A 125,898-nucleotide genomic window follows, 5' to 3' on the forward strand; every position below is an offset into this window, starting at 1 on the left:
TGATTTAGGAGCTTTGCACCCAACCTCCTTGCCTAATTTACTGCTTCTCCATCCCATAATGAGTCAGGGAGAAAATAAAAATAAAAATCTACTTATTTAAAATTTACATTTATTTAAATAAAATTTAATAAATAAAAATAAAGGGGGGGGTGCCTTTGATAATAAGTAATTTTTCAGCATCTCGCACGCTGCCTTCTTTGCATAGGACAAAAGAGCGCACGAAGAATGGTGATTTTTAAAAGCTACACTTTCCCCGCCCCGCTTTTTTATACATACGAGCAAATCCAAACTTTTGCGCTCGATGTCAGTTCGGATGGCGAGCAAACTGCCGCGCTAGAAATTCAAGGCTGCCTGCCTCTTCCCATTGGTCGGAAAGGGCTCAGCCTGGAGAGTTCGAACTCCGTCGCCCAATCAGGGACGGCGGGGCAGAGCAAATGTTAACTCTTCTGCGTGCGGTACTTTCCGTGATGTTTGGGGGTTTTTTTGGAGGGGAGGGGCGCCCAGCAAGCCCCCAGGCTATCATTTATTTCCTTAAATCCCACCTTCCTTCTGTCATTGAACTGTAGAGCTGGAAGGGTCCACTAGGGTCAACTAGTCCAACCCCCTGCAGGATTTTTTTTTTTGCTCAGGTTGGACTCGAACCCACAACCCTAAGATTGAGTGTCATACACTACTGACTGCACTATATCATGTACATTCCTTTTCTGCCAGGCCTTTAGCTGAGTAACATTTTATGTTCTTTTCGGAGTCGGAAGGGACCCCCCAGGATCATCCAGTCAACCCCCCCCTGCAATGCAAGAATATGCAGCCGTCTCATACAGGGATCGAACCTGCAACTTTGGTGTTATCAGCACCATGCTCAAACCAACTGAGCATGTGTTTGTGGGGGGGGGGGTGTTGCAGGTGTTACCGGAAAAATCCAAGGGCTCCCTTGGACAAAAACAAAGACACCAACCAGGATAACTTGGAGCAAAACAGCAGCCTGTAGGCTTGGCCTTTATTGAACTGTTGCAACAGGGTGTTCCCCTCACTTGCAGGAGAGAGGAAAGACCCAGAAAGATGGTGTGCAAGACCTTATAAAAACTTTTGAAATTCCCATCCTCTAGGTCAGTGTTTCCCAACCGGTGTTCCGCGGCACACTACTGTGCCGTGAGACATTGGCTGGTGTGCCGTGGGAGGGAGGCGGGCGAGTCGGGCGGTGAGAGGTGGCGGCGGCGAGGATCCGCGTCGAGCCGGGGGCGGCTCCGCGGTGGTGGTGCCGAGCGGCGGGGCAGCGCGTGCAAAAGGGAGGAGCGCGAGACAGCGGAGGAGGAGGAGGCCGGCATGTCCGGGCAGCAGCAGCAACAACAGCAGCAGCAACTCCCGGCGACGGCTCCTCAAGCCCCGCCGCCGCCCCCTCCTCCGCCCGCTATCGCCGCCACCACCACAACAGCCGCCGCCGCCTCAGTTGCCGCCGTCCCTCAGTCCCTTGCTCTGCTGCCTCCTCCCACCCCCAAAGCTTGGAGGTTCCCCGGCAAGGGGGAGGGAAAAAACTTTCACTTTCGTGCGTCCCTCCCGGCGTGACGCTGCGCGCTGACGTCACGGGGCGGGGCTTTAATGGTGGTGTGCCGCGAGATTTTTTTTCAGTAAACTGGTGTGCCGTTGCCCAAAAAAGTTTGGGAAACACTGCTCTAGGTCAAGCCCACCCCCAGAAACATCATGCATACATTACAGAAAGGAGGGGTTGAGGGAGGAGTTGTGGTGGTAACCTGAGTGTCCTGTCACCTGGCTGGTTCCCCCTTTCCCCCTCCCCATGAGTCACTTCCAGGAGACAAAGGGGAGTTGGCAGTTTCCTGCCCCCAGAGGGAAGATCTGATCATTGTCCTTTGTTTCAGTCCATGCTGAACCCACTCCCATATGCAAGTTCTTTGTGATCTTGATGGTCTTCTGTCTAGGACCATCAGGGTTGGCATAGCAACTGGGCAGGGCTCCTGTGGATGTGCTGGGATGTTCAAGGGATTATGGCTGGCCTGTATCAAACCTTCCCCATTTTGTAGTCCTTCCTTCATGGAGTCAAATAAAAGTGGAACAGTGCAAATCCGATGTATGGTTGATTTTTCTATGAATTTATAACAGATGCGTGGTGTATGTAGTGTGTGAGTGTGTGTGAAGTTTGTACAAACTGAATGATTTGTACAAACTGAATGATTTGTACATTCAGTTTGTACAAACACGACACTCACACACGACATACGCGACGCTTCTGTTATAAATTCATAGAAAAATCAACCTGGAAAGTACTCATGGGGAGGGGGGAAAGAGGAACCGGCTAGGTGACAAGACACTCAGGTTACCACCACAACTCCTCCTTCAACCCCTCCTTTTTTGTGATGTGTCAATGATGTAGTTGTGATGTAGTCTTAGGGGTGAAGCATGAGGGATTAGTAGCTAATAAAATTTGGGTTCTCTTTTGTTTGGGGGCTTCCATCTTGTTTCACCTGGTGGCAGGTGGGAGTCCTGTCGCGACAGTCTTCAATAAAGGCCAAGCCTACTGGCTGCTGTTTTGCTCTGGTATTCCTGGCTGGTGTCCTTGGTTTTTTTGTCCAAGGGAGCCCTCAGATTTCTCCGTTAACAGTTGGGAGGGGGGTGTTACTGGCTTCTCTCGTTCTGGTTTTTATTATCCATTTTGTGTTTTTGTATTTACGGCCCTGAGATCTTTGGGTGAAGGGCAGTGTACACATTTTATTATTAATAATAATAATGTACGTCAGCTGCTCTTGTAAAAGCATTTTATCAATGCATGTGACATCCCGCCACGCAAAATCCTTTCTCCACCCTCATGCAAAGGAAGTACAGTATTCTGTTATGTATTAACAGCTGGGTGCTGCCCCATAAACGAACAAGAACAATTGCTTTGCTGTGGTGTTGGTGCACAGCAAATTTGTTCACTTGATCTATACTTGTCTGTCTTTCCCTCTGTAGGATTTTTGTTTTGTGTTTATAATGAGACCCCTTGAAAAAACACGTAAACGTCATAGGTGTATAATAACAATTGTAAAGTTATTTACTAGAAACTACTTCTCAAAATAACAATTGTAAAGTTATTTACTAGAAACTACTTCTCAAAATGGGACGTGGGTGGTGCTGTGGGTTAAACCACAGAGCCTAGGACTTGCCAATCAGAAGGTCAGCGGTTCGAATCCCCGCAAAGGGGTGAGCTCCCGTTGCTCGGTCCCTGCTCCTGCCAACCTAGCAGTTCGAAAGCACGTCAAAGTGCAAGTAGATAAATAGGTACCGCTCTGGCGGGAAGGTAAACGGCGTTTCTGTGCGCTGCTCTGGTTCCCCAGAAGCGGCTTAGTCCTGCTGGCCACATGACCCGGAAGCTGTACGCCGGCTCCCTCGGCCAATAAAGCGAGATGAGCGCCACAACCCCAGAGTCGGTCACAACTGGACCTAATGGTCAGGGGTCCCTTTACCTTTACCTTACAAAATTAGATACAGCTTCTCATAATGTCAAAATCAACATCGTGACACAACAGATTAAAATATAGCTTATTCAGTTAATCACCAAGTCTAGTATGTACAAAATGCGATTCCTATTTTGTCAGTCCCGTAGTACATTCATTTCCAATTTCTTCATCTTCTCTTGTATTTTTCTGTCTGGCGTATTCCTTAGAGGAGTACCATGAAATAGTCTTGTAAATGTTTAATGAAGATGGTAAGGTAAGTGAAAGTGACATCAGTGAAAGAAACTGGCACTGGTAGATGCCGGCACAGTACTGACAAAATAGGAATCACATTTTGTACAAACTGGACTTTGTGGTTAACTGAATAAGCTATATTTTAATATGTTATGTCACGATGTTGATCTTGACATTATGAGAAGCTGTATCTAATTTGGAGAAGTAGTTTCTAGTAAATAACTTCACAATTGTTATTATACAGCCTACAGTGGTACCTCGGGTTACATGCGCTTCAGGTTACATGCGCTTCAGGTTACAGACTCCGCTAACCCAGAAATAGTACCTCAGGTTAAGCACTTTGCTTCAGGATGAGAACAGAAATCGTGCTCCGGCGGCGCAGGGGCAACAGGAGGCCCCATTAGCTAAAGTGGTGCTTCAGGTTAAGAACAGTTTCAGGTTAAGAATAGATGTCCGGAATGAATTAAGTTCTTAACCCGAGGTACCACTGTATTACGTTTACATGTTTTTTCAAGTGGGTTTGCATAACATAGGCATTCTGGTGGTTTTGATTTATAATGAGATCCCGTGCCACTCTGTTTGAATACACAGACCTGAGATCTCCTTGCCTTCTGAACCACACTAGCACTGAGAAAGAGGACAAGTTTGGATGATTTTAGAAAGATTTATTGTAACATAATTTAATGAGGAAATAAAGTGCAAGAGGAAAAATAACGGAAGGCAAACACATACAAAAAACTATTGCGAGTCTAGGTCCAGGTCTTCCTTGCCAGCTTACTCATCACTTCTCCCTCAGTCTACCTCACCTCTTGCAGATTCGCTCCCCAGGCTGCCAAGTGTCCTTCAGAGATAGCCTTTCATCCTGTCCTTCAATCTCTTTTTCCAAACAAGAACCGTGACATTATCCTGTACCATAAATACACATCTATCTGGCCTTGCTCTGCTGTCCTTTCAGATATTATCTATCATCTGAAAGCAGTTTCTGTATGTGAAACCTTTGCCAAGCGTTTTGCATGTCCCTCGATAAACTTCTGCTTTTAGCTGTAATATGGTGTGTCTTATGATTACATGTATTGAACCCTTTTGTCAGCTATTTATGAATATGAATATTGCATAACCCAAATGCACCCCGCATAAGATGTGACTGTTACCTAAAAATGCTAAATGTACCACTTAACAGTTTGACAATGAAAGTATTGTGTTTTTTAAGACCCACATCTTTGGCTGAATTTATATTACTCTGTTCCGTTCCACAGAACGGTTTTACCTGAATTATTTCTTTTTTGATAGCTGCAATGGCTTTGCCTTTTATAGCTGTATATTACACTGCCATAACCCACCCCGGGACCCTGTGGTGAAAGACGGGTAAGAAATCTTATACAATAAAATGCAATAAAAATAATTTAAGGATGGCAGTGTTGCTGTGAAGCTTCCTGTAGTCATCCTTTTTATCTTGCAGTGTCATAAAATTAGAGGAGGGGTGGGAAGAGAGAGAATGAATAGGCACATTACACAACCCTTGTATTAGTGAGAGAAGTTGCTGGAATTACTCCAAGGGGGGCCTATAGATTCACTCCTATGCAGGGAAAAATTGCTGGAAATAAGCAGCAATCAGTGAAAAAACTCAAAACAGTCAAGGTCAGAAGCTTCCTTTCGTTGCAAAGTTTTGAAATAACCATTCCCTCAACCCCAAAGGGTTTTTAAAAAGCTAAGTAATGATTAGAATTAATTCTAATTAATTCAGAGGGTTCTGGAAGCTTCTCTGTGTGAAAGAAGCAAGCAGGAGGCTCATGATGTTCGAGTCATTCCTTCAGAGAAGCTGAGTGCAGCTGGATTAAACTGGTCAGGACAGGATCACACTTCAAAACGACCTTGGCAGATTAGAGAACTGGGCAAAAACAAACAAGATGAATTTTAACAGGGAGAAATGTAAAGTATTGCACCTGGGCAAAAAAAATGAGAGGCACAAATACAAGATGGGTGACACCTGGCTTGAGAGCAGTACATGTGAAAAGGATCTAGGAGTCTTGGTTGACCACAAACTTGACATGAGCCAACAGTGTGACGCGGCAGCTAAAAAAGCCAATGCAATTCTGGGCTGCTTCAATAGGAGTATAGCATCTAGATCAAGGAAAGTAATAGTGCCACTGTATTCTGCTCTGGTCAGACCTCACCTGGAGTCTGTGTCCAGTTCTGGGCACCACAATTCAAGAAGGACACTGACAAACTGGAACGTGTCCAGAGGAGGGCAACCAAAATGGTCAAAGGCCTGGAAACGATGCCTTATGAGGAACGGCTAAGGGAGCTGGGCATGTTTAGCCTGGAGAAGAGGAGGTTAAGGGATGATATGATAGCCATGTTCAAATATATCAAAGGATGTCACATAGAGGAGGGAGAAAGGTTGTTTTCTGCTGCTCCAGAGAAGCGGACACGGAGCAATGGATCCAAACTACAAGAAAGAAGATTCCACCTAAACATTAGGAAGAACTTCCTGACAGTAAGAGCTGTTTGACAGTGGAATTTGCTGCCAAGGAGTGTGGTGGAGTCTCCTACTTTGGAGGTCTTTAAGCAGAGGCTTGACAACCATATGTCAGGAGTGCTCTGATGGTGTTTCCTGCTTGGCAGGGGGTTGGACTCGATGGCCCTTGTGGTCTATTCCAACTTTATGATTCTATGGTTCTGTTATCTCTTTCTGTCAAGGTCGTAGTTACAGGTAGGTAGCCGTGTTGGTCTCTGTCAAAACAAAATTAAAAAATTCCTTCCAGTAGCACCTTAGAGACCAACTGAGTTAGTTATTGGTACAGTGGTACCTCTGGTTGCGAACGGAATCCATTCTGGAGGCCCATTCGCAACATGAAAAGAACACAACCCACAGTGGCGTGTCTGCGCATGTGCGGGTTGCGATTAGCCGCTTCTGCACATGCGCGTGACGTCATTTTGTGCTTCTGCGCATGCATGAGCTGCAAAATCCGGAAATAACACTTTCCGATACTTCCGGGTCGCTGTGGGACATAACCTGAAAGAACGTAACAGGAAGCGGACGTAACATGAGGTATGACTATATGAGCTTTCGTGTGTATCTGAAGAAGTGTGCATGCACACAAAAGCTCATACCAATAGCTAACTTAGTTGGTCTCTAAGGTGCTACTGGAAGGAATTTTTTTATTTTGTCAAGGTCATGTTAACTATAATAGTAAAGCCAGAAGGAGCCTGGGTTTCACTGTTTCTCTTCCTTCTGGTGCGGTGCTCTGTATATAGTGTTAAGATTTAGTCTTATGATAAGATAGTTATTGTAAGTTAAAGTTAAGTTTGCTGCAACTGGATTTCTTACGGACGGTGCCAATCCTGAATGTATTGGATTTGTGACCATTCTGCTCATTTGCCTTCAATAGCAGTAAAGCTTTGCTGGATGAAACATTAATTGCCTGTGGTCTATTTCTGGGAATCCTGCAATGTGCTTTTAAGTTTTTTACTCTGCTAACTATATACAGTGGTACCTTGGGTTACATACGCTTCAGGTTACAGATGCTTCAGGTAACAGACTCCGCTAACCCAGAAATAGTACCTTACGTTAAGAACTTTACCTCAGGATGAGAACAGAAATCTTGCGGTGGCAGCGGGAGGCCCCATTAGCTAAAGTGGTGCTTCAGGTTAAGAACAGTTTCAGGTTAAGAACGGACCTCCAGAACAAATTAAGTACTTAACCCGAGGTACCACTGTACTGGAATCTGCACAAGGTGCCAACCAACCGTCTTAGGGACTCTACTCCAGATTTGAGCAGGGTCCACTCCTTAGTCCCAAAGATCTCCCGCAAGGCAGTAGAGGTTTAGGGTTAGAGTTTTCCTTCTCCTAGCTGGGCTCTCTTCCCAGGATGACAAGCCGCACCTGCCTCCTGCTTTCCTCTACAGCACAGGCAGAAAGCACCTTCTTGACCACCGGATCCACTCTTGGTCTCGTCTGCTCAATCCACTGGAGTGTGCCTTCACGTGCAGGAGAAGTCCCTAACTCACTGAGGGTTTGAGGCCCATCGGCTCCCTGCACCTGGTTTTTAGTCGGCCGGTTGAAGCCATTCTCGGGGTGTGGCCACTGTCCCAAGCTGACAGCTTCTAGGAGCCACAGGTGAGAGTTGAGTGCAGGGTGGAGACCAAAGTGGGAAAACCACCCTGGGACATAGCCTTTCATGTCCCAGAATCAATACCACTTTTCATCTACAGTCATACCTCTCGTTATGTTTGCTTCATGTTACGGTTTTTTCAGGTTGTGTCCCGCGGTGACCCGGAAGTACTGGAAAGGGTTACTTACCTCTCTCGCCCTGACCTAGCCACTGTGATCCACGCGACGGTCACCTGCAGACTGGATTATTGTAACTCGCTCTACGTGGGGCTGCCCTTGAGACTGACCCAGAAACTCCAGTGGGTGGGAATGCTGGGGTGAGACTCCTTACGGGGTCCTCGCTGTGAGATCACATTCACCCAGTGCTATACCAGCTGCACTGGCTCCTGGTGGAGTACAGGATCAGGTTTAAGGTGCTGGTTTTAACCTTCAAAGCCCTATAGGGCCTAGGACCCTCGTACCTACAGGACTGCCTCTCCTGGTATGTCCCACAGAGGAACTTATGGTCTTAAATATATATATATATTGGAGGTCCCAGGCCACAGAGAGGTTAGGCTGGCCTCGACCAGAGCCAGGGCTTTTTTGGTCGTGGCCCTGATCTGGTGGAACGCTCTGTCACAAGAGACCAGAGCCCTGCGGGACTTGATATCTTTCTGCAGGGCCTGCAAGACAGAGCTGTTCCACCAGGCGTTTGGCCAAGGCACAGCCTGACCCCCTCCTTCGGTAATCCTCACAGAACTCTAGCCCAATGGTTGCCATTGATCTGATTGGAATTAATTTTATAATGAAATGATTTTAGAATGTTTTATCATTTTACTGTTAGCCACTCTGACCCCGGCTTCGGCTGGGGAGGGCGGGTTATAAATAAAATTTATTATTATTACTTCCGGGTTTCGCCACTCGCGCATGCGCAGACGCGCAAAATGACGTCATGTGCAGAAGCGTTAAATTGCAACCCACGCATGCGCAGATGCGCAGCTGCAGGTTGCGTTCCTTACATGTTGCGAACAGGCCTCCGGAACGGATCCCGTTCGCAACCAGAGATACCACTGTATTTGGAGCTTTTTCCTATTTTGTTTAGAACGATCATTTCAAAGAGTGGTAACGAAAGGGACCATCGAACCCAGACTGTTTTTATTTGCTGCCTTTTCTTGCCTGCAGATGGAAGAATCTTACCACCTAGAACGGAGAGGTTTCGGAGAGGATTTGCTCCTCTCAGGGCGGTGGCCCCGTAGAGTTTGCGTTTTACGGCGGCCTTCAGCATTTCAGGCTGACGTCGCAGCACACCTGCAGAAAGGGCCGGATTTTCTCCCCGAAGAACGATCTCGGAGGGAAGGCGAAGATGAATTCCTCCGTGTCGGCGTCGGAAAACTCCACGCAGCCCGCCTCGCAATCCAGGGCCACGCGGATCTTCCTGGGCTCTCTCCTCAAGGTCAGGTCAGTCGGCTGAGGGGAAGTAAAAGCCAGGAACTGGCAAGGGGAGGGGGAGTAGCAGGGCGGCTTCCCCATGGCCCAGATCCCCTGGTGGGGGCTGATGTCGACGGCCCCTTTCCTCCTGACCGGCTCCGTGGCCACCCCCACGGCCCACGTCGCCTTGCCCCACACCTCCACCTCCCACCAGTGCCTTCCCGAAGTGAATCTGTCGCAGCCCAGCACGTAGGGCATGGTGTCAAATCTCTCGGGGTTGAAAGGCAAGTCCTGCTCCCTCTGAACTCTCCGCACGCCCTTCAGGTCCTGGGACAGAATGAGGAAGGGGTGGGCCGTGTCCGGATCCAGAGTCACGTTCGCTGTGGGAAAGAGAGGGGCGGAGAATGAAATTGGAGGAGGGATGATGTCGGCGAAAGGATCGGGCTAAGGTGCTGAAGCGAGGGGCAGGGGCAAAGGCAGGGACCTTCTGCTCTTGTTGTTAGCCACTCCGAGCCTGGCTTTGGCTGGGGAGGGCGGGATATAAATAATATTTTATTTTATTATTAGAGTGGTACCTCGGGTTCCATACGCTTCAGGTTGCATATGCTTCAGGTTACAGACTCCGCTAACCCAGAAATAGTCCCTCAGGATGAGAACGGAAATCATGTGGCAGCAGCAGGAGGCCCCATTAGCTAAAGTGGTGCTTCAGGTTAAGAACAGTTTCAGGTTAAGAACGGACCTCCGGAACGAATTAAGTTCTTAACCCGAGGTACCACTGTATTATTATTGCCACCCGATTAAGCAACTGAGCAAGGGGCAGCCGCTAAATCTCCAACTTCCCACCCAGCGCTTCCCATTCCATTGAGTTATTTACCTTTCTGCAAGGTCTGCTTCAAATAATCTGTTATGGGAAGGAAAGGGTGACAAGTTTAAAAGCTGATTCTCGGTCAACACAGAGACACTCCCCCCCCCTCCCGAAATGTCCTGTTCGTTGTGCATTCATGACGTGCACAACTGGGCACCAACATTTCCTTTTATTCCTAGAAAATTACCTGGTTGCAGAACTTGCTCCAGAGATTCTGTAACGAAGAAGAAAAGGTGGACAAAGTTATTCAGACCATCATACGTTGAGTGGCGGTTTGTTTTGTGAAGAATAATCATAATAAGCATTCAATCTCAGGACCCTTGTGGGCAGGAAACTCCGCATTTCGATCAGCACAAGCCACCACTAGGTGATGGAGCAGTGGCAATGGTTCTTTGGATGCCCTTTCTTTATTATTATTATTATTATTATTATTATTATTATTATTATTATTATTATTATTATTATTATTATTATTATTGCTCTTGGCAGTGGGAAGACAGCTGAACACTACTTTGCCTGTCTAACCCTGTGCCAGCTTCTGTCCTTTCCTGTCCTCCTTCAGTACCTTTATAGTTCTCCATAGATTTCTCCAAAGCAGCATTTTTTTGCGAGAAAACTCTGAGCTTCTCTTCCAGCCTGGGAGAAAGGACCACCGCATGCCCTCCCAAATTCTTCTCGTACCTAGAAGGGAATATAGTCGTGTTTATGGAGCAGTAGTAAAACATATTAGCTCCCCTTTGGGGAATTATAGGGGCAGAACTACCCAAACCCTACAGAAATTTATTCATGTATGCGACTACAGCGGCAAGAATGCTATTTGCCCCAAAATGGAAAGAAGTGCTGGTGAAAGAAGAATGGATGCAAAAACTTAGGGAATACACAGAAATGATGAAACTTGCTGGAAAAATAAGAAATCAAGATAAACTTTTTGATAAAAGAATGGAAATGGTTTATTCAATATTTACAAACCAACTGTAAAAAGATAAGAACATTGGCGGGATTATGGTAATAACCTTCAGGCTTATAAGTAGATGAATAAATGATTAAGTTAATTTGGAATATGCAAAAATTAAAATAAATAAATTTAAGGAACGGCAAAAAGAGGGGGGAGTCGAGTTTTGAAATGTTAAAATGATTGTAAAATTATTGAAATGTAAAAAATTGAAAATCATAAATAACTTTTTTAAAAAAGTAAGAAAACATTTTTTCCCCTGTAAGCATTGAGGTGCTTCCAGATAACCAATTTTCTTAGCATTCATCCTGACCAGTTTGCATAAACCTTGCATGGAGGTGATGCACAGTCCACTGTCCATTCATTCTGATTTGTTTGCGTGGAGGTTATTATTCCACATTTCCCAGCGCATTTCTCCACCACTTCCCTTCCTGCAAAAAGGCTGTGTTGTTTTTTAAAAAAGGGAGTTTGATGCACCAGAATGCTTTAATCCAACTTAGTTATACAAACCTGTCTCAATGAAATTTCCTTGCTGCTGTTTTTTTTTTTGGGGGGGGGATCAGGAAGGCCAAACTAGAGAGATGAGGAGCTCCGGTGCAGATACAAAGCAAGGACTCATCACTCAGTGATGCTTCACGTTAAAAATAGTCTCATGCAGCAGAGGCTGGGGAAGACCTTGATATAAGCAGCTTTCAGCTGGAGTCCACAGCACTTAGGGGACCCCAACTTATGTCCCTAAATCCTCTTGTGATCTTTCCGGGGGGGGGGTGTGTGTCTAAATTTGCACACACAAAATACATTGAAAGCACATGGCAACTCCCCAAAGATTCCTAGAAGCTGTGGTTTATTAAAATCGCTGGAAACTGTAACTCAGTGAGGGGTAAGCCGGATTTTTGGAGGAAGCCATGTGCAGAAATCTGGGTTTTGTTCGTTTGTTTTTAAATGGGATTTAAGCTGTTTGATGGATCCAAACTACAAGAAAGAAGATTCCACCTAAACATTAGGAAGAACTTCCTGACAGTAAGAGCTGTTTGACAGTGGAATTTGCTGCCAAGGAGTGTGGTGGAGTCTCCTTCTTTGGAGGTCTTTAAGCAGAGGCTTGACAACCATATGTCAGGAGTGCTCTGATGGTGTTTCCTACTTGGCAGGGGGTTGGACTCGATGGCCCTTGTGGTCTCTTCCAACTCGATGATTCTATGATGGCAAATGAAATCTGAAAAGGAAGGAGAAGGAGCAGGGGGGAAAGGAGGGGAGTAAAAAAAAGAAGCGAGATGGAGGAAAATAATATATTTTCTCTTCCAAATAACTCCATGGGAGCTAAACTTCCTGATGCAAAGAGGGGGTTGGACTTGATAACCCTTGCGGTCTCTTCCAACTCTACAATTCTATGTTTCTGTGAAATGGGATGGGGAGAAAGAGCCACGCACCTGCTTAAGGAACTTCTGGTGTCCTGAAAGATAAAAAGAGAGAGACAGAAATGGGTGCCAGCAGCACAGGCAGATCACACACAGGGCTACTACTTGTTCAAATGGGGATTCCTCTTCCCCCTTCCTTGTCTGTGGAAAACAAACTGCCATTACCTCTCTTGCCCGGACCTAGCCACTGTGATCCACGCAACGGTCGCCTCCAGGCTTGATTATTGTAACTCGCTCTACGTGGGGCTGCCCTTGAGACTGACCCAGAAACTCCAGTGGGTGCAGAATGCTGCGGCGAGACTCCTTACGGGGTCCTTGCCGTGGGATCACATTCACCCAGTGCTATACCAGCTGCACTGGCTCCTGGTGGAGTACAGGATCAAGTTTAAGGTGCTGGTTTTGACCTTTAAAGCCCTTCATGGCCTAGGATCCTTGTACCTACGGGACTGCCTCTCCTGGTATGTCCCACGGAGGAACTTACGGTCTTCAAACAAAAATATCTTGGAGGTCCCGGGCCACAGGGAGGTTAGGCTGGCCTCGACCAGAGGCAAGGCTTTTTCGGCTGTGGCCCCGATCTGGTGGAACGCTCTGTCACAAGAGACTAGGGTCCTGCAGAATGTAACATCTTTCCGCAGGGCCTGCAAGACAGAGCTGTTCCACCAGGCCATTGGCCAAGGCACAGCCTGACCCCCTCCTTTGGCAATCTTCACAGAACTCTAGCGCAATGGTTGCCATCAATTTGATTTTGAATTGATTTTAAAACGAATTGATTTTAGAATGTTGTGTTCCTTTTATTGTTGTTAGCCGCTCCAGAACGGATCCCGTTCACATCCCGAGGTACCACTGTACTTATTTCACTCATTATAATGCACATCAATCTCTTCTGGGTTTCTGGGGGTTTTCCTGTTACTATTCTGACTCTCACAGCTACAATAAACCTACCGTTAAAATTATGGACTGGCCATTTCTTTGTCAGAGGGCAAACGGGCAAATTTAGCAGGGGATCAAATACTCCCCCCCCCCCCGTGCTGTACCTAGTTCCCTCCCTTCACAGGGAGGCATTGGAGTTATGGACCTCAGCCAGTCAAGGCCAGCAACACAGGAACATGTCAGCCCCCATGAGGCAAGGACTTTGCTTATTGGTGAAAGTTATCCAGGACGTGGGTGGAAACAACATGCCCAAAATCAAAGAGACCAGACTTGAGTTGGTGCCTTCTTTCACCCCTTAGGCCTCTTCAGCTCCTCACAGGGTATTGTATACTCACCTGCAACAATTCGCTCGCAGGCTGCAGGTACCTCCATTTCATCTCCGCGATCAGCTCGTTGAGTCGGGAAATCTCCTCGGAGAGTTTGGCGAGGTTTTCCTCCCGCTTCCTCTCCATCGCTTTCTCCAGATCTTCCAGCTGGCCCAGCCAGAGGTGCTGTTTCTCCACAAGGAACTGGGTCATTCGCTCAAAGGAAGACCGGGCTTTCTTCTTCTCCGTTTCAAATAACATCTGGGCAGGGGGGGGAGAACGCAAAGAAATTGGGCGAGGGGGCAGAGGTGCAATGATGAGGTTCTTTGGCATGGTTGTTCACAAAACTTGTGGGTACAGAAAAGGGGCCACTTTCGCCCCTTTGCTGCATCACATTCCTCATTAAATTATCTTTCTATTGGTACATAGTTTTATGGTATTACTCCCCCCAAAAAATGATATTATGAGGCATCAAACCTCGGAAATACACTTTCCCCAAAAGGTTTCCACAATTTTAGCCACTAGTGTATGTTTTATGCTTCTAAAGTAACAAAGTGGCTTGTGACCTGTAAAAGTTCCTTTTAAAAACATAAATATTGTTTATTTTTTAACCACAATATTAAATTGTGCCTCCATTCCCCAGGTGAGGGGGGAACGTTCCCCACCCATGGCTTCAAAATTCCCAGAAATGTTAAATTTTCAGAAGGCCATGGGGATTCCACCTGACAACACACAGCCCCATAACATCACCCATAAGAAACACAAACCTACCAGACCCTCCTGCCTCCCCATCTCTTCAGCAAGTTTCAGGTTCACCAGCTTTTCTCTCTCCTTTTTCAGATATGTCAGGTGGGATTTGATTTTCCTCTGCAGAATCAGGAAAGCATTTTTTTCTCTGTCAGGAGTTCAGTTCATGTCGGATCGCACACACAGACTCACTGGTGGTTTCTTTCTAATGCATCTATTTTTAGTTTCCTTCCACTATACCACCATCATCGCCAAAGTATTTATCCCCTTCTAAACCACTGCCTCGAGGCGACTGACACAGAAGATAATTAACAACAGAGACACCAAAGCAACAAATATGTGTTTGAGCAAGACTTGCGTGTCTCTACTTGGAAGTAGGCCCCAGTGAGTTCAGTGGGACTTACTCCAAAGTCAGTATGTACGGAACGGCAGATCGAAAGTCACCTCTCAGTTATGCTCTTGACCAAAAATGGTATTTATATAACTGCAGTGAGAAGCCACTGCTTCTGTGGAAGGAGGGATGGGGAGAAAGCCAGGAAACGGGGAGCGCAGGGTTCGAATCCATACTGAGCCATGAAGTTTGCTTGGTGACCCTGGGCCAGTCTCCATCTCTTACACCAGGCATAGGCAAACTCGGCCCTCCAGATGTTTTGGGACTACAACTCCCATCATCCCTGGCCACTGGTCCTGTTAGCTCGGGGATGATGGGAGTTGTAGTCCCAAAACATCTGGAGGGCCGAGTTTGTCTATGCCTGTCTTAGACTAACCTACCTCACAGTGTTGTTGTGAGGATGAAATGGGCGGGGGGGGGGAGAGAATTGAATATAAATATAGATGGGAAACGGCTATGTATAGTGAATACTTATCTACTTTTAAAAATTTTCACCTATGATCCTTTTCTTTTACTTCTTTATTTTTTCTTTGTTCTTTTTTCTGATATCTTTCATTTCATTCCTTTATCGTGTATAGCATTTTATAGAGGTATAAATAACTGTAAATATGAAAAAAGTATTCTCTAATTTTTTTCCTCGGTTATATGTATTTTTTTTTCTTTGTATTTTCTTTTGTTGTAAATATGTATGTTTTCTGATTTGTACTTAATAAAAATATTTATTAAAAATAAATAAATTGCAACTCCAATTTTGACCACGTGACGATCTTGGGATGCCTGGTTGTCATCTGACATCTCTCTCTGGGTGGCCTCTCCAGCTTTCTTAAGCAGAAGAGCTTACTTATTGCATTTCACCAAGGAGTACACGGTTCATTTTATCCCTACAACAAGGCTGTGAGGCAGGTTAAGAGGCAAGTGACTCACCCCCTGAGCTTCCTGACAGAATGAGGACTTGAACCCTAATCTCCTAGGTCCCAGTCTGACACACTCTAACCACGACACCAAACTGGCTTCCTAGCCTTCTTCTGCATAGATCAAGTAGGCAAACAATATATGCAGAAAGCGAAGGGTCACTTAGAGAAGGATCTAAAAATATTTCCTTTGAAGCCTGAACGTGTTTTGCTCTGTAAAACTATTGTAAACTGCTTTGAGATCCCCGCCCCGCCCCCCCCCCCAAATATAAAGTGGCAAAATATATGAAGAATAATACTGCCTAGAAAATAAAGTTGGTATAGAAATCAGTAAGTGGTACGTACAGTGGTACCTCGGGTTAAGAACTTAATTCGTTCTGGAGGTCTGTTCTTAACCTGAAACTGTTCTTAACCCGAAGCACCACTTTAGCTAATGGGGCCTCCCGCTGCCACCGCACAATTTCTGTTCTCATCTTGAAGCAAAGTTCTTAATCTGAGGTACTATTTCTGGGTTAGCGGAGTCTGTAACCTGAAGTGTATGCAACCCAAGGTACAGTGCTCCGGTGGCGTGGCAGCAGCAGGAGGCCCCATTAGCTAAAGTGGTGCTTCAGGTTAAGAACAGTTTCAGGTTAAGTACGGACCTCCAGAACGAATTAAGTTCTTAACCCAAGGTACCACTGTATATGAAACAGTAAGAGCTGTTCAACAGTGAGATCCTCTCCCTCAGGAGGTTGTGTATTCTCCTTCCTTCGAAGTTTTTAAGACGAGTTTGGATGCATTAGCCGAGCAGGGGGTTGGACTAGATCAGGGGTCAGCAAAGTTTTTCAGCAGGGGGCCGGTCCACTGTCCCTCAGACCTTGTGGGGGGCCGGACTATATTTTTGGGGGGGAAATGAACGCATTCCTATGCCCCACAAATATCCCAGAGATGCATTTTAAATAAAAGCACACATTCTACTTATGTAAAAACACGCTGGTTCCCGGACCATCTGCGGGACGGATTAAGAAGGCGATTGGGCCAGATCCGGCCCCCGGGGCCTTAGTTTGCCTACCTATGGACTAGATGACCCTAGAATAGGAAATCACAGAATTGCAGAGTTGAAGGGGACCCCAAAGGTCATCGAGTCCCACCCCCTGCGATGCAGGAACGCCATGCAGTAGTTGCATTGCAGGAATGCAACAAACAAACAAGCAAATCTCTTTCCCTTGAAGTTTCCAACCTTATACTGCAGGGAAGCCTCTTCTGCGGGAGAGGAGTCGTGGGGGGCAGGATCCCCCTTGGATGGGTCGCCCTCCGCCCCCAAGAGCAGGGCTGGGTCGTCCTTGCAGGAGGCCGGGCTGGCTTCTCCCGAGTCCTCTCCCGCGTCCGCTCTGAGCTGCCTGACCAGCTGCACTAAATTGGCCAGCTGCAAGTTGGGTCGGAGGATCCTCTGCTGGGTGGCTTCCCTGCACTGAGGGCAGCAGGGGCCCGCGCCGGACTCTGCCCAGTACTGGACTAGGCAGGCTCGGCAGAAGCTGTGGCCGCAGTCGATGGTCGCCGGGTTCGCGAAGTAATCCAGGCAGATGGAGCAAGTCGCTTCCTCGCGGAGCCCTTGCAAGGGATCTCCGGACGCCATGGCTGCTGCTGCTGCTGCTGCCGCCTCCTCCTCCCTTCCAGCCTTTGAACAATTTTAGGACTTTGGGGAAGTCCTTTCCTGGAAATGCCTCCGGGCAGGGGCGGATCCAGCTGAGCTCAGCTGCAAGAGCTGGCATGTGGGGAGAGAACTGGATGCATGTGAAAGTTATTAGTCCAGTCCCCAAGTATTTTGCAAGCGTAGAAGTGACTCAGAAACGTGTCGCCGATATTTTTTTTAATCGTCTTTATTGATTTAAAATACCATCTTACAAATATATTACAAATGAATACAACAGAGCTAAACATGGAAATGAAAAAGAAAAAAGATAAAGAAAATAATAATAATAATAAATTAACAGTAAGTAAAGAATATCAGTTATAACATATCTTATCCAATAAAATTTTCTGTAAGAAACTTCCAATCATCCTCATTGTACTTTTTCTGTTGTCTTAATTCTATCACACGGTTTGTTATGTAGCCTTTTCTACATAATTCTCTGAAATATTTATTCCATTTGTTTATCACACACAAGTATAATACATTTCTGCAAGGATAATATCATTGCCGCCGATTTAATAATCCGATTTTACAAAATGGCGCGTCTAGTTGCCCGCTCCCCCTCACCCACTCTCTTCATCTTTGAAAGTGACCTTCTCCCATGCATGCACATCCCAGCAGATTTCCTGTAGCCCAAGTGCATTGCAGGGGGTTGGGCTCTACAGTTCTATGAGTCTTGGATCCCAAGTGGCAAGTTCCATCTCTGCCTTTGTCTGCCTATGAATCGGACAGCTGAGCGGCATCATTCACGGCAGCTTCCTTCTCCTTTCCTCTCCTCCATCCAGGCGATTTTGGTCCATCCATTTACCTGTGCTAAACCTGAAGTCCCATGCCTTATATAAAAAGGTTTTCATGTGTAGCTTGTGGGGTGGGGGTGGTTTGAATGCCATCTTTGGTGTGCCCCCCCCCAAAACAAAGCCTGGGGTTTTTAGGTGTCTTTAAGATTGGGGCACAACCTTGATGGCAGAAAGTGAAGAGGAATTAAAGAACCTTTTAATGAGGGTGAAAGAGGAGAGCGCAAAACATGGTCTGAAGCTCAACATCTAAAAAACGAAGATCATGGCCACTGCAAATAGAAGAGGAAGAAATGGAGGCAGTGAGAGATTTTACTTTCTTGGGCTCCATGATCACTGCAGATGGTGACAGCAGTCCCGAAATTAAGAGACGCCTGCTTCTTGGGAGAAAAGCAATGACAAACCTAGACAGCATCTTGAAAAGCAGAAACATCACCTTGCCAACAAAGGTCCGTATAGGTAAAGCTATGGTTTTCCCAGTAGTGATGTATGGAAGTGAGAGCTGGTCCATAAAGAAGGCTGATTGCCAAAGAATTCCCATGGACTGCAAGAAGATCAAACCTCTCCATTCTGAAGGAAATCAGCCCTGAGTGCTCACTGGAAGGACAGATCCTGAAGCTGAGGCTCCAATACTTTGGCCACCTCATGAGAAGAGAAGACTCCCTGGAAAAGACCCTGATGTTGGGAAAGATGGAGGGCACAAGGAGAAGGGGACGACAGAGGACGAGATGGTTGGACAGTGTTCTTAAAGTTACGAACATGAGTTTGACCAAACTGTGGGAGGCGGTGGAAGACAGGAGTGCCTGACGTGCTCTGGTCCATGGGGTCACGAAGAGGCGGACACGACTAAACAACTGTTTTATGTCTCTCTCTCCCACCCACCACTCCCCCCAGCTCTGAGGGCAGAAGTGAAGCCTGCTGCGGAAAGCAGCCTTAAAACAACAGAACACATGGGTGGGTGTGTTAATCTGGCTGGCTCAAAATCACTTCCTTTATAGGCAGATTAGCAAGCATGTGTTTAAAAAATGTGTCTCGTCTGCTTTGGCTCAAAGTCGTTATCTCAAAGAAAAGACAACGCAGACTGAGGGAGCCATGTGAGGCCATGGGCGTAACCCAAGGGCACAACAGGGTGAGCTCCCGTTGCTCGGTCCCAGCTCCTGCCAACCTAGCAGTTCGAAAGCCCGCCAAAAAGTGCAAGTAGATAAATAGGTACCACTCTGACAGGAAGGTGAACGGCGTTTCTGTGCACTGCTCTGGTTCGCCAGAAGCGGCTTAGTCATGCTGGCCACACAATCTGGAAGCTGTACGCTGGCTCCCTTGGCCAATAAAGTGAGATGAGCGCCGCAACCCCAGAGTCGGTCACGACTGGACCTAATGTCCCTTTACCTTCAACCACTAGGCGGTGCTACTGCACATATTTCATGCAGGCGTAGTTTTCCTCTGAAGGCCTGAGCTGCTGCTTTAGCGGCCCGTTCTCTGTTTTATTATAAACCAGTATTTCAAAATCCCAGTTCTTGACTTCCATTCCTATTGTAATAAATCTCCCTCTGCACACTTTGCCTTAGTAAAGGCATGTTCTGTACACATAACTTGGTTGGAGAATGGGCATCGCAAAATCTGGAGAAATGCCCGTTTCCAAGCATGGTTGCTTACGTTTTTTATTAGAAAGTGTGAATTATGTAGCCCTGCCTTTAAAAGCAAATGGAATTCAATTTCGATCTCTCCCCCCCCCCCCGCAGCATGAACCTCCTAGTACAACTCCCTGATTTGTGAGTGATCTTGAGAAACCAGAACTGGATTCTTTTAAGAGGCAGAATGAGGCGGCAGGGAGAGGGGAGGAAAAAACCACCCTTATGTAAATAAACTTTCTCCACCATCAGAGCGCAATCCTGAAAAGAGGATATTCATAGAGGTGGCCCTTGTCTCCATAGCAAGAAAATGCAGAAGACAACAAATCAGAAGACAAACTTTATTTTCTCCATGGCTGTCAAAGAGCAAACAAGTAACATTCAGGATTTCACACATCAGCAAAAGTAGCAAGCATCTTCACAAAGGGGAAGGTCTCCGTGTGTTTCAGAATTGAAGATTTCTTTAAAGATGAACATGGAAATAGCTTTCAAATGTCTCCACATATATTGCATCATTGTATCTGTGCTAATCTTGGGAAGTGTGAACTAGGAACAGGACCGGATTGAGGTTTGATGAGGCCCTAAGCTAATGAAGGTAATGGGGCCCTTTCTATGTCCACATGTCCTTTGTCAACAACAAATTGTTGCTGTTTTTTGTGTTGAATATATGCTATATGGTAATTTATGGACCTAACAGGTATCTAAAGCCATCTGCACATAACAAAATATGTACATCATAGGAGCCTACACAACACAAAACACTGTTGCTGTATGTAGGTTCCATTTTATTTGTTTTTGTATCTTATATTTTGGAAATGTACATCCAGGTTTTTTTCCTTTAATTTTTTTGGGGGCCCCCAAGAGAGTGGGGCCCTAAGCTATAGCTTGTTTAGCTTATACGCAAATTCGAGACTGACTAGGAAGTGTGAATGCAAACCAGATCAAACTCACAAAACACCAAACCTAGAAAGCTACAGGCCCCAAAACATACACTTGCAAGGGAGACAGTATCTCACGGATACAGACTTAAGCTTCATTTTCACGCTGCCTGTGTGAAAGGTCTCCCATGAGTAGAAAGGGCAAGTGGGGATTGCGTCACAAGATCCCTGAACATCTGCAAAGGGATGTCGGCTTGAGAGCATCTATTCACCCATAGGCACTCTGTGCAAATAGGACCAACCCCAATTGCACAGTGGTCCCTATTTCTTGGAATGCCTTTCCACCTGTGAGCAGCCTGCAGCTGTACTTTTGCAGCTATTAAGAGAAGGCAGTGGTTCAGTGCTGGGTCTAGGTCTAATGTGTGAAGGGAGCAACAGATTCCTTCCTACATATCATAACCAGTGCAAGGAAACTCAAACTGTGCTAGATGCCTCCTTTTGCTTCAACATAATCCTGTCTTCTTCCCTCAAAAACTTTTAAACAAAGAAGCAAGATAAGGGTGGCTTTCCTCTGTTTAGGGTCAAAAGATTGAGATGAAGTAGTGACAATGTCAAGAACCCTTGATTTTCTCTCCTCTCACCTTTGGCACTGCATCAACGTATTATAGCTTCTTTTTAATATTTTGGGGAACTGCCAGTCACCTTTCCTGTAACTTGAATCCACTGGTTTGGGTACTACCCACTGTAGCAGGAGAAAACAAGCTTGCTCCAACTTCCTTGTGACAGCCCTTAAGATATTTAAGATATTATATTTATTTCAAAGCACAGCCACCAAAGGAATCCTTGAACTCTGCAATTTGTTTGTTTGCTTTTGCCAACGAAGGGTCCTAAAACCTTGGGAACTGGAAGTCCTGCCTGAAAGCTGTTTAGCCCCTGTTGTTGTTGTTTAGTCGTTTAGTCGTGTCCGACTCTTTGTGTCCCAATGGACCAGAGCACGCCAGGCACTCTCGTCTTCCACTGCCTCCTGCAGTTTGATCAGACTCATGCTGGTAGCTTCGAGAACACTGTCCAACCATCTTGTCCTCTGTCGTCCCCTTCTCCTTATGACCTCAGTCTTTCAAAACATCAGGGTCTTTTCCAGGGAGTCTTCTCTTCTCATGAGGTGGCCAAAGTGTTGTAGCCTCAGCTTCAGGATTTGTCCTTCCCGTGAGCACTCAGGTCTGATTTCCTTCAGAATGGATAGGTTTGATCTTCCTGCAGTCCATGGGACTCTCAAGAGTCTTCTCCAGCACCATAATTCAAAAGCATCAATTCTTCGGTGATCAGTCTTCTTTATGGTCCGGCTCTCACTTCCATACATCACTACTGGGAAAACCATAGCTTTAACTATACGGACCTTTGTTAGCAAGGTGATGTCTCTGCTTTTTAAGATGCTGTCTAGGTTTGTCATTGCTTTTCTCCCAAGAAGCAGGCGTCTTTTAATTTCATGACTGCTGCAGTGATCATGGAGCCCAAGAAAGTAAAATCTCTCACTGTCTCCATTTCTTCCCCTTCTTTTTGCCAAGAGGTGATGGGCCCAGTGGTCATGATCTTAGTTACACAATGTTAAAAGAAAAACTGCTCCTCTTTCCTTTATGAGGTATCCAGGAGCCCATATAGAGTCCTTCTAATGTTCCCTATCAGTAGGAGAAAATAACAGAGGCCAACCAGAGTATATTGAGAAGCAAAGCAGCTAGTAAGCCTGATCTTTATTAAACTATTGCAGAAGGGTCCCCACTCACCACACGCAGGAGGGAGGAGAACCCCAAACAATGATGTGCAAACCCCTATATAGCCTTTTGAAATTGCCCACCCTGTAGCCCAAGACCACCCCCAAAACATCATACATACATCACAGAAGGAGGCAGTCTACAGCAGAAATCCTGCCTGCCAGGATACCTGATAATGGTCACTGATTGCATTACCTGGGCAGCCTGGCCATTCTTTTGTGATGGTTAATGCTTTAGTTCCTGACTGCAGCTCACAGGCTCACCCTATTCATACACAAATGTGCCCTTTAAGAAAGGATTTGTAAGCAAAAACACAAAGGGAAGGCTTCCCCCATCTTCCCCCTCACTGCAGAGGAATATTTGATGCCATTGGGAGAGTCAAAATGGCTTCAGGATTGCTCTCCTGTACTATTTCAAACACATGGTTCATATATTTAGATATGTGTGCATTTATGAGTATTTATTCTATTTTTGAGGCCTTAAAAGTCTTATAACAGCAACCACTGAGAAGGTTCCAGAATACTGCCTACTTAGGGTGGTGGGTTTTGTTGGGGGGTTTTCCCTGCTCATCACACACACACCTCCCACAAAAAAATTCAACACTTTAGAGTGACTCCCAAACCCAAGAGGAAGAAGGGGCGGAGCTTCTCCCCCAAGAATGACCCTGCAAAGAAAGTGAAGAGACTTTCGTTGGCGTCCGCATCAAAAAATTCCACCAGACCCCCTTCGTAATCCAGGGAAACCCGGATCTTCCTGGGCAGTTGCCTTACGGTCATGGAGACCGGCTCGGGGCAGCTCAAAGCCACGAGCTGAAAAGGCGAGGACTCGCCAAACTGCTTCTTCAGAGCCCAAACCCCCTCATTCGGATTAAGCCTAAACGGACCCTTCCTCCTGACTGAGTCTTTGGCAACACCCAGAGCCCACATGGCTTGGTCTACTGTCTCAATCTCCACCTCCCAGCAAGGCCTTCCTGAGGTGAATCCCTCGCGGCCCAGCACAAAGGGCATCCAGTCAAATCTCTCCGGGTTGTCGGGCAGATCCTGCTTCTTTCCTGCCCTTCTCACACTCTTCAGGTCCTCAGAGACGAGGAGCTTTGGGGAGGCAGTTTCCGGATCCAGGGTCACACTCACTGCGTGACAGACAGACAGAAAGAGAGAGAGAGAGAGAGAGAGAGAGAGAGAGAGAGAGAGAGAGGAGACGGGTGATGGTAGACCCCATGCCAGTATGATCTGCATTGAATCTGATTTATTTTACATGCAGAATCGTTTTGATTGTTGAGGTTATTTTCAGTCACCTCAAGTATGGTGTTATGTACTGAGTTGAATAGGATTTAGAATGCAGCAGTCTGATTGGTCCTAGAACAACAGGATTCAGAATGCAGCAGTCTGATTGGTCCTAGAACAATAGGGTCCAGAACGCAGCAGTCTGATTGGTCCACAGGAGCCACCCAATCCAGCTCCAGGTGGAAGTGAATCCGCAACCTGATTGGCCTACAGGAGAATCCCGGAATTAGCCAATCACGTGGGGCCCATTGTGTAAGTAATGTATATAAAGCAGACATTCTTGGGGAACGTCCATTCCTCCTAACCACTATCCGCTGAATAAAGAGCATGAAACCAACTCTCGACTCCAAGTATATTTCATAAGGTTAAGACAGTGGCGTAGCGTGGGTTCTCAGCACCCGGGGCAAGGCAAGTAATTTGCGCCCCCTAACCCGGGGCAAGGCAAGTAATTTGCGCCCCCTAACCCGTGGATTTTAGCACTCGAGTCTCTTCCGCGCCCCCCAGATGTTGCGCCAGGTGCAGCAGGCCCCCCTGCAACCCCCATGCTACACCACTGCTCCCACCACAAGTCTTCAGGACAGCCATCCGAAGGCTGGCACGGGGAGAAGGTCTCTCCGCCCCACCGCCAGGCTTCGGAGGAGGTCCAAGGACAGTGGGGTTCCTGCTTCCTCGAGGAGGGCCGGCCAAACGCGCCCCCCCCAAATGTTGCGCCCGGTGCGGACGGCACCCTGGCACCCCCCACGCTACGCCACTGGGTTAAGAGCCCGTCTGCTGATTTGAAATGGCGGCTGAGTTGAGTTCACACCTCACAATCTTAGGCTCTACCCCACTCCTGTCTTCATGAACATGCCAACCCTTCTACACTCCCCCCAGATCAACCCTAACCAGCCCCCCAGCCTAGATACTTCTGACTGAATTTCCCAAAAGGTTGGCCCAGTCAGTTGCAAAATGTCATCTGAACATCACATCGTTGAACAAGGGGCTTATGTCCACATCCTATGTTGTACTTCTTATTTTGATGATGTATTTTGTGGTTTTATACAGTGGTACCTCGGGTTAAGTACTTAATTCGTTCTGGAGGTCTGTTCTTAACCTGAAACTGTTCTTAACCTGAAGCACCACTTTAGCTAATGGGGCCTCCCACTGCCGCCATGCGATTTCTGTTCTCATCCTGAAGTAAAGTTCTTAACCTGAAGCACTATTTCTGGGTTAGCAGAGTCCGTAACCTGAAGCGTATGTAACCCGAGGTACCACTGTATTTTGATTTTTTATTCTGATTTTTTATACCTGAGACCTCCAGGTATAGGGTGGTCTATAAATTCAATAAAGGATGTTGTTGTTGTTGATAATAATCGTAACAACCCAATCCCCTCAAAAGTTTCCCATATCAATGTGGGACACATGCTTTAAAGATAATTTACCTTTGTTCAGGGCTTGCATCAGAGAATCTGTTAAGAAGAAGAAAGAGTAACAAATTTAAATATCACCACTGGGAAAAAACCACAACCCTCTCAAACCAAGTGGAACTTTGCGGGGATTTCTGGAGGGTTTCCCCTCAGAGTAACTATTTATTCAGCAATTGTGCTGTTTTGCTTGCAGAAAGCTTATGCACAGCCAGTGTGGTGTAGTGGTTAAGAGCGGTAGTCTCGTAATCTGGGGAACCAGGTTCGCGTCCCCGCTCCTCCACATGCAGCTGCTGGGTGACCTTGGGCCAGTCACACTTCTCTGAAGCCTCTCAGCCCCACTCACCTCACAGAGTGTTTGTTGTGGGGAGGAAGGGAAAGGAGAATGTCAGCCGCTTTGAGACTCCTGAAGGGGAGTGAAAGGCGGGATATCAAATCCAAACGCTTGTTAGACTACCCCTAGTTTTTACTGGGAGCGGCAATGAACATCCGTCTTTCATGGCTTTTGGGGTGTATAGAAGCCTTCCCATTCGTCAGTCATTCATTCTGCAACTACCACTTTCTAAACTGCAAAGTTACAGAATTGTAGAGTTGGAAGGGACCTCAGGGGTCATCTAGTCCAACCCCCTGCAGTGCAGGAATCTTTTGCCCAACATGGGACTCAGACCCACAACCCTGAGATTAAGAGTCTCACACTCTACTGACTGAGCAATGGCAGTTATTTTTAAGTGGGCTCCTTACACCAGAACAGCAGAACACTTGAATCCTCTGCAAAGGCGTCAGTATATTGCAAAGCCATTCCACTGCATACCAGAACTTTAGGTTAGGCCATTTACAGCGGATTGTACTACACCAACAAATCAGAATGACAGCTTGCAGTCATTTAACCACCCTCATTAAAAAAAAAATCTGAACGAAGGCTCAATAAAGATCAGATGCAATCTAACCCCTGTGGAAGCTTTGTTCATGAAAGTTAGGTGGAATTTTTGACTCATAGGTCATCTGGAGGACTCGATGCAAAAACCAAAAATTCTGCTTTCTGCATGGGTAGGCAAACGAAGGCCCGGGGGCCAGATCCGGTCCAGTCGCCTTTTCAATCTGGCCCATGGACGGTCCGGGAATCAGCGTGTTTTTACAGGAGTAGAATGTGTCCTTTTATTTAAAATGCATCTCTGGGTTATTCGTGGGGCAGAGGAATTTGTTCTCCCCCCCCAAAAAAAAATAGTCCGGCCCCCCACAAGGTCTGAGGGACAGTGGACCGGCCCCCTGCTGAGAAAGTCTACTGACCCCTGGTCTAGAGCAGGCACCCCCAAACTCAGCCCTTCAGCTGTTTTGGGACTACAATTCCCATCATCCCTGACCACTGGTCCTGTTAGCTAGGGAGCATGGGAGTTGTAGGCCAAAAACATCTGGAGGGCCAAGTTTGGGGGTGCCTGGTCTAGAGGCACCTAGTGTGGTATAATGGTTAGATTGTAGGTCTGGGATCTGGGAGACGAGGGTTTGAATCCCCACTCAGCCATGAGGCTCACTGGGCGACCTTGGGCCAGTCGTTGTCTACCTCACAAGGCTGTTGTGAGGATGAATCATGGCCACTTTCGTTCAGTGCTTGCTGAGCTGCTTCAGTCAAGCACTACCCCCTTCAACACTACCCTTGTTCAGACTGAAGGGGAGTAAAAAATCCATATTGATAGGAAAATTTAAGCCATGGTGAAGCAAAGCACAGCAGCAGGCTTTTTTCTTTTCCTTTTTTATGCAGCATTCCTGTGTCTTAAAAGAACCACCAAGAACAACCAATAGGGAAGGGACAGGATAAGCCAGTGTGGTGTAGTGGTTAAGAGCAGTGGACTCGTAATCTGGGGAACCGGGTTCGCGTCTCCGCTCCTCCACATGCAGCTGCTGGGTGACCTTGGGCCAGTCACACTTCTCTGAAGTCTCTCAGCCCCACTCACCTCACAGAGTGTTTGTTGTGGGGGAGGAAGGGAAAGGAGATTGTTAGCTGCTTTGAGACTCCTTAGCGGGATATCAAGTCCAAACTCTTCTACTTTCCTTGAACCCAGCCTGGAACTGGTGCATACTCTGAGACCTGTTGCCTCCATTTCCCTCCTTAAGGTACCCGAATTACCTTGAGAGCTCTCCAAAGCCTTTTCTAAAGCAGAGTTTTTCTGCAACGCAAACCTGAGCGCCTCTTCCGTCTTCGGAGAAAGGTCCGTCATGTGCCCTACTGAATTCTTCTCATTCCTGGAAGGAAATATGGTCAGGGAATAAGGAAGAGATATATAGATGTAGGGAATGAGGAAGAGATATACAGTGGTACCTCAGGTTAAGAACTTAATTCGTTCTGGAGGTCTGTTCTTAACCTGAAACTGTTCTTAACCTGAAGCACCACTTTAGCTAATGGGGCCTCCTGCTGCCGCTGCGCCGCCGCACGAATTCTGTTCTCATCCTGAAGCGAAGTTCTTAACCCAAGGTAATATTTCTGGGTTAGTGGAGTCTGTAACCTGAAGCATATGTAACCCGAGGTACCACTGTATAGATATATACAGTGCTTCCCCCCCAAAAAAAGTTTAGGGGTACAGTGGTACCTTGGGTTACAGACGCTTCAGATTATGCATTTTCGGGTTGCACACCGCGCTGAACCCGGAAGTACCGGAATGGGCTACTTCCAGGTTTCAGCGCTTGCGCATGCGCAAAAGCACTAAACTGTACTTTGCACATGTGTAGAAGCACAGAATCGTGACCCGCATGTGTGCAGACGTGGCGCTGCGGATTGCGAACGCTGCGGGTTGCGAACGTGCCTCCCGTATGGATCATGTTTGCAACCCAAGGTTCCACTGTGCTCTCATTTTCCTACTCATATTGAAATTCTGCCTGTCAATGTGGCCAAACTTAGATTCACAAAATGTTTAGTGCCATGCATCCCCCTGGTACCCCCAGAAAAAAAGCACGGGATATAGATCTATTTAATGAACAGTCAGAAGGTATTAGGAAGGTATAGGCTGGTAAAGAAACAAAAGATAAGATACTGACAGGAATATTATCTGAGAAACCATAAACTTGTTAATGTTTGTAAAATGAACTTGGTTTTTTGGTTCACTTTTAACAACTGACTGGACTCAGTGTTTTACCCGAGAGTAACGGGTTGGTGGCAGCGGGGAAACGAGCACAGTGGTGGCACAGGGATTAACAGACCGGTAAACGTTCGGGGACCTCGTGTGATCGCCACAGCCACATACCTGCTCAAAGCACTTCTGATGTCCTGAAATAGAGAGAGGGGGGAAGAGATGTCAGTTGCACAAGACAAAACAAGCACTGGGTTCCTTTTCGTGCCAAGAAAATTCCTTTGCCCTTTCTATTCCTTGACTGCGTAAAACAAAAGGCTTGTGCCTTCTTTCTGCCCACCTGGCACCTTTGTGTCTCACCTGCAGGAATTCACTCGCAGGCTGCCGGCTCCTCTCCTCCATCTCCACAATCAGCTCACTGAGTTGCGAAATCTCCTCAGAGAGTCTGGAGAGCTTCTCTTCCTGCCACCTCCCCATCTCTTTCTCCACATCTTCCAGCTGGCCGAGCCACAGGTTCAGCTTCTCCTCAAGGAACTCCTGCATCTTCTCAAAGGCCATTCTGATCTTCTGCTTCTCCATTTCTAACCCCGCCTACGGGAGGGAAGTGGGCGGAGTGGGGGAAATACAAAGAAATTTGGAAAGGGGCAAAGGGAGACGAGGAGCTTCAGTCAAAGGATGCTGACTGTTCATAATAAAGCTCTTTTGTAAGCTGTAGATCAGTGTTTTCCAAACTTGGGTCTCCAGCTGTTTTCGGACTACGACTCCCATCATCCCTCACTAGCAAGACCAGGGGTCAGGGTGATGGGAAGTGTAGTATGAAAACAGTTGGAGATCCCAGTCTGGGAAGCACTGCTATAGATTAAGGTAATGGGGCATTTTGCCCAACTAATCTAAGGTAAAAAGGTGAAGGAGCCCTGGGTGGTTAAGTCCAGTCAAAGGAGACTATGGGGTTGCGGCACTCATCTTGCTTGCAGGCTGAGGGAGCCAGTGTTTGTCCACAGACAGCATGTGGCCAGCATGACTAAACCACTTCTGGCACAACGGAACACCGTGACGGAAACCAGAGCGCACGGAAACACCATTTACCTTCCCGCTGCAGCAGTACCCATTTATCTACTTGCACTGGTGTGCTTTAGAACTGCTAGGTTGGCAGAAGCTGGGACAGAGCAACGGGAGCTCATCCTGCCGCAGGGATTCGAGCTGCCGACCTTCTGATCGGCAAGCCCAAGAGGCTCAGTGGTTTAGACCACAGCACCACCCGCGTCCCGCCCAGATTTCTAAACACATTCTAACAGGTACAAACAGGTACCATCCCCTGTGGAAGTTTATTACTCATCCTCCGGTTCATTCTATTCATCAGTCCTCCAATGGCAACTGTGTTCTGGGGGACCAACAAGCTGCCACTTTGGGGAGCAAACACACAGGTGATTTGAATGTGTGTGTAAATAGGGATGCGTATGTGACAAATCTGTTTCCTGTCCATGTTCTTGAAAAGCGACAAGAAGCAGCTCAGCTGGGCATTCTGGGAAGCAATCAAATGGCTTCACCCTGTACATCCTAGTCTAAGGAGTCCATAGCCTCCGCAGAACAACACCTATAAAGGCCAACACACAGGAGGCTATTTCTCTTTAGTGACAGGGTGGCCTGGGGAGTCCAAATGCATGGATCTGAAAGAACAAATACCTACCACACACTCCTGCCTCCTCAACTCTTCGGCTGATTTCTGCTCCACAAGTTTCTCTCTCTCATCCTTCAGAGATTCTAGGTGGGCCTTGATTTGTTCCTTTAAAAATATTAAAGAGTTTTGCGACATTCACCCTCCTACAGAGGGTGGTGAATACAGCACAAGATATTACGGGCTGTCCCGTGAATCCGCTGGATGAAATAGCGGAAGAACATTGCCTCAGGAGAGTGAGGGAAATTCTCAGGGATTCACACCCTGGCCGGCACTTTCTTGATCTTCTGCCCTCAGGCAGAAGATATAGAAGCGAGATTAGTACCACCAACAGGGTAAAGAACAGCTTCTATCCGTGGGCTGTTAGGCTGCTGAATGAAAAGATCACAACAGGGCAACGGACTTTCGGGTTTGGTGGGTGTGCGTCAGTAAACGAGGGGAATTCAGACTAAGAGAGCTGAGTTGGGGGTGCTCGTGTAATCTCACTGTATACAAGTTGTACAAGTGACAATAAAGTATTTCAATTTCAATTATTCAGAGGTCAGTCCACCTGATGCCCGGGGGGGGGGGGGAAACCACATGTCTGACCAGAGAACGATGGGCTAGGGGAGAATCATAGCATCATAGAATTGTAGAGTTGGGAGGGACCATAAGGATCATCTAGTCCAACCCCCCTGCAAGGCAGGAATCTTTTGCTCCACATGGGGCTTGAACCCACAACCCTGAGATTGTGTCTTATGCCAACTGAGCTATCTTCAAGGTAGCTAACTTTTTGCCCTCCGGATGTTGCTAAACTCATTTGGCCATGCTGGCTGGGACTGGCGAGATTAGGGCCATGTACACACACACACACACACACACACACACACACACACACACGATTCAAGGCACATTTCCCTTCCAAAAGGATTTTGGGAACTGTAGTTTGTGAAGGGTGCTGGGAATTGTAGTTCGCACGGTTCCCAGGATCCTTTGGGTGAAGTGGCGTGATTTAAGCCTATGGTATGTACACACAGCCTTGGGAGTCTGACAACATCTGGAGGATATCACATTAGCTAATCCTGGCATTTACGATTTTATGGCTTATTTATAGCCATTTAAATGTGTTTGCGGGGGGAGGGTTTTTTCCTTTTGCTTCCACCTATTTATTTTGTGCTCTTATTCTGTATTTTTTATATTTTGAACTGCCCTGAGATCTTTGGGTGAAGGTCGGTATATAAATTTAATTAATTATTATTATTATTAATAATAATAATGGTTAATGTATTTATTATTTATTGCATTTATATTCCACCTTCTTTTCCAAAGGAACTCTAGCTGGCATACGTGGTTCTCCCCATCCTCCTCATTTAATCCCCACAACAGCCCTGTGATACCGTAGGCAAGGCTGAGAGGCAGTGACCAGCCCAAGGTCACCCAATGAGTTTCACAAGCGAGTGGGAATTTGAACCCTGGACATGCTCCAACACTCTAAACCAATACACCACACAGGTGGTTCTGCCTTACTGGAAACTACAATTTCTTCTGCAAACCTTAGCTCCCCACTTTCACCCATCCTCCCCTTCCCATTTATGCCCTCCCCATTCCTCCCAAAAGCAGCTCTTAAGGTTTTTGGAGAATCCCCTCACCATCTTCATGAGTGCAAGTTTGACCCACAAATTGGCAGCCCAGGGATCTTGGCTCAAATCAGGACCATAGAATGGGGTGCAGAGGATTTTTTGTGTCTTTGCTCCCTGATTGTCCCATGGACTGCAAGAAGATCAAACCTATCTATTCTTAAGGAAATCAGCCCTGAGTGCTCACTGGAAGGACAGATCCTGAAGCTGAGGCTCCAATACTTTGGCCAGCTCATGAGAAGAGAAGACTCCCTGGAAAAGACCCTGATGTTGGGAAAGATGGAGGGCACAAGGAGAAGGGGACGACAGAGGACGAGATGGTTGGACAGTGTTCTCGAAGCTACCAGCGTGAGTTTGACCAAACTGCGGGAGGCAGTGGAAGACAGGAGTGCCTGGCGTGCTCTGGTCCATGGGGTCACGAAGAGTCGGACACGACTAAACAACAACAACAGCAACAACATAATCCTAAACTGGAGCTGGGTTCCTATTCTGGCATTCTGCATAGCTAAAAAGGAAAAAAAAATCGAAACCAATTTCCAACGCAAAAAGTAGTCACACCCCAGTCTTCAAAGGCAGAACCTTTGAATGATTCACATCATTTGGCTCACCCATAGCTGCTTACCACAAACATGCCACAACCACTAGTCTCTCTGGTTGCCCTTCCCCTGTCCCCCCCACCCCTCCAAGCATCACTGGAATCCCCTTTCTCACCCCCCCTTAGAAAAAGAGTCTTTTAGTAGGCAGCCAGAAAGCAAATCTCCAACGGCCCTGCCCTCTTCCTTGGAAGGCCCCCTGTGCCCAGGTTTTTTCGGAGAAGGGGAATTAAAAGCCTTGGCAGCTGGAAGTCAGTGCTACAGGGCACCCTGCCAATTTAAAAAGACATTTTTTTTTTAAATCAGGAGGTACAGGGCCCTGTGGGCGGGTGCCAACAGACAGCTTAGGAAACCCATACATTTGTCTGCCTGGAGAGACAATGGAGTGTGCCTGGAGAATCTCAGTCACAATGCCTGCTGCAGCTACAGAGACCAGTGACTCACAGCTGTCCGCTGCCTCCCGCGTTGTTTTGTTGTTAGCACGGACTTGACCTTCCTGGGGCGCAACCCTATGCAAAAAAGAAAGCAAGAGAAGGTGCCCTCCATCCGAGCTTCCACACTGTCCCCCACCCCACGTGCTTGATATATCAGGCGCACGGCTCTGAGGTGCGCCGCTTGACAACGATTCGTTTGTGGTGCATCTTGCATGTTTCTGGCAATGCTTTCTTTTTATTTTCCATGTTTGATTTTTCACAGGAATAGTTTCCTTTGTCCCACGACGTCGGTGTTTGACAAGGCCAGTTTGCAATTTATATTTTTAAGGAATATCAACAACCTCAGATATGCAGCTGACACAACCTTGATGGCAGAAAGTGAGGAGGAATTAAAGAACCTTTTAATGACGGTGAAAAAGGAGAGCGCAAAATATGGTCTGAAGCGCAACAGCAAAAAAACTAAGATAATGGCCACTGGTCCCATCTCCTGGCAAATAGAAGGGGAAGAAATGGAGACAGTGAGGGATTTTACTTTCTTGGGCTCCATGATCACTGCAGATGGTGACAGCAGCCACGAAATTAACAGACGCCTGCTTCTTGGGAGAAAAGCAATGACAAACCTAGACAGCATCTTAAAAATCAAGAGACATCACCTTGCCAACAAAGGCCCATATAGTTAAAGCTATGGTTTTCCCAGTAATGATGTATGGAAGTGAGAGCTGGACCATAAAGAAGGCTGATTGCTGAAGAATTGATGCTTTTAAATTATGGTGCTGGAAGAGACTCTTGAGAGTCCCATGGACTGCATTCTGAAGGAAATCAGCCCTGAGTGCTCACTGGATCCTGAAGCTGAGGCTCCAATACTTTGGCCACCTCGTGAGAAGGACCCTGATGTTGGGAAAGATGGAGGGCACAAGGAGAAGGGGACGACAGAGGACGAGATGGTTGGACAGTGTTCTCAAAGCTACTAACATGAGTTTGACCAAACTGTGGGAGGCAGTGGAAGACAGGAGTGCCTGGAGTGCTCTGGTCCAGGGGGTCACGAAGAGTCAGACACGACTAAATGACAACAGTGTGCGCAAGTAGTGAGCCTCCTTGCGCAGCGCGTAAAAGCGCGTGGCGCCATCCCGGCAGATACCCACCCAACCGCGGTGACTTCCCTACCTTGTACTCTTGGGACGCCTCTTCCATGGGACACACGCGGTGTTCGCGGTGCTCCTTGGACCTGTCGCACACCACGCAGATGGGCGCTTCGTCGTCCTTGCAGAAGAGCTTCAGCGGCTCCTGGTGCGCTTGGCACATCCGCCCCTGCCCCGCGCCTGATGCGCGTCTTCCTCCCCCTTCTCCCTCCTGGAGTTTCCTGAGCAGCTCCGCGACGTTGGCTAGTTGCCGGTTGGGCTTGAAGTTCCTGGGCTGCACGGCTTCTTTGCACTCCGGGCAGCAGGAGGGAGAGTCGGGGCCGGATCCTTCCCAGAGACCCGCCAGGCAGGCGCGGCAAAAGTTGTGCCCGCAGTCCAGAGTCACCGGGTCTCGGAAGTAGTCCTGGCAGACGGAGCACGTCGCTTCATCGCAGAGCTCTTGCACGGCCGCCATCGCTGCGTCTCCCTGGAGAGCCCTAAGAGACACCCTCTTTTGAAGTTTCGTTTCTCCTTTCCGAGACTGCCTGGGCGTTTCCTTGCGGGTTGATCCCTGGGGAAAGCAGAGGAGGATCCTGCGAGAATAAACCGCGCGGTGGAAGCTGGAGGAGCCGCTTTCAGAGCAGAAGCAGCTTAAAAATAAATAGAGAGAGCCTTAAAATATCAATGACTTCCCTTCTCCTCTATACATGTTTCATTTTGCATAACCTAAATCCCTGCATATTTTACTTAACTAAACTGAACCTTGCAGCATCCCATTATTTCATCCATCAGAACTTATTTACACTGTTGAATTTATCTTAAAGCTGCCCACGTTTTCAAATAAACACAATTTTCCTCCATATATTCAGTAAACATTTTCCAATCTTCTTTAAACGTATGTTCTTCTTGTTCTCTTATTCTATATGTTAGGTCCACACAGTGGCGTAGCGTGGGTTGTCAGCACCCGGGGCAAGGCAAGTAATTTGCGCCCCCTAACCCGTGGATTTGCGCCCCCTAACCCTAACCCCCAGATGTTGCGCCCGGTGCGGCCGGCCCCCCCTGCACCCCCCACGCTATGCCACTGGGTCCACAAGCTGCACATATTCCATCAGCTTAAATTGCCATTCTTCTTTAGTTGGGACCTCGCTCGTTTTCTATTTTTGGGCTAATGACACCTGGGAATTTCCATCTGAACTATCCCCAACAAAAAGGACTAAGTTTGCTTGTTTTTGAAAAGTGCTTTTAAACATTTTTTTTTCCAATTCATTACATTGATATTTTAAGGTTGTTTACACGAATATTCTAAAATGTAAAATAGAAAAATAAATTATATATATATATATATATATATATATATATATATATATATATATATATATATTTGCTTTCGTAGATTTTCACGGGTACAGGAATGCAGGTTTTGGTATCTTCGGGTGTCTTCCCGTGTAAGAGTTGGGGTGTCTAGGCGACGTTTCGACGAGGTCTCACTCGTCATCTTCAGGCTGGTGCTTTCGGCTTCTTGTTACTAGAACAGAGCAGGATCTCAGTGTTTGAGTTCCTATAAATACTGTTGAGGGGGTGTGGTGTATAGCCTCCAACGTTCTGGGCAGAGAGGAAGTTCCCAGGTTAGTGTGCCTTTTCTTCTTTTGTTCCTTAATTACTTGAGGGATATCTTAAGTGATCACTCAAGAAATCACTTAAGATATCCCTCAAGTAATTAAGGAACAAAAGAAGAAAAGGCACACTAACCTGGGAACTTCCTCTCTGCCCAGAACGTTGGAGGCTATACACCACACCCCCTCAACAGTATTTATAGGAACTCAAACACTGAGATCCTGCTCTGTTCTAGTAACAAGAAGCCGAAAGCACCAGCCTGAAAATGACGAGTGAGACCTCGTCGAAACGTCGCCTAGACACCCCAACTCTTACACGGGAAGACACCCGAAGATACCAAAACCTGCATATATATATATATATATATATATATATATATATATATATATATATATGTAATATATATATAAATATTTAACAATTATAATATAATATAATATAATATAAGTGTGTGTGTGTATATATATATTAAAATAGAGTAGGGTTTTTTCATATATTTATTTATAATAAATGTCGTATAATAACCGAGGTCAAAGGAAAGGGGAAAAAAGTTCAGAAAAGGACCATCAAAATGATCAAGGGGATCACTGGTCAGTCGCCATCTCTCAGCCTAGTCTACCTCACAGGATTGTTGTGAAGATGAAATGGGGAGGAAGAGAACCATGTACTCCACCTTTTGATCCTGGAAAGGTTAAGGTGGTGTAATAAATAAATAAAATAAGAAAGGCTGCAATGTTTGGGACTTTTTATTTGAAAGGCACTCAAGAGGCAGCATGAGAGAACTTTACAGTGGTACCTCGGGTTAAGAAATTAATTCGTTCTGGAGGTCCGTTCTTAACCTGAAACTGTTCTTAACCTGAAGCACCACTTTAGCTCATGGGGCCTCCTGCTGCCGCCGCGCTGCCAGAGCACGGGTTCTGTTCTCATCCTGAAACAGAGTTCTTAACCTGAAGCACTATTTTTGGGTTAGCAGTAACCTGAAGCGTATGTAACCTGAAGTGTATGTAACCCGAGGTACTACTGTATAAAGTTTCCAAGCACAATTCAAAGTGTTGGTGCTGACCTTTAAAGCCTAAACGGCCTCAGTCCTGTATACCTGAAGGAGCGTCTCCATCCCCATCGTTCTGCCCGGACACTGAGGTCCAGCTCTGAGGTCCTTCTGGTGGTTCCCCCACTGTGAGAAGCAAAGTTACAGGGAACCAGGCAGAGGGCCTTCTCGGTAGTGGCGCCCGCCCTGTGGAACACCCTCCCACCAGATGTCAAGGAAATAAACAAGTATCGGACTTTTAGAAGACATCTGAAGGCAGCCCTGCTAAGGGAAGTTTTTAATGTTTGATGTTTTATAGTGTTTTTAATATTCTGTTGGGAGCCACCCAGAGATGGGCGGGGTATAAATAAATTATTATTATTATTATTATTATTATTATTATTATTATTATTATTATTATTATTATTTATTACTACTACTCTGAGAACAGGATGCTGGACTAGATGGGCAATTTGCCTGATCCAGCAGCCTCTTCTTATGTTCTTAAAACAAAAGTAAAATGGAATAGCCAGAACTAAACACATTAGAACAAATTTCCATACAAAAATCAAACACTATAGATTAATAGCGCAAGGTTCCAAGTAACATGATGGAGTCAGAGGCAATGAAAGGCATACAGCCCATTAATTCTAGTTTTGTCCCTATCTTCTTCTTCTTTTATATAATAACTTTTATTAAATTTTCTGCTTTATAATTTAATAAACATTTTACAAACTTCACAATATCCAGTGACTTCCCTTCTTTTCTTTCCATGGTTCATTTTACATATCCAAATCCCTGCATATTTTACTATAACCATTCAAATCAATTTTCCACTTTTACATCCATCAAGAATTATTTACTCTGTTGAGTTTATCTTAATGCTGCCAGTGTTTTCAGCTGTACAGTTATTTTCCATATATTCAACAAACATTTTCCAATGTTCTTTAAAAGTATGCTCTTCTTGCCCTCTTGTTTTGTTCCTATCTTCTATTTAACCTGTTGATAGCTGGAAAATATTTTTAATTTATTTACATTTATACAGTGTGCATTGTATTTCAAAATATTGGGATGCTAAGTTACATAGAAGTTAGACCATGTTAGGAAACTTGTTTTCAAATTGTTTTACAACTAGATGGGCTGGAGGAAGTTAGAAGGAAATTGTTACTTACTTTGATGGCTTTGTCCATGATTAGTTTGCACAATTCTTAATTTATCTTGTTTCCTTATCTTGTTTCTTTAAATTGTTGCTTTTAACTGTGTTTACCAATATTTTATGTTTCATTCTTTTTGTAAGCCATTCTAAGATCTCTTCTTAAAGAATCACATGGTGTATAATTTTTATGAAATAAATAAAATGAATAAATACCCAGAAGTGGATAAAAGCGCCTCCAGACAGTCACTACGTATTTTGTGGTAAGTTTGCACCAGAAATTTAGGTTTTAACATTTAAAGCAGGGGTCAGCAACCTTTTTCTGCCATGGGCCAGTCCACCGTTCCTTGTGTAGTGGACCAGACTATATTTTGAAGGGAAAAAATAATGAACAAATTCCTATGCCCCACAAATAACCCAGAGATGCATTTTAAATAAAAGGACACATTCTACTCATGTAAAAACATGCTGATTCCTGGACCGTCCGTGGGCCAGATTTAGAAGGCGATTGGGCTGGATCCTGCCCCCGGACCTTAGGTTGCCTACCCCTTATTTAAAGGTTTGAGCATTTAAAGTCACTCACCCCAAGGTCACTCACCCCAACTCAAAAAACCCACTTAACGGAAAAAAGAACCTGACTTCCTGCAGTTTTTAAAGCGTCTGAGAGATGCATTAAAAAGTGTGGGCTGACTTAATAACAGGGAGGCACGCATACACACTGAAAGCAAATAAGGAGATTTATTTATTTATTTATTTATCCATCACCTTTTGAAATGAAAGAGCCACAAAGCGACTTGTGAAAGGTTTAAAGACAAAAATACAGCAAATATCAAATCGGTTAAGATTAAGTGTTTATCCGAATAATCAACGAAGGAGTTTTGTTCCCCATCCAACCAGGATGTGGATGTGAAGGGGCCATTAGAATATTGTTCTCTATATGATTGACCCCTTCAGATGAATGCAGAATAAACGTCTGTCTGTCACTGTGTAACTGCCACACCAGCAAAGCGGAAGGAATATTCGGGAAAGACTAGATAAAGCCAAACCTCTATGTAAGCAAATGAGGGCGAATGCTCGATAAATGTGTTGCCCTGAGGGGCCCGGACTGTAGCCTCTTGCTTGGCTCTGAGCATATGTTATGTACTGAGTTGAATAGGGTCCGAAAGGCAGCAGTCTGATTGGTCCTAGAACAATAGGATTCAGAATGCAGCAGTCTGATTGGTCCACAGGAGCCACCCAATCCAGCTCCAGGTGGAAGTGAATCTGCAACCTAATTGGCCTACAGGTGAATCCCGGAATTAGCCAATCACATGGGGCCCATTGTGTAAATAATGTATATAAAGCAGACATTCTAGGGGAACTTCCATTCCTCCTCACCACTATGAGTTGAATAAAGAGCACGAAATCCACTCTCGACTCCGAGTATATTTCAGCATAGATCTGAGGTGGGGAACCTGTGGCCCTGCAGATGTTGGTCCTCATTCCCACCAGCCCCTAGCCAGCATGAGGGTTGATGGGAGCATCTGGGGGGGGGCCCTCAGATTCCCCACCTAAATTCTTGGAGTCGACAGGGCCTCCATTAATGGTGTTGTGTGTGGTGTAAATGAGGATTCCCCTCAAGATTCAGCAATTCATTGTGACCCCTGAGACCACCTGGAAAAAGGGCAGGATCCTCTCCCCGGAGAAGGAGGCTGAAGGGAAAGCAAAGATCAAGCCATCTGAATCGGCATCAAAAAAGTGGACCTGGCCCCCTTCATAGTCCAGGGACACCCGGATCTTCCTGGGCTCGTGGCTCAAGGCCAAAGGAGTCCACTCAGGGGAAGTTAAAGCAAACAGCTGGCAAGGCCAAGGCGGGCCGTGCGGTCTCTTCCCCACAGCCCAGACGCCTTCCTTCGGACTGAAGCTGAAACACCCCTTCCTCCTGAGGGAAACTCGTGCCACCCCTAAGGCCCACATCGCCCCTTCCTCCTCTTCCACCTCCACCTCCCACCAGTGTCTTCCCGACGTGAATCTCTCACAGCCCAGCACGCAGAATTCCCTGTCAAATCTCCCGAAGTTCTCAGGCAGGTCCCGATATCCATCTTCCCATCTCACGCTGGTCAGGTCCTCCGAGAGAACCAGGAAAGGGTGTGCCGTGTCGGGATCCAGAATCACGTTCACTGAAGGGGGAGAGAGAAAGGAAAGAAGGTGAGCGGCGTTAAAAAAAGAGAGAAAAGAAAATGTTGAGCTCAGTGGCTGCCGAGTGACCAGGGCCTCCCCAGAGCCATCTACGATACCATACAATACCCTGTGTCCAGGGCAGCTGTTTACTAGATCCACCTGGTACGCAGGCTGAGACCCTACCTGCCTGCAGACTGTCTTGCCAGAGTGGTGCATGCTCTAGTTATCTCCTGCTTGGACTACTGCAATGTGCTCTATGTGGGGCTACCTTTGAAGGTGACCCGGAAACTACAATTAATCCAGAATGCGGCAGCTAGACTAGTGACTGGGAGCGGCCGCCAAGACCATATAACACCAGTCTTGAAAGACCTACACTGGCTCCCAGTATGTTTCCGAGCACAATTCAAAGTGTTGGTGCTGACCTTTAAAGCCCTAAACGGCCTCGGCCCAGTATACCTGAAGGAGCGTCTCCACCTCCATCGTTCTGCCCGGACACTGAGGTCCAGTGCCGAGGGCCTTCTGGTGGTTCCCTTGCTGCAAGAAGCCAAGTTACAGGGAACCAGGCAGAGGGCATTCTTGGTAGTGGCACCCGCCCTGTGGAACGCCCTCCCAGCAGATGTCAAAGAGAAAAATAACTATCAAACTTTTAGAAGACATCTAAAGGCAGCCCTGTTTAGGGAAGCTTTTAATGTTTAATAGGTTATTGTATTTTAGTGTTTTGTTGGAAGCCACCCAGAGTGGCTGGGGGGACCCAGCCAGATGGGCAGGGTATAAAATAATAATAATAATAATAATAATAATAATAATAATAATAATAATAATAATTTATTATTTTATTATATGATATGATACAATAATCTTTATTGTCATTGTCCCATACAAAATGACAAAATTGAAAAATGTACATAAAACATTCAAAACCCACCAAGGCTGCTATCCCAACCTGGTTAGCCCCCTAAAAACTCTGATACCCCATTTTTAAATACAATATACTCCCATAGAGACTCTTTACACTGAGTTTAAAACTAAAATTGCATTTGGGTAGAAACTGTTTCTCACTTCTTCCTCTTCCCCTGCCTCCTGCTGAACTTGTTCCTTTCCCCCCTCCTTTTGGGGCTCGCCCACACTTCTGCTGTTCCCGTACCTAGAAAGCGTGGGTCCAAGCAGTTTTCCGCTTGGCCCACTCCCTCCCCATGGAAAACCCTTCGCCCAGAGATTCTGGATATTCTGGATATATTCTTTACTGAGTTTGATTATTAGTACAGTTACTCCATCCGTTATTCAAGACGTAATAAGCTACACACAAAAAACCAAAATAATTCAACATCAAATAATACTGCTACATTAAGTCTTAAAATCTTTAAGAGTGACTTCCTTCCACCTCATTGCGGCTCCTTACTACTTCTTTACTTTTTAACTGTGTCCCTTTTCTTCTTTTATTTCATTGATCTTACATAATATACATTATCTATTGTTATCTACTTTGAGATAAGTAAAGGTAAAGGTGAAGGGACCCTTGACCATTAGGTCCAGTCGTGACCGACTCTGGGGTTGCGGCACTCATCTCGCTTTATTGGCCGAGGGAGCCAGCGTACAGCTTCCGGGTCATGTGGCCAGCATGACTGAGCTGCTTCTGGCAAACCAGAGCAGGACACGGAAACGCCGTTTACCTTCCTGGAGCCGTACCTATTTATCTACTTGCACTTTGATGTGTTTTCGAACTGCTAGGTTGGCAGGAGCAGGGACAGAACAACGGGAGCTCACCCCGTCGTGGGGATTTGAACCACTGACCTTCCGATTGGCAAGCCCTAGGCTCTGTGGTTTAGACCACAGCGCCACCCACGTAGTAGTCAAAGCATATTAAGAATTTTGTTCGGGAACAGTGTTTTTCTAAATACAGTCTACAACAATTTTTGGTTTGACTGGTTCCTGATTACCTTTGTCATTTTTGCTAGTTCTAAGTATTCACACAATATTAATTTGCCATTCTTCCTTAGTAGGGGTTTTCTCTCCCTTCCAATTTTTAGCAATCAGCATTCTCGCTGATTCTTATACCCTTCGTCTGAAAATAACAGGGTGGTTCACAATATAAAAGCACAAAAATGCATGCCCATAACAACCAACAAAAACAGAGGACATCACGGGGTCAGCTCACACCCTCACTCAGCTTCCACACTGGGAATTTAAAGCAGAACAATCACACTGAGGGCTTGTCCACACTTGCCTCCCCACCCCACTTTTTCCAGGCACCCTTTCTTCATCCCCAGAGATTTCCCCACAAATACCTGCTCTTTAAAGCGCAATCGGAGCAAATGGCAATCTGTGGGAAAACTTGAATTGATGTTTGCTCTGATTAAGCACTAAAGAGCAGGTTTTTGCGAGGAAAGCGCTAGGGCAAAACAAACAAATACTGGGACGCAGAGCTTTTAAGTGCAGAACCTGTGCCTAGGAAGCATGGGGCAAAAGGTAAATGTGGATAAGCCCTTAGTTAACTCACTTTTTTATGGGGCTTCTATGGTCTGTCTCTCCTCCCTATAAATCAGCTCTATCACTTTAACCCTTCCCTTTTCAATAGCATCACAGCTGAGCCAGTTTCTCCCCACCCCATCAATTGCGTCTGAAGAGGATGAATCATAGCTGAGAGTGCAGTAAAGGGGGAGGGAGAATTTGATACTTCCCCTCACATTATGGTCCCATTGAAAACTTCCCTCTTCACAACATCCGGAGATGGAAAGAGAAGATACTGCTCACAGGGTTGCAGAAAGTTGTTTGGAATCTATTAAGTCTGGAAGAACTGTGATTATTATTGGCAATTTAAAGCAGAAGAGCAATGACTGGGTGCTGGCAATTTTAAAAAATGTTTTAACTGATCTTAACATCAAAAATGTTTTTTTTTCCATTTTTTAAAAAAAAGTTTTTATTTTATTTTTAATTTGGTATTGGGTGGTGGTGGTGGTTGGTGTTTAGTTTTACTTTGGTGTTTGCCTCCCTGGGTTCCACTGGAAGGAACGTCAATATAGGCATTTAATAATAATAATAATAATAATAATAATAATAATAATAATAATAATAATAATAATAGTAATAGTAATAATAATAATCCACATCTGCAATCTCTGTGAGCCACTACTCTGGTCCGCCTCTATCAGTCAGGTTCTTTGACTTTTCTGAAAGAAAGGTGTGTGGAACCACCTGCCAGATGCAACCTCATTATAAATATTTAAGCCTTCATCACCCATCAAGAGTTCCCCCATCTCCTACATTTTCCTGCTAATATTTACCTTTGCTCATCGTTTCCTTTGCCGGCTCTGTTTTTGGGGAATAAAATGTGGAGAAACGTAAAGCGAGATAATAATACATATAGCAAGTATGTCGTTTCATGAAAAGAAAAAAAAAGAACGACGAAAGAAACACAGAAAACTGAGATGAGCATTTTAATTAGAAAACTAGGAAGCCATATAACAAGGCTGAGTGTTAGAATCACAGAATTGCAGAATTGGAAGGGACCCCAAAGGGCATGTAGTCCAACCCCCTGCAATCTAATTTAGTATTGTCTACACCAGAGGTTTTCGACCTTTTGGAGTCCACGGCTGCATTGAGCAACTACAGTGGCACCTTGGGTTATAGACGCTTCAGGTTACAGACTCAGCTAACCCAGAAATAGTACCTCGGGTTAAGAAATTTACCTCAGGATGAGAACAGAAATTGTGTGGCGGCAGCAGGAGGCCCCATTAGCTAAAGTGGTACCTCAGGTTAAGAACAGTTTCAGGTTAAGAACGGACCTCCGGAACGAATTAAGTTCTTAACCCGAGGTACCACTGTACATTCTTTCTGCGGCTTCCCTGTGGGGCTCAAGAGCCCAGTTTTTCGCCTCTTGCCTGCAGAGCTGGCAGCCTCTTACCCTTTTCTAAACACCCTCCCTTGTGGAGGGTTCCCTCAGCCTCCTCTCCTCTCCCATCTCCTTAGGAGTCTTCCAGGCAGCCTCACCATAACCCCAAACTGCATCATTTCCTCCCCACCTTTCACCTGGAGCAATGCAAACGCCTTCCTTTTCCCATCTCTCATTTAAAAGAGGGACTCCTCCCATCGTCTCCCCTCACCAGAGTTTTGCTTCCCATAAAACTACCACAAAATTACCTTTGCTCAGTGCTTCTTCCAAAGACTCTGTTATGGGAAGGAAAGGAGGACAAATTTACTTCAGGTGAGGCACACAGCAACATGAGTCAATCACAAAATAACTTCGTTCGACCAGCATTTAAACGACACTAGTGAACAAATCTATGCTTCTTTTTTAAATTTGAAAACTGCTTTAGGAGTAAAGTGAAGCAACTTTATTGAGAGGAAGAATCAAAGGAGAAGAAGAGGAGTTTGGATTTGATATCCCACTTTATCACTACCCGAAGGAGTCTCAAAGCGGCTAACGTTCTCCTTTCCCTTCCTCCCCCACAACAAACACTCTGTGAGGTGAGTGGGGCTGAGAGACTTCAAAGAAGTGTGACTAGCCCAAGGTCACCCAGCAGTTGCATGTGGAGGAGCGGGGAAGCGAACCCGGTTCACCAGATTACGAGTCCACCGCTCTTAACCACTACACCACACTGGCTCCATGGCTATGTTCTCCCTCTGCTGTCAGAGGCAGCATGGCTGTGAATACCAGTCACCAGTGAATTGCAGATCAGGAGAGAGCTGTTGCACTCTGTTCCTGCTTAAGAAGTGGGTGACTGCATTAATGGATACTTAAGTTGCCAGGCAATAGATTCCACCCCCTCCATTTCCATCTCCACCAGGAGAAATGCTCTAGTCCAGAGGTATCTGGGGTTCTCCAGATGTTGCTGTGTCAGGAGCTCAGCCTACACTCGAGTAGAACCATGCCCAACTGGCATGTTCTCTCCCTCCTGGTCTTTCGTTCGGGAGCTTCAAAAGCTTTCTTCAGCCCGAACATCACAGCGGCCAATGCTAACTGACACCGTCACACTTAGGGATCTGCTGAGTTTGCACATCATGCGTAACAGGTTAGCATTTTGGCTAATCTACTTTATTTACATATAAACACACAGGGAGCACTGCAACATGGCTCCCTCTCTCTCTAGCATCAGACAGCAAAAAGAAAAAGAACAAAGGACAACAGTCCCACTTCATGGAATCAGGGGCGCCGACTTATAAAAAATATTGGGGGGGCCCATACCGGGGTCCTGCCGCTGGTTCGCTCGGGTAGCCGGGAGAACGCAGTTCGAGGTGGCGGTGTTGGGGAGAGACCCTCGCTCAGGGCGCCACTAGACTTGGCGGCCGGCGGCCTATCTGGGGGGTTTTGGAGCGTATTTCGGCGGAGCGATTGGGGAGGAGGGGGCTTGTTGCCGGATTCTTCAGCTGAGCCGGAGATCCGCTGCTGGGGGTCCCTGGGCCGAGTTGTGAGCACGGCCTGCTGAAGGGAGATCCAGCCGATTGCGCGACGGGGACGGCCGGGGCTCTCCGGCTAGGGCGCGCGGCTGGCTGGCTGGCGAGGGAGCAGGTGGGGAGGAGGCAGGGGTCCTCACTCTCTTAGGAAACGCACCCGCGCGCCCGATTGCCACGAAGTCCGAAGGGTGCGTGTGTGGAATTAAAAAGCAAAAACGAGATACGGGCAGGGCAGGCAAAGAGTTTTCTGCAAGAGGATGGAGGGCAGGTTGAAGAGAAAATCACTCAGGATGAGACAGTCAAATCAGCCATGATAAAATGGGCTCAGGATATTGGGTATAACATCATGTTTGAGGACTGGGAAAGGTTATGGACCACCGGAATGAAATTCACGGCATGTAATGCCTTGAAGGAAAATATTATGAAAATGATTTATAGGTGGTACATGACCCCAGTCAAGCTTGCAAAAATATATCACCTGTCTGATAATAAATGTTGGAAATGTAAGGAGGCTGAAGGGACATTCTTTCACCTCTGGTGGACTTGTCCAAAAGTGAAGGCCTTCTGGGAAATGATTTATAATGAGTTAAAAAAGGTATTTAAGTATACCTTTCCCAAGAAACCAGAGGCCTTCCTCTTGGGCATTGTTGGCCAGAAAGTGTTAAAGAAGGATAGAACTTTCTTTATGTATGCAACTACAGCAGCAAGAATACTTATCGCAAAATATTGGAAGACACAAGATTTGCCCACACTGGAAGAGTGGCAGACGCAATTGATGGACTACATGGAACTGGCTGAAATGACTGGCAGAATCCGAGATTTGGGAGAAGAAACAACGGAAGAGGACTGGAAAAAATTTAAGGACTATTTACAAAAACAATATAAGTTGTATGAATGTTAAAAATTTACACGATTCGGAAACTATAGCTTCAGCAATTAGATTTGGGAAACAGGAAATTATATTTTAAGTAAGAAAAGGTCAAAATCTAAGGTATACTATGTTTAATTTAAGATATAAGTAACTGATGAAAAGTATGTTAAATTTAGAGGTATAGTATTTGAAAAGTACAAAATAAGGTACGAAACAAGGTAATAATTTGCTGATATCTTTATTATAAAGAATGCAGGGTAAGGGAGATGCGAGGAAGTCCAGTTAGTTATATAAAAAATGTGTTGAATGGTTGGTTTTCTTTTCTTCTTTTTCTTTTTTTCTTTTTCTTGTTCTTTTACTTTTTTCTTCAGTGTATGTTTCTAACTTTGTATTTGAAAACTTAATAAAATATTTATATAAAAAAAAGAAGAGAAAATCCTTTCGCTTTTCTGGGGCTCAGGGAAGTCTCAGAGCCGGAGGTTGGGGAAGGGACCCCCTTTGCTCTGCCCTCTTCTCCCGTCTTAGATTCGCATGGGGGTCCCCGCCTGAGCTTGCCTGGCCACCGGGCCACACAAGGGCCGCGCTCTACGCGGCGCACCTTGCTAGCCGCGCAGCTATCCTCCGCGGCTGCGGAGCGGCCCTGCGCCGGTGCCCAGCCCCTCTGGGCGCCCGCTGCGCTGCCAATGACAAGCGGGCGACGTCGCGGGCGGGGAAGGCGTCGCTTTCTTTCCCGATCCTGCATCCTCCCAGTCTTCCAGCCCTTTTTTGGGTTGGAAGCTCGTCTCGTTCGCCCTTCTCCTTTCTTCACCCTGCGCGCAATTTTCCTCCCTCGTCTCCCTCCCCATTTCTCCTTCCTTCCTTCCTTCCTTCCTGACTGACTGACGGGCTTGGGCTCGGGCTCAGGCTCGGGCTCGGGCTTCGGGTCGGGCTCAGGCTCAGGCTCGGGCTCGGGCAGCCACAGCGTCGGCGGTGTTGGCGATCGGCGGCGCGGGGGGATGGCCCTCCCGGGGGAGCCGGCGCTGCTCAATGGGGTTGCCAAGGAGACAGGCCGGCCGCCCCCCTCCCCCGGCCCGGCGCCCCCCGCCGCGCCGGTGCCCGTTATCGAGCTGGTGCGCGCCGGGCGCCCTATAAAAGCCGCGGACGCGCCCACCGCCGCCCGAGATTATTGGGGGGGCTGAGCCCCCCCAAACGAATTTTTGAGGGGGCTCGGGCCCCCTCAGGCCCCATTGAGTCGGCGCCTATGCATGGAATACAGTAACACAAACATTCTGTTCCTGTCACTTCCCACTCTGTGGAGACAAAACATATACCGTCATGTGATAGACAAAAATCCCATGACTGCAATCATGGAGCAGGAATTCTAACATGCTGGACTCCATCTTGGCTAGGGCTGACATGAGCAGGAGTCTCTCCACAGGACCTGGAGGGAACTGCATTAGCTACCCCTGCTGTAGTCCAACCCATAATCATCCACAAAGAGTTGAGACTGGTTGGGGGCAGTCTCTTCCCAAGGAGGGATGGGGAACATCTGGTCCTTCTGGGGCTATTTGGACTACGATCATTGACTATGTTAGTTGAGACTGGTGACATCTAGAAAGCACCAAGCTGGCTACTCCCGTGCAGTTTAATATGCACAGATGCAAGTTTAGAAACCATATATTAGATGGAGTCAATAATAAGCCACGTAGGAGCTAACTCCTATGCGGCTTATTATATATTTGAGGGGGCCGGGCCCCCACAAAGTTGATGGGCATTCCCATTCAAATGGTGTGTGTGCACTGTGTCATGTGATCAGTGGGGCGGGGCTTACCTGGGCCCCACAATATTTTATTCAAATTGGCATCCCTGATAAGCCAGTATAATGTGGTCTAGTCTGTGGGTCTCCAAACTCTGGGAGACCCTCATTCCTCTTACAGAGCTACAGTTCTCAGAAGGATTTGATTGTTAAACCACTCCCAGAATTGTAGTTTTGTGAAGTGAGAAGATGTCTCTGCACTCTTGACAAGGTACCATTCCCAGGATTCCTGGGGGTGGGGTGGGAAGCCATGACTTAAAGTGATCTAATAACAGTGCTTCAAATGTATGGTGCAGAGGTGGCCTTTGAGGAGGAGGAACCTTTTATGGAAGACACCCTGAGCCCCATTTTAGGAAACGGGAAGGGGTGTGACACAGCCTCACTTGTCAGACACCTGGGACACTGCAGAGAAAGCCAGCCCCTCGCTTTGCATGCACCCAATCTGGAAAACCCGCCCGCCTCCTGGAGCTGTGCCCCAATACCTTCAATTTCTTCCATGACCTTTTTGAGAACCAGTCTTTTATGAGAGTAACTTCTGAGTCCTTCCTCAGGCCCTGGAGAAAGCTCCACCACCTGCCTCAGTTGCCCCTCCTGACACCTGGAAAGAAGTTGAGAGCCAGTTAAAAGAATGGTTTGAAAGCACTGTCTCCTCCTGCAGGCCTGAATCACAAGGCTGGGGAATCCATGACCCTACAGATATTGTTAGACTACAGCTCCCATCAGCCCCAGCCAGCATGGGCAATGGTCAGGCATGATGGGAGCTGTAGTTCAGCAGCACCAGAAGAACCGCAGATTCCCTTATCCCATTGTAGCATGAAGCGGCAGACCGGATATTTTATTTACTCGTGACAAGGTTCCTTCAGCAATACCTCGGTTTTCTATTGTCTCCATTGTCGAACATTTCGGTTTATGAACGCCGTAAACCCAGAAGCAAATGCTTCGGTTTCTGAACACGCCTCGGAAGTTGAATATGCCACGCAGCTTCTGCTGTGTGCAAGATCCTGAAGCCTAATTTTCGACTGTTTTCGGTTTTTGAACGTTTCAGAACTCAAACGGTCTTCCAGAATGTAATTGGTGAGTGAGTGTTAGAGAGTGAGACATAGTGAAAGCGAAAGAGAGAGAGAGAGAGAGAGAGAGAGAGAGAGAGAGAGAGAGAGGAGTCCACTGCTCAAAACCCTCACATCCTTTTGACCTCACTGTTTATGATACTGCCCCTCCCTCTCCAACTATGTACTGTAGCTGTGTTCCTGAAACTCATGGTAACATCATCAGGTATCTGATCAAGGGAACAGTCATCCATGAAAGCTTACATGCCGTAATAAATCCATTTGTCTTTAAAGGTGCCGCAATATCATTTGTTGCTTTTGCTGCAAGAGACCATCAAAACCAGAAAGAGCAGCAAGCAGAGAGAGGAAGAGTCACATACCTGCTCAGGGTATTTTTTATGTCCTGAAAAAAAGAGAGAAATGGGTCTCAGGTTGGGACAGGTGCATCTGTTAATTCCACTTTCCTGCAGCTTCTGGTTTTTGCAGCCCTAAATGCAGTTCTCGACATTTCCAAAACTATTTGCGATGGAAGTCCTTCACGGAAATTCATCAGTCTCCTAATAATGTGCATTTTTCTATGCATTCCCCCCTCAAATACACACATTTTTGTACATCAATTTTCCTTAGTATAATGCATACACAGTGTTTTGCTGGAGACGTGCGTGGCAAAATTCAGAGAAGTGTGAATTTTGAAGGATGGCTGTGTCAGTTAGTTGCCTTGTTTCAGATTTATTTAATAATTATTATACAGTGTTAGAAACTGAGATATGAAAGCTAGGAGCTAAATGACACCTTAAACCTAGGTTATGGGCACAACAAGGGAAAGTCTAGGCACGTTTTTTCATAACAAGAGAGTGGGATCCATCTCTGTCTCAAGTCTCACCTGCAAGAATTTGCTGTCTGGCTGCTGCCTCTTCCTCTCCATGTCGCTCATAAGCGTGTTGAGGCGGAAAGACTCATCGGAGAGGCTGGCAACATTTTCTTTCCATGTCTTCTCAACCTCTCTCTCCAGATCTCCTAGCTGGGCCAGCCAACGGCGCTCGTTTTCCTTAAGGAACTTCTGCATTTGCTTGAAAACACACCTGATATTGAGTTTCTCCACTCCCACCTGTGACTAGAGCGGCAAGGGGGAAAAGAGACATAAGGAAAGGTGGCAAACAGGGGAATAGGAGACTGGGTTGTATCCGACGCTGCTGTCCCACTTGCACAACACACTTCTGTTCACACAACAGAATTCCCCTTTCCTGTTCTACAACCCCCAGGTGACCTCAAATCTGCTCCAGGGGGATAGGGAACTTCCAGAGCAGATTTTTAGGGGGATGAGGGGGAGGACATACAACCCCTCCAAATTAAGCAACAGTGTGTGCCTGTAGCAATGAATTACAGTGGTACCTCGGGTTAAGTACTTAATTCGTTCTGGAGGTCCATTCTTAACCTTTAGCTAATGGGGCCTCCCACTGCTGCCGCGCCACCGGAGCACAATTTCTGTTCTCATCCTGAAGCAAAGTTCTTAACGTGAAGCAATATTTATGCGTTAGCAGAGTCTGTAACCTGAAGCGTCTGTAACCCGAGGTACCACTGTAATTTGGCACTTAGTAATAATAATAATAATAATAATAATAATAATAATAATAATAATAATAATTTATTATTTGTACCCCGCCCATCTGGCTGGGTTTCCCCAGCCACTCTGGGTGGCTTCCATAGAAACCAAAAATACACTAAAATCACACATTAAAAACTTCCCTGAACAGGGCTACCTTAAGATGTCTTCTGAATGTCAGGTAATTGTTGATCGTTTTGACATCATGATGCTTCCCTTCCTCTGGCAAGTACTGACGGTCTCCACATGACCCATACCCATGTATTCTCTTAAAAGGTTTTCTGGGCACCTTATACCTCAACAGCCTGCTACATCCAGCGGCGGAGGAAGCCTCCTGGGCACCTGAAGCGGCATGCCATGGGGCGGGGCAAACTGCCCACAGGGGCAAGGCGAACCGCCCATAGGGACGTGGTGTGCACGGGGGACAGGATGGGGCTGCACAGCACAGCCACTGTCCGCCCACTGTCTTCCCCCAGCTGTAGGTCAGCTGAGGCCCCACGGTGCACCCTCTCTACTGGCACCGCATGTCCTGTCCCATCCCTATGGGCATCCCTATTGGCGTGGCGGTGATCCACCCAGGGGGGATTTTGTCACCCCCCCCTCAGGGATGACATCTGGGGCAGACCGCCTGCACCGCCCCGCCCGTTCTCCGCCGCTGGCTATGTCGGTTCAAAATGTGCATTGAGGATAGTTTAAATTGCTTGTTTTAAATTGCATTTTGAATAATTCAGTCATTTGGAAATGTCTGGGGGAGCATCTGCTTTGCATGTGTCTACAATGACAAGAATGAGCTTGTGTGAAATTTGTAGTACAGTCGTCCCTTGGAAGTTGAACGGAATCTGTTGCAGAAGTCCGTTCAACTTCCAAAATGTTCATCCCCAGTACTGGAGCTGGAGGAACAAACACCTACTAAATATTTCTGCTTCTTCTCATCTTCAGCCTGTTCCCGGTGCAAAATGTTTTCTCTCTTTTTCTCCAGGGCTTGGAGCTGGGCCTCGATTTTCCCCTGCACAAACAGAAAAAAAAGACTTTTGCTTAGTCAGCCAGTCCCGTTTCCCCCAACTGAGTTCCTTATAAAGCCAAGTCTGTTCCGATGGACTGTAGATGAGGCCCAGCTCTTAATTTCAAAGCTTCCTGGTGTTGGCTGCCGGGGCGACGACAACGACAACACCACCACCGACACAATCCTCTTGTGATTCGCTACATGACCCCACCTCTATTTTGCATACTTAGATTGTAGGTCTTTCGTTTATTTAAACACTTAAAATGCCGCTTAACTACAATTGTGCTATTATTATTAAACATTTGGGAATCAAGAGGCCTTTCCAACCTATTGCAAATCACCTACAGTTCCACCAGCAGATCCCAAACTACCTTCTGCCTGTAAAGGTAAAGGGACCCCTGACCATTAGGTCCACTTGTGGCTGACTCTGGGGTTGCGGCGCTCATCTCGCTTTATTGGCTGAGGGAGCCGGCATACAGCTTCCGGGTCATGTGGCCAGCATGACTAAGCCGCTTCTGGCGAACCAGAGCAGCGCACGGAAACGCCATTTACCTTCCCGCCGGAGCGGTACCTATTTACCTACTTGCATTTTGACGTGCTTTCAAACTGCTAGGTTGGCAGGAGCAGGGACCGAGCAACGGGAGCTCACCCCGTTGTGGGGATTCGAACCGCCGACCTTCTGATCGGCAAGTCCTAGGCTCTGTGGTTTAACCCACAGCGCCACCCGCGTCCCACCTTCTGCCTAGCACTGGCTTAAATAAAAGAAGAGCAGTGCTCTCCACACCATGTACCATTTCAGACTCATCTATTGTGTCTCCTCCTGCTCTATCCATCTGGACCCCCAAACAGTGGCAATTCCCTACCTTATACTCCTGGGCAGCCTCCTGCACAGGGACGACGTGATGATCTCGGTGCTCCTTGGACAGGTTGCAGATCACGCATATGAGGACCTGGTCGTCCTTGCAGAAGAGTTTGCAGGGTTCCTGGTCCCCCTTACACAGCTTAGTGTTTTTCCCCTCCTCAATTTTCCTGATTATTTCGACCATGTTTGCCAGTTTCCTGTTGGGCTTGAATTGCCGTGGCTTCAAGGCTGCTCTGCACTGAGGGCAAAAGGGGTTCTTCTCTAGCCCGTCTCTCAGGCAGGCTCGGCAGAAATTGTGCCCGCAGTTTGTAGTCACTGGATCTTCGAAGTAGTCCAGGCAGATGGAGCAGGTCACTTCTTCGCGAAGCTGCTTCTCAGGGGTTCCTGCTGCCATGGCTGCCTCTCCCTGGGCGAAACGACAGCCTTGGTTTCGTTTTTCTGATTCCTGTTACTGCCAAGGTGTTTACTCTCCTGTTTCTACTTCAAGGGAGGGCAAGCTCTGGGGCATACAAGAGCCCCACTGAGGATAACAATGGATTAAGCCTTGCCTTTATTGTGCTCGCCACATCTATTTTTAATAATGAATTGGGGAGAGGCAGCTCCTTTTGGTTTCTGTTATGTTCCTTCTCCTCCCTCCTTTTAACGGACAAACAACTCTGTCCTTCCCCGCCCCCTCTGAAGAGTTGAGAGAGTGAACTAAGGTTTCTCACAATCCCTTTCTTACTTCCTTAACAAAAGCGTCAGACCCCTGTCTCAAGAAAGAGAGAAGTGGCGCTCCCTTTCTCTGTATATATATATATATTTTTAAAACCCTTTAAATTTAGTTTTATACTGGTACCTCGGGTTACAGACGTTTCAGGTTACAGATGTTTCAGGTTACAGACTCCACTAACCCAGAAATAGTACCTTTGGTTAAGAACTTTACCTCAGGATGAGAACAGAAATCGCACAGCGGCGGGGGAGGCCCCATTAGCTAAAGTGGTATCTCAGGTTAAGAACAGTTTCAGGTTAAGAACGAATTAAGTTCTTAACCCGAGGTACCACTGTATTAGCTAAACAGAAGGACAAGAACAACAAAGCAGCAGTGGTGAGAGAATCAAGGGCCACTGTGCTCTAAATGCGGGTGTTGCTTGGTTCTTAAGGGGGAGGGGCGCTCTTCGGAGCCAACTACAGTGGTACCTTGGGTTAAGAACTTATTCCGTTTTGGAGGTCCATTCTTAACCTGAAACTGTTCTTAATCTGAGGTACCACTTTAGCTAATGGGGCCTCCCACTGCTGCCGCTGTGCAACTTCTGTTGTCATCCTGAAGCAAAGTTCTTAACCAGGGGTACTTTTTCTGCGTTAGCAAAGACTGTAACCTGAAGCGTCTGTAACCCAAGGTACCACTGTAGTCCCAAATCTTATGGGTTCAGATCGGGGGTCACAGGCGAAAGGCTTCAGAAGCAAAACAGTAGCTAGGAGGTCAGATATTTATTGTTGCAGCAAGACTTCCAACTCCAAAGATGAAGCAGCCAGAAACCAGGAAAAATGGCTACTTCTGGTTTTGAAAGTTTTCAGAGTTTCCCATAATACTGTATAGTGTTTCTCAGCCTTGGACCTCCAGCATGGGCTTAGCCAGGGGGGGGGGGGAGGGGGGCACCTGCCCCTCCCCAGATCAAGTAAAACAACAGAAATACTGAACTAACTGACCAATCACGTCAGTTCTGCCCCCCATCAAGTCCTGCCCCCCAACAAAAACCCTGGCTATGCCCATGGCCTCCAGCTGTTTTTGGACTACAAATCCCACCATCCCTGACCACTGGTCCTGCTAGCTAGGGATGATGGGAGTTGTAGTCCAAAAACAGCTGGAGGCCCAAGTTTGAGAAACACTGGCGTAATACATTTCTAGATGCATCCTCAAAACATCATAGATATGTCACAGAAAAGGTATGGTGTCAGGCAGAAATCTGAGATCTATACTTGTCAATCAAGTATAGGTGTTTTGGTTTTTTTGCTTACTCCATTACAGTACAATAGAAAGTACAATTCCTTACTTCCTGAGTCATGTCAGATACACCCCGTTGTCTTGTTAGGGTTTAATTCCACTATGGGGTGAGTAAGCATTGTGAATGAGATGGTTACCCGTCTGGCAGGATATCACCGGTTATGACTCCTTGGAAAGCTTCTGCAGATCTGATTGTGGTGTAGTGGTTAAGAGCGGTAGATTCATAATCTGGGGAACCGGGTTCGCTTCCCCGCTCCTCCACATGCAGCTGCTGGGTGACCTTGGGCCAGTCACACTTCTCTGAAGTCTCTCAGCCCCACTCACCTCACAGAGTGTTTGTTGTGGGGGAGGAAGGGAAAGGAGAATGTGAGCCGCTTTGAGACTCCTTCGGGTAGTGATAAAGCGGGATATCAAATCCAAAACTCTACATCTTGGGGATTATGGCAAACTGGAGTGGGCTTGCTAACCCCTCTCCTGAAACCTCACTTCCCTGGGTCCTAAATGCCATTGGAACAGAGAAGACTGATACGCCGAGTGATATCTCATGCGCTTCTAAAATTTTCTCATAGAATAACATTGAGCCAATATGTAGATTCAGTGAATCGCTATGTTTGCCATATTCAATGATTTCCTGTGTTGTCCCGGAGTTGCAGGCTCCTTCTGCAAACTGAGCTGGCCTCCCCAGGCAGATGCAATGCCTTTGCAGATATGTTGGTGTCATTTTCCTCTTGACCCTGAGGGCCGCTGTTGTGTGGCTGTCAGGGATCTGAGCAGAGAGGTACTTTATGAATGGAGATTTGAACCTAAATGAATGAGGCTTGAGGAAGCCCATATTAATGGGTAAAAGGGGGCAGGGGCAGCGGGAATCCCTCTTTGCTCCGGTGGGGTGGGTTCTTCAGTGGTGTTGGTGACTTGCTTGCCCCAGGCACTGGCAACCTACGTTATGCCACCGTCTCCCAACCTTACCTGGGCCAGCTCTGGATTTAGAGCGGAATAGGGTGTTGAGCTGCTGAGAGGGTGCAAATTAATAAAAAATACAAGAAGTATTATTAAATAAGAAATAGCATCTCTCCCCACCTGGTGATTTACAGGCGGCGCCCGCGATGGCAGGGGCCCACCAGAGCGTCTACAGATCAGGGTCCGGCGTCGAAAGAAGCTGGTTGCTACTTTGAATAAACATTCACAAACTTTTTATTGATAATAATCAGCTAAATAGTTTGAGGATATATACAACTTTGTAACATGCAGAAAACAGCATTCTCAGAGAAACCAAAGACTGGAACTGAGGGAAGGTGGGGGGTGGGTGGGTTTTGTGTGGGAGGGTGGGGGGAGGGAGGAAAAACGGGGGGGGGGGATAAGGGTGATATATTTTTGGATAATATGTTTTGTTTTAATTTTGAATAAAAAATATTAAAAAGAAAGAAAGAAGCTGGTTGCTGCTTCTGTTGCTAATACAGTGGTACCTCGGGTTACATACGCTTCAGGTTACATACGCTTCAGGTTGCAGACTCCGCTAACCCAGAAATAGTGCTTCAGGTTAAGAACTTTGCTTCAGGATGAGAACAGGAATCGTGCTCCGGCGGCGCAGCGGCAGCAGGAGGCCCCATTGGCTAAAGTGGTGCTTCAGGTTAAGAACAGTTTCAGGTTAAGAACAGACCTCCGGAACGAATTAAGTACTTAACCTGAGGTACCACTGTATTGCAGGGGACCTGAGGATGGGGCATGCAGAGCATTCAGGGACTAGTGGGTGACGCCTAGGTGGAGCGTCTGCAGGTGGAGCTGAGTTTCTGCCTGCTTGTGGCGTTGAGAAAAGGAACAGGAGGGGGCCACTCCACTGTGAGAAGGAGACCCCACAGCTCCTCAGCCCATAGCTGTCAACCTTCCCTTTTTTTGCGGGAGATTCCCTTATTCCAGCGCCGTTTCCCGCTGCTTCCCACTGCTATCCCAGATTGTTAGATATCCCGTAGACACCCCGGGACAGGTGAAGCTGCTGATCCCTTATTTTCAAGGCTGCTGATCCCTTATTTTCAAATATGAAAGTTGACAGCTATGCCTCAGCCTAGCAGGGAGCAGAGCACCTTTTGGGTGTCCCTGCATCCACCAAAATCAGTTGGAGAGCTAAGTCTGGGAAACACTGATGTATTTAGAAATAAAAATCCCAGAAGCGTCCCTGGCATGAAAAACAACCCTGTAACAACTCTTGGGCTGCAGCCTTTTCAAGGTCTCCCTCAAGGCAACTTTGCCCGCAGGATTTTCCCCACGCTCTAGCCTCGCTCCCGGAGCCAACCAATCGCAGCGCGCCCCGCCAGCCACGAGCCCGGTCTCTAAGCTGCCAGACGCTCCGAACGCCGCCTTCGCCCATCAAGGGCGCGCTTACACCTGCCGGGCTCCGACGGCACTGCGCAGGTGCAACACACAGCTGGGACCCAACCCTGCCTAGGAAAACGTCGCCTTCGGTGAGGGGGCGTGGCTTACCCAGGCCGAACCTTGAAGAGGCCCCGCCCCCGCCGCGAGTGTTAAGTTTGGTTCCTGCTCGCCACGTGCGTCTTCGCTCCTGTTTTTTCGACGGCGCGCCCGCAGAGGCAAGGCAAGAGCTCCGCGGCGGAAGGGAAGGAAGGGACGGGACGGGGGCTTCTTTGCCTTCCCACCCCCAAAGCAGTGGGAAGGAGAGGGCGGTGGACTTCCTGGGCGCTGCAATAAGCGCGGGAGAAGCGGGCGGTATCTGCGCAGGAGGGCGGCTGCTGCCCGCAAGCGAAGCCTGGAGACGGGAGAGGAAATGTAGGAACCATCGGAGCTTTCTGGTGGGCAGATCCACTCCTGCCCCCAGACGGTTGTCAAAGGGGGGCGGCCAGGGTGCATTTTTTGGGGGGGTGAAGGTGTGCCCTCCGCGACCGTCCCCGTCCCCCCGGCTTCAGTAGAGTACGCAGGTGGCCCGGGACGGGACGCGCCTCTCGGGCGCCTCCCCAAAGTGCGCTTGTTTGCTCCGCTTTCCCCGGCGTTATTCTGGGGCGGAGGCGCCTGCCGTGCCTTCCTGGGAGGCAGCATGGGCTCGGTAGCTTCCCCTGCTCCCCCGGCCTTGGCCCCAGCTCGTGAGCCCCCGCGACCGCCTCGTGGGTTTCCTAACCCCGGGGCGCGTCTTAGTTTGGGCCAGGAATTCTGTTTGATTTCCACAAGGCAAACGCGAGATGGCCAGTCCCAACAGCCGCGGCCTCTTTCCTCCGACTTTCCCTCTGCGACTCTGTTCCGGAGTGTGTCCTTGACGGGTCTGTAGCCAACATGCTCGCCCCCTCCCCCGTTAGATTTCCGATATGCACCAACCCCCGGGTGTGGGGCATAGGAATTTGTCCATCCCCCCCACCCCAATATAGTCCGGCCCCCCACAAGGTCCGAGGGACAGTGGACCAGCCCCCTGCTGAAAAAGTTTGCTGACTCCTACGTTAACTGATCTACTTCGTTACACCCAGTGACCAGCCAGCAAGTAGTAACTTAACGTTTTTGCCCCCCTTTGGAATACTTGGCTAATTTTGGGCTGGCTGACACAGATTTTAGCAAGGCTGAGGATTTAGCACCAAAGAATATGAAATACAAAGTTGGGTTAGAAATCATTTTATAAATTTGTACCTTCTCCTAACAGGGAAACTTTCAGAAACTGAAAGAAAACGTCTGGTTTTGTTTTCATTGAAAATCATTCTGTTAAAATTAGATACACCAGTTCACCTGCCTCTGAAAGGACATCAGTACCAGGGGAGCCTACCTGGGATTTGTGGGGTGCCAGGAAATAGCTTGTGCATACCTGACACAATACAGTGGTACCTTGGGTTAAGAACTTAATTCATTCTGGAGGTCTGTTCTTAACCTGAAACTGTTCTTAACCTGAGAACTTTAGCTAATGGGGCTTCCCACTGCCACCGCGCCACTGCCGTGTGATTTCTGTTCTCATCCTGAGGTAAAGTTCTTAACCTGAAGCACTATTTCTGTGTTAGCGGAGTCTGTAACCTGAAGCGTATGTAACCCGAGGTACCACTGTAATCAAGAAAGCAAAGAGTCCTTGGCAGGATCTTAACAGATCAGTCGTGGTCTTTACAGTTTTGACTTGGAAACCTACCTTGCAAAGGCCTAGCTTTCCCCCCTCACCCTTCTCTCATTCTTCCGTCTCCAGCAGCTCCATGCCCAAGAGGAGGACGGTCCGCTCGCTGGAATGGCTGTGCCTGGAGAATGTGGCTAAAAATATCCAGCGCATCTGGGCCAAAGCTTGTGCGGAAAACCACCAGGACGGGCACCACGTTCGCTCTGTTGCAGAGCCCTACATCTGCCTGCGTAAGAGGGGCATGGCAGATGGGAGGCAGAGGAGAGATTGGCCACAAAGACCCCATGGCCAAGCCACAGACTGCATTTCAAAAAGGCAATCTGCCGAAGCATTGGGTGGGGGGGGCACGTTTTGGCCCTGTAACCTCCTGCAGTTTGCCAGCGAGGTGTAGTGGTTAAGAGTGATAGTCTCGTAATCTGGTGAACCGGGTTCGCTTCCCCGCTTCTCCACATGCAGCTGCTGGGTAACCTTGGGCTGATCACACTTCTCTGAGGTCTCTCAGCCCCACTCACCTCACAGAGTGTTTGCTCTGGAGGAGGAAGGGAAAGGAGATTGTTAGCCGCTTTGAGACTCCTTAGGGTAGTGATAAAGCGGGATATCAAATCCAAACTCCTCTTCTCTTCTTGTAGCATCCTATGCAGGTGGTCCTGTAAAAACTGGTTCTGACGCTCACCTGGCTAGAAAAGCTGCCTAGGTAGGAAGGCTCCATCTCTTAAGGCAGAGCTGGGGAGCAGGTGGCCGTCCAGCTGCTGTTGGACTCCAGTTCCCATGAGCCCCAGCCAGCACGACCTGTAGTCAGAGATGATGGGAGTTGTGGTCCAGAGCAAAGTTCCCCAGGAGGCGGGTAGGTGTGGAGGACTCCCTGGTCCTGAATGGGGTAACTGTGCCCCTGAAGGACCAGGTGCGTAGCCTGGGAGTCATTTTGGACTCGCAGCTGTCCATGGAGGCACAGGTCAATTCTGTGTCCAGGGCAGCTGTTTATCAGCTCCATCTGGTATGCAGGCTGAGACCCTACCTGCCCGCAGACTCTCTCACCAGAGTGGTGCATGCTCTGGTTATCTCTCGCTTGGACTACTGCAATGCGCTCTATGTGGGGCTACCTTTGAAGGTGACCCGGAAACTACAACTAATCCAGAATGTGGCAGCTAGACTGGTGACTGGGAGCAGCTGCCGAGACCATATAAAACCTGTCTTGAAAGACCTGCATTGGCTCCCAGTACGTTTCTGAGCACAATTCAAAGTGTTGGTGCTGACCTTTAAAGCCCTAAATGGCCTTGGTCCAGTATACCTGAAGGAGCGTTTGGCTCCCCATCATTCACTGAGTCCCCATTTTAGAGGAAGGAGCTTCCCCCAGTAACCAAGGTCACTGAGGTCCAGCGCCGAGAGCCTTCTGGCGGTTCCCTCACTGAGAGAAGCCAAGTTACAGGGAACCAGGCAGAGGGCCTTCTCGGTAGTGGCACCCACCCTGTGGAATGCCCTCGCACCAGATGTCAAAGAGAAAAACAGCTACCAGACTTTTAGAAGACACCTGAAGGCAGCCCTGCTAAGGGAAGCTTTTAATGTTTGACAGACTATTTTATTTTAACATTTAGTTGGAAGCTGCCCAGAGTGGCTGGGGAAACCCAGCCAGATGATGGGTTGGGGTTTAAATGATAAATTATTATTATATTATTATCATAGTCCTGCTCTTAGCAGCACCTTTTCCTATGCAGTTTCCTGTTCCGGTAGATCACTTGGCTACCCAAGTTTTAAAAGTTAAGCAAAATCCGGCAAAGTCTTTGCCAGGGAGCATGCCAATGACTAGCTGGCTAATAATAATGATGATAATTATTATTTTTATTATTTATACCCTGCCTATCTGGCTGGGTTTCCCCAGCCACTCTGGGCGGCTTCCAACAAAATATTAAAAATACATTAAAACATTAGTCATTAAAAACTTCCCTAAACAGGGCTGCTTTCAGATGTCTTCTAAAAAGCAGATAGTTGTTTATTTCCTTGACATCTGATGGGAGGGCGTTCCACAGGGCGGGCGCCACTACCGAGAAGGCCCTCTGCCTGGTTCCCTGTAGCCAGGGGAGCTTTCCTTGTAATGTCCTGCTGTCACCCTCTGCACCTTCTGGTTTGCTTCTAGCTCCTTACCACCTGAGGAAAGCATGTGTCTAATTGTTGTGCAAAGCTTTGTGTTTATATCTGGGTATTTCCTCCCCACCCAGCTGACTCCCTTGTCCAGAAGCTGTTCAAGTTAATGGAGGAAGGCAATCGCTTGAACCGACCGGTCCTGCGCTTCCTCCTGGTGCCGCAGCTGACGGTGCTGAGTTTGAACATGTGTCCGAGGCTGGTCATCAAGGCCGTTGCCGACATCATCGCAGTACGTTGCAAGGTAAGGAGTGTGCATGCTTTGTGCTCTGACTTGGTTCCTGCGGGGAGCTCCTTCCTCTAAAATGGGGACTCCTCTCTTGCTGCCTCCTGGCCATAGCTGTCAACTTACAGATTTGAAAATAAGGGACCAGCAGCCTCGAAAATAAGGGATCAGCAGCCAAAACAAGGGATTTGGGCTTAGCTTATACAGAAATCCGGCACTGATGGAGCCATGCTGCTTTGGCTGCCACTGACTGTGTTTTTCAGGGGGTTGGGCTAGATGATCCTAAGGGTTTACAACTCCCACCAAAGAAGAGGGGCAGACAAAACTGATGAACGACGTCGAGATGGCAAAGTTTACAGGCAGAATTAGAAACCAGGAAGAGGACCTCTTTAATAAAGAATGGGGAAAGTTTATCATTTATTTGAAAAGCTATTGTCAAGAGTTGCATACATTGGTAGGATTGACAGAATACTTGTAGTAAAAATTTGAGCTATGGATGGACAAATGTTTTATAAAAATAGTTATGAAAGGGATGCAGCCCGGCATGAGGCGGTTGCGGCGCCGCGGCAGCTGCTGAAGCGCCGCCCTTCTGGGTCCTTCCCCATCCCATCCCCTCCTCTTCCTCCTCCCTGCCTCCCCAGCCGCCACCGCTGCCACCTCTGGCTTCCCCTGGCAGTGCAGCGGAAGTCTCGCAAGAGAGGGGCTGTCTGCCCGCCCGCCGCCACCCAACTCCTCACGACGCGCCCCTGAGGGGGGAAAGGGAGAGACGGAGATGCGTTAGCTCGTGCGCACGCTCTCTCTTGCGACAGAGGACCAGGAAATTTAAGAGATATCATCAATCCAGGACAGCAGCAGAACACGGTGCTGGGATAAGGGAGTTTCCCGCCAAATAAGGGACGGTTGACAGCTATGCTTCTGGCCTGTCTGTGCGGGGCTCTTACTTGATTCTTAGCTTGAGTTGTGTGCTTGAGACACCTGTGGATCTGCTCTGCGGGAGTCTTGCTCGCACCTGCACCTGCGCTTTGCTGCTGGTGGCTTAGCTCACTTGATACGCCTTCATTTACCCCATGTTTATAACAAGCACAGGGCTCTTAACGTGGAGGAATGGCACTCGAAGAAACAATGGTTTGTGGAAACTTTATATGCAGAGTTCCTTACTGGTCCCTGCAGTGAAAGTGAAATTTGGGGATGTCCCGTTTCCATGGTTGGCCTGGTCTCAACTTCACTACTTTTTAAGAAAGTCAAAACCGGTAACAACACAGCAATCGACTCAGTTCAAGTTCTTGTCGAAGGATGAAGCACCCATTCCAAGCGGCCTGGTTTCCACTATTTAATTAGTTCTCTCTATTTTGTGTGAGTGTTTGGAGGTGGTTTGAGGATGGATGGTGGTTAACAGATTGAGGTTGAATCCTGACAAGACAGTGGTACAGTGGTACCTTGAGTTAAGAACTTAATTCATTCTGGAGGTCCGTTCTTAACCTGAAACTGTTCTTAACCTGAAGCACCACTTTAACTAATGGGGCCTCCCGCTGCCGCTGCACTGCCAGAGCACGATTTCTGTTCTCATCCTTAAGCGAAGTTCTTAACCCGAGGTAATATTTCTGGGTTAGTGGAGTCTGTAATCTGAAGCGTCTGTAACCTGAAGCGTATGTAACCTGAGGTACCACTGTACTGTTTTGGGGGGGGGCAGGGCGGGCAGGTGAGGGGGAGACTCTGGTCCTGAATGGGTCAACTATGCTCCTGAAGGACCAGGTGCACAGCCTGGGAGTCATTTTGGACTTACAGCTGTCCATGGAGGCACAGGTCAATTCTGTGTCCAGGGCATGTCTACCAGCTCCATTTGGTACGCAGGCTGAGACACTATCTGCCCACTGACTGTCTCACCAGAGTGGTGCATGCTGGATACTGTAATGTGCTCTATGTGGGACTACCTTTAAAGGTGACCCAGAAACGACAACTAACCCAGAATGTGGCAGCTAGACTGGTGACTGGGAGCAGCCACTGAGACCATGTAACACCGGTCTTGAGGGACCTGCATTGGCTCCCAGGACGTTTCTGAGCGCAATTCCAAGTATTGGTGCTGACCTTTAAAGCCCTAAACAGCCTTGGTCCAGTATATTTGAAGGAGCGTCTCCACCCCCATCATTCAGCCCGGACACTGAGGTCCAGCTCCAAGGGCCTTCTGGCGGTTCCCTCATTGTGAGAAGCGAGATTACGGAGAACCAGGCAGAGGGCCTTCTCGGTAGTGTCGCCTGCCCTGTGGACACTGGCGTATGAAGGGGGGTGGGGAAGCGGAATGCACCAGGTAGCATTTGGGGAAAGGGTTCCACTGCCTGTGGAACGCCCTCCCATCAAATGTCGAGGAAATAAACAACTATCTGAGTTTTAGAAGACATCTGTAGGCAGCCCTGTTTAGGGAAGTTTTTAATGTTTTTAATTTGTGGTCGGGAAAGCTCAGCCAGATGGGCTGGGTACAAATGATGATGATGATGATAATTATTATTATTATTACTATTGATGTTGGGCCATCTTGTCATCTCAGAACAGTCTGGGCGCACAATCCACAGGAGAGAGAGAGACTGGAGATCAGTTAAAGAAAGCTTCCATTTCATAAAATGATTGCTGTGTGACCAAAGGGCTCACCCACACTTAACTTTTGCTCCACGCATTCTGGGAAAGGCCTTGCGGGTCCAAACACCTCCAATCGCTTTCCCCAGGGAAACCCCGCTCTGTAACGTTGAATCAGAACAAATTTGGGTTCTCCATTGATTTCAGAAAGCATTGAAGTGTGGGTTTCCACAGGGAGTGTGGTGGCAGCAAGGAGTGCTCAGACACGGTCTGGAAAAGTGTGTACCTGTGCTTAAGAGGCCGGTTCCTTGGTGAGGTTTCTTGTATGCATTTCTTACTTACTGCATTGGTACTATGGGCCACTGTGCTCTTAGTATGATGCTTTGTGAGCAGAGGGGGGACCATTAACAGTGGAACGTTGGACCAGCAATTTCTGCCTTCTGTGCATTTTGTGCGACATATGACAACAGGCAAAGGGTGCCATGTTTTGGTAGGTGTGCCTGTAGGGTAGACATTAAGGGAGACACACACACACACACACACACACACACACACACACAGGCTCCATGAAACCTCCTTTACCTGGTCAGACAGAGGTGATGAGCGAACCCAACACATTAACACATTAACACACGGCCTGCCATTTATTTACAACGACTTCTGCCAGCTTGGTGCTGCCCCATATGCCTTCTGCGCTGGCTGCGGCTGATGGGATTTGTAGTCCGGCGAATCTGGAGGTCGGCAAACGCCGTTGTACGTGAGCAAAAACAAACCTTTCCCTTTCTCTTTCCCTGACACGGCAGAACCTGTCTTCCCTGGATATCAGAGGCTGCTGCCGGATCCCCGCAGACTCCCTCGTCGACCTGGTGAAAGCTTTGCCGAGCCTCACCCAACTCAACCTGTCGGACACCCAGTGCAACGCCCAGGTGCTTGCTGCCGTGGGCTCCCACTGCCGGCAGCTTCTCGAACTGGACATCGTCGATTGCAGCAGGCTGTCTCCAGAGTGCCTCCTCCACTTGGCCTACGACCCTGCCACAGGCTCGCTCCGCTCCCCGGCCTTGAAGGTGCTCAGAGCCAGATATCTGATGGGCCGACCTCTCCTCCAATGCATGGTTCAGCACTTGGTCTTTCTGCTCCTGGCCTTGCGCAGCCTGACGATCTTGGACCACCCTTTTGTTCTGGAGGCCGTGTGCGCGATCTACAGGCGGCAGTTTGACAACACCCCGGTCGCCCCCGAGTTCCCCTCCCTGGAGGAGCTGGCGAGACGCAGGATGTCCGGCCATAGTGGCCACGGGCTCACACTGACCCTCACGGAATTGGACGATGTGGCACTGAGCTGCCTGCCTGCCGCTTTAGCCGTGTGCCCGCACTTGGCCGACGTGACTCTAATTCTCGAAGGCAGCCCTGGCTTTGGCCAGGACTTTGCATCGTGGCGCCACATCTCCCGCCTGACCCTTGACAACGACAGCCAGTGCGACGTTGCTGATCTTCTGCCGATGGCGGCCGCCCTGGGAGCACAGCTCCACTCTCTTTCATTGAGTGGCTTTCTCTGCGAAGATGCCTCTTCCTTCTGGACCTTCCTGGGCCACTGCCTGAACCTCCGTAAATTGGTGGCTAACCTTCCGCCTCCAGCAGTGTGTGCCCCTGACGACGACGAGGACGATGACGAGGAAATGGTTGAAGACTTGGAGGAAAATTTCAGCCCCGCGCCTCATCAATTCCCCCACCTCTGGCACATTTTCCTGATGTACCCTGACTCAGAAGGCCCCCTTCCTTCCCAGCACAAAGCCGTGTTCAGAGCATGCCTTGTGTCCCTGCTCAGACATTCGCCGCAACTCAAAAGCTTGCTGCTGGCTTGCCTGCCTTTCTCCCTGGACAGCGTGTTTGAGCAGGTGCTGGAGCCGCCGGCCACAGCCCTGACTCACCTCCAGAAGCTCTCCTTGATGGAAACCAGGGTGTCCGGAAGCACCATCCACCTGCTGTTATCCTCGGAAAACCAGCTGAGCTTCCTGGATGTGCCGGCTTGCTCACGCATCTTCAGGGCAGACTATGACGACTTTCTCAGGAGAGTCAGGAGTGAGGGTTTGGACATGGAGATTTCCTGGGAGTGAAAAGCCTGCTGTTTCTGCTGCTGCTGCCGAAGACGGCTGCTCCTCTTGTGTTGGGGCCAAGACAGGGTCTCTCTTAATAAAGTTTGCTTTATCTAATAGTTTTTCCGCCTCTCGGCGATCTTGAAACCCAGAGTGGGATGGTCAAGTGTCTTTATGTGTGAGTTGGGAGCAGAGAGGGGCATTTTACGCTGGGCTTGTAGTAGCAGCTCCCCCCTGAGACCCATGGGTATGGAAAGAGCCCTCCATGCATATAAAAAAAATAGTTTAAAGGTCCATCTAATCCAGTGCAGTGGTACCTTGGTTCTCAAACTTAATCCGTTCCAGAAGTCCATTCCAAAACCAAAGCGTTCCAAAACCAAGGCGCGCTTTCCCACAGAAAGTCATGGATTAATCCGTTCCAGAGTTTCAAAAACTACCCCTAAAACAGCAATTTAACATGAATTTTACTATCTAACGAGACCATTGAGCCATAAAATGAAAGCAATAATCAATGTACTCTACCATAAAATAAATAAGACAGTATTGTAGATAGTAAAAATTAGAATTATTATTTTTTCTGACCTGCATTGATGATCGTCATTGTTTTGTTTTATCCATTTCTGCAGTTACACAAACAAATTAACCGAAAAAGCCTCAAAAGCAAAAACTCAAAATAAAGAGAAAAAAAAAAAGAGCGCCAAGCTTAATCAGTTCCAGAAGTATGTTTGACTTCCGAAATGTTTGAAAACCAAGGTGCAGCTTCTGATTGGTGCAGGTGCCCCGGGAACAATAGCCGACAGCCACATTGGGCATTTGGCTTCTGAAAAACGTTTAAAACGGGAACGCTTACTTCCAGGTTTTCGATGTTTGGGAACCAAGGCGTTTGAGAACCAAGGTACCACTGTATCCTGTTTCACAGTGGCTGATGCCCAGTTATTCTGCATCAGATCTCTCATTCTGCAGATGGCATGAAGCCATTATGCCTAGGATCATTGATAGATTGCTCCATGGATTTGACTGATTGACTTTCCAAGAAGAAAACCCCATCTAAGCTACTGCCCGTTGCCACAACTATGAGAACCCCACTTCTCTCTTCTGAATTGCCCCCTATATGGCATCATTAGACGATTGAAGTTATAGCATTTATACAATCTATTTGGTGTCTCTGTCCAGTTTTTCCGCATCACCCAGAATTCCATAAAGTTCTGTTACAGCTGAATGCCAACACGGGCTCTTAAGTATACAGCCCATAATAGTAAGCAAGCCTGGAAACTTTTAACAAAAGAAATTGGTGTGTGAGTGCGTGTGTCATACTCCTTTGGGAAGAAAGGTGGGCTAGAAATTTAATTGTAAAGAAAAAGGCATGTATTGAGTGGATAAATAAACCCCAGGGGAAGCCATACAGGGAGAGGCTGCAGTTCAGAGGAATAAGTTTGCATACTTTGCATGGAGAAGTTCCTTAATTCAGTCCCCACCATCACCAGGTAAGGTGTGGAAGGAATCCCTGCCTGAAACCCACTGCCAGATGATCCTCACTTTCTGTGCTGCTTGATGGAATATATATATATTTACACGTACACAGAGACTGGAGGGAAAAGGTTTCCAGACTAGAGACTTTATATTGGAGGGTTTTGTGTCATTAGCAGTAAGCTTAATGATCATTCTATGCTTCTATAGATGCAGAGAGAACATCTTTCCAGGGAGGAAGGTCTAATCCAGTGTTTCCCAAACTTAGGCCTCCTGCTGTTTTTGAACTACAATTCCCATCATCCTTGACCACTGTCCCTGCTAGCCAGGGATGATGGGAGTTGTAGTCCAAAAACAGCTGGAGGCCCAATTTTGGGAAACACTGGATCTGCTTCTTTCCTTAACAAGTTCTTCAGAGATAAAAGAAACCGGAGCTGTTCTGATTTCACACATGGGGAATTCCTCCCCATTCCTTTTGATGGCCTGATTTGCTTCCAGCCTCTTGTCACATTCTTTCATTTCCTGGCTACTTTTCGACAAAGTGTTTTCTTCTTCAACTAATTTCCTCTCCCACAGGGGGCGTTCCAAGGAAATACCTACAGTGCTACCTCAGGTTAAGTACTTAATTCATTCTGAAGGTCTGTTCTTAACCTGAAACTGTTCTTAACCTGAAGCACCACATTAGCTAATGGGGCCTCCTGCTGCTGCTGCCACGCAGCCGGAGCACGATTTCTGTTCTCATCCTGAAGCAAAGTTCTTAACCTGAGGTACTATTTCTAGGTTAGCGGAGTCTGTAACCTGAAGCGTCTGTAACCCGAGGTACCGCTGTAAAAGCACCCCATTTTCCACTATTCAGGAATCCTGGTTTTGCACTGCAGCCCCACAGCAACACCCCTGACTCCAAGCCCAGGCCTCCTCCTCTCTCACTGTACATCATTAAATGTTAAAAACTTCCCTAAACAGGGCTGCCTTCAGATGTCTTTTAAAAGTAGGATAGTTGCTTACAGTGGTACCTCAGGTTAAGTACTTAATTCATTGTGGAGGTCCGTACTTAACCTGAAACTGTTCTTAACCTGAAGCACTATTTCTGGGTTAGCGGAGTCTGTAACCTGAAGCGTATGTAACCTGAAGCGTATGTAACCCGAGGTACCACTGTATTTGAAAAGGGATTAAGGCACACAGCTACCACTTCCTGACTGCAGCTCTAATGATTATACCCATGTGAAGTACGGTGGAAATAAACGCAACGGTTGTAACATGCCAACAGGCTTGGTTTTAAAGGTTTTTATTTCAGTTCAGTGCTTTGAAATAGCCTCTTCAACAAAAATATATATAAAAGGAAAGGATGAATCTTGTGAGTAAGAGTTCCTCTTTCTATCAGGGTTTCTATGACTAAAAGCTTCCTGGTAGCCACAATTTGATAGCTGCAGGGATGCAATTCAATGCATAATTGCACCACGCAATGAAAATCCGAGCTGCTGCTGCTTGGTTTTCTTGCCTTGCAGGTTTTGAAAAGTCGGATGAGAAGCCTGTGGATCTCCAGATTTTGCTGGACTACAACTCCCATCACCCCTGATAATTGGCCATGTTAGCTGGGGTTGATGGGAGGTAGAGTCCAATGACATATGAAGAGCCACAGATCCTGGGTTAAAAGGACAGTAATAAAATAATGAGGAAGAGAGGGCATGACGATTCAAAATGCAGCAATGGGAAAGGAGGCTCTAATCCCATTTTACTCATTTTTTAATGCTATGAGTGTATACTTCCACTTTTGTCCCACTGATGAAATATATTAAGGGCCAAATAAGCATGTGGTTATCTCCTTGCGTGCTTGACTTTTGTTTACTAAATGTGAAGGGGGCTATCCAAACTGGAAAAAGTGCTGTGTGTTGTTTTGCACCAGCCGAAGCTCCAGTCAGGATTTGCCGTCCACATGCTGGCTTATTTTTTTAGTAAATAACCGCCAAAGGCCAATAGCATCCTTAATGCCACGCCTCGCTTGACTAAAATCGGCAGGGCTGAGAACTGGATGTGCTAAAAATTTATCAGGCTGCACCTCCTTGCCTAGGCCTAGAGAAGAATGCGCCCTCATTTTCAAGAGTTGCGGAAATGGATCCTTGAGAGTCAACATTTCAGCTTGCCTCCCCACTTCAGATGGAAAAACGGGCAGATCCTCTCCCCAGAGAAGGAAGCTGAGGGGAAAGCGAAGATCGAGTTGTTGGTGTCGCCGTCGAAAAACTCCACGAGGCCCTCTTCGTAGTGTAGGGATAGTCGGATCTTCCTGAGCTCGCTTCTGGCGTACACGACGGTCAGCTTAGGGGAAGTTGAAGCTGAGAGCTGCCAATCGGAGAATGACCCTAAAGTGTCCACCATGGTCTTCTGCAGAGCCCAGAACCCCTCGCTAGGGTTAAGGGTGATGTCCCCCTTCCTCCTGACAGACTCTCGCGCCACACCAACCGTCCACTCAGCCCATTCCCCTCCGATCTCCACTTCCCACCAATGCCGCCTTGAAGTGAATCTCTCGCGGCCCAGGACAAACATCTCTTTGTCGAATCTCTCGGGGTTGTCGGGCAGGTCCTGGCGCCTGTCTCCCCATTGGACGCACTTCAGATCCTCGGACAGGATGAGGTTGGGGTGCGCCGTGTCTGGGTACAAAGTCACATTCACTGTGCAGGGCAGAGAGAGAGAGAACTGCATGGGTCAAGGAAAAGGACCAACTTCTCGGCTGCCGGACCACAACTCCCCCAAACCTCATTTTGGCCAGGCTTCAGGAGGGCCAGTAAACTTCACCCCACCTCACCCCAGCGCCCCAAGAATGAAGGAGAAACTTGCATGTTGTGTGGGAGGCTTCGCTTGGGCTTGCCTGTGGTGGCATCCCTAAAGCATAGCTGTCAACCGTCCCTTATTTGGCGGGAAAGTCCCTTATCCAGCGCCGTGTCCCGCTGCTGTCCCTTATTGATGCTGTCCCTTAAATTTCCCGGGTTTCAAAGGAAGCAGCTCCTCTCCCTCCCTCCCTGCCGGCCAGGGAGGAGGGAGGCTCCAACTGTGTTGCTTGGCTGCGTTGCTCACCCAATAAGGAGTCTAAGAATGACGGGGGGGGGTGTGGTGGAGCTTGCATGCCTTGTGCCTGGGGACTCGCCTTTGCTCAGCACTTCCCAGCAGAGAGGTGACGGTGGTTTTCCTTGCTGCATCCCCTTTGCCGGGTTGCTGCGCTGTGGGAACCAACCGCTTGAGGCTTCGTTTGGCTGCTGGCTGGGCTTTCTGCCTTTGCTCGGAGGGGCTCAGAAGTTGAACATACCTGTGCTTGGAAAATCCCTTATTTTGGTTGCTAATCCCTTATTTTTGAGGCTGCTGGTCCCTTATTTTCAAATCTGTAAGTTGACAGCTATGCCCTAAAGGTGTTTGTTAGGTTTTGGAAGGAAACCCTCTGAGTGGTTGAGGTAGGAAAACGTCATCTCTGCCCTCAGAGGCTTGTGGCTGAGAGTGGTGTGGGAAGCAGAGCTCGCGTCCAGATGTAAAGCCCAAGGGTAGATAGCAGAAAGTTTGGGGAAATCCAACCCAGGTCCTCCCACCATTTTTGGAAACTAAAGTCAACCCCTCTGCCCCTGAGAAATATAGGGGGGGAACTGGGTTCCCCCTCATTTTCTTTTTTTCCTCCCCCCTGGGCCTTCACGTCTCTAATCTTTTTGCTATGAATATTAAACAACGTTATATTGAAGAAATTGGGTGTCTGCTAGTTGACATTAAGGGAGCTGGGTGTCGGAAAGGGCCTTCTCTGCAGTTGCACCCCACCTCTGGAAGGACTGCCCCTCAGAGGTGTGTCTTGCACCAATACTGCTGACTTTTCATTGGTCAACAAAAATGCACTTGTTTGCGAGGCCTTAAGAAGTAGGTAAGAACCAGTAGAATTGAAACAAACCTCATGACAGGAAAATACAAAGAAATTTACTGAATAATAAAAACAACAAGAAATAAAAATATATTATGACTAATATAATGGACAGTATTTGTAAATGAATATAGATAGACAATGAGAACTGTATATATAGGAAGATTATTTGTTTACAGAAATTTTACAGACAAGAATGGAAGAACAACTACATACAAAACGGATAAAGACAATGCGAAAAGTTTGAGGGACTTAAAGAAGCTGGAAGAAGGAAGGAGGGAAGTCAGCTCTCAAGAGCAAGTGTAAATGTAAAGTGTAATATATTATGTGTATGTATAGTATGTAACTAAAAAAACTAATAAAGATCATTATATATATAAAAAGAAGTAGGTAAGAACTGAGCACTGTCATGAGCATCTCAGTTTAAAACTGTTTGTCTAGTGATCGTTTTGAAAAAGGATGTTTTAAGATTTTCCACAATGTTTATGTGGTTATTGTTTTACAGCTTGGTTTGTTGCTTTGTTGTTAATGCTTATTTAAACCAGCCTTCACCTATTGTTATGCACACATCATCCTAATAATTATCTCTCTCTTTCTTAGTTCAGTTGTCCTGGACTCCTGGCTGAGGGAAAGAGATAAATTAACTACTCTTTCATTTTTCGAGAATGGAGTCTGTTGATCTATCTGCATAATAAAACCCCATTAAGTGCTTGAAAGGGACTCGGGTGGCGCTGTGGGTTAAACCACAGAGTCTAGGACTTGCTGATCAGAAGGTCGGCGGTTCAAATCCCTGCGACGGGGTGAGCTCCCGTTGCTCGGTCCCTGCTCCTGCCAACCTAGCAGTTCGAAAGCACATCAAAGTGCAAGTAGATAAATAGGTACCGTTCCAGTGGGAAGGTAAACGGCGTTTCCATGCTTCTCTGGTTTGCCAGAAACAGCTTAGTCATGCTGGCCACATGACGCTGTACGCCGGCTCCCTTGGCCAGTAAAGCGAGATGAGCGCCGCAACCCCAGAGTCGGTCACGACTGGACCTAATGGTCAGTGGTCCCTTTATCCTTTTACCCTTAAGTGCTTGAATGAGGGCCTGCTATTGATTCCTGACCTGCAATTAAATGTTTCCCATCTCCTCTAGTTCCCTGCAGGTATTATTTACCTTTGTGCAATGCTTGCTCCAGAGACCCTGTTGTGTGGAGAAAAGGTTCACAAATTACTCAGTGCATCATATACTGTTTCCCCCCGCTCTATAAGATGCATTTTCCCCCTCCTAAAAGTAAGGGGAAATGTGTCTGCGTCTTATGGAGCAAATGCAGGCTGCGCAGCTATCGCTGAAGCCAGGAGAGTAAGAGGGATAGCCACGCGAAGCCTCTTCAGGGCAACAGGAGGAACGCTCCCCCTGCCCTGAAGAGGCTTGGAATGGCTATCCCAGAAGCCAGAACAGCAAGAGGGATCACTGCTTTCACTGCACAGCAATCCCTCTTGCTGTTCTGACTTCGCTTCGCTGAAGAGGCACTGCGCAGAGAGGGAAAGCTGCGCAGCGCAACTTCAGCAAAGCAGGAGGAAAAACAGAGTCCTTTCCCTTTCTCCTCCCGCTTTGCTGGAGAGGCGCTGTGCATAGGAGGAGAGAAGATTTTTTTTCTTGTTCTCCTCTAAAACTAGGTGCGTCTTATGGTCGGGTGTGTCTTATAGAGCGAAAAATACAGTATGCAGCGATGTGCCATTGCGTCTGTCTCTCTTGTACATGAAACTCCTCATTAACGGCATCAATTAAATTATGATCACTGTTTATAGATGCTTTTTTGGTACATCTCTGGAATCTATGTTTTGAGTAAAGGTCTAAATAGGATAGGGAAACAAACTGGAATGAACACTTAAGGCTGGATGAATCCATGAAGTTTAGTTTCTCTCCCATTTCTCATTTTTCAAATCCTCAATTTGGTTTGCCTCATTTCTACGTGCATTTGCATTTTTTTAATTAAAAAAGGTCATCCTGAAAATGCAATTTTATCCAGTGTGTACATTATTGAGATCAATTACAGAACACTTTTTTTGTACATTATTTCCACTTTTTATCAATTGCACACCTTTTTCTACAATGACCTTGAAGTGAAAGCCAGTTCTTCTGTAACAAGGAACTGACTTTCCCTGCCACCCCCTATCAAAAGCACAGATCATTTCTATATCTCTGTATTTGAGTTGTCTCCAATACCTTCACATTTCTCAATAGCTTTTTCCAGAGCAGAATTTTTCTGAGCGCAAATTCTGAGCGTCTCCTCCAGCCCTAGAGACAGTGCCACCTGCTGCCTCCCTAGCGCTTTTTCATACCTGGAAGGGGAAGAAAGTTATGGACCTGGAATTGGATAAAGTTTAATGTAGTTTATTTATATGCTCTCTCTCTTTTATTTTCACAGCAGACTGTGCTCAAAGCAGCTCACAATAAAGCAGGTATCAAAACACACAACATTTTGTTATGAAACACATGGACAAAATCAAATAAAGCAAAGTGAAAATAGATAGCATTGATTCAATTTGGCAATTTGTCTAGTCTTACCTGGTTGAGAGCCAATGTTTATCATTCTCAGAGCAGACCCATTGAAACCAACCAAAGGTCACATACCTGCTCAAAGTGCTTTTGATATCCTGCAAGAGAGAACAAGGTGAAGTTCTTAGTTTTCACAGGCAGAAATAATTTATTCCTTCTGGGGGAAATAATCATTGTTGCAGGAGGGTGTCTTATTTATTCCAAATATTAGAATTCAGAGAACTTTAAGAGAAGCTCTGCTGGATGAAGCCAATGGCCTATCTAATCCACCCTCCTGTTTTCACAGATGCCTATGGAAATATTCATAAGGTCTATTCCAAGATGAGTAATCACACAAGGAGCTAGGAGTGGGGTCTGTTGTGTACTGAGTTGAATAGGATCCAAAATGCAGCAGTCTGATTGGTCCTAGAACAACAGGATTCAGACTGCAGCAGTCTGATTGGTCCTAGAACAACAGGATTCAGAATGAAGCAGTCTGATTGGCCCACAGGAGCCACCCAATCCAGCTCCAGGTGGAAGTGAATCTGCAACCTGATTGGCCTACAGGAGAATTCCGGAATTAGCCAATCAAGAGGGGCCCATTGTGTACATAATGTATATAAAGCAGACATTCTGGGGGAACTTCCATTCCTCCTCACCACTAGGAGCTGAATAAAGAGCATGAAATCCACTCTCGACTCCGAGTATATTTCAGGGTCTCACCTGCAGGAATTCATTTGCTGGCTGTTGGCATTTCCTCTCCATCTCTGCAATCACCCCACTGATGCTGGAGATCTCATCTGAGAGCCTGGTGACGTTTTCTTCCTGCCTCTTCTTAATCTTCTTTTCCAGGTCATCCAGCAGGGCCAGCCAGAAACACTTGGTTTCCTCAAGAAATTTCTGCATTCGCTCAAAAGCCGATCTGATCTTCTGCTTCTCCTCTTCCAGCTGCATCTGGGGGGGGGGGGAACACACACACGGGGTGGGAAGGAAGAATGTGGCCTGAGGGGATCTAGCCGCCAGCACCCAGTGGCACCTTCTCAGAGCCAGAAGAGATGCTTACCAGGCAGTTTTGACTTCCCTGTTCTTCTATCACTTTCCAGTCCACAAGCTTGTCTCTCTCTTTCTGCAGAGACTTCAGCTGGGCCTCAATTCTCTCCTGCAAGAACAGAGAAGGCTTTTATTCTGGGGAGTTCAGTCTACCTCGTGGCTTAGGGATTCCCTTAGAAATCCTGGTCTGGTTTTGGTAACGTAAGGATGGCAGGCAGTTTCTGTTTTCAAGGTTTCCAGAAATTTGCAAAAGGGAGAACGTGCGGCTGCCTCCTTGATCGCTCTTGACTTGGTGACAGCTTGCTCTACACACAGTTCAAAGCATTGGTGCTGACCGTTAAAGCCCTAAACGGCCTCGGCCCAGTACAATCATAACTCGTTACGTTTGCTTCATGTTACGTTTTTTCAGGCTGCGTCCCGCGGTGACCCGGAAGTACCGGAAAGGGTTATTTCCGGGTTTTGCTACTTACACATGTGCACAACCGTCAAATCATGCCACGCACCTTTGCAGATACAGCGCTTCAGGTTGTGGGCTTGCTTTTCATGTTGCGAACGGGTCTCTGGACCAGATCCCATTTGCAACCAGAGGTACCACTGTATACCTGAAGGAGCGTCTCCACTGCCATCGTTCAGCCTGGACACTGAGATCCAGCTCCGAGGGCCTTCTGTCAGTTCCCTCACTGCGAGAAATGAAGGTACAGGGAACCAGGCAGAGGGCCTTCTTAGTAGTGGTGTCCGCCTGGTGGAATGCCCTCCCATCAGATGTCAAGGAAATAAACAATTATCTGACTTTTAGAAGACACCTGAAGGCAGCTCTGTTTAGGGAAACTTTTAAGGTTTGATGTTTTATTATGTTTTTCATATTCTGTTGGGAGCTGCCCAGAGTGGCTGTGGAAACCCAGGCAGATGGGCGGGGTATAATTATTATAATAATTATTATTATTATTATTATTATTATTATTATTATTATTATTATTATTATTATTATTATCATCATCATCATCATCATCATCATCATCATCATCATCTCAATAAACCTTCCTCCCAAAATGAGGGTGTGTGACTTAGCTAAGCCTGCTAGGACACCTTACTCCATAGTCTTAACCCCTTCATGCCTTAATTAGAGTTAAGCAAGTTGGTTATATGAGGCTGATTTATCCCACAACACCATCCTCAGCATGAATAATCATGGATATATGATAAAAAAGAATCCCTGAAGTGGTTCCTATTGGAGTTGTGGAACTGTCAACCTACAGAGAACCTTCCGAAAGAAACCCAGGCTATTCCACACTGGCGAAATTCCCCTTCAGTATTGCAGGAAGGTGTGAATATTGCAAGGCCTTCCAGGGGGTGCAGCGCATCTTTGTGGGTGCCATCACTGGGCCGGGGCAAAAACCTGCTCTTAATGACTCCCAAGCCTGCCTGTTCTTCAATCCATATAGTCTGATCTTGGTCATGCCAGAGTGTGATGAAACATTGGGAATATTAAGTTAAGGTTTATTAAATTCACTAAATAAATAAATAAATTTTTATGTATACCCCACCGTTCCCGGTTCAGAAAACCGGGCACAGGGCGGCTAACAAAAATTTTAAATCACTTAATTGTAATACAACATAGAAGCAGCATAAAATACAAGATAAAAGCATGAATAACAATAAAATTCAAAGTTCAAAAATCAATTTGGGGGAAATCCATCCAATAAACATTATAGTCACCAGGGCTAGCTGGCTGAAATAGTCCCACTTGGGCCAGGGAGGAGGCGAGGGGAGAATTAGCTGTGGGGTCCCAGAGCGGGTGATCTTCATAAAAGGGGAGGGAGAGGGAAGAGAAGGGGAATAAAATATCAGGCTGAATTCAAATTAGAGGCCAGGTAGAATAGCTCTGTCTTACAGGCCTGATGGAAGGAGGTTATATCCTGCAAGGCCCTACTCTCATGGGACAGAGCATTCCACCAGGTCGGAGCCAACACTGAAAAGGCGCTGGCCCTGGTGGAGGATAGTCTGACTTCCTTAGGGCCCGGGACCTCTAAACTATGGTTATTCATGGACCTTAAGGTCCTCTGCGAGGCATACCAGGAGAGGCGGTCCCGTAAATGCGAGGACCCTAAGCCACAAAGGGCTTTAAAGGTCAAAACCAGCACCTTAAACCTGACCCTTTACTCCACCGGGAGCCAGTGCAACTGGCAAAGCACTGAGTGAATATGCTCCCATGGCAGAGACCCCGTGAGGAGCCTCGCTGCAGCATTCTGCACCCGCTGGAGTTTCTGGGACAGTTTCAAGGGCAGTCCCACGTAGAGCGGATTACAGTAGTCAAGCCTGGAGGTGACCGTCGCATGGATCACTGTGGCCAGATCGGGGCAGGTAAGGAACCAACTGCTTAATGTGGCGATGGTGAGAAAAAAAGAAAGTCCTGAAGCAAATAATAATAAAATGTTACATGTAGGTAGCCGTGTTGGTCTGCCGTAGTCGAAACAAAATAAAAAAATTCCTTTCAGTAACACCTTAGAGACCAACTAAGTTTGTTACCTGAAGAAGCGTCTCCACCTCCATTGTTCTGCCCAGACACTGAGGTCCAGGATCGAGGGCCTCCTGGCGGTTCCCTCACTGAGAGAAGCCAAGTTACAGGGAACCAGGTAGAGGGCCTTCTCGGTAGTGGCACCCGCCCTGTAGAACGCCCTCCCATCAGATGTCAAAGAGAAAAATAACTACCAAACTTTTAGAAGACATCTGAAGGCAGCCCTGTTTAGGGAAGCTTTTAATGTTTAATAAGTTACTGTATTTTAGTGTTCTGTTGGAAGCTTTCCAGAGTGGCTGGGGAAACCCAGCCAGATGGGTGGGGTATAAATAATAAATTATTATTATTATTATTATTATTATTATTATTATTATTATTATTATTATTATTATTATCATCATTGGTATGAGTTTTCATGTGCATGCACACTTCTTCAGATACACACCATAATAAAATGGTTTGGGCAGTAGCAATAATACAGTGGTACCTCGGGTTAAGTACTTAATTCGTTCCTGAGGTCTGTACTTAACCTGAAACTGTTCTTAACCTGAAGCACCACTTTAGCTAATGGGGCCTCCTGCTGCTGCTGCGCCGCCGGAGCACGATTTCTGTTCTCATCCTGAAGTAAAGTTCTTAACCTGAAGCACTATTTCTGGGTTAGCGGAGTCTGTAACCTGAAGCGTATGTAACCTGAAGCGTATGTAACCTGAGGTACCACTGTATTATATTACACTGTTAGAAAAACAGGTCTAATAGTGTAATTTAAGATTACGAGTATTTGTGCTTCCCAAACACCCAGAAACACAAAAATGCATTTCCCTGGCACTAAAATTAAAACAAGGTTGGCGTCAGTCCACGGTGGTGTTTTTCTACCTTATACTCTTGAGAAGCCTCTTCCATGGGGAACACACTATGTTCTCTGTGTTCCTTGGATCTGTCACGCACCACATAGATGGGGTCTTGGTCATTACTGCAGAAGAGTTTCAGGGGCTCCTGATGCCTCGGATATATTCCCCTCTTGCCATCTTCCTTCCTCCCTTCCTGAAGTTTCTTGACCAGCTCTACAAGGTTGGCCAGCTGACAGTTTGGCCGGAAGTTCCTCTGCTGAACGGTTTCCCTGCACTGAGGGCAGGAAGAGTCTGTGCTGGACTCTGCCCAATACTGGGTGAGGCAGGCCTGGCAGACGTTGTGCCCGCAGTCGATGGTCACTGGATCCTTGAAGTACTCCAGGCAGATGGAGCAAGTCGCTTCCTCGCAGCACTCCGACATGGCACTTCCTGACGCCATGGGCCGCCTCTTAAGTCTTGTTTAAAATTTCAAACCTCCTTTCCTTTACAAGAATATTATCTGTGTGGGGCAGCTCTTTTGGGGCTTTGTAACGACCAGCAGAATCTGGCCAGAAACCTGAAAACCAGTTTTATGAGTTGTTTTCTTGAATCAAGCTGGACCTAAACCTATATATATATGTCAGGGAACTGACATCGGAGCTAGAGGCAGAGGGAAGGCTCTCAAATGATGCTGGAGAAGGGCCCAGCAGGGAGAGAGGCAGCTCCGCAGATGGGGAAGCAAATCAGTGCAACACCAGGGATATGGAGGGGCTGATGGGGGAATCGGCGAGAGGGCTCCAGGACTCTTCACCGGACACCAGCGGGGAGAGCACGGGTCCTCCGCTACCCACGCCCACCCTGCGCAGAAGACTTCCGCGCAGAGAGAGTAGGAGGAGACTGGGTGTCAAACAACTTTTATGTTGGAAAAGATTTAAGAAACGCCCACTGACGGATTCTGCTAGCGACTGAGGCAGCCACAAAGTGAAGGGCTGCCAAGACTGAAAGGTTTAGCAAGGCAACAAAGCCTGGAGAGGCGGCAACTTACGCACGAGCAACCCATACACATTACAATATATATAAAATATCCTGGCTGCCTTGGACCAGAGTCAAAGCTCCAAACATACAAGTAGTGGTGACCAAGTTCAAAACAAGTGGTCCAATAAGCAGCCACTGAAGACTTAGGGGGTGTTGAGGGCTTCCCTTAGTTCTAGGTGTGTTTGGAGAAGCTATCTTCCCCAACAAGCCCTCTGAAGCGGAGGAGAAGCCAGAGAGATTGGTAGATGGGGACTAGGAGTGGGACTCTGTTTGGAGCTCAAGTCAGGACCAGGCTGTTGCCTAGCAACAAGGCTGCAGCGTGGAGAATTCTTAAACCGAGACTGGAACCTCCATCCCTCCCCGGAGCCTTCTGACACATGGCAGCTCTGATGTGATGCTATTCTGTCACTCATCTTTTTCTTTTCTTGCTAAGTTTGTGCCGCACCTCCTGTATTGGTCTGAAATTTGTTGGTCTGTGTCCGAAAGTGTCACCCTCCCCCCCCACCGCTGCTTCACTTCGGAAAACTGTTTACTGCTAAATTGGAACGAGCAGCACTAGGGTATTCTGCAGATTGCCATTTGTTCTGATTCAGTGGTGTGGAGCAGGTTTTCCTGGGGAAAGTGGTGGGACACCCCCCCCCCAACCGCTCAGACATGGACCAATAAATCTCAGGTCTGTGCTTAGAAAGTGCAGGAGAAAATCAAATGCGGAAGAGCCCTTGTACAGGTCTACTCAGAAACAAACCCCATTGAGTTCAATGGGACTTACTTCCAAGTAGGGAATGGAAGAAGGCGTGTGAATTCAGAACATGAAAAGTTTTTGAACTAAGTTACTCATCTCACTGTCTGCTGTGGCAGAATTACGTAACTTGTTTACTTATTTATTTAATAAGGTTTATACACTGATTGTGTGAGGAATGCTGATGGTTTCTTCTTCTTTGGCAATCACTTGTAGGCAAGTAAGATTGTCTTCCATGAACATGGTCTTAACAATGAGTCTGTAAGTGACTGTGGAGGCCAATTCTGGACCCACATGTCCTTCCACAGTGGGGACATAGGTTTCCAAATGGGAGTTGATCACGGTGAGGGTTTGCCAAGCGTACCTTCCTCCTAGCATGTTTCTCTCTTGCGTCCTGAGTTCGAGTGTCTTCAAAGCCCACGACACCTTTGGTAAAGGCTGTTCTCCAGTTGGAGCGCTCACAGGCCAGTGTTTCCCAGTTGTCAGTGTTTATACTACATTTTTAAAGATTTGCCTTGAGGGAGTCTTTCAACCTCTTTTGTTGACCACCAGCATTGCGCTTTCCATTTTTAAGTTCGGAATAGAGTAGTTGCTTTGGAAGACGATGACATTGGCTTGTGCTCAATATGAGCTGGGCAGAATGGGGTGTGAGGAACAGCATATGTGGGGACATTGAAGCAGGCCCAGTGTATGCATACACTATTTGTGTTGGAATTTCCTGTTCAGACATAATGTTGACCAGGTTTACAGAGCATGTGGGTGTTTAGAGACTGCACCTTTCTTTCTCCCTCAAAAACTCCTTTCCTCCCAGGAACTACATAGGGAATGAGCACTGTGTTATCTGCTTACAGAAGCCACTGGTTCCTTTGTAGCCTCACTTTGAATACCTTGCTCTTTCAATCTAGAGAAGGAAGTGTTTTGGGTTATGAAAAATTAAATTTATTTTTTAATAATAACAATAATAATAAAAAATATTTATATCCCGCCCTCCCCAGCCGAAGCCGGGCTCAGAGCGGCTAACAACAGAAAAATGATAAAACATTCTACAATCATTTCATTATAAAATTAATTCCAATCAGATTAACGGCAACTATTGGGCTAGAGTTCTGTGAGGATTACCGAAGGAGGGAGTCAGGCTGTGCCCTGGCCAAAGGCCTGGTGGAACACCTCTGTCTTGCAGGCCCTGCGGAAAGATGTCAAGTCCCGCAGGGCCCTAGTCTCTTGTGACAGAGCGTTCCACCAGATCGGGGCCACAGCCGAAAAAGCCCTGACTCTGGTTGAGGCCAGCCTAGCTTCTCTGTGGCCTGGGACCTCCAAGATGTTTTTGTTTGAAGACCGTAAGTTCCTCTGTGTGATTTTTTTTTGGCCAATGGATGTGGAAAGATGAACAGATGAATTAAAAAACATATGTCCTTGTGTTATGGCTTACTTTCTAAACAAGAGGTATGGAAATCTTGTCAGAAAATCATACTTGACCCTTCTTACATGGCTTCTCTTCACCTGTCCCTAGATGTGCAGAGATAAATTTGAGGTTTTTTTCAGTGGGAAGATAATGGCGCTCCACTCATGTATAATGATACACTTTCCCCAAAAAGTATGGTATATGTATAATAAGTATAAAAGAGTAAAACAACACACTGTGGTACATTTCTGCAGAGTAACTTTATAAGTATATTGATACATACTGTTAAATATACAGCGATGTGCATTGTTTAATGTATCTGCTTATGTGCTGGTTGTTGGCATACTAGAAGTCTAGGCTCAAGTTTGGGGCAAGCACCCTTGGGTGAGAAAACCCCAGCAGAGCTTTAACATCGCAAAACATGCAGCAAAGAAAAGCATGGAAATATAGGCTGTAAACCCTTTTTAAAAAGCTCTTTCCAAGCTATATTGATTCCCCAGTACAGTGGTGCCCCGCAAGACGAATGCCTTGCAAGACGGAAAACTCTCTAGACGAAAGAGTTTTCCGTTTTGGAGGTGCTTCGCAAAACGAATCTCCTATGGGCTTGCTTCGCAAGACGACAATGTCTTGCAAGTTCCTGCTGGTTTCCCCCCCTCCCCCCCTTTTTCCAAGCCGCTAAGCCGCTTATCAGCTGATCCGATCAGCAGATAAGCCGCTAAAAGCAGCTAAAAGCGCTAATAGCGCTAATCTTTCAATGGGCTTGCTTCGCAAGACAAAAAAAACCGCTAGACGAAGAGAATCACAGAACGGATTCTTTTCGTCTTGCAAGGCACCACTGTACAGAGATAGACCACATAAAATGGTTTCCTTACAAAACTATTCATGTGCTTTTCCATACAGCAGACAGAAAAGATACGCAGTCAGTCAAAATCGTTGCTCAACTACATGAATGCAAAAGTATCTAAACTATTGGTATAGGAAAATGCTAGTTTCAGAACTCCATTCTGGTCTGAAACAATGGAGGCGGGTTAAAGCTATGCTGCCAGCTGGAGTGGCCAGTTCAGAGATCCTTCCATACAGAAATCCAAAAGGCTTGGTTACCCATTTCCTCCCAAGGTGAGGGGGAAGTAAAATAGACGAAGCCTAGCAGGACAGTTTACTCTATGGTTTTAACCTCTTCACACACCAATTACTCAAGCATGCTGGATTATACTGGTTACTTTAGGAATTCTAAAGTGCATATGCATATATAGAATAGTGCATAGGATATGCAATAATTGTTCATATTTTCATCAGAAAAAAAGCTTGTTTCTTGATTAAGGAATATGATTGGAATTTTTAAAAATCCAGGTGGATAAGCTCAGCATAGAGATTTCAGTGTGCATTTCTCCTTATGCAATTTTGGCCAATATACCCATTTTTGCAAGTAGTTTCGCTAGACATAATGCATGTTTGTATTCTATAGTCGCTAATATATGCAATTTTAAGCACAATTCCCCCTAATGTACATATTATCTGGCTAGAAGACTACAGTGGTGCCCCGCAAGACGAATGCCTCGCAAGACGGAAAACCCGCTAGACGAAAGGGTTTTCCGTTTTGGAGGTGCTTCGCAAAACGAATTTCCTATGGGCTTGCTTCGCAAGACGAAAATGTCTTGCGAGTTCCTGCGGGGTTCCCCCCCCTTTTTCCCAAGCCGCTAAGCCACTTATCAGCTGATCCTAAGCCGCTAAGCCGCTTAACAGCTGATCCGCTAAGCCGCTTATCAGCTGATCCGCTAAGCCGCTTAACAGCTGATCCGCTAAGCTGCTAAACCGCTTATCAGCTGATCCGCTAAGCCGCTGAACCGCTTATCAGCTGATCCGGTAAGCCCGCTAAGCCGCTAATAGTGCTAGTCCGCTAAGCAGCTAATGGGCTTACTTCGCAAGACGAAAAAACCGCAAGACGAAGAGACTCGTGGAACGGATTCTTTTCGTCTTGCGAGGCACCACTGTATTAAATTCTGCATAGCAATATTCTGAGAAGTGTGGATTTTGAAGGATAGCTAGGCTTTGGTTCACACATTGTTATGGGGAGTGTAAATTTGGTATTTTTGCATTAAATCAAACCTACCGGTAATTTCTCCTCCTGTACCTACTAGGGCTGCAGAGTGCATTTGGCTGAGTCCCAAACTGAATCAGGCTGATTTGGGGGGGGGGGGGAAATCCGGGCATCAACCGAGTCAGGTTCAGAAAGCCCTGGATTGGGATGCAAAGCCCAGAACAAGGCAGGGGGTGGGACATCCCTGTCCACACATGGGTGATGTGCAGACCCAGGGACCACGAGGCAGATCAGTGGGGTCTCAGCACAACCCTAATACACACTCCCACAGCTGCTATTTGCACCAGAAGGAAAGCTTCCATTAGCACAGCCCTAATACACCCCCCCAATTGCTATTTGCACCAGAAGGAAAGCTTCCATCAGCACAGCCCTAATACACCCCCCCCACAATTGCTATTTGCACCAGAAGGAAAGCTTCCATTAGCACAGCCCTAATACCCCCCCCAATTGCTATTTGCACCAGAAGGAAAGCTTCCATTAGCACAGCCCTAATACACCCCCCACAATTGCTATTTGCACCAGAAGGAAAGCTTCCATTAGCACAGCCCTAATACACCCCCCCACAATTGCTATTTGCACCAGAAGGAAAGCTTCCATTAGCACAGCCCTAATACACCCCCCCACAATTGCTATTTGCACCAGAAGGAAAGCTTCCATTAGCACAGGCCTAATACACCTCCCCAATTGTTATTTGCACCAGAAGGAAAGCTTCCATTAGCACAGCCCTAATACACCCCTCACCAGCTGCTATTTGCACTAGAAGGAAAGCTTCCGCTAGCTATCTGTTTTCAGGGTAAGACCAGGGCTGGTGAATATTCTGCTCAGTTTCCACACTTCAATTCAAGTCCTTCTCCCCCCAGACAAAAAAAGGGACGAATGGCCTCCCCAGCGAACGAAGCTGCAGAAAAAGTGAAAATGGAGGCATCTGTATCGGCATCAAAAAACTCCACCTGGCGTGCTTTGTAATCCAGGGATACTCGGATCTTCCTCACCTGATGTGCCAAGTGCGAATGGCTTGGCTTGCGGGAAGTGAAAGCAGTGAGCTTTTTGGAAAAGGGGCTCACCCCCACAGCCCAGACCCCAGCTTTAGGGCTCAGGTTGAAACCTTTATTTCCCTGGAAGGACTCTCTTGCTGCCCCTACGATCCACAAGCACTCCTGATCCATGTATTCCTTGTCTTCTTCATTTAAATCTAGCTCGGCCTCCCACCAATGTCTCCCGGACGTGAACTTCTCGCGGCCCAGCACGTAGGGTATGGAGAGCAATTCAACCGTGTCCTCAGCCTGGTCGTCAGGCACGTCCCCAACCTTCACGCTCTTCAGATCGGCAGACAGCGCGAGCAGAGGGTGTGCCGTGAGAGGATCCAGAGTCACGCTCACTGAAGGGCACACAGAGAAAGGGAAAATAAACGTGGGCTTAAGTCTCCCGGTGAGTAAGCGTACACTCCTAAGCAGATGAGAAGGAATGATCCCTTCGGGTGTGCTACACCTGGGAACACCACCTTTAGCTATGGTTTCTACCCATTTCCAGTCAGAGACATATTTACATCATAGCTGTCAACTTACAGATTTGAAAAGAAGGGACCAGCAGCCTCGAAAATAAGGGATCAGCAGCCAAAATAAGGGATTTTGCTATTGTAAAGAGTAGGATTGACAGATTCTGTCAATCCGGCATGAGGTGGTTGCGGCGCTGCGGCAGCCGCTGAAGTGCCGCCCTTCTGCGTGCCTCCCCATCCCCTCCTCTTCCTCCTCCCTCAGGCCACCTCCTCAGCTGCTGCCACCGCTGCCGCCTCCAGGCTTGTGGGCGGCGTGGGTGAGAGTCTCTCTCCCTCACCCCCTCTCTCTCAGGTAGGGAAGGGCCGATGGAACTCCTCGCTCTCGCAGCGGAGGACCCCAAGCCGCTGCTTCCCTCCCGAGCTGGGCGAGCATGAAACCCGGGAAATTTAAGGGACATCATCAATAAGGGACAGCAGCAGGACACGGCACTGGGATAAGGGAGTTTCCCGCCAAATAAGGGGTGGTTGAAAGCTATATGTAGAGATGACTCTGAAGACTGTTTGAAAACTACAGCTAGTGCAGAATTCAGCGGCCAGGTTGCTCGAGCAAAACGGTCTGAGCATATTACACCAATCCTGGTCCGATTTCACTGGCTACCAATTAGTTTCCAGGCCCATTTCAAAGTGCTGGTTTCGACCTATAAAGCCTTAAATGGCTCAGGACAGCAATACCTCAAGGACCGCCTCTTTCCATAAGAACCTACCCAGACCCTGAGATCATCTTCTGAGGCCCTCCTTCGTGTGCCTCCTCTTGGTTTGGAGGGGGGTCACACGAGAACGGGGCCTTCTCTGCAGTGGCTCCCCATCTGTGGAATGCTCTCCCAAGGGATGTTCGGCTGGTGCCTTCATTATGCACCTTTAGGTGCCAGGCAAAAATGTTCCTTTTTAACTAGGCCTTTGGTTGACTTCATCAACATCCTATGCCCTTTTAAAATGTAGCTCTTTTTTGGGGTAGGGCATTATTGGGTTATTCTTTTTATTTTGATTTTATATATTGTAATCTTTTTTGTGAACCGCCCTGAGACCTCCAGGTATAGGGCGGCATATAAATTCAATTAACAACAACAACAACAATTAACAACAACAACAACAACAACAACAACAACAACAATAATTACTCATTTGTTAGACTTGGTAGTTTTTATTTGAATGACATGCTCTCAGCGACTATGGTTAATGTTTTATGTGTCATTGGGTGTCCTTATTTTCATTGGAGGGCTTGTGTTTCCATCTAATTCTTCCAGAACTTACTTTTGTTCAGTTCTCGTTTAAGAAGCAATAGAATAAAACAATCATCATACATGTTTCAGCGGTTGCTTCTTTTTAAAAAAGCCTTGTTACAGTACTTCCCTGATTAAGATCGGCATTTAAATATAGGGCTATGCTGAATGAATTAACTTTTGGATGGCATGTCAGGCACAGTTAAGAAACAATTATTATTCACTCAATTTACTGAATTTATTCCCAGAATAAAACCAGTTCTGCTCCTTGACTCTTTTCCAAGCACCATCTCCCACCAAGATTTAGTTCTCATTTAGTTCCATAATATTACCTTTCTCCAGTTTTTGCTCCAGAGGCGCTGTAGTGTGAGTGAGAAATTTATTCAAACCTTCTGAAATATAAAAATGAGGTACTGTATTTCATGGGTTGTTTTGCTTTTTTTAGGTTGATTATTGCTTTGTGTGACTCACAAGCAAGCAAGAAGCAGCAGCAATGTACAAAATAGCAATATGTCAACTTGACCTCGATTAAGACCATCACATAAATTAGAATTACATTAGATGTGCTACAGTTTTAAAGTGGGTGACTTTCTGTGGTCAGCAGACAGACCCACTGGCAACTTATCCCATCAAAATATCCCTTGGTATTCTGTCCCCCCAAAATTACCTTTCTTCAATGCTTCCTCCAGAGAATCTGTTTGAGGAGGTGGGAGAAGGAAGGAAACATTAGGTTTAAAAATGACAAATTCGCTCAAAGAGCTTATCAATATGTAATAAATAATGTAGATTTCATTTTTTGGGGGGGGAAAATCATATTTACTGCAATGTTTCCAGCTCTACTGCAATCTTCCAAGATACAGTTGCTAGGCCTCTCCAGAATCTCTCAGGTTTGCACCATTGATTTGCAGAAAGGCATCGCAATGTTTTTGTTTCTATGCCTTTCGCTGGCAAGGAATTTTGCCTTTTTCACAGCTGGGTGGATGTTTCCATTGCATATTCCACCCCGGGCCCTAGATCGCTTTCCTCCACAGTTATATCTTTGAGAGCTCAACCTCTCTCTCTCCCTCCCCCCACCCGACTCCCAAGCTGCCCCAAATACCTGCACATTTCACCATAGCGTTTACTAGCGTGGAATTTTTCTGACAACAGATCTTGAGTCTCTCCTCCAACCAGGTGGAAAGGTCTGCTGAATGCTCCGCTCGTTTCTCCCTGTACCCGGGACGGAAAGATGGTTTTGCGAAAAGAAAGCTTAAAGAATGGTAATTCCTCTAATGCTTTATAGATTCAATGCGTGGCACCTGTCATCTGAAAAGGGTTTTAAGCAGCCAGCGCTTTTGGGGGTAGAGAAGGGAGGATTGGAGGGGTCTACAGCCTGGTTCTTGTTATGTACTGAGGTTCTCACCCTGGGCCAGCAGGGAGATACTGTAGATAGTTATGTAAATAAGGGATCGAAAGTGACATTCAGTGATTGGATAGTTTTAGAAAATTGTTACAGTTACATTGTACTGGAGCTCTATATAAGCAGGCTGACAGTTCAGTTCTGTCCTGGCCTGTGAATAAACAAGAGCTGTTTGAAGAATCGCTGTGCCGTCTGATATGTTCACCCACAACTTAACAGTTCTATATAGAGGGGCTTCTTGGGCTCACCCAAGAATGTGCTTCATCCCTTTGAAGGTGACCCGGAAACTACAACTAATCCAGAATGTGGCAGCTAGACTGGCCGCTGAGACCATATAACACTGGTCCTGAAAGACCTACATTGGCTCCCAGTATGTTTCCAAGCACAATTCAAAGTGTTGGTGCTGACCTTTGAAGCCCTAAACGGCCTCGGCCCAGTATACCTGAAAGAGCATCTCCACCCCTATCGTTCAGCCCGGACACTGAGGTCCAGCTCTGAGGGCCTTCTGGCGGTTCCCTCACTGAGAGAAGTGAGGTTACAGGGAACCAGGTAGAGGGTCTTCTCAGTAGTGGCACCCACCCTGTGGAACTCCCTCCCATCAGATGTCAAGGAAATAAACAACTATCTGACTTTTAGAAGACATCTGAAGGCAGCCCTGTTTTGGGAAGTTTTTAATGTTTGATGTTTTATTGTGCTTTTAATATTCTTTTGGGAGCCGCCGAAGGTGGCTGGGGAAACCCAGCCAGGTGGGCGGGGTATAAATCATCATCATCATCATCCCTGTCAAGACAAATGTAGCTGTGGACAAATTATCTGTGCCAAATAATGTCAGAGCCAAAGGGCGTAGAAGCTAGACTAAAAACTGTGTAACAGAAAAGAAGATAAGCCAGTTATTGCTCACCTTGCCCTGCAGCCTATGGACATTATAATGTTTGTTTATTCTGCTTTTGCTACTGTTAGCTGCATCAAGACTTTCTGGGGAATAAGCAGGGATTTATTTATTTTTAAGAGTCAGTAATGGCAGGAGAAGGAGCTGCATACCTGAGCAAGGTACTTTCGATGTCCTGAAAGAGAAAGATATAGAGAAGTCTGTCTCATATTTGTGTTACCAGGAGGACTGATTTGCCCCGTTTTCTCTACTGAAAACCAAATGTCACTTTCAGGTGACATTGACTCCATCTCACCTGAAGAAACAACTGTGGGGGCTGCTCACACTTCTCCTCCAGCTCAGCGATCAATTTCGTGAGGTAAGAAATGTCCTCCGAGAGTCTGTTGCCATTTTCCGCCACCTTCTTCTTAATCTCCTTTTCTAGGTTTCTCAGGCGAGCCAGTGAGGAACTCTCTTTTTCCTCCAGAGAATTTTGCATCTTCTCAAAGGCGTCTTTGATTTTCTGCTTTTCTTTGTTTAACTGTTTCTGAGGAAAGAACGTCCACACAGGTGTCACAAATGCACCTGGAACAAACATGGAGCCCCCCCTGTCCTCCACACATACACATAAATCCACTCCACATATCAGACGTGCAACATGCACAGGTAACACAACACACATCCAGTACTGGCAATCCCCCATTTACACACATCCAGCTGACCCATGACTGCACACACATGCAGCTACTTTCAGGCTGCACACAGGGCAAGGAATGGCTAAGGAAAGAAGCGATTAGTTCCGAAATTTTAGGAAAGTAGGAAGTAGGAAAGTTCTAGCCTTTCCTGCCATACCAGCCTGTGGGTTTAAAGGATGCTATGCTAGCAATTTGAAAGCAAGTGCAAGTAGATAAATAGGTACCACTCCGGCGGGAAGGTAAACGGCGTTTCCGTGCGCTGCTCTGTTTTCTCCAGAAGCGGCTTAGTCATGCCGGCCACATGACATGGAAAAACTGACTGTGGAAGTGGACAAACACCGGCTCCTTCAGCCTGTAAAGCGAGATGAGCGCCACAATCCCAGAGTCGTTCGCGACTGGACTTAACTGAAGGTAAAGGGACCCCTGACCATTAGGTCCAGTTGTGGCCTTCTCTGGGATTGCAGCGCTCATCTTGCTTTATTGGCCGAGGGAGCTGGCGTACAGCTTCCAGGTCATGTGGCCAGCATGACTAAGTCGCTTCTGGCAAACCAGAGCAGCGCATGGAAACGCCGTTTACCTTCCCACTGGAGTGGTATCTATTTATCTACTTGCACTTTGACGTGCTTTCGAACTGCTAGGTGGGCAGGAGCAGGGACCGAGCAACGGGAGTTCACCCCGTCGCGGGGATTCGAACCGCCGACCTTCTGATCAACAAGTCCTAGGCTTTGTGGTTTAACCCACAGCGCCACCCTTAGGGGTCCTTTACCTTCACCATTTATGTCCATGATTTAGAGGGCTTTGTGGAATAGCCTCTCGTTAGTCCGGCCAAGTGCGAGGCAGTTTTAAAGCGACAGGCTTTCTGGGGTCCAGGTTTGCTCCACCATCCCTGCCTTGGCTGCGAGTCTGTTGTCTACGCACAACCTTGGCTTGCAAAGATCTTGAATGAAAAGAACCTACCAGACATTTCTCCTTTTCCTCTTCTTCGGCCTGTTTCTGATTGACAAGGTTTTGTTTTTCTTTCTCCAAAGACTTCAGCTGGCTCTGGGTTCTTTCCTGCACAGATTGAAAACAACATTGTGTGCCACCCAAGTCTCCGAGCGGCGAGAGATTCCCAGGGTTCCGGGCGCTTTCTCATCAGAAGAAGAAGAAGAAGAGGAGTTTGGATTTGATATCCCGCCTTTCACTCCCCTTCAGGAGTCTCAAAGCGGCTAACATTCTCCTTTCCCTTCCTCCCCCACAACAAACACTCTGTGAGGTGAGTGGGGCTGAGAGACTTCACAGAAGTGTGACTGGCCCAAGGTCACCCAGCAGCTGCATGTGGAGGAGCGGAGACGCGAACCCGGTTCCCCAGATTACATGACTACCGCTCTTAACCACTACACCACACTGGCTCTCACACAGGGTTCGTGTTTCCTTTTGGGAATGAGGCACAGCAGAGACTGTGGTGCCTTTATGATATGTGGTTTGTTTACACACATATACAACTATCTGTGAGTTGAGGGAGGGGCATTTGCCATCTCCCCTTCCTTTGTTCTCCTTACACCTCCCCCCGGAGACTCGCATGGCTATTACAAAAATTAGAAACCTTGGTTAGATTTTAACACAGGTAGGCAACCTAAGGCCCGGGGGCCGGATGTGGCCCAATCTCCATCTCCATCTGGCCCACGGATGGTCCAGGAATCAGCGTGTTTTTTCATGAGTAGAATGTGTCCTTTTATTTAAAAAGCATCTCTGGGTTATTTGTGGGGCCTGCCTGGTGTTTTTACATGAGTAGAATGTGTGCTTTTATTTAAAATGCATCTCTGGGTTATCTGTGGGGCATAGGAATTTGTTCATCCCCCCACCCAAATATAGTCTGGCCCACCACATGGTCTGAGGGATGGTGGACTGGCCCACGGCTGAAAAAGGTTGCTGATCCCTATTTTAACACTTGCTGGATCCTGGGATTAGAGAGGTCTGGCACTGACAAACTCGTAACGATAATTTGGTTCTGGCAGGAGGGCAGCCCATGTGATGCCAAACACAGATCTCCTTAGAAAATGTTCACCGTATCAAGTCATTCCATTCTTTCAGAAAAAATGATTTTGGGCCACCCTGTAGGATTCCTTAAGTAGGTTTGTCTGAAACATTGACATGATCCTGGGTAGCTAAGAGGGCAGAGGCCATTGCTGTGGTGACGCTTCATCTTCCCCATGTCTTTGTACTACGCAGCAGACCGAAAAGGCCTTATGTCTCATCTAAGCATGAAGATCTAGTAATTTGCAGAGGTTTCTTCCTACTCCTTCCTTGGAAAATAAAGACCATATCCCAGGCATCCCCGATCCTGCAGCCCTCCAGATGTTTTGACCTACAACTCCCATGATCCCTAGCTAACAGGACCAGTGGTCAGGGATGATGGGAGTTGTAGTCCAAAACATCTGGAGGGCCAAAGGTTGGGGATGCCTGCCATACCCCCCTACTCCAACCCTTTACTGAGTATTTTAGATACATATTATATGAGCCAGTCTGATTCTGAATCAAACGATTTGTTCCTCTATCAAAAAGCTGCCTCAAGGTTTGTAGGATATTAGATAGAATTATTTCACTTTCTCAGCCCAATTGGAAGGACCTGAACCTGGGATCTTAGTTTGCCCTGTGGAAAGCCCTCCCATCAGATGTCAAAGAATTATTTGACTTTTGGAAGACATCTGAAGGCAGCCCTGTTCAGGGAAGTTTTTAATGGTTGATGTTGATGACTGCATATAAATAATAAAATTATTATTATTATTATTAGTATTATTACTAAGGCTCATCTGGAGCAAATCTGAAGCAGATGCATTGTCGAGCCTGAGCATTAATCTGCGCCATACAGCCAACAACCTCCCTGCGAGAAGCGAGGTTACAGGAAACCAGGCAGAGGGCCTTCTTGGTAGTGGCGCCTGCCCTGTGGAACACCCTCCCACCAGATGTCCAGGAAATAAACAACTATCAGACTTTTAGAAGACATTTAGCAGCCCTGTTTAGGGAAGTTTTTAATGCTTGATGTTTTATCGTGTTTTTAATATTCTGTTGGGAGCTGCTCAGCGTGGGCGCCACTACCAAGATGGGCGAGGTATAAATCATCATCATCATCATCACCACCATCATCATCATCCCTGTCAAGACAAATGTAGCTGTGGACAAATTATCTGTGCCAAATAATGTCAGATCCAAAAGGTGTAGAAGCTAGACGTTTGATGTTTTATTACGCTTTTAATATTCTGTTAGGAGCCGCTCAGAGTGGCTGGGGAAACCCAGCCAGATGAGTGGGGTATAATTAATAAAATATTATTATTATTATTATAACTCTCCAAACTCTCAGGCAGAATTTTATAGACTGAGATTACCCGGGGCGGATCTACACTCGTCATTTATAACGTTTAAAATGCATTAACAGAGGGCTCTGCAGAGCAGTGAGCCGCCAGCAATGGAAAACTACCATTAAGCGTTAGAGAACATTATATTCAATCATGTTTAGAAGATCAATGTAGATCCAGCCCTGGATTGAATCAGGAGACTTCTATATGTACCGTATTTCTCGCTCTATAAGATGCACCTTTTCCCTCCTAAAAAGTAAGGGGAAATGTGCGAGCGTCTTATGGAGTGAATTCAGGCAGGAGGCTCTGCTCAGCGCTCCCTTTAAAGAGCCGCAAGGAGCATGTGTGCGGCTTCTGGGGGCTTTAAAGGGAGCGGGGCTCTTGGGGGAGCCTTCCTCCTGCTGCCCGGGAGAGGCTGCGTGCGGCTATCCCATAAGCCAGGACAGCAAGAGGCTATCCCAGAAGCCAGATCCCTCTTGCTGTTCTGGCTTCTGGGGTTCAGAATATTTTTTTTCTTGTTTTCCTCCTCCAAAAACTAGGTGCGTCTTGTGGTCCGGTGCGTCTTATAGAGCGAAAAATACAGTAATTTCCTCCCCTCCCTTCATAATTCAGCACTGACTATAATAGGAACAGAGGATCCCAGCATGAAAACCCCCCCCCACCTTACTTTACCTTATATAATTTCAGTGGAAGGAGTTTGAGGCCTTCTACTGTTTCTGCCAGCTGCACATTTGATCGAAAATTCCACTTCTGGATCCGGGTTTTGCAAAGAGGACACTTCAACGCTCCCCCATCCTGATTTTCCCATATGTTACAATAGCAGGTGATGCACCCCCGGCAGAAGTTGTGGCCGCAGTCCAGGGTCACAGGGTCTGTAAGATACTCCCTGCAGATGGAGCAAGTGGTTTCCTGTTCCTCATTTGTGGTTGGTGAGCCCAGAACTGGGGTCTTCGTGGCATTGATGTTAGGAGGTGCAGCTTGGGTTACCTGCAGAATGGATATGTTTTAGAAGAGTTTGGATTTGATATCCCACGTTATCACTACCCGAAGGAGTCTCAAAGCGGCTCACATTCTCCTTTCCCTTCCTCCCCCACAACAAACACTCTGTGAGGTGAGTGGGGCTGAGAGACTTCAGAGAAGTGTGACTGGCCCAAGGTCACCCAGCAGCTGCATGTGGAGGAGCGGGGAAGCGAACCCGGTTCCCCAGATTATGAGACTACCGCTCTTAACCACTACACCACGCTGGTGTAAATTGCTGTAGGATAATAACTATGACCAAATTGTGGGAGGCAGTGGAAGACAGGAGTGCCTGGCGTGCTCTGGTCCATGGGGTCATGAAGAGTCGGACACGACTAAACAACTAAACAACAACAACTATTTGAAAAATTATTATTATTAGTCACTTGTTGCACAGAGGTCTCCAAGAGACTTAAAAGAGTTTAAAACAGTATTCAGATAAACGTAAATAGCAGCTGGGCAAAAACATACACAGTTCATCAAAATTTACAAAACAGCTCTCCCAACAGCCCTGAAAGATCACTTCTGTGGAGTCGGCTTGCATGTCCTCTAATACATTGCATGGAATCCAACATAGCACTAAGGCAATCGTTTCATCAGCACAAGGATTTCTGCTTGAGCAAAGAATTGTTCTCCCACTGGAAGGGCAACTTTGCCTGCAAATTTCATACAATCATAGAATTGGCAGGGACCCTGAGGGTCATCTAGTCCAACCCCCTGCAATGCAGGAATCTCAGCTGAAGCATCCCTGGCAGATGGGCATCCAACCTCTGCTTATAAACCTCCAAGGAAGGAGAGTCCACTGCCTCTCGTAGGAATCTGCTCCACTGCTGAACAGCTCTAGCTGTCAGAAAGTTTTTCCGAATGTTCAGTCGGAATCTCATTTCTTGTAACTTAAAGCCATTGGTTTGCATCCTACCCTCTAGAGCAGGAGAAAACAAAGTTGCTCAATCTTCCATGTGACATAGCCCTTGAAATATATCCAGAGTCAGGTAGTGATTTCATGCTCTTTATTGCAGCTTGTAAAACAGTGATTGAATTGCCCCCCAAACCTCAGGCTTTTATATACCGTATTTTTCGCTCTATCGGACGCACTTTTTGTTGGGATACTGCCAGGGAGATAAAGTCCACCATGGCCCCAAAGCCGGCTGCCGGACGATCCATCGATCTCCCGTAGGCACGCAGTATCAGCAATTAGTGACATGAGCTCCAGAAAATAGCCTGCCACATTCTAGAGCCGATGCACACTCTCTATCAGCAGATAATGCACAACAGAAGTTGCACGCAGGAGAGTATTATTTACAAGTTTTCTTCAGCGTTGATCAGAACAAAGAAAAACATGACTGCCTGCTTCAGTGTCTCTGACACAGAGAGAAAACGAAAGCAACAGAAAACATAAACATCCTGTGAACAGGAAATGCGCAGACTCTGTGACTCACAAAGCCTGCTCCCTTTTAAGGTGGAACGGAAATATCCTAACACTTTTCCCCTTCCAAAAATTAAGGGGAAATGTGTGTGCGTCCTATGCAGCAAATGCAGGCGCCCTGGCTACAGCGATAGCAACGCGAAGCCTCCAAAGCGCAGAGGGAGCGCTCCCTCCGTGCTCCAGAGGCTTCGTGTTGCTTTTGCTGAAGCCTAGAGACCGAGAGGGGTCAGTGCACACTGACCCCTCTCGCTCTCCAGGCTTCAGGGATAGTCGCCTGAAGCCTTTGGAGCGCAGCGGGACCTCGCGCTGTGCTCCAAAGGCTTCGGGTTCCTTTTGCTGAAGCCAGGAGAGCAAGACTCCCCTGCCTTCAGCAGAGAGAGAGAGCTGCGCGGTGCCCCTTCAGCGAAGCAGGAGGAGAAATGGAAGGGGCTCCGTTTCTCCTGCCACTTCGCTGAAGGGGCGCTGAGCAGAGAGGGGGAGATTTTTTTCTTTCTTGTTCTCCCCCTGGAGAGCCAGTGTGGTGTAGTGGTTAAGAGCGGTAGTCATGTAATCTGGGAAACCGGGTTCGTGTCTCCGCTCCTCCACATGCAGCTGCTGGGTGACCTTGGGCCAGTTACACTTCTGTGAAGTCTCTCAGCCCCACTCACCTCACAGAGTGTTTGTTGTGGGGGAGGAAGGGAAAGGAGAATGTTAGCCGCTTTGAGACTCCTGAAAGGGAGTGAAAGGCGGGATATCAAATCCAAACTCTTCTTCTGTAAAACAAGGTGCGTCCTATGGTCGGGTGCGTCTTATAGAGCGAAAAATACGGTACGTTATTTACACAACGAGTCCTGTCTGATTGGCTGATTCTGCTTCCCTCCTGGAGCCTGATTGGTCTTTTCCTGCAGGCCAATCAGTTGTAGCATTCTAGGATCCTGCCTGCCTATTGTTCTAGGATCAAAGCTTAGTATGTAACAGCCCTTCAGATATTTCACTCACTTATGTGAAAAGGAAGAGAGATTATAGCGATTTTAAAATTCCCCATTATAGTAAATGGGGTCAGAAACACAGCTTCAGATTTAACAGATCAAATATGGACCCCGATTTGCCGATGCATTTAGCGATGTTGTGATTTTGGTCTGTTTTTATTTTGAGGGTGTGTTGGATGGTGGCTGATAGATTGGTTTAGGCATTTATTAAGTTATTTATCCATATTTATTGCAAAAGGTTTCTATCCCGCTTGGTTGTAATAAAACCTCAAAGTCATTTACAAATGACTTATATATAAAAAAATATATATATAATAGTGGCAAAAGGAGAGAGATAAAAGCAGCTATTTACAACATTTAGAAATTAATTAGAATCAAAGATAAGCCAAAACCCAGATTAAAACACACGTCAACATCCTACATGCCTGGAGTTACACGCCTGCATAACTTCTTTTTATCAGTTCCTACACTTTGGACACCAAGGAGACTTTAACAACTTTCCCTCGGGATGTTCCTGACAATGGGCTGAAAGCATCTCTGCTTGGGCAACAGATTTCTGCACATGCCGTGAGACTTCCTCTCCCTCTCCCGTCCCTTCCACCCCCCTGCATGCCCTCAAAATCAGCTCAAGGGTTGCTTAGCCATCATTTAGTCTCGTACCCAAGATTATTTTGCTATTCCCCCAAATATGGCCAATGGCAGTGGCTTAACCTTTCCTAGAAGTCATGGCAAGGTGTTCTGAAGTTAGACAAAAGAGGAAAACCTCCACCACGCTTGACTGCCACATTCCCTCCCTACAAAAGGTGTTCAAATTTAACCCCCAGATCCCCAAAGTAACAAAAAGAAGTCTCGGTTTTCCCCTGCAGCTCAAATGGCCCTATGAAAGTGTACATGGAATACCATGGAATCATAGAATTGTGGAGTCATCTGGTCCAACCTCCTGCAATGCAGAGATCTTTTACCCAACATGGGGATTGAACCCACAACCTTGAGATTCAGAGTCTCATGCTCTACCAACTGAGCTGTCCATGTGTGTGTGTGTGTGTGTGTGTGTGTGTGTGTGTGTGTGTGTGTGTGATCTTCAGCTTGAACCTCCAGGAAGAAGACCCAATTATTTCCCTGTCCTCTTCCTTCGTGGAGATCTCCTACCTTGGACCCTTGAGCGGCCACTTCTGCAGGAACCACATCTTGGATTTTGTCCTCCTTGTTGCATTTGGACATGCTGCATATGGGGGCTCGATCCTCCTTGCACGAGAGCCTCAGGGGCTCTTGGTGACTCTTGCTCACTTCCTTCCTTTCCACATCTCTTTTTGCCCCCTCCTGAAGTTTCCTGACAAGCTGTACAAGGTTGGCCAGTTGCTGGTTGGGCTTGAAGTTCCTTTGATGGACGGTTTCTCCACACAGCAGGCAGGAAGGGTCTCTGCTGGCCTCTCCCCAGTGAGGCAGCGAGGGGAGACAGGCTTGGCAGAAATTGTGCCCGCAGTCAATAGTCACAGGATCGTCGAAGCATTGCTTGCAGATGGAACAAATCTGATCAGGGAACTCATGGAGAGAGACTGAAGCCATGGCTTGCTTGCTTGCTTGCTTGCTTTCTTTCTTTCTTTCTTTCTTTCTTTCTTTCTTTCTTTCTTTCTGTCTTTCTGTCTTTCTGTCTTTCTGTCTTTCTGTCTTTCTGTCTTTCTTCTGTCTTTCTGTCTTTCCTCAACACATAATGAGGGACTTATATTGCATTTGGGATGCCAGGGTCTTGGTGTCAGAGTTCCAGGATTGGTCTGAAAATGTGGGAGGGTTCAGTGCCCTCCCCCTTTTCTCAGGCGGTTCCTGGAAATCACACAAACTAAGTGGCTGCACAAACGTTGACACTACACGGCTGATTCTGCCTCTGCTGTTGCTGTGACAAGCAAACACCCTGGAGCAGAGAGACCTCTCTCTCTGCATAGAGATTCCCAGAGCACTTCAGGATCCTGTGTGTCCGTGACTGCCCTTTACACGGAAGTAGAGGCAGGGGAGAATGCAATTCAGTTCACGTTTTAAAGGTCACCGTGCTGAACCAGCCTTTTCTGAAACCACACAGGAAGCGAAACACAGCCATTCTTTGAAATTTTCACGTCTCTGAATTTTGCAGTGCAGATCTCCAGCAAGAAGGGATATTCTGCAAAGATTCATGTGCTAGGGTGAACCGGGCATAAAATCGAATCTCTTATTGAAAATAATATACGGTATTGAGTGAAACGGCTTTGTTGACAAATTTGCACGCCAGGCAAAATTGTGTACAATTTTGTTCGTATTAGGAGAAATTTGTTCCTATTAGGAGAAAACTGATGGTGACTTGAACAATAATAGCAAACTGATGTGGAAGCTTAAGACTAGAAAGATGAGAAACTGGAATGGACAGAGTCACCCATCCCTACACACAAGTAACACACGTAGAGGCCTTGGGCGAGGAATCAGCCACATAACAACTGTTGGAATGTGCTGGAACATCTGCTTAAACAGAACGTCCCTAAAGTGGTATAAAAAGGGCTGCGTGTGCAAATGCTCCTTATGCATAAGAACATTTTGAAAGATGAGTATAGTTGAATGGAAGCACTTGAGGCTCAGTAAGCAGGATACAGTGGTACATCGGGTTACAGGCACTTCAGGTTACAGACTCCGCTAACCCAGAAATAGTGCTTAAGAAGGTTAAGAACTTTGCTTCAGGATGAGAACAGAAATTGTGCTCCAGTGGCGCGGCGGCAGCAGGAGGCCCCATTAGCTAAAGTGGTGCTCCAGGTTAAGAACAATTTCAGGTTAAGAACGGACCTCCGGAACGAATTAAGTACTTAACCTGAGGTACCACTGTATTTCAAAACTTTCAAGGAGCGTCTCCACCCCTGTCATTCACTTAGGTCCAGCTCTGAGGGCCTTCTGGTGGTTCACTCACTGTGAGAAGTCAAATTTAGCATGTTTAGCCTGGAGAAGAGGAGGTTAAGGGGTGATATGATAGCCATGTTCAAATATATAAAAGGATGTCACATAGAGGAGGGAGAAAGGTTGTTTTCTGCTGCTCCAGAGAAGCGGACACGGAGCAATGGATCCAAACTACAAGAAAGAAGATTCCACCTAAACATTAGGAAGAACTTCCTGACAGTAAGAGCTGTTCGACAGTGGAATTTGCTGCCAAGGAGTGTGGTGGAGTCTCCTACTTTGGAGGTCTTTAAGCAGAGGCTTGACAACCATATGTCAGGAGTGCTCTGATGGTGTTTCCTGCTTGGTAGGGGGTTGGACTCGATGGCCCTTGTGGTCTCTTCCAACTCTATAATTCTATGATTCTATGATTCTAAGTTACAGGGAACCAGGCAGAGGGCCTTTTTGGTGGTGGCACCTGCCCTCCTTGTATCAAGGAGATAAACATCTACCTGACTTTTAGAAGACATCTGAAGGCAGCCCAGCATAGGGAAGTTTTTAATGTTTGATTGATGATGATGATGATGATTATTAATATTCTGTTGGGAGCTGCCCAAAGTGGCTGGGGAAACCCAGCCAGATGGGCGGGGTATAAATAAATTATTATTATTATTATTATTATTATTATTATTATTATTATTATTATTTTATATAAGGGACAGAAGCCAAACATAGTCTAACTCTCCATAAAAATCAAGAGCAGCATACCATCAAACACTCATGTAGAGTTATTAAATATTGAAAATATTCCACATGCATTACGCATATTCATCTGCAGATGTGCTGAACGAAGCAGATTATAGAGGCCTCTTTTGACCTACATTTAGACGGTGAAACAGCTTTAGTCACCCTGACCTCTCAAAGGAATAATAATAATAATAATAATAATAATAATAATAATAATAATTTATTTATACCCCGCCCATCTGGCTGGGCTTCCCCAGCCACTCTGGGCGGCTTGCAACAAAATATTAAAATACTGTAATACATCAAACATTAAAAACTTCCCTAAACAGCGCTGCCTTCAGATGTCTTCTAAAAGTCTGGTAGTTGTTGTTCTCTTTGACATCTGGTGGGAGGGCGTTCCACAGGGTGGGCGCCACTACCGAGAAGGCCCTCTGTCTGGTTCCCTGTAACTTGGCTTCTCGCAGTGAGGGAACCGCCAGAAGACCCTCAGAGCTGGACCTCAGTGTCCGGGCAGAACAATGGGGGTGGAGACTCTCCTTCAGATATACTGGGTCAAGGCCGTTTAGGGTTTTAAAGGTCAGCACCAACACTTTGAATTGTGCTTGGAAACGTACTGGGAGCCAGTGTAGGTCTTTCAAGAACGGTGTTATATAGTCTCGCGCCCAAGTGCCTTGGTGGGCCTTGCAGAGGGGGAGGCCGTGGCCTCAGCAAGGCAGCCTCAGCCTCATGGTGGGTGGCGACTTACAAAGTTAAAGTAGTGGGCAGTGGGTGGGTGGGGTGGTAGTGGATCAAGTCTGCCTGGTGGGTTTGAGGGGGCGGCACATGCGTGATGTCACGCATGGATACAGGCTCCCCCAATATTGGGTGCAGCTTGGTACCTCTGCCTGAGACCCACTTCGGATTCACTCCTTAAACTCACTACAGGACCCCCTTGCACATAAGAACATAAGAAGAGCCTGCAGGATCAGGCCAATGGCCCATCCACTGTTCTTACAGTGGCCGACCAGATGCATGTTGCGTTATAAACAGTGCTAAGGATCCCTGAAGTGTCATTTCCCATATACCACCCATTGAGTCTTCAGCCAGCTCTTTCCACGAGAGCCATTGCCAAAACCTTCTGATTCCAAACAGATAACAGCAAGTTATATAAACCTTTCCTACTTTGTTTCCCCTCCCCAAAATTTTATTAGTTTTCACAATATTATAAACAGACAAACACACAAGACAAACAAACATAAATCATAGCCTTATTGAAAATTACAGTTATTAACTTTGTTAAGTGACTTCCTCGCTTCCCCTTGGTTGAATTTCATTGCATGTCCTTTTAACGGTTTTCCAAATCCCAATTTTTATGAAATTTAACTTAAAACATTAACATCCTTAGATCTTCACCTTATGGAATTAAACATATTAATTCATCACTTAACATAAATAAAATCCTAAGCCCATTGAGTATCTGCAAGCTATTTTCAGTTAGTTTAACTTAACAAATTTAACTAAATAATCATTAAATTTATTCCACTCTTCCTGATACTCCTCTTTCTGGTCGCGGACTCTTCCAGTTAGGTCGGCTAGCTCCGAAAATTCCATCATCTTCATCTGCCATTCTTCTATTGTTGGTAATTCTTGGGTTTTCTACTTTTTAGCTAACAAAATATGAGCAGCAGTTGTGGCATACAAAAATAATTTAACATCTTTCTTGGGCAATTCCAAACCTGTTATTCCAAGAAGAAAGGCCTCTGGTTTCTTTATAAATGTATATTTCAACATTTTTTTCAATTCATTATAAATCTTTTCCCAGATTTCACCTTGGGACAAGTCCACCACATATGATAAAAGGTTCCTTCCTTTTCTTTACATTTCCAACATATATTGTCACCATTATGATATATCTTTGCTAATTTTACAGGAGTCAAATACCATCTATAAATCAGCCAGCTCTTTCCACGAGAGCCATTGCCAAAACCTTCTGACTCCAAACAGATAACAGCAAGTTATATAAACCTTTCCAATTTTAATGGGATGCAACCAGCAGAAATGTAATCAGTTCTTTATTTAAAGCATCTGTCTTGAAAATTGTTGATAAAGATTTTTTGGGGTGTACACTGAACCGTTTGTTTTGTGAACAAACTTAATGAAGAAGCGTATGAACTCATGTTGACAATCATGACAATCATCGTCTTATCTCTTTGTGCAACATCAACAGAGTTTTGTGTTCAGGACCCAATCCTTGGCAGAGAACTTCTATCACAAGTACTTAATTTGATAAAGTTAATGGTTTTCACATGTCCTAGAACAGAAGGCCTGCCACTCATAGGTTTGGAAGCTAGTGCTTTGCTTTTAACTTTCTTGTAGAAGAAGCAATGAATCCAACTAGCCTTTGGAGCAACTCTGTGAACAAGTTGGACCAGGCCATTCTCCCTTCCTATTACAGATGGAGCAAATTGTTCTTCAAAGCTTCGGTTTTCTTCAAAGGGCTCTTCAAAGACCGGGTGTCCATTTTTTGAAAGATAATAATCAAGTGGTTTGTTTTTCAATCCGACATGCTTTCTTTCTAAACACTTTGATGGTTCTTATGTTTCCAAACTTTCATTTGCTAAGTACATTTCGCACACTAAGGTGTTGGCCTGCTATTCTTCTAGTACAGTAGTACCTCAGGTTAAGAACTTAATTCATTTTGGAGGTCTGTTCTTAACCTGAAACTGTTCTTAACCTGAGGTACCACTTTAGTTAAAGGTGCCTCCTGCCGCCCCCGCCCGATTTCTGTTCTCATCCTGAAGCAAATTTCTTAACCCGAGGTACTATTTCTGGGTTAGCGGAGTCTGTAACCTGAAGCGTATGTACGGTAACCTGAAGCGTCTGCAACCTGAGGTACCACTGTACAAGAGAACCTCTGTTTCAAATGTTGTGGGTCAAACCTTCAGACCCTTTCAGTAGTTGTGTCTTCTTTTTACTTTCTAGGGGGCTGCTCTTTGGTGAAGGCAGCCTGTTGTTGACCAGAAAGGCGAGAAGCTATCACCATGATGTTTGTGTTTTCTTATGGGAGCCAGTGTGGTGTAGTGGTTAAGAGCGGTGTACTCGTAATCTGGTGAACTGGGTTCGCTTCCCCGCTCCTCCACCTGCAGCTGCTGGGTGACCTTGGGCCAGTCACACTTCTCTGAAGTCTCTCAGCCCCACTCACCTCACAGGGTGTTTGTTGTGGGGGAGGAAGGGAAAGGAGAATGTTAGCCACTTTGAGACTCCTTTGGGTAGTGATAAAGCGGGATATCAAATCCAAACTCTACTTATCAAGAAAGCACCCATGGCATCCAAAATGATTGTATTTTTCATCTCCTTTGGCTTTCAGTTACTTCCACCAACTCTTTTCTTTCTCTGTCCCTTGCTGGTGCCTCCTCCTCCCCCTCAACCTTCTGGTACTTTTTTTCCTCGTGTCACCTGTCTTGCTTTTGCTTCTCTCTCCACACCTTTTGTTTTCTCTTTGCCTCTTCTTTGCACCTTTCTCAGTCATAGAATCATAGAACTGTAGAGTTGTGGGGTTTTTTTTGGGGGGGGGTAATCAGGTCCAACCCCCTACAATGCAGGAATCTCGACTCAAGCATTCCTGACAAAAATGGCCGCCCAACCTCTGCTCAAAAACCCCTGAGGAAGAAGAGTCCACAACCTCCTGAGGGAGTCTGTTCCACTATTGATGTTTAGTCGGAATTTCCTTTCTTGTAACTTGAAGCCTGTGCTGGGCCCAGGGGTAACCCGTGAAACGCGGTCCAGACTCTGAAGGTTCCTCTAGGAGTCAGTCCGACAGGGCCAAGGCAGGACACGAGGCAGGAAACCAGGCAAGGACGGGTACAGGATCTCTGGCATACAGCAATGTTGCTCCCGCAACCTGGGGCGGGGTCCGACAGCCTTTGTCGGGGTAACAGCCGATCCTGATCCCCCGGCGACTCACCTCCCTGTTTCGCCCGAAGGCGAGCACTCCTCCTGCGAGTACTCAGGTCTCTCCTTCTCTCAGACCTGAGTCTCTGCAGCTAGGGAGACGTCGGAGGGTTACTAGACCCAGAGGCCACCTCAGCCTCCCCTGACCCAACCGGTAGTGGAACAGCTGTAAGTGATGGCTCAGCTGAAGGCAACGAGGTAATCCCCGCACCTGGAGCCAGGGCAGGATCAGGCCCCTGACTTGGCCCAGCTGGTGTTTGTTGCAGGGGCACCTGTGCAGACTGGGACTCTTCAGGACCAGGCCCCAGACTTGGTTCAGATGATGCCTGAGGCAAAGGATCCGCTGCAGACTGAGACTCCTCTGGTTCCGAGTCCTAGGCCATCACAAAGCTATTGGTTCTAGTCCTACCCTGCTCATGGCGCATTTGTTGTGGACCCGTGCATCTTGTCTGCCATACAAAGGCAATCATTATTGCAGAAGAGGGAAACATTTGGCTATCTGCATGATGAAATCTAATTAAGTGCTTAAATGAGCTGGGGCTGACAAGCCTCCCCCCTCTCCCCCTGTCATATGCTTCCCATATCTTTGATACAATTTGCTCGTTCAATTTGCAACTATTTACCTTTGGTCTGTTCCAGCTTCCAAAACCTTTTTACATAAAGGGAAAATGTGAGAACATTACATTCAGGCCATCACACATATGTCAATGTCCAACTCCAACTCCTTGAAAGATCCCATCAACGGGGTCTCCAATTTTTTTTACACATCACTTGGGAAGACAGGCAAACTAATGCCAGTGTACTGGAAGAAGCAAAGATCACCAGTGTTGAAGCAAGGATTCTTCAACATCTACTTCGTTGGACTGGTCATATTGTGCAGATGACTGACTATTGTCTTCCAAAGCAACTACTCTATTCCGAACTTAAAAATGGAAAGCGTAATGCTAGTGGTCTACAAAAGAGGTTTAAAGACTCTCTCAAGGCAAATCTTTAAAAATGTGGTATAAATACCGACAACTGGGAAACACTGGCCTGCAAGCGCTGCAACTGGAGAACAGCCTTTACCAAAGGTGCCATGGACTTTGAAGATGCTCAAACTCAGGATGAAAGGGAGAAACATGCTAAGAGGAAGGCACGCTTGGCAAACCCTCACTGTGATCAACTCCCGCCTGGAAACCAATGTCTCCACTGTGGAAGGATGTATGGATCCAGAATTGGCCTCCACAGTCACTTATGGACTCACTGTTAAGGCCGTGTCCATGGAAGACAATCTTACTCAGCTATGAGTGATCGCCAAAGAAGAAGAAGAACATATGTCAACAAGTCATTACAAAACAGGCCATGCGCCCACCTCGGGCAACCTCACAATAGCACATTGTTTTGCTTTTAGCTCATGTATTGGTGATCTACAAGGGAAGAATTCTGTGTTGATCACTGTGTGTAGGTTTGAGTGCCTGGAGGGGGAGGAGGAAGGAATTGGAGCTATTTCTGATCTGAACATGGAAGTATGATGTTGGAATGGCTGTGAATGAGTAGAGCTAGTGACATGGCAATGTCCATGCTAAATGCATTGCTTTACCTCTCATCTCAAGGCCAGGTGTGCAATAAATGTGGAGTGAATAAATTTTGCCTTGTGGAACAGAGGATACATGTGTTGTCAAACCAGGAGTAGCCGGCACACCTGTTATAACCACAGATGGCTTCTAGGATTCTAGACCAAGGGTTCCCAGAGTGAGTCTGTGGACCGTCAGAGGTCTATGAACTTCATTCAGGTAGTCTGCAGTGGCAACTCTGTCGGGTGACATAGCTTTGTGTGTGTGAAGAACGTTGTGAGTGTGTGGAATGGTGGATCAAGTCAAAAGCCCATTTGGCCCAATATTGCATTCTCACAGTGGCCAACCATGTTCTGGAAGCCCAGGGTGGAAAAGCACTCTTTGTTCCCACCATCTGGTATTCAGACTGACAGGCAGGGAAAAAACATCGTCCTCAAGGCCAATAGCCATTCATACCCTAATTCTCCATGAATTTTGTTCTCTGCTTAGGAGGGCGGACATTTTCTCTTTAGGTTGTTATGGTAGGCTCAGATTTTCACCTCAGCCAGGGATAAGGACCACAGAATAAACATTGAAACTGAAAACAAGGAGATGGTTTATTGATGCAAAACACTCAGTACAGTACAGAACTGATATTGTAGACCAGCGGGCGCCCACTTTTTTTGGATGAGGGTACATTTCAAGTTTTGAGGGAGTGCTGTTGGTACCAGTAACAAAATGGCTGCCATAGGAGCATATAGCATCATACCATAACAAAACATGGCTGCCATAATACAAAATGAGAGGGAATGCAGTCGTGATGAAGCTTTTCCCATGACTGTATTTTCATACTAGAAGAGGCTTAGCCTGTTGGATTTCTGCCTGCCAGGCCATTGTTAAAAGCACAAGAACACTGTTCTTCCCACATGCCAATCTCATGCAGCTGCACGGGAAGTGCAAAAACAACTCCTCTTTTTCAGGGCATTGGGGGTGATTGGGGAGGGGGCTGTGAGGAGATTCAGCAGCTCAGTTCAGCTCCTTGCCCGACCAAGAAAAAGGGCCGGATTTCCTCCCCAAAGAAGGACGCTTCCGGGAAAGTGAAGATCAAGACATCTCCTTCGACATCAAAAAATCCCACAGAACCCCTTTCATAGTCCAGAGTCACCCGGATCTTCCTGAGCTCGTGATTCAGGAGCAAAGGTGTCCGCTCAGGGGCGGTAAAAGCCCAAAGTCCATACAATGAGCCAACCATGGCTTTCCCCACAGCCCAGATTCCTACACTGGGTTGAAGGCTGACCTGTCCCTTCCTTGGGGTCGACTCGCGTGCCACCCCCACTGCCCACGTGGCATTTTTCTCTCCCCCAACTTCCACTTCCCACCATTTTCTTACTGCACGGAATCTCTCACTGCCCAGCACGTAGGTCTTTGGATCAAATCTCTTTCGGCTGTCGGGCAGATTTTGCCTTTCCCCTCCACATCTCACACTCTTCCCATCTTCAGAGAGAATGAGGTAGTGATTTGCTGTTTCTGGATCCAAAACTATATTCACTGTAAGAGAGAGAGAGATTCACACACAGAGAGAGAGGGGGCCGGGTCAGTGTTTGAATTATAGGACAAGGTGCATGTGTGCATCTATCTTTTGTGATACCCTATAGTTTATTTATATGCCTGTTGTCTTTGTCCATGGAGTTTTCTGGGCAGGGATACTGGAGTGGCTTGCCGATTCCTGCTTCAGGTTTTTTTTTTGCTGGAGGAGACTCTTGAGAGTCCCATGGACTGCAAGAAGATCAAACCTCTCCATTCTGAAGGAAATCAGCCCTGAGTGCTCACTGGAAGGACAGATCCTGAAGCTGAGGCTGCAATACTTTGGCCACCTCATTAGAAGAGAAGACTCCCTGGAAAAGACCCTGATGTTGGGAAAGATGGAGGGCACAAGAAGAAGGGGATGACAGAGGATGAGATGGTTGGACAGTGTTCTCGAAGCTACTAACATGAGTTTGACCAAACTGCGGGAGGCAGTGGAAGACAGGAGTGCCTGGCGTGCTCTGGTCCATGGGGTCACGAAGAGTCGGACACGACTAAATGACTAAACAACTAAACAACAACAATAGTTTTTTCTGTGTTTAGGAAGCTACTGAGGGGGGTTATGGGTTGGCTACAGTTTGGAGGGGTGGGTGGGAGTCAGGGCTAGGAAATGGCAAATTAACAATTTTTGGTTTCTTATGTTTTCTACTCCTAAATTCAGTTCTCCACATTTTCACATTGCTGTGCAAATTCTTTTCTTTTTTAAAGTACTCATGAAAATCCATCTATGTTGCTAGCTAACACTGACACCTTTTTTGCATGTTTGTACACATTACATCCTTGGAGAACCGTGCTGCAAAATTTGGAGGAGGCTGATATCACAATTTGCATATACTTTCAGGAAGAGCGAATTAGGTATGATTCACTTTTCAGTGTGAATTGACCTGAATTTCTCCCCATCCTTAGTCAGAATGGAGCTTATGGATTTCGTTAAGGTGGTGAGGCTCAGAGGGCAGTGACTTGCCCAAGGAACAAAGTTGAAGACTGCATTCCTACACTTGCTAGCTTGGAAATGAATCCTTCTGAACTCCATAGAACCTATGTCTGGGCAGACTCAGGTAGGGTTGCTCTGTGTATCTCCATCTGCTGGTGGGAGGGGTGAACAGCCTCTGGAGCTATGAAGAGGGAAGGAAGGAAGGAGGACCAGAGGGAAGAGGGAAGAGAAGAAAAAGGAGCAGGAGAGAGTTTAAAAAAGGGGGAGGGAATGGCTCACACTCCTCTATGCTCTCTGATAGGTTTTTATTAGGTAAGTGTGGGAATATATTAACTATATTTTATCCCTCCACAGACACATGTGTGTGAGTTAACAAACAAAAGAATCGGCTTATTGTCTGCTTATAAAGGGTGGGGCTGAGCAGAGTTTAAATCCCAATTTAGGCAGTTTAATTCAAATCATAGGAATTAGCCGTTAGGGTGATCTCCTCCTTTGCTTCCCCTGTTTATAAAAAAGAACAAAAACACAAAAAAACACGCCACAGACTGAAAAGTAAGTTTAAAACATATAATCATCCTTAGCAGCAACAGCATTAAAGATAATACTTGTATTTTTAAAAAACAAACAGCTTCAGGCATTAAAGATAATACTTGTATTTACAAAAAACAACAACAACAACAAAAACCAAATAGGTTCAGGCATGCACCAGAATTTGGGGCAAGTGGAGGCATGTCTGCCTCCATTGTTGGTCGAAGGAAGAGAGAGAGAGAAGGAACAGGAAATATTTATTGGCTTCTTCCCCCTCAGGAGAGAAAGGGAAATGACACCACACACTGCCCCCTCTACCAATTACATTTCTATGGTCTGTGGCCTATCAGCCAGACAGCTCTATGGTCTTAACTCATTCACATGCTAACTAGTAAGTATGTGCATTATTACTGTAGTTTTGACTGCAAAATCTCCCCCCCTCTCACACACAGATGGGGGGGGGGGAAATGTCCCCAAGCAGCGTACCTGATGCTATCTTCCCAAGTCTTCCCGAGTTGCTCTTCTCCCTCATGATGCACATTTCACCTTGTTGTATGCTCTCTGGTGTTGAGGAGTGCAAGACAGAGCCAACTGCAGCAGCAAGGAACATGATTAGTTGGGGACATCTTTAAGAAATGGCCAAGTAAGACACTTAACAGTTGTGCTCTGGTTGACTGAGGGAAATGGTCAAGGATCAACCAAAGCAACACTGTGCTGCAGAAACATAACTAACATGTTCCAGATGTCCAAATGGACATTCACCAAACAGAAGAGTCCCTAAAACCCGTTCTACAAAGGGCAAAGTGGTGAGGCTCAGAGACAAGCGACTTCCCCAAGAAGCTAAGCTCAAGGTTGAAATCCTATATATGTTTACTCAGGACTAAACCACATTTTACTTGGGAGATCTTATATCTGAGTAGGCCCAGATAGGGTTGAACCACATACTCCACATATCTGTTGATAGGAGGGGGGAAGAGCCCTTGGGCTGGGAAGGGGGAAAGGAAGAAAGACCAGAGGGAAGAGGGAAATGAAAGTCTGAGAAACAGACAGGGACAGGACGGAGGGTTTCTTAAAAAAAAAAAAAATGTGGGTGGGAGAAAGGAAAGGAAAGGAAAGCCAGTGGTTAAGAGTGGTAGCCTCGTAATCTGGTGAACCGGGTTCGCTTCCCTGCTCCTCCACATGCAGCTGCTGGGTGACCTTGGGCCAGTCACACTTCTCTGAAGTCTCTCAGCCCCACTCACCTCACAGAGTGTTTGTTGTGGGGGAGGAAGGGAAAGGAGAATGTTAGCCGCTTTGAGACTCCTTCGGGTAGTGATAAAGTGGGACATCAAGTCTAAACTCCTCCTCCTCTTCTTCTTCCCCCCTTTCTTTGTCTCACAAACACAAAAAATCACAAAGCAACGTACCTGATGACACTCTCCGGAGTGCTCCCAAGCTGCTCCCCTGCCTCCCTGTCCTGGTGTCCCCTTCCCTCATGCTTGCTGACCTCAAGGAGGGCTGGAAGGAATCACCTGCAGCAGCAGCAAGCAACACAACTGGTTGGGGGCATCCTTAATAAATGCTCAACTAAGATGCAAACAGTTTTAGGGACGCGATCAGGGACCAACCAAAGCAATAGTGGGGAAAATAGTTACGGGTTCTTTCCACTGAACTTTGGTGTGACAACAGCCAAGTGTTGCCGGGTGTTGTGAAGGGGTGGGTAGTGGGAGGCAAGGCACAGGGCAGGAAGTGGCAAAGGTGTGGACCACATGTGCAGCTGTGGGAGACCACAGAAGCTGCTATGGGAAAGGACAGGTGTCCTACAGGTGTGCAGCCTGGGAGTCATTTTGGTCTCACAGCTGTCCATGGAGGCGCAGGTCAATTCTGTATCCAGGGCAGCTGTCTACCAACTCCACCTGGTACGCAGGCTGAGACCCTACCTGCCCGCGGACTGTCTCGCCAGAGTGGTGCATGCTCTGGTTATCTCCCGCTTGGACTACTGCAATGCGCTCTATGTGGGGCTACCTTTGAAGGTGACTCGGAAACTACAACTAATCCAGAATGCGGCAGCTAGATTGGTGACTGGGGGCGGCCGCCGAGACCACATAACACTGGCCTTGAAAGACCTACATTGGCTCCCAGTACGTTTCCGAGCACAATTCAAAGTGCTGGTGTTGATCTTTAAAGCCCTAAATGGCCTCGGCCCAGTATTCCTGAAGGAGCGTCTCCACCCCCATTGTTCTTCCCGGACACTGAGGTCCAGCGCCGAGGGCCTTCTGGCGGTTCCCTCATTGCGAGAAGCAAAGCTACAGGGAACCAGGCAGAGGGCCTTCTCGGTAGTGGCGCCCGCCCTGTGGAACGCCCTCCCATCAGATGTCAAAGCGATAAATAACTACCTGACATTCAGAAGACATCTTAAGGCAGCCCTGTTCAGGGAAGTTTTTAATCTGTGATTTTTAGTGTATTTTTGGTTTCTATGGAAGCCGCCCAGAGTGACTGGGGAACCCCAGCCAGATGGGCGGGGTACAAATAATAAATTATTATTATTATTATTATTAAAAGCAGGGGTGTACAAAGTGGGGGGCGGAGGGGGTGGGCCTGTTAGGATTCTTGCTCTGTGTTTGCAGTCATGAGATTGTTGTCTATCACATGACGGTGTATGTTTTCATTCCACAGAGTGGGAAGTGACGGAGATAGGATGTTTACCGTATTTTTCGCTCTATAACACGCACCAGACCATAACACGCACATAGTTTTTAGAGGAGGAAAACAAGAAAAAAAATATTCTAAATGAAACAGCGGATGTATGATTTTTGTGGTTCATGCTGTGGCCACAGACATGTGATCTGACAGTGAGTTTGGAGTAGCCCAATACAAAAATCCTGAGGATCCATGTGGATCCATGCTTTGTAACCACGTTTTAAATGGGGAGGGAAGGAAAGCAAAAGTCCCCCCCACCCACCCAAGCCAGGCAGGATATACGAAGTATGATTTCTTTTTTATTTACTGTATTTCTTTTTTGGCCACCTCTGTCACTGCAACCTTTGCTCTGTGCTTGCACACTTTTGGGCAATAGGGCATGTAACACACTTTTTTTCATCTGCCAAGATGTAGAAAATCAATTTTAATGTCCCTATATAAAATGCCTAGTGAAGCAGAAGGGTATTACATCAGCCACTGTATTAAGGCTAAACGTTTGAAGAACAGCTCTCTATGGGGGGGGGGGAGACTAAATTCCATCTTCAATCAATTGTTATTGTGGCAGCAATTATCAGTGTATAGCTCACAATGAGGAAAAGAACTTTTAAAAATATATATAAAAAACATTCTCACGTTATACTTCTTCAAAGAAGAGTATTAGGCTTTTAATGAAGGGGAGAGGAGAGATGCTGTAATCCTCCTGGCTCAGGAGATTCTGATTTACCAGCCACGTGTAGAAAGTACACATTAAGATATTTGATATACAGCATATAAATCCAGAGATTTCCATGTCTCACTCTGCAATCCAGCCTGCTGTTACTTACGAGCAGGGAAGCAGGGTTTCTCTTCCAAACAAGCATACTGTCTCCCTCCAGCAGTACATTGCTTGGAGAAGCTGTAATTTGGAGGGGGGCTGGGGGCAGGGCTCTCTGCTTTTGGAAAAGAAATGAGAAACCTACCATTGTAAAGCAAAAGTTCCCCCCTCCCCACCCAAGCCAGCCATCTCTCTCTCTCTCTCTCTCTCTCTCTCTCTCTCTCTCTCTCTCCCACTTGCGTGTTTTTCGGCTGCCTGCGAGTCCCTAGAGCACAGAGAGGAGGAAGTGGTGGGAGTGTGACTAGGAAAGAAATAGAAGGAAGGACTCGATCCTTTCCTTAACCCTCTGCTTGCCAGGAGGGCAGGGGATTCCCTGCTCTTTGTTCAGTTTGAGCAAACGCAGCAACAGAAGCGGGTGGGCAGTAAGACCCTGAGGCAGAATGCAGGAAAGCTTCCGCCTTCCCTCTTCCCTCCGCCCGCCCGATCTTATTTTTGGCTGATTTTTGCCTATTTTGCCCCTGCGCTCCGGCAAGTCAGCTCCAGGGACCACACATTCGCTCAATAACACGCACAGACATTTCACCTTACTTTTTAGGAGAAAAAATCTGCGTGTTATAGAGCGAAATTTACGGTATATTACTGTATTCCATGAAGTGGGACTATTGTCCTTAGCTCCTACCTCTTTTTCATCAGACAGCAAAGAGAGAAAGAACAAAGTCAGAATGCTCCAAGTGTATTATATGTAAATAAAGTAGATTAGCCAAAATGCTGTGCTACTGAGTTCTATTACGCGAACTGCAAATACTCTGCAGGATGCCTGAGTGTGCTGATTCCACTTGATATCAGTCGCCGTGATGTTCGAGCTGGAGAAAGCTTTTGAAGCTCCCAAACAACTGACCAGGAGAGAGAGAACATGCCAGTTGGGCATGTGTCCCTACCAGGGTCCTACACGAGTGTAGGATGATCCTAAAAGGGCCTCCCCAGGTGCCACTCTGGGGGTGTGCGTGACAAGATGGCCCCTGCCTTCCCCCAGCTGTAGAGCGGCCAAGGGCATGCATAGTCAGTACGGGCGCTGCTTGCACAGCGCCAGTACGAGTTGCTGCTCTCTCGCGCCATCTGTATGGGATGCCGTACGTGCACCACCGGGCGCTTTGCCCCACCCCTCAGCGTCCCGCCCCGGGTGCCAGAGAGGGTTCCTCCCCCACTGCCTACAAGTGGTGGGGTGGGCAGGAGAAAGGGAGCATGAGCACTGGCTCTGATGCCTCTGCCAGAGAAGACTCAAGGCTTCGTGCCAGCACAAGCACCAACTCTATGGGAATGAGGACACCTCAGCCCCCCCAAAGTCTGTGGGAATGGGGCTGAGCCTCCCAATCTTGAGAGGCTGGGCCACGGCGGCAGCCCTGATGGTCTTCCCTGTGGTAGTGGCAGGCCCCACCAGGCCTCCCCACAATGGCAGAGGGCCCCACCGGGCCTCCTCCTGACTTACGTGACATCACACATGTGTGTTGCACTTCTGACATCATGAGCACGCAACGAGGTGCCCCCTCCCCCATGTTGGGCAGACCTTGGTGCCTCTGCTTACCGACAACCTGCAAATATAGTTTTCTAGCATTTTCCTTCTACCGTATTTTTCGCTCTGTAGGACACACCTTGTTTTAGAGGGGGAGAACAAGAAAAAAAATTCTCCCCCTCACTGCTCAGCGCCCCTTCAGCAAAGCGGCAGGAGAAACGGAGCCCCTTCCATTTCTCCTCCCGCTTTGCTGAAGAGGCACCGCGCAGCTCTCTCTGCTGAAGCCAGGAGAGTCTTGCTCTCCCGGCTTCAGCAAAAGGAACCCGAAGCCTTCGGACCGCAGCGCAAGTTCCCGCTGCGCTCCAAAGGCTTCAGGCATCTATCCCTGAAGCCTGGAGAGAGAGAGGGGTTGGTGCGCACCGACCCCTCTCGGTCTCCAGGCTTCAGCGAAAGCAATGCGAAGCCTCTGGAGCGCGGAGGGAGCGCTCCCTCTGCGCTTTGGAGGCTTCGCGTTACTATCGCTGAAGCCAAGGAGCCTGCATTCGCTCCATAGGACACACACACACTTCCCCTTAATTTCTGGAGGGGGAAAATTGTGTCCTATAGAGCGAAAAATACGGTATATCCACCCACAGACACATATATGTCCCCTCACCAACTCACTCTCTCTCTCTCTCTCTCTCTCTCTCTCTCTCTCTCTCTCTCTCATTTACACACACAAAACCCCCTATAAGTAACAAAGCAATTTACCTGATGATACCCTCTGGAGTTTTCTTGAGCAACTTCTCCCTTCATCTTGTTGCGCACTCTCTGTCCTTGAGGAGCGTGGCAAGGAGTCAGCTGCAACAAGAAGAAATTTGGTTGCTTGTGAGGTGCCCTTAATAAATGCTCAACTAAAGGCTTGTCAACACTTCCACTTGTCCTATGCCTAGAAAGGATGCATCTGGGTGATTTTGGGCTTGCCCTGTGCTTCCCAGGCATGGCTCTGAGCGGTTTTGCCTTTGCCTCTCTGCTTTCTCAGGGAAAACCTGCTCTTTGGTGATAAATTGGAACAAACGACCATCTGCAAATGAGAGAATGTGGGCCTTAGCTCTGAAGACTGCCGGGGCACAGTCACTGCCCTACCAGTTGTTAATAAAGAGCCTCTTCTGCATCTCATGTTAACTTTTATCAAGAAGAATCTTTGATATTGAAGAGAATTTCATTAAGGGCTATACAGAATGTACCAATATTTGTTTGCTTGTCAGATGTGAACCCTTGCCATTAGCACAAATACCCCTTCTTGGTCTTACCCAAGCACCCCCTCCCTTCAAAATCCTCCCATCTCATTAAATCCCAGAATATTACCCTTATTCTGTACTTCTTCCAGGGACTCTGTTATGAAGAAGAAAGAGGGAAAAAATTATTTACAGTGGTGCCTCGCAAGACGAAATTAATTCGTTCCACAAGTTTTGCCGTCTAGCGATTTTTTCGTCTTGCGAAGCACGGTTTTAACGGTTTAACAAAGTTGCGAGACATTTTCGTCTTGCGAAGCAAGCCCATAGGGGAATTCGTCTTGCGAGGCAAATCGAAAACGAAAAAACCTTTCGTCTAGCGAGTTTTTTGTCTTGCGAGGCATTCGTCTTGCGAGGTACCACTGTATTTTATTTATTTAAATCATTTTTATTGATTTTTCCATGTATACCACTTCTAACAATATATCTTTAACAATTTTTCATATTTTGACCCTCCTCCCCTGGACTTCCCTCATACTCCCATTTTGTTTTATTTCCATATTGTTCACTCTGCGTATTGTTTCCCCCAAATTTTCTCAATACATATAGTCTCATTTTTCGTTGTATACAGTTGTGATTGTTTACTCAAACCCTGCCAATGAGTCCATTTCTTTATGTTGCCTCCTCATATATGTTGTAAATGGTTCCCATTCTCTTTTAAAGTTAAGAGGGAGAAATTTAAAACCAGAACCTGACGCACTGAGCAGATATGTCAAACTAAATTTTCCTGCTTTGATTGGGACATAACCCCTTCCTTGTGGTAGGGTTGCCATATTTCAAAAAGTGAAAGTCTGGACACAAAAGTTATAGACTTTTTTGTAGAAAGTGGTTGAACTTTTTTTTGGGAGCTATTTTGATAACAATTTGCCAAAATGTACATTTTCAACATGAGTTGCCATTTCAGTGATTGCTGCCGTTTCCGACGGCTGAATCCCAGCAAGCCATAAAGAGAATCAGAGCACGATGCTTGATTCCTGTTTTGAATCCAAGGCTGTGGCTATGGGAAAAATAAGACTCTCTTGGAGTGTCTGTGTCTGTGCTGTGAACCCCTCCATCGTAGATTCAGATTGTATATATGTGTAAATAAACCATATACAGTGGTACCTCGGGTTACATATGCTTCAGGTTACATATGCTTCAGGTTACATACGCTTCAGGTTACAGACTCCGCTAACACAGAAATAGTGCTTCAGGTTAAGAACTTTGCTTCAGGATGAGAACAGAAATCATGCTCCGGCGGTGCGGCAGCAGCAGGAGGTCCCATTAGCTAAAGTGGTGCTTCAGGTTAAGAACAGTTTCAGGTTAAGTACGGACCTCCAGAACGAATTAAGTACTTAACCTGAGGTACCACTGTATCCTAAAGACACCACAGTCTCTGCTGTGCCTCATTTGCCAATAGGAAACTCAAACCCTGGGGAAGCAGCCTGGGACCCCGGAATATTCACCGTTTGGAAATTGGCATGGCATGCAACTATATCTATCATTCTATCTATCTATTTATCTATCTATCATTCATCTATCTATCTATCTATCTATCTATCTATCTATCTATCTATCTATCTATCATCATCTGTCTATCTATCTCTATCTATCTATCTATCTATCTATCTATCTATCTATCTATCTATCTATCATCTATCTATCATCTATCTATCTATCTATCTATCTATCTATCTATCTATCTATCTATCATCTTTCTATCTATCTATCTATCTATCTATCTATCTATCTATCATCTATCTCTTTCTATCTATCATCTATCTATCTATCTATCTATCTATCTATCTATCTATCTATCTATCTATCATCTATCTATCATCTATCTCTATCTATCTATCTATCTATCTATCTATCTATCTATCTATCTATCTATCTATCTATCTATCATCTATCTATCTATCTATCTATCTATCTATCTATCATCTATCTATCTAATCTATCCCACATCTATAACACCACACAATGACCGTTGTTACCTTTAAATTTCTTGGTCTCCTTCTCCAAAAAAGGATGTATTCTAGAGAATTTATCTATTTGCTCTTTTAATCCAGGAGGAAAAACTATTGCATTCATGGCTTTATTTTTATTTTCATTACACCTAGGAAGAAGAAAGTGAGGTTTATTGTGATCCATCAGGTCATTCTCAAGTCATTCTTAATTCAGTCGTCAGAATGAAGGAGAAAAGTGGGAGCAGCAGGAAGATACCAAGGGCTTGTCCATGATAGGTTTTTCTTTCATTCCCTCCGGTTTCCCCACGAAAGTCCCCACTGTTTACCACTGAATCGGAACAAAGGTCAATCGGGTTTTCTGTGGGTTGACAGTGAAATAGAACCAAGCATTCATCGGGTTTTCTGCTGATTTATGATTCTTCCAATTCAGTGGTAAGCAGCAAGTTTTCCCCGGAAAAGCGGCGGGACAAAAGAAAAGCTTCTCCGACTTGTTCCTAGAAATCTCAGGAAAAGCAGATGTGTGGCTGAGCCCTGTGATAGCAACTAATGGTATTGTCTGCCCTGTTACCATTACAAAGACCTATGACAAACTAGGAAATGAAGTATAATGCGGGGGGCGGGGATAAAGTGTAAATTTACATAAACAATTTTTTCATATAACATTTACATATAAATGATCAATCCGTAATATATTTTACCTCTCTCTTATTTTTTTTTAAACAAACTTTATTGTTAAGAAATATTTTCAAACAATGTGTCTGAAATTTTGATACACACATTGCATACCATACCATGTTTAAAATTACAGCTGCGTCAGAAACACCTGGTTAGCTAAGTTGTGATTTGTTGCTGCTTCTGCCTGATCAGAACAGGGTATAAATTGGCCCAATTTGGTAGAGGATCCAGGTGAATCTGGAGCACAACCTTACTGAATATTTTCTCCAACAAATTATGTTTGCACACAAGTAACTAATAAGAGCCTCTCTTTACCCTGGCCTTTGTCATCTAGGATAGGTATTTTAGGATCCACCCAGTTTTCTTGGATTGTAATTTGTTTTAACTATTTTTAATATTGTATTTTAATTCACAAGCTGCCCTGGTACCAGACAGTGGAGAGCAAGTAAGAAATCTAATAATCCACCACCACCACCAACTCTGATAAGATATGAAGTATACAGTAGATGAAGAAACATCATCAGTTCTTCCTAAAATATGCATCTTATATGCACCACCCCCCAAAAAAAATCTATCCATTTTTGTATGTTGGTCTATGCACCCCCCAGTGTGCTTTTTGTACATTTCCCTGCATGGTATACACAGTTTTGGGTGGGTTTTTTAAACCAAAACATGCCTCACAAAATGTGTAAAAGTGTGCAATCAGATTTGTAACTGTTTTCTGATCTGCTTATTGGTCTGTAAACGGTGAATTAGATTGGTTCACATAAAAGTATAGACCAAATCAATTTATCCCTTACCTCCAAGGAAGGAAATTAATATTATTCATATTAATATTCATAACAAAGCCACATACCTTTCTAGGATGCTTCTCATATTCTAGATGGAAGAGACAGAATGAGAGAAATTCAGTCCCTTGCACCAGTTGCCTCCAGCAGTTTATTACTTTCCCCTTTGCTTTATATATCAACCAAATATCGAAGTGTACACGCCTATTTTAAATACTTCTATAGACCAATGATCAGCCCTTCCCCAGAGGACAACCTGGATGGTTTCATTGTGCCATTGCTCACCGGCAATTCATTCACTGGCTGCTTCTCTTTCTCCTCCAGCTGCTTAATTAAACTACAAAAGCCCAGACATTTACTTCTAAATTTGAAAATCCCCCTGAATGGGCATGTAGGCCCCCCTCTCTGCCCCAGAACCTCACCCCCAGTTATGCTTTGTCATGTAATGGGATCTTCTGCCAACTCCAAGTGATCCCAGGCTATGCTCTGCTGCTGGCTCCCACCACTGGTGCTGCCAGCCTGAGAGCAGATGTCTACCTGCTACTGCTGACAATGTATACTGCTCTACACACAACAGCGAGGGCATGTTTGAATTGGGTAGAGGGAGAACTCAACTGGCCAGGTGTTGCTGGTGCCATTGCCAATGCTAGTACAAAAACTCCCTGGATCCAGTGTAATTTGGCAGGCTTCACCCATACTGCAGGAGCGGCTTTGCCTGCAAATTCCATCCACTTCTATCAAACCTGAATCATGCAGTTTGATGAAGCTCTAAATCACAGTTTTGAACAAAATGTGCGACCAGTGATATCCCTACTATGAATACTTCTATAAACCAACAGACAGAGTGATTGAGGGTACAACCCTTCCCTGCAGGACAACCTGGACTATTTTGTCATACTCTTACCTGCAAGAATTCAGTTGCTGGCTGTTTCTGCTTCTCCTCCAGATCCTTAATAAGGTTGTCAATAGAAGACATTTCCTTGGAGAGTTTTGCAATATGTTGGTCCTCACAGGATTTAATCTCATCGTCCAGTTCCTTCAGTTGAGCCAGCAGGAGGCGCTCTTGTTCTTCCAGAAACTGGTGCGACTGCTGGAAATCAGCCATGATTTTCTGCCTCTCCATGTCTGTCTGCTTCTGCAAAGAGAGAGTCATGGCCAGACAAAGACATTTAGATGTCCCCTTAATTCCATGTGCACAAGGTGACTGGCAGGGCAGTTGATGTTTACTTCAACACTCACAATGGTACAGAAGTTCAGTCACAGCTGAGGGTGGCAGGCAGGCTAAATTAGCAGGACACAGCCTCTTTGCTTGCCTCTGTCCTCAGTATTTTCCTGCTGCTCACCCACTGATCTATTAGCTGCTGCTGCTGCTCTCTATTCCCTGGCATCTTCAGCCTGCCTTGGCCACCTCACTCTGCCTAATAGTAGGGCCGTGAGGAAGTGACAAGAAGGAGGAAGACTGGCTTTGTGGGGTTCATTCTTAAAGGATTAATGCTGGCATGGCTGGACATTTTTGGACTCAAGGACTACATTTGCCCCTGGACAACCCTACCAGTTTTAGCCTATTCTGCTGAATGTTGCCTAACCTTTCAGGCAGCTGCTCTTCAAGGTCTGAAGCAGAGACCTTTCCCAACTCTACCACCCATTATCCATTTAATTAAGAATGCCAATTATCAAACCTGGGACACTGTGCAAGTGAAGCATAGGCTTCACCACAGAATGAAGGCCTCACTCTGTCAGGTATAACCATCCTGGAGAGGCAAGAAGATTTGCACCTACCAGCAGATTCTGGCTTTCAGTCTCCCCCTTCAGTTTAGAAGACAGAATTTCTTCTCTCTGTTTGTTCAGGAACTCCAAATGATGCCGAATTTTACCCTGGGGTGGCCGAAAAGGCATTTGGGTTAGTTTTGGCAGCACAGATATAAACTGTAACAGGCGTGTCTGTTCAAGAAACCAAGAACACGAAAGCTGAAAAGAGGCTACGTGCAGCTTCTAGGAAACTTCCGTTCTCAATGTGGAATTAAATCAGTGTTCACATATGCATATCTATATAGCTAATATTTAATATTCTGATTAAATATGGGGGGGGGGGGGAACAAGGGGACTCAAAATTATGGGGACACAGTGTAAGAGATAAAATGTTTTCTCATATACCAGGTTTGCACAAAACAGAGTATCTGTATGGGATTCGGCTCCTGGGCCAAGTCAGTCACATTTTCTGCACCAATCCATGCTCTTTTCTAAAGTTAAACTGGGTATGAACCAAAGTTTGTGGCTGGTGCACAGCCCTATTCAGAACTTGCGCCTTCCTTCCTTCCTTCCTTCCTTCCTTCCTTCCTTCCTTCCTTCCGTCCTTCCAGAAAAAAAGCTTGCAGTATTCACCATGAAGTGCCACACTTTTAACATTTGGCGTGGAAAGGTGCCTGTACAGCTGAGTACCCCCAGAAATGGTGGGCATAACACCTGTTTCCCAACATAAATTCTGGGACTAGAGAAAATGGGAAACTGCTGGGACCTGGGGAACATCAAATGCTTCCACAAGGCTGGCTCATATAGAGTCAGACCTCTGGTCTGTTTCCTATACTGACAGAAAGTTGCTTTGGGGCAAAGGCTGTCCCCAGCCCTACATAACAATGCTAAGGAATAAACCTGGGACCTTCTTCAGTCAAAGCAGAAGCTCTACTGTTGAGCTATGGCCCTCAGATCAGCCTTCCAGTGTTTCCCTGCCCTGATAGTTCGCTGGGCTCCTGGGGCAGGAAAAGGTGGGAGATGGTTGAAATGAGCATTTTTCAAGTTTCCTTGGAACTTCTTGCGAATATTCCTACTACTGAATGCTCAGTACAGTGGTACTTCTGTCTACGAACTTAATTCGTTCCGGAAGTCCGTTCTTAAACCAAAGTGCTCTTAAACTGAGGCGTGCTTTCCCTACTGAGGCTTCCCTCTGCTGATGCCCTTATAATAATAATAATAATAATAATAATAATAATAATAATAATAATAATAATAATATACTGCAAAAAGGTGACATTTTCAAGTGTTGCTCTGTCCCCTTTTGCCCCAGGACCCAATAACCAGCAGCGTTTGGGACAAAAACACCCACCCACATCACCCACATCACCCACCCACATGCTCCGCCCAAATTTCGCCTAAAGAAAAATGCAGCCCTCAGGCTGAAATATGTTCCCCATCCCTAGGATAACTGCGCATCCTGTGGAAGCCTGGTCCCCAATCCTACATCTCCCTACCTGATACTCCTCAAAGGCCTCCTCCTTTGGGATCACTTTGTGCTTCCTGTGCTCCTTGGATTTGTCGCACACCACACAGATGGGGGCTTGGTCGTCTTCACAAAAGAGTTTCAGGGGCTCCTGGTGTCTCTCACAAACCTTTCCCAGCACTTCTGCCCCTTTGGCCGCCTGAAGGCTGAATTTCTTGACTATTTCCACAATGCTGGCCAGTTGCCGGTTGGGCCTGAAATTCCTTTGCTGACAAGGTTCCCTGCACTGTGGGCAAGAAGCATCTTGGTCCGAGTTCCCCCAAGCCTCGGTGATGCAGCTTTGGCAGAAAATGTGGCCGCAGTCTATGATCACTGGATCTGTGAAATACTCCAGGCAGATGGAACATGTTGTTTCCTCGCAGAGGTTCTGGACTGGACCCTCGTCTGCCATTTCGTCTCCCTGAAAAGGGAATAAAAGGCTTAGTTTCATTTTTCCGGTTTCAAACCACAGGGCGGGCCTTTCCCTCCCTCTGGGTGACTCATAGTTTTTGAAAAGAAACAGCATAAGCCGGGGGAAACCCTTACAGTGTGCAGCTTCACATCCGTACCATGAATTCAAAGTGCATGGTGTCTGCCAAAGAAATTTGGCAATTGCCGTTTACCCCAAAAAGCTACACTTCCCAGCACTTTTTTTAAAAAAATCAAAAAATCATTTTTCTGTTTCATTCATTACATACATCTCAATTTTTTAACGTTTACTATATGTTCCTTCCTCCCTCCCTCCCCTCCAGTGCTTCCCCCAACTTCCGCTTCTGGTTTGCTTCTATTTTCACCCACTTTGTTATCTCTTAACAGAAAAATCATTAATAACATAACATCAAGCCTAAAAACATAAAAATAACAGGAAATACACCATCATATTTCACTATCTTCTAAACATTTTCTAATGCTAATAATGTACATCCTGCCATCAAGTCTAGTGACTTTCTTTGTTTCTACAAATATAAAGAACTACCTGACATTCAGAAGGCATCTTCAGGGAAGTTTTTAACGTGTGATATTTCATTGTATTTTTGGTTTCTATGGAAGCCGCCCAGAGTGGCTGGGGAAGCCCAGCCAGATGGGCGGGGTATAAATAATAAATTATTATTATTATTATTATTATTATTATTATTATTATTATTATTATTATTAAAAGAATGGTTCCCAATCTTTTTCAAAGTCTCTGTTGTCTTTTTCTCTTAGTCTATCTGTCATTTTTGCCAGTTCTGCATAGTTCATCGACTTCTCTTGCCATTGTTCTTTAGTTGGTATTTTGTGCAATCAACATTCTTGCTGCTGTAGTGGCATACATAAATAAAGTCCTCATTTCTTTTGGTATGTCTTGACCTAAAACACCTAACAAAAAGGCTTCTGGGTTTTTTTACAAAATTATTTTCAATATTTTCTTCAATTCATTGTATATCATTTCCCAGTAGGGTTTTACCTTTTTACAATCCCACCACATATGATAAAACGTACCTTCTGTTTCACATCTCCAACACTCTTTCTTTTCATTTTTATACATTTTTGCCAATTTGTTGTTGTTGTTGTTTAGTCGTTTAGTCGTATCTGACTCTTCGTGACCCCATGGACCAGAGCACGCCAGGCACTCCTGTCTTCCACTGCCTCCCGCAGTTTGGTCAGACTGCTTAAATTTGCCAATTTAACCGGTGATAAATACCATCTGTACATCATTTTCATATAGTTCTCTCTCAATAATATGCAATCTGTAAATTTCAAATTTACTTTTCACAATTTTATCCAGTCCTGAAATTTATATTATGTCCTACATCTTGCGCCCATTTGATCATTGCTGATTTTACTTCTTCATCTTTGGTCTCCCACGTTATACGCCTTTTAAAATAATTTTGTATTTTCTTCTATCACTTCCTTTTGGATGTTGGAAACCGAATATGAGAAGCCTTTTTTATCATCCTCCTTTAAAATATCCTGTAATTGTCTATGATGCAACCAGCTTTGAAGATGTTCTTTTATTTCATCATAGCCTTTCAATTTTAACTTTCCCTCTTGTTCCACTAACAGTTCTCTGTATGTTGGCCACCCCCCCCCCCAATATTTTAACTGATAGTGCTTCAATAGGTGATAGCCACCAAGGTGTTTTTGGTTCTATTAAATCTTTATATTTCTCCCATACTTTGAACAATGATCTTCTTATTAAATGGTTGTGGAATCCTTTATGTACTTTTGCTTTTCCATACCAGAGGTAGGCATGCCATCCAAATCTATTATCATGTCCTTCCAAGTCTGTTATTTCCTTCCTGTCTAACTTCATTCCAATCTCGGATCCATATTAGGGATGCAGCTTCATAATACAATTTTAAGTCTGGAAGTGAGAATCTGCCTCTTTATTTCACATCTGTTAAAATTTTGTTTTTTATCCTTGGCTTTCCCCCATTCCAGACAAATCTTGATAATTCTCTCTGCCATTCTTTAAAGCATGAACTCCCTGTTATTACTGGACCAGTTTGGAAGAGAAATACAGTGGTACCTTGGGTTAAGAACTTAATTCGTTCTGGAGGTCCGTTCTTAACCTGAAACTGTTCTTAACCCGAAGCACCACTTTAGCTAATGGGGCCTCCCACTGCCGCTGCACCACTGCCGCATGATTTCTGTTCTTATCCTGAAGCAAAGTTCTTAACTCATAGAATCATAGAATCATAGAGTTGGAAGAGACCACAAGGGCCATCGAGTCCAACTCGAGGTACTATTTCTGGGTTAGTGGAGTCTGTAACCTGAAGCGTCTGTAACTTGAAGCATCTGTAACTCTAGGTACCATTGTAACATCCTTGGAAGTACATTCATTTTTATAGTTGCAATTCTTCCCATTAAAGAGAGCCAGTGTGGTGTAGTGGTTAAGAGCGGTAGTCTCATAATCTGGGGAACCGGGTTCGCTTCCCCGCTCCTCCACATGCAGCTGCTGGGTGACCTTGGACTAGTCACACTTCTCTGAAGTCTCTCAGCCCCACTCACCTCACAGCGTGTTTGTTGTGGGGGAGGAAGGGAAAGGAGAATGTTAGCCGCTTTGAGACTCCTTAAAGGGAGTGGAAGGCGGGATATCAAATCCAACTCTTCTTCTTCTAAAGGGAGGTTCATCCTTTTCCATGTTTCCAAATTTCTTTTAATTTCTTGCCAATTTTTTTCATAATTATCTTAAAAAAAATTTTTTTATGTTATCCATATTCCTAAATATTTTACTTTTTTATATGCCTCTATCCCTACCATCTCTGTTATTTCTTTATTTTCCATAGTTTTTGCAAGGAAATAGCCCCGGAAATATTTATCACCCTGCCTGGAAATTTTTTTTTTTTGGGGGGGGAGGAAGTGGAGAGAGAAATCACCTGCGTCTCCCGACCAAGGCTGCACTGCTCCAGTAAATGTGGATCACAAATGAAATGATTCCTTTTTTCTCCAGTGGTAAACATTTACTGTTTTATTTATGTTCAGATGTTAATGGTGTTTCCTTTCACTATGATGTCTTTATTAATGCAAAACAACAACACACAAAATACACAAAATATTCAGCGTTGCTGAATATCGGATTTCCTCTTCTTTGGAAATAACTGCAGACTTTTTCATATATAGAACTCTGGAAACTCCACTGAGTGTTAATGAAACAGGAACAATAAAACTGAAACCTCCTTTCCGCAAACCTCAAATTTGTAAGCGGCCTCGTCTCTGTTCCTGCTGACAATGAATAAGGTTGCACCACTTCTTGTACCCCACTATTCCAAACTAAAATGAAAAGGTTCACTTTTTTTCCAATGAAAGGGCAATTTGCCAGTCTTTACCCTCCTTCACACTTACTTTATTGGGAAGTTTAGTCTTGTATGCCATGTCCCAAATTGAATCAGGGCTTCATTTGGGTGTTTTTTTAATCGTTGAGCCCTTACCAACAACAGACTCGCACAAACTACACATCAGGGTAGCAGAGCCATACTGCTGTTGACATCCCATCAGCCCCAGAGAGAGCAAAAGGGGGAACAATGTTGTTCCCCAAAACAACAGGAGGTCATGATCCAGATTTGCCCCAAGACAGACAACTTGCAGGGGAGCAGAGAGGGGGGAGAAAGAAAGAAGAAATTGGTGGCTGCACATGGCGGCAGTGACACAGCATGTCAGAATCCGTCTGTTACAAACTCCCCATAAAGTGGGGGGGGGGGAGCACTTAGAGTGCTGAACCCTTTCCCCACCACACATACAACCTTCCCTGCCAAACACACTTTTGCCAGACATTTCCCCACAATGTAAGAAACCTACACTGGGGGGGGGGGGTAAACAGCTGGGAGTTTTTTGGGGGGAAGGTGGAGGAAAGTCTAATGGGGTGGGTGGGAAGAGGATCCGATGCCTTCTTTCCTTCCACCTACCCCTCCCTTGCTTTGAAGGATTTGGCCCAACCAAGTGAGTTTTGCTACTGTCAGATGGATCTGGATTGCATCCAAGGACAACCTCGTTTCATTGCCCCACACTGAGCCAGGAGCAGACCCCCTCCCCAGAGAACGCAGCCTTGATGAAAGTGAAGGTGATGCTGTGAGAGTCAGCGTCAGAAGAGAGCACTGATCCGTTTTAATAGTTCACACACACATGGATCCTCTTGTACCAGAATGCCTCCAATTTACAGGTTGTATTTCTGGACTGGGTCAATGGCCCCCAGGGATATTCCAGGAGCCGTGGATGGGTAATAATCACCAAGAGAAGTCCGAACGATAGCCCAGATCCCATGTCCAGCATTCAAACTGTCCATATTGCACCAGCCTGCTGTTATCTGCAGCTTGTCTCGTCTTTATAAACACTGTTGGGCCATTTTTAGTAATAGTTGGTATTACTCCTTGCAGTCTATTTACCAAGATTGCTGTTAAGATTTTTGCATCGATGCTTATCAAAGAAATTGGGCGATAGTTGGCACATTGCGTCAGGTCCTTGCCGGGCTTTGGAATAACAGTAATCTAAACCTGGTTGAATAATGTCAAGATGATTCCGTCTTTAAATATCCCATCATATAACTGATATAATCTAGGTGACAGGAGATCAATATACCTAGTTTTTAGAGCAGGAAAACAAGAAAAAATATTCTGAATCAAACCTTGGGAGGCTTTCCTTCTCCTCACTTTTTTCTCCCCTCCCCAAGCAGCACAGGCCCCTTTTCCAGCCTCCTCCTCTCCACCCTTTCGCCCAAACTCCTCAGGTGATGCCTGCAATTTCTCCCCTTTGCTGCTGCCTCTCCTTTGCTCTCTACCATGACTCTCCACTCATGACAACCTACCTCCTCTCCCTTCACCCAGCTTCTTAGTCCCCCTCTTCTCTGTCCTCTTCCTCCCCTCTCTTGGTAAGCAGCCTGCCCGCTGCTCCCAAACCTTCTCCCAAACCCGGCTACCAGCTTTGCCTCCCCAAACCCCTTCAGATTGTCACACCGGTGTAGCCTTGTCAAGTGTAAACGCTCTTGCGCACTGCACCTCTGCTTTGCACTCGTGCCAACCTTTTGCACCCCTCTCCAATCTAATCAAAACGTGCCCCAT

The 125,898-nt window shown here is 46.5% G+C and overlaps 6 protein-coding genes and 1 long non-coding RNA gene across 8 annotated transcripts; 2 read left to right on the forward strand and 5 right to left on the reverse strand.

Annotated features, from left to right (window-relative positions):
- Positions 1–8,864: 8,864 nt before the first annotated feature.
- LOC308579779 (uncharacterized protein) lies at positions 8,865–34,158 on the reverse strand. The gene is made up of 15 exons (XM_081180712.1): positions 33,685–34,158; positions 29,890–29,985; positions 28,563–28,793; positions 28,377–28,399; positions 27,266–27,381; positions 25,162–25,188; positions 23,061–23,586; positions 16,936–17,380; positions 14,439–14,534; positions 13,698–13,928; positions 12,445–12,467; positions 10,631–10,746; positions 10,253–10,279; positions 10,075–10,101; positions 8,865–9,580 (listed from the first exon to the last, which is right to left on the reverse strand). Exons 1-15 carry the CDS (start codon positions 34,111–34,113, stop codon positions 9,051–9,053), a joined length of 2,943 nt encoding a protein of 980 aa, XP_081036838.1. The 5' UTR covers positions 34,114–34,158; the 3' UTR covers positions 8,865–9,050.
- Positions 34,159–38,074: 3,916 nt separating this feature from the next.
- LOC308580811 (E3 ubiquitin-protein ligase TRIM7-like) lies at positions 38,075–52,853 on the reverse strand. Its single transcript, XM_081183002.1, has 8 exons — positions 52,165–52,853; positions 51,209–51,304; positions 49,579–49,809; positions 49,076–49,098; positions 48,132–48,247; positions 43,730–43,756; positions 42,874–42,900; positions 38,075–39,591 (listed from the first exon to the last, which is right to left on the reverse strand). The coding sequence occupies exons 1-8, from the start codon at positions 52,555–52,557 to the stop codon at positions 39,056–39,058; spliced, it is 1,449 nt and encodes a 482-aa protein (XP_081039128.1). The 5' UTR covers positions 52,558–52,853; the 3' UTR covers positions 38,075–39,055.
- A 1,396-nt stretch (positions 52,854–54,249) lies between these two features.
- On the forward strand, positions 54,250–65,376 carry LOC308579780 (uncharacterized protein; the record flags this gene model as incomplete). The annotated part of the gene is made up of 5 exons (XM_081180713.1): positions 54,250–54,254; positions 56,359–56,553; positions 58,307–58,464; positions 60,448–60,614; positions 63,968–65,376. 5 exons carry the CDS (start codon positions 54,250–54,252, stop codon positions 65,273–65,275), a joined length of 1,833 nt encoding a protein of 610 aa, XP_081036839.1. The 3' UTR covers positions 65,276–65,376.
- A 3,338-nt stretch (positions 65,377–68,714) lies between these two features.
- Positions 68,715–78,837, reverse strand: LOC308579781 (zinc finger protein RFP-like). Its single transcript, XM_081180714.1, has 8 exons — positions 78,586–78,837; positions 77,568–78,148; positions 74,145–74,288; positions 73,853–74,083; positions 73,226–73,248; positions 72,818–72,933; positions 71,765–71,791; positions 68,715–69,387 (listed from the first exon to the last, which is right to left on the reverse strand). The coding sequence occupies exons 2-8, from the start codon at positions 77,979–77,981 to the stop codon at positions 68,846–68,848; spliced, it is 1,497 nt and encodes a 498-aa protein (XP_081036840.1). The 5' UTR covers positions 77,982–78,148; positions 78,586–78,837; the 3' UTR covers positions 68,715–68,845.
- Positions 78,838–80,728: 1,891 nt separating this feature from the next.
- LOC308581274 lies at positions 80,729–81,870 on the forward strand. Its single transcript, XR_014004915.1, has 2 exons — positions 80,729–81,204; positions 81,543–81,870. It is a non-coding gene; the product is annotated as an uncharacterized lncRNA (long non-coding RNA).
- Positions 81,871–82,694: 824 nt separating this feature from the next.
- LOC308580619 (zinc finger protein RFP-like) lies at positions 82,695–96,925 on the reverse strand. Of its 2 annotated transcripts, XM_081182542.1 has the most exons (9): positions 96,428–96,925; positions 92,540–92,854; positions 89,490–89,585; positions 88,154–88,384; positions 88,011–88,033; positions 86,670–86,779; positions 86,238–86,264; positions 85,903–85,962; positions 82,695–84,173 (listed from the first exon to the last, which is right to left on the reverse strand). In XM_081182542.1, the coding sequence occupies exons 1-9, from the start codon at positions 96,842–96,844 to the stop codon at positions 83,617–83,619; spliced, it is 1,836 nt and encodes a 611-aa protein (XP_081038668.1). In that variant the 5' UTR covers positions 96,845–96,925; the 3' UTR covers positions 82,695–83,616. The 2 variants fall into 2 exon arrangements, with proteins under 2 accessions (XP_081038668.1, XP_081038669.1); XM_081182543.1 differs by lacking the exon at positions 85,903–85,962.
- An 8,040-nt stretch (positions 96,926–104,965) lies between these two features.
- LOC308580608 (zinc finger protein RFP-like) lies at positions 104,966–120,984 on the reverse strand. Its single transcript, XM_081182516.1, has 10 exons — positions 120,354–120,984; positions 118,888–118,983; positions 118,013–118,243; positions 117,177–117,199; positions 115,673–115,794; positions 113,770–113,796; positions 113,173–113,262; positions 108,826–108,930; positions 107,906–108,010; positions 104,966–105,921 (listed from the first exon to the last, which is right to left on the reverse strand). The coding sequence occupies exons 1-10, from the start codon at positions 120,885–120,887 to the stop codon at positions 105,392–105,394; spliced, it is 1,863 nt and encodes a 620-aa protein (XP_081038642.1). The 5' UTR covers positions 120,888–120,984; the 3' UTR covers positions 104,966–105,391.
- Between the last annotated feature and the right edge of the window lie 4,914 nt (positions 120,985–125,898).

Source organism: Podarcis bocagei, assembly GCF_964188305.1.
Source record: "Podarcis bocagei genome assembly, chromosome: 2".
NCBI classification, from domain to species: Eukaryota; Metazoa; Chordata; class Lepidosauria; order Squamata; family Lacertidae; genus Podarcis; species Podarcis bocagei.

Bases quoted from the DNA above. Each gene is read 5' to 3' on its own strand.
- LOC308580608 (XM_081182516.1), bottom strand. From the start codon at position 120,887: ATGCTGTTTCTTTTCAAAAACTATGAGTCACCCAGAGGGAGGGAAAGG. The intron at 115,795-117,176 runs GTATGTGGCTTT...TCTTCTTCCTAG, and splicing joins ATGAGAAGCATCCTAGAAAG to GTGTAATGAAAATAAAAATA. The intron at 113,797-115,672 runs GTAACAACGGTC...TCTTCATAACAG, and splicing joins GGAGACCAAGAAATTTAAAG to AGTCCCTGGAAGAAGTACAG.
- LOC308580619 (XM_081182542.1), bottom strand. From the start codon at position 96,844: ATGGCTTCAGTCTCTCTCCATGAGTTCCCTGATCAGATTTGTTCCATC. The intron at 92,855-96,427 runs GTAGGAGATCTC...TCCATTCTGCAG, and splicing joins TGGCCGCTCAAGGGTCCAAG to GTAACCCAAGCTGCACCTCC. The intron at 84,174-85,902 runs GTAATATTATGG...TGTGCCCTTCAG, and splicing joins GGAGCAAAAACTGGAGAAAG to TGAGCGTGACTCTGGATCCT.
- LOC308579781 (XM_081180714.1), bottom strand. From the start codon at position 77,981: ATGGCGTCAGGAAGTGCCATGTCGGAGTGCTGCGAGGAAGCGACTTGC. The intron at 74,084-74,144 runs TAGATCCCCTCA...CCCCCCCCCCAG, and splicing joins TGCCACTGGGTGCTGGCGGC to ATGCAGCTGGAAGAGGAGAA. The intron at 69,388-71,764 runs GTAAATAATACC...TGCCCTGCACAG, and splicing joins GGAGCAAGCATTGCACAAAG to TGAATGTGACTTTGTACCCA.
- LOC308579779 (XM_081180712.1), bottom strand. From the start codon at position 34,113: ATGGCGGCCGTGCAAGAGCTCTGCGATGAAGCGACGTGCTCCGTCTGC. The intron at 28,794-29,889 runs GTAGGTATTTGT...TCCCTCCCGTAG, and splicing joins TGAGGAGGCAGGAGTGTGTG to GCGGGGTTAGAAATGGAGAA. The intron at 28,400-28,562 runs GTGAGACACAAA...TCTCTATTTCAG, and splicing joins CTGCGAGTGAATTCCTGCAG to GACATCAGAAGTGCTTTGAG.
- LOC308580811 (XM_081183002.1), bottom strand. From the start codon at position 52,557: ATGGCAGCAGGAACCCCTGAGAAGCAGCTTCGCGAAGAAGTGACCTGC. The intron at 48,248-49,075 runs GTATGTGACTCT...ACTTCTTTCCAG, and splicing joins ATAAAAAATACCCTGAGCAG to GTGTCAGGAGGGGCAACTGA. The intron at 39,592-42,873 runs GTAAATATTAGC...CTCCCCCTTCAG, and splicing joins AAAGGAAACGATGAGCAAAG to TGAACGTGATTCTGGATCCC.